A 144179-nucleotide genomic window follows, 5' to 3' on the forward strand; every position below is an offset into this window, starting at 1 on the left:
GCTGTTTTCTAGTGTTTCATTGTTTTAAAGCCACTCAAATGTGAATCAGCACAATGCTACTGTGATTGTTGAGCTCGGGTGAGAAAATCGTCCACACAAATACTTAGCTGAGACGGAATTGAATTTCCAGTCATTCGAAAGTTAGTCAGAGAGACATGCATCCAAGCGACCGATGCATCCAATCGGATTACAGTATCATGTCCTTAAACTCATCCTTCACAGGAAAATGACTTGGCTGACAACCATTAACACTACACTGTAATTGTTACCTTAAGACGTTAATTCTACCTGACCTGACCTTCTAAAAATAGCTTTTGTTGGTGTAATCTAATGTAACCTGCTTTATTTAGTCATAATAATGGTCTAGTATTGTTTTGACTTCATTTAGATATAAATTTTGATCATAATAAAAACTAGTTACTCCTTTTAGACTCATTTTGGTTAAATGACAACATTTTTCTATTTCTTACGAAATGAGTGTGTAATAGTTTTCAATTCAAACTACATTTAATAAGACAAAAGTGCCGTCCTGGTATCAGCATTAAGCTATTTTGAAGATTTTCTGCCCTTTGTATATACGGGGAATTAATGACCTTTTATTTCATCATGCTCAGGTTCACTGCTGTCAGGCAAGAGGTGCTGGCGATCTTAGCTATGCAAACAATAAACGTTTCATTGATAAGTCTCCCATTCAGAAATAGCCTAGAGATAAGTGTGTAGAGGTTTGCGTGCATGAACTTTCACCGGCTCAGTCATGTGGACCAACACTTTCTTTTCACTTTCAAAAGCTTATGAATAAAAAAGACATTAAAAATGACATTCAAGGCAATAAATGAGCAATGGCATAGACGTATCTTTGATTTACTGAACAATACCACCCTACAGACACCCACCAAACCCACCCTGTCTTTGATCCAACGTTTGTCTGTTATTGTTTACAATGCCTATCAAAGAACATTTATTTAGTCCTGAGGAACCAACGTCAACAGAAACTTTCCATTCTTTTTGAGGAAAAAATCTTTTTTTTTTATGATATGAAGACAATGAAAGAGAAGTGTTTTTTTGCATACAGTTTTACCGGACCCTTTCCTACTGTGAAGAACAAAGACTAAGGATATGGTGTCAGGATGAAACAACGACGACAAAACTACCAGCACTACAAGATTACCAAAACTGTTCCTGTATTTACTTACATTATTATTACATTTTATTAGACAACTGAATCTTTCAGATCAACATCGCTTTTTTTGACAATGGTGGTTATTTTCATAGCCTTATGTTCATTTCAGTTATGAAGAATTAATTATTTTGTCAGTACTGCACAGTATAAGCACTGATGGAATAACAGAAAAATATATAAAAGGAAAATTATAGAAATTATAAAAAATGTGATTATTTCTGTCTACGTCATGATTTAGCCTGATTATTTAACACCATTTATTCCTTGTTTGTTTCTCAGGTAAAGCACATTGACTACAATTATTAATTAGGCGTTAATGATTAAAACGATATATTTTATTTACATGGATATCTTAAAAAAGCAGTCTCTCGGGATTGTCCAGATCACGGTGATTAAAAGTCGACGCATTTACGTCACTCATCCAATCGGAGCGTCAATTTCCAAACGTGCCTGTGTACAAATCGCCATTCACAGGTAACCAAGCAACAGCCAATCAGAGGCGGCTTCAGAGAGTTTATATTAAGCGCTTTACTCCGCTGATGGCAGTTCTCCGAGCACACCTGACAGACTCGAAGACGGTTTTAGATCGACTAAACCATGAGGGCTTCTTTCAACACGACAAACTGGAGAATACACTGTGGATTTTAAATTGTAATAAACTCCGTGATTTTTTGTTACGTGGACTTTAGGACTGCAGTTTTACACCGGAAGAAAATAAATACATTTAAAAAAAAAAAAAAACTCTAAACTGCTACTATGGAGTCTAATAAAAAGGTAACGACACACTGCTTGCCTGATAATTCTATTGTAGTGATATTTTGCCAGTAGTACCTGAGAAATATAACTAGAGAGGAGAGTGTTTCAGTTAAAACGTCTTATTTAGAGGTGTGGAGGATTGTTTGTTTGTGTGGTCAACAAAATGAAAACAAAACTGAAAACTTAACTCTCATTTATATTTTTTACTTTGATGTTTGTTTGTATCTGTACCTAGACAAATAGTGATTTTTTCTATCTATCTATCTATCTATCTATCTATCTATCTATCTATCTATCTATCTATCTATCTATCTGTCCATCAAACTAAAACAATTTTTGTCTCCAGAAACAGGTCTCGTGTGATCGGTTTAAACCCTTAAGTAATGGAAATATGTGGTAAAACCTTGTAGTAGGACCTCTCAGATCACAGCCTTACTCGAGGGTTCAGAGGAGAAACAGATGAATAACATCAAACCCTTTGTGTCATAGTCCCATTTATCCTGTTTGCCAGGAAAGTAAAGTGTTAAGAGAGAAAGAGATAGCGGCAGAACAAAAAAGTGACCACAGCCTCTTCTGAGTAGAAGGACCAGACCGCTGCAGGGTTAGTTGAGGTCACAGAGGAAGTATAGACACGGCCCTTTGCATAATTAATATTTACAGAATAAAAGAAAATACATTTTGAAACGCGTCACTTTTCAAACACTTTAAGACACAAGTCTGTTTGAAATTAATTTGTAACATTTAGACTTTACATGGCATATTAATTCTCTTAATACAAATATCCTAAATTATGGATGTCACATAATGAATCATGATTAATCGCATCTAAAAATATATTTTGTTGCATAAATATACACAGGACACACACTTACATTATGTATAGGCCTGCATGTGTATATATTTAAGAAAAATGTTTTATGTTAAATATGTTTATAAATGATATGAATATATAATATATGTAAATATATACTGCATGTGTGTATATATATATATATATATATATATATATATATATATATATATATATTCTCATACTACCTTTTTTTATTTTGGATGAGATTGATGTAGATGAATAGTTTGACAGGACTATCTAAAATCCTTTTGTGTTGTTGTTGGATCCACTAGTGCTTTGTACTTGATTGATGTATGCGTATGCAAGTTTTGCAGAACAGTGACATTTCATTAAAATGTTAGCTTAAGTGCAAAGCAGTTCTCTTAAATTGAGATTTAAAACCCTTTGATTCCTTGCGTTGCTTATTAATTTTCTATATGTTAATTTCTTCAGGAATGGTAAGCTTCTTAAGACTTGAGGCCAGTGTTACTCTGTCAACATTACTAAATGCACATCAATTTATATTTTTATAACTTGATGTGCTTTTATATATAGATTTTTTTGTTTGTTTGTTTGTTTTTTCTCCATATATTAATTCAGCTGCAATTACTTGCATGTACTGACCTATGGTTACATAATATTTAACAAGGTTTAAGTGTAACATGTAAGCACACGTGCTATGGTCAAGTCAGAACTGCTCAGAGGATGCAAGGCTACTGATGTAACCTTCTTAAGCTTGAGAATAACTAGCGTTTTCTACCTAGTGCGTGTCAAATAGGGGATTCCCAGAATCATATTCTGGACTATATTTCCAAAACTTTTAGTTTGTGGGATTTATGCTTAGTTTTACTCCAGTCGAGATCAAACTCAGCTCTAAATATACACTAAAGTGTTACGTAGCCTATTAAAGCGTAGGAGCACGTATGAAATCACATGCCGGGGTTAGCAGTATTTTAGTTAATCTGACCCTACGTGCTAGTGCTCACGATGAAGTCGTTGTCTTTGAAGGCCTGTTGAGCCTGTTATGTAAAAGCCTGTGGTTGTTTGAGTGGATTGGAATAAGAGGCTGGAGTAGTCGTGGTACGTGTGCGTGAGTTGGTTCAGGTGCTACCAGATCTGTAATAGGATCATATTGGTAATCAACAGGGTTTCCCTCATTCAGCATCATACAGTGGGGTCACAGTTCTGTGGAACATACTGAACCATTGTTCACACGGGGCTCTTTTTTTGGTTTTAAACCTGCAGTAAAGCTGTAAAAGATACTCAAAGGCCACATAGAACTGGCTATTGTATTATGCATAATATTTTTAATATGCAGAGTGAAACTGTACATACATATTTAACTACCCTGAAATATCATATAAATACATAATCAAGCTCATAAAATCTATTAGCATATAAGCCCGTTTTCAGCATGGGACAAAAAACAGTTTTTCTTGTAATTCTCAGAATTGGCATTGACTTTTTCTCTCACAATTCACAATACATATTTCCATTTTTAACTTTTACAATTCTGACTTTTTTGGGAAGACATTTCAAGTTTACATTTCACAGTTCTGTCTCCTTTACATTTCGCAATTCATATTTTTTCCGCTCTGATCTCAGAATTCTGCCACATAATTTTGTGAGTTTATAGCTCATAATTCAGACTTTTCTTCTCAGAATAGCAAGTTTACATCTATTATCTATTAATAGCATTTCAATTCTTTTCATTTTGTGGCTGAAGAGGGATTTCTATATTTGATTCATATTCCATCATTAAGTTAATTTCATCAGTTAAATTGATATGGCCATTTCAAATTTTGCTATAAACATCATGGTTCTCTGTATTGTTCCTTAAAAAATATATTTCAAAATGTTAAATTATATAATTATGTTGTTTTCTACATTTACAGCAGTTGACGCTTCAGCTGTTGATGGCTGTTGGGACTGCTGTGATCGGCTCCTTGCAGTTTGGCTACAACACTGGAGTCATCAATGCCCCTCAGAAGGTGAACAATTTTAGACATGTAACAATACGTGACATGATTTGTCATATAAGCATTTAAGTATCAGCATCTTGCTATTTGACGAACTATATTTAATGCATTATATATGTATTGTTGATGTTTGTGTGTTAGTGTTAATGCTACTGGTAATGCTTCTAAATGAACTGTAAACTACATGCTGTATTAATCCTCCCTGCGTAGCCTATTAAGATATGCTGATTCACATGTGCAGAGCGTTCTAATAATAGTCCAGCACTACTGAAACTCTTCAGAAGAGATTCTTAGAACAGTCTTTCTTACTGTCCATAAAAGGATAGAGAACAAAGTACAAAGTTTGACAAATAGATGTATATATTTAATTTCTGTTATGTGCATCAGAAGTGAAAAAAAGTGATAAAACTTGCAACAAATATGTTTTTTCACAATGAATGATGAATGAATAAAATGACCTTGACCTCTTAATACAGCACAACCAGCTAAGGGTTCTGAATAAATCTCACATATAGAGTGCAAATCATGTGCCATAGTTTAGCTGTAGTCTTTTAATAGGATAAAGAGAGAAAGTCAAAAGTCAAGGACGCATAAGGACATCGTTACTGTGATATTTAAAGTTATTTGTACATTTTTGGAGCATTTTCGAAACATTTTTTAATGGCGTTTCGTTCTTGTTTTATAATTTATTGAGGAGGAAACTATTAAATCACAAGAAGCCAAAGCCTAATCTAGATCATAAGCCTATGTTTGCAGTTTTGTATGTTTGATGACTAACTTAATCAAGCTTAATTAAGCAGCTTCTTGTGCAGTCTGTTCTGACGCTGTAGTACTGCTCCCCCTGCAGACGTAATACAGAATGTGATGTTTTTGTTTATGTGTGTGTACTGTCTATTTATTATGTTTCTATATTATATATATATATATATATATATATATATATATATATATATATATATATATATATATATATATATACACACATAAACTTTTTTTTTTTCTAAACATTGTATGTGTGTGTATTTATATATACATAATAAATATACACAATATATACACATCCACTTTTTGTTGCTTTATGCTTTAATGCTTTATACTTGATTAATACATATGCATTATAATGAGCATAATTTATTTAATAATATTGTTTTTAAAAAAAAAAAGGATGGAATTTGGATTTGAAAAGAAATAATCTCCTCCTTAATGATTTTCATAGAGTATGTTCTTTTCTCTCGTAGATCATTGAGTCTTTCTACAATGAGACATGGTATGAGAGGTACTCTGAGTACATCCCGCCAGGCTCTCTAACTGCACTCTGGTCCATATCAGTGGCCATTTTCTCTGTGGGTGGTATTTTCGGCTCCTTCTCGGTTGGACTCTTTGTAAACCGTTTTGGCAGGTAATTTAACCATCCTGTCAGAACTCAATTTTTGCCCTAATTTCACGTGTCTCTCAACTTTCTCTATCTTATATTTTAACAGGAGGAACTCAATGCTCATTGTTAATGTTCTGGCCTTCACCTCTGCTGCTTTAATGGGCTTTTCCAAGCTGGCTGAATCCTGGGAGATGCTTATTATCGGCCGCTTCATTATAGGCCTTTACTCTGGCCTGTCCACAGGCTTTGTACCAATGTATGTAGGAGAAATCGCCCCAACTTCTTTGCGTGGGGCACTGGGCACACTTCACCAGCTTGGCATTGTCGTTGGGATCCTCATAGCACAGGTTAATTAAAGCATTTGCTTGATTGTGAGACCACTTTTAGTAATCAATGATACTTTTTACATTATATAGATATATGGGAGCTTTGTCCTTTTTTTGTTTATTTTATTAAAAACACTCTGCTTTGTTCTATAGATCTTTGGGATTAAAGAAATCATGGGGAACCCTACATTGTGGCCCTTCTTACTTGGGTTTACTTTCATCCCAGCCGTAATCCAGTGTGCCTTGCTGCCCTTCTGCCCCGAGAGCCCTCGCTACCTCCTCATTAACCAGAACGAGGAGGCTAAAGCCAAGAGTGGTGAGTTTTTAATACTCAGCTTGTGATGTTGCCTAAGGTTTCTCCAGTCAGCCTAACTGACTCATTTCCATAGTGCTGAAGAAGCTCCGTGGCACTGAAGACGTGGCTGCAGACATGCAGGAGATGAGGGACGAGAGCAGACAGATGATGAGGGAGAAGACAGTCACCATCCCTGAGCTCTTCCGCTCATCCCTCTACCGCCAGCCCATCTTCATTGCCATCATGCTACAGCTCTCCCAGCAGTTCTCCGGTATCAATGCTGTACGTCTAGCAATTTTCTTTATCTAGCATTTATCTGCTGATCCATCAATCTTATTTTCCATCAAATTCTATTGCTTGTTGTATTAGAAATACCATATATATATATAATATATAATATAATTTTTGTGTGTGTGTGTGTGTGTTTTCCAGGTTTTTTATTACTCCACTGGTATATTTGAGAAAGCAGGGGTGTCTGAGCCTGTCTATGCCACCATTGGTGCTGGAGTTGTGAACACAGCATTCACAGTTGTATCGGTAAGTTAGTACAAAAACATACTTTTTTTGATTTTGTCCTTAGTTGAAGCACATGACAATGCTTGTATCTCTGTGCAATTTAGCTGTTCATAGTGGAGCGAGCCGGTCGAAGATCACTACATCTTGTTGGGCTGATGGGAATGGCTGTGTCTTCTGTTCTCATGACCATAGCTATGGCGCTACTAGTATGTATCTGCTTAAATTGATGCACTACATGTCTGTTAGTGTTCATGTGTACACTGGTCTTTAATCGTGCCTATTCATTAATTGCAGGATCAAGTTAAATGGATGTCATATGTCAGCATCGTCGCCATCTTCAGTTTTGTGGCATTTTTCGAGATCGGACCAGGTCCAATCCCGTGGTTCATTGTGGCTGAACTCTTCAGTCAAGGCCCCCGACCTTCTGCCATCGCCGTTGCTGGTTTCTCTAACTGGTTTGCCAACTTCTTGGTGGGAATGTGCTTCCAGTATGTTGAGGTATGGAAACATTAAATAACACGGTTATAGTCTTTATTTTCTCATTGTTGTCACACTTCTTTTAATGCTCACATTTTTTTTGTGTTGATAGGAACTGACAGGGCCGTACGTTTTCATCATCTTCACTGTCCTTCTTCTGATATTCTTCGTCTTCACCTACTTCAAAGTTCCTGAGACCAAAGGGCGGACATTTGAAGAGATCTCTGCGAGCTTCCGCTCAGGGTCAGAGAAGTATACCCGAGATGATCTGAACACATTGGGGGCAGATTCCCAGCTCTGAGCTCAGTGCCACGTTTATACAGTAATGTAGTGAGTGTCCTCGGCTATAGTACAGTGGGTATGTTCACAATGGCAAACTACCATATAACTCCTACTAGGAATGCTGTAGGTTATGCAGTGTTTACTATGCACTAGTGTTGTCACCATACTGGAATTTCCAAATTTGATATTCAATGACATTTTTTTTTTTTATACCGCTGTGCAAAACCGGCGCAACGTTAAGATTTCTATTAGACTCGATTATTAAGAAGTACCTTTCATGCAGCTCTAATTGAATGAAAACATCCTGCAAAGGTTTAAACTAAAAGTGGATCGCATATAAAATTATCGTCTCTCAAAAGATAGAGTGAACGAATCCCAAGCCGTTTCATGTTGATGTCGAAATAAACATTTGCATGTTTCCCGTCAACTTGTTGAGAAAACCACTCAGACCAATCTCAGAAGATTAGCGTCACGGAAAGGAGGGGTTTAGAAAGATTTAGCATTGAGAGAATCAGTAAGCAAGAAAGAGTTTCTGACCTTGCACGTCTGTCAATCTGTTAATTTATCTAAGCCATAATAAGGGCACCTTAAAAGATAAAAATCACAAGGTTACAACTTTCCAATGAGGAATATTTTTATAACGTCTTGAGGTGGAAAAACACTGGAGAAAAACTTAACGACACTGGAGAAAAGCTTATGGATTTTCATGTTTACGTCAAATGCTTTTTAAAGAGAAGTGTCATTTTTATTATTTTATTACCCAGAAGAGTGGTGTGACCATTATGGAGCATAATGAGCACTATAAACAACATTTATCATTTACTACAATTTAGAATAATGTAAAATAATATTTTCTGCCTAGTTCTGTGATAAGAAGCCAAATCACAAAAGGATGTTTCAGATATTTCAGTATCGATATGTAACAAAAAACTATTTTTGACAACACTAGTATGCAGATTTTCTGATTGCATTGAATACCTTTATGACTTATGACTACATTTGCCAAACTGTGCAATATTTGACCAGTACACTGCTTCTCAATAATTACTCATTATTTCACTGGACTTACAAAAGTGTGAATATTTGTATACAAAATTGTATTACACATTGCAAAATTGCTATATTTATTTCTGAGGCCGTAACGGACACTTCTGTCTAACGTAAAATGTTACACTGTTAAGGCAGTGTACCGTACAACAGTTTAAAACTTTGTTTGCATACTGCAGACTGCTTTTAGGTGTACTACATACTGCGCTATTATTTTTTGTACATACTATATTGAAACAATAATATATAGTATACGGTATGGTGTAGCATGCAGTATGCAGTATTTTTTGTAATCCATTCTGAACGTTCCCACTGTCTTACTTTAGATACACTACAAACAAACTGCTTTTCTCCTCACACATACTGTTTTGTTAATCGTTTGTTTTCTCATCAATGGATCTAAAAATAAGATTATTGTACATTTGTGTATTATTAGGTCTTCTGAATGATTCAGTTCGCACAATTCAACCTCAAATAATTGTTTTTTAGACTAGCACTTTTAACAGTTTTAACATTTTTTTTGCTATTGTCCAGTCAACAAATGATGAGTTCTGATATAATATGTCTCCTGTTGTTATATCAAGTATAATGATGTCAGAAATGATTATGGTGTCAGATTATAATATATGTTTATCAATACTTGAACTGTAGCTTTACCAAGGAGTGGAAGATCTTTCTCAAAATTAATTAATAAGAAGAATACAAGCTCAAATCCATTATTTAAAATTATACAGCAGTCCTTCTGCTTTTCAGAAGTTTGAATTAGGGTCTCCAATACGGTGAGGTTTAATATCTTTCCAAACTGGACCAAGCTTATGACTTTCAGCAGATTAACACAACTAATATGAATAAAATTCAATTTTAGATTTGTGCATAATGTTTAATGTGTGTGTGATGATGAATTTAGTATATTGTTCATTTTGCAAAAGTGCAATAATTGTTCACGTCCTGTTTATTTATTCCACATATTTCTAGGCATTATGAATGAAAAAGGCTTCTAATATTTCCTATGTAAAAAAAAATGTATTTTTATGTATAAGTGTTTTCACTTCACTGTAAAAACAATTTAGAACTCCCAATTTTTTTCTAGTGGGCCAATGGAAAAATTTAGATGCAACGGGTCACTAGAAAAATTTGATTTGCGGAGGTCTGAAATTTTTTACAGTGTTGGCATAGACTGAAATGGACGCATTCATCCAGAGGATGTAAATAAGTTCAGGTTTACTGAAGCATATTTTTTTTACTAGATGTGCTTAGTATTTTGAATTTTTTTTTTGAAAATTTTTTTTACTTCCTACATGATGAGATATGGTTTTGTTCAGTATGTCTAGGAAAAATGTGCCAAGGGTGTATTACTTTTTCTAAATAATCAATTAATAGTTGCAAATAAATCAAATAAACAAAACTGCAACAGAGGAACATGTGTCATTTTTGTTTAGTTTTTCTTTTTGGATCACCGCTTAGCAAAAATGCAATATAAAGAAAGTTTAAAATACTGAAATGCATAAAGCCACGATTAATCTCAACACCAAAAGATGGCAGTATTTCTCTCTACAAAGCTACTGGCCATTCACTGTCTGTGCTTGTACTGTGTGGAATTGACTTTCATTATTGACAACAAATTAAGACATTTCTCAAATATTATGATAATATTCCCTAAAGTTTATGTTCTATGGCTAGTGTAGAAAGACCATGCTTAAATTAAGACAACCGTGATGCATGTTTTTTTTGTTTAACAGTTAGTTTTCATATTAGTTGTAGTTAACAAATGAAATAAAAACAAAGTTAGGTGTGCTATTTGAAGTATGTTAACTTCTCACCCGTGTTACGGTACGTAAGAATGCATTACGCTTTAATGTAAAGTCATTAGCACAAGTTATTAGTCAAAGTTCGCTAAATGCAAGCTAGCTGAATTTGTATCGCTATCCGATATCTGACGCAACCACGACAAAATATTGTAGGCTACTTATTTTCTAAGTTTGTTCTTCACAACTTAAAATCACATTGTGATACTGAATAAATGAAGAATAGGCCTAGTTTATGTGAGGAGCATTTGACAGCCTGATAGGTATGCTAAAGTGTTGAAGGAAGAGTTACTCACCCGTGGGACATCCAAGATGTAGGCTATGATTTTTCTTCATTGGAAGTAATTTGGAGAAATTTAACAATAGCTAAAGCTTCCACCAGAGCATCTTCTGCAATCATGGGTGCTGATAAAACATCACAATGTAAATTATAAGCACATTTTCAGCAAATTATTGGGTGAACTGTTATTTACAACCTATAATGGCACCGAAACAGTAATCCTCCATCTTTTGATAGCATTGTAATAGCACCACTGGGGGTCTGGTGATTTTGTCATAAAGCAACAGATTGCAGCATCTTCCCGAAATAAATGATTGATTTTTATATGTGTTGATGGGATGTGTTGATTCAGTGGCAACAAAAAATACTGCAGCTTTACAGTTTCCACTATAAAGTACAAGTTGTACCATGAATTTCCTCAGGGGTAAAAATCAATAAGAAACAGAAAAACTACTGCCCGTCATATTAAAGACAAAACAAATCATAAAATGCAGAGACTGCAGCTGGAATGCTGACGCAGTGCATCCCCTGAATTGATTTTTCAAAATTAAAAAAAAAGGGAAGAAGAAATCCATTAGTTTGCATGTGCAGTCATGCAGTCACCGTCTCCTGAAGAGATTATTAATTGCTTTCTCTCTCCGGCTCCTGTTCTCATTTTCATTTTCCATTTCGAATCGAGAGTGTTGTAGCCGAACTCCCGCCGCATTACAGTTTCATAGCACCGGAAAATATTTCCCAAAAAACCCCTTTTAAGATTAAAGAGAAACAAACAAACAAAATCCACTAATTTACCTTAAGTAAAGACTACGCCTGGAGGCAGAACTGGGCCAGAGAATGCGCTGTGTTGTGTTTAATGAATCTAGCGAGAGAGTTGCGGTATGCCTTTGCTTCACAGTCCGCTAATTAAATTTGCTTCTTAGTTGGACGTACAGCTAGAGACATCATCCTAGTTTTTAATGAGAGCCTGATCTTTTCACCCTCTATAGGCCTACTCCTCGCATTGATCTGTGGTATGATGCACAGAGCGATCGTGAATTGTGTTGTACATTTTCTCAGTTTACATGCTGCAAGTGCATAGTTTTATGAATTAATTTAGTGAATTAATTATTCATAGTTCTTTGATATCATCCAGTGTATTATGTCTTAACAGTTACGTAAAGTGAATGGGGAAAAACACGACAGCGCAACAAATTTAATTAAATGGGTTTTTTTTTATAATATTAGTATGTATGCTGTTTGTTATACATTTAATGCTGGATTTGAGTGAATCTGAATGATAGACATTAAAAGGTTGTTTTTGTGTAAGTGCTTTTCTCAGAAATTCACAGAGAGCGCTTCAGACTGAATTTCATCTAATGCCAGGATTTGATTGCTTCTTGATTTAGATAAATCACATCGTATGCCATCTACTAATCTTCATGTGACATTTGGATCAATTGGATGATCACACTAATCGGCATTTTCGTCAAGGTGGGATTATTGAAGTTATGTAGATATTATGTAAAATGCTTTCATACGTGAATTTAAATCATATTTTTAGACTGAAGACTGGAGTGTTTTGATACATTGCTGTTTATAGTAGCATTAAAATAAAACTGTTCAGTGAGTCAAATAAGACTAAAACTGCTTTGTTTTAGGCACAGTGACTGACTTGAAAAAGATCAATGGTTGCTTTATTCAGTCTCTCAGAAAGTATAATTTATTCTGATAGAGCACCAAGTTGTTAAAATCAAACTGGAGCCATGACTTACAGACAAACAGCTATTTTTGCTGAAGATAACTTTGATCATTTTCTCTGAGAGATTTATTTGCATATGAAGAGAAGTTGCATCTTCACAGAGCTGGTGGGGCACACTTTCTTTTGACCGGATGCCTTTTCAGCTGTTCTTTATATAGAAACCAATGTCAGATCGCAGATATTTATTTCTTTGTGTGTGCGTGCATGTATGTGGTTGCGCATTTAAATATTTCATGGTGTTTTCAATATTTATGAAACAGCAAGAACAGTGTGTGCTTCCCGCTCTGAATTTCAGCTCAAGGAATTCATGCTAATTTGCTTTTGTTTATGCAATCATTGTCTATCCAGCTGTTCGTGTCATTCACTGTGTGAATTTATTCTCTATGATTTCACCCTGTAACAACAAAAGCTCTGCAGAACAGCATATTGAACGTTGCAGGAATCCAAAACCACTGCGGTGTGAAAAATTACAAATGTGCTTAAATAACACAAAGAGACGGCGGAGAAACACTGGATTTTATAAATAACAGCAAAGGAAAATTATATATACGTATATATATATATATATATATATATATATATATATATATATATATACTATGATTACGTTTTTTTTTCACAGCTGGACAGATGAAAATTATGTAAACAAGAAAAAGAAACAAAACAGGAAAATATACCTAATCCTGAATATATCATAAATCAGTGACATAAGCTATATTGTAATCTCTTTTTGCACCAGTTTTGGAACTCGCTCCTTCATTTCTAGCATCAACAATTCATAGTGCAAGTGCCTTTTCCATCAAATATACATTAAAATAGGCCAGCCTGACTTGGATTGCTTCCTCACAGGGAGATCTGGGTTGAGGATGAATGATGTCTAAAGTTGAGAGAGTAGAAATGCTTAGAACAGCCTGCAGTAAATACAGAAAAACTCAGTTCTTTATTCGTGCATCTGGAGCCAAATAAAGTCAGATTTGTTGCCCTCACGCTGATGCAATTGTTCAGGAAGACAGTCTTGACACTGATGGCTCTGTTATTATTTCCTGATAATTGCAGGGTACAGTTAAAAAAAGAAAAGAAAAACAAGGTGACTTTCCAACTCTCTGGATGGCAACAATTATGAGAACAATTTGTATCACGTCCTCCAGTGCCTGCCATGCAACAAAGAGCTTTGACATTATTGTCTGGTACTCCTCCGCTTCTCTGCGGCTCCAACGAGGAGAGAAGCTCTGAATTTCATTAAGGCAAAGATAATGACTATGTATAAGAGCAGTTTAGGGCATGAGAGGTGTGATTAACTTTCTCTCTTCAAATACTGAGCCGTAGGACCGTGCTGAAGGAATTGGAGTAGGGCCCATGCGTTAGAAGGTTTGGTTGTTCTCTGTTGTGGGCTGAAAAGCGCTCCTGAGGGGCCGTCTTTGATGTGTGTTGTGGACGTCAGAGAGTCAGCCAGGCCTGATGCAGAGGGATTAAAATTGAGATAAACATATGAAAAAAATCAATGACATTCACTGTATAAGCACATCTACTGCTGTGGGTGGAGTGGAACTGTTATGCTGGTTCAATGCAGAAGCATGTCCTCCGCACATCCCCTCAGTGGATTTCAGTTCAATGATCCATCTTATGATTACGAATATAGAAAAAAAGCTCATTTATTTACTCTTATGCTGTTTCTCAATAGATTTATTTCTTCTGTGGTAAACAAAAAACCCAAATAAAAAATACTGTCTCAGTTTCCACGCAATGTAGCTTTAAACCTCTTTGACTTTGACAAAAACATTGTTCCAAATATAAGTCGTCTTACATGTTTGGAATGACATAAGGGTGAGTAAATCAGGAAATTAGAATTTCAATTTTCGGTTAAATAACCTAATTGTATGCATTGTGTTGACTTAAACACAACAGAATGGTTTTTTTCTGAAACCAAGGTGGCGTGGAATCTCCATATGAATATGACCTGCAGTTTTCATGGTTAACTACTAATCTGAGGAAAACGAAAATGATAACTTGTTTTCGAGTGCATACGGTACGCAGTTTTCATTTTAACGTGTGAGAATTATCCATGTCAAATGTCTTTTTTTCAGTAACTTGATTACAGGCGAAATGTATTAGGGTCAGTTTTAACATAATACAGAAAACTATATGGATGCTCCCAGACTCACCTCAGTCCTCAGTCGCACTGTAATCAGCGTGATCTCATGCCTCAGGGCAAGGTCTGTGCAATGTATTTGACAGGAGTCTGTGTGTCTATGCATATCAAAAGGACAACCATCCTATTATTTTCATTTATGATTTGCTGCATGTGCATGGATAGTTGAGAGTGCCAGAGGGGGAAAGAATAAAGAATGATAAAGAATGCATGTATAGTTATATTGTACATGTGATCTGGCTGGCGGCAGGAGAGTGACTATATCATTTTAGTGAGCAGCTAAAAAGCCATTAGAGTCCATCAGCAGATGGGATATGCCATGAAAACACAATAAGGAATAGTTATGAAGGTACATGCTATATATATATATATATATATATATATATATATATATATATATATATATATATAAAACTACTGTCTTTTTTTACACCTAAATAGATAGTTCACACACAAAAAATATATATGAAAATTATGCATACTTTTATTTAAAGGCATGATAAAACACAGTCAGGGTCAACAAAGTGGCAAACAAATGACAAATGGGTTAATCCAAAGACAAGAGCAATAATCCAAACAAGGTATAAATAGCAGGCAAAAGGTTAATCCAAGGTACTCAGGGAAGAGTCAGAAACAGGTAAACAGGCTAGGAGAGCTCAATAGAAAAAACACGGAAGGGCTCCATACTGAAGCTATCGCTAGAAGAGTTATAAGCGCTTGACAATACAGGAGACAAAAAAACACAGCATGTCATGATAAGGCAGCTAACACTATGAGAGTGCTAAACACAGATCAATACTCTGCGAAAAGAAGAGGGAGAAACTGTCATTTTACTGTGTGTGATTAAATGAAATCATGTATATGTGTCCTCAGTGCAATGAATGATGGGAATTGAAGTCCAGAGTGAAATGCAGCAATGGTGTAGTGCAAGAGACAATGTGGTGAGGGAGTGACATCTGGTTGTTAGTGAATAGAAGTTTGTGGACCAGATTTGTGACACTTACATTGTTCCAAACCCATAAGACCTTTGTTTATCTTCAAAACAGAAATTCAGATGTTTTTGGTGAAATCTGAGTGCCTTCTGAACTTGCACAGACAGCAATGCAACTGACACATTTAAGGCCCAGAAAGGTAGTAAGGACACTGTTTAAATTGTCCATGTGACAGCAGTGGTTTAACCCTGGTATGATATTTGTAAGCAAAGAAAAATTATGTGTTTATTCAACCATCCATTTAAGACCTAAGCATACAATATGTGAACAGGCTTTTATTTATAGACATTGTCGGAAATACCGGCAGTATCAAGCAACAGCAAACTCGTATAGCATGGGCAAAAAACAAGAGCAGTCATGAGAACAAGCGACGGTCAGTCGACAGCAAACGTAATCCTAATGGGGCAAAAACAGAGAGAGGTAATCCAGGCAAATGAGCAATAATTCAGACGGGGAAAAACAATATCATGAGAGGATACATGGGAAACATACGAGATAATAATAGGAAACTAGACTTCAAACTGGAATGGCTTCGTAAGGTAGCTATACACAGAAATAGCGATAAGTGCTATACAATACTCAGCAGTGATCTTATGTAGATTGACTGAAAGCAGCTGTGTGTCAGGTGAGCGAGTGATTAGTGGAATCAGGTGTGTGTGTGTGTGTGTGTGTGTGTGTCATCAGTGCAATGGTTGATTAAAATAGGCTCAGTGCACAATATGGCGCCAGTGTACATACTTACATTTACCGTAAGGGGAAACTTCATACAACTTGGCTAGATATGTATAATTAATGTTTTTTCAGATAAAAAAAGAACACAAGAAAACATCCTCCCTATATTATTGCGCACCTCTGTGTGAATGTAGAGATTGCTTCATTCTTTCTTATGTTAATTATGCAGTTCAGGGTCAGTGGTTAGTCAGTCCACGGGGATCTCTTCATTTAAACACAAACCACTCAAATCTGCAACACTGTAAATTGTTCTGAATGGTCTTTTTTTTGATAACATAACTGTAACTGTACAGTTTAACACAATGTAATAGTAGTAGGTTGGTGTTAAAATATCGATGTTTGAATTACCTGTGTTTTTTTATCTTTTATGAAAGATCTGTTGCATAAATAGGCCTATAATCAGTGCATGTATTTTTACGATTTCTTGTGCATTAATTTTCAGATAAAACAAATCTTTAAATTAGTCATGTATCAGTTGTATCCTTTTGCAGCCCTTTTTTTATTAAACATGTTTGATGTTTATGTGTAAAATATTACAATATGTGAAAATAAAGATGGAACAAACTAATGTTTGTGCACAATTTAGAATATGGATATTTACAAAGATCAATCACAGCCTATGTCTCACAAGGTAAACGACAGATTTCATTTAAACCAACAATAGGCTAATAAATAACGTAATGCAAATATGTTTGATGAGTAAGTAATTTGAACATTTACATAATTAGTAAGGGGGGGAAATATGTAGCTGTGCGTACACACCATTCGTTTACTTTGTGTGCATTTCATCAATTCACGGGACCCAGTATTTGTAATAGCGGTGTAAATATTATTTGCATTTGAAGTGATATTATAAATCCTGTTAGCATTTATTGAAAGTAATATAAGGATTCCTCCGCTTTTCTGCACTGGCTTTTAGCACAACCGGAAGTATCCATGCGCTCGCTAGACCGGAAATCCAAGATGGCGTCGATATGCAACTCTACCGCTGAAATCCGGAGTGAAATACAATCGTGATGACATCTGGTGGTCAGTGAGTGGAAGTTCGTGCACCAGAATCATGACACTTACAGAGAGTATGTGTTTTTCACGTGGGCATGCTGTGTGGAAGAAGGAATCCATGATTTTAATACGGAAAGACAAAACTGCAATGCCGTAAAAGAAAAACAAACCCTTCTGTGACCTCTGTTGCTCACTTTTGACTATGCAGTTTCCTCGGTGAAGTTTATTTATCTTTTAAGCTTGTTACCTAAATTCTCAATCTCTTGTCAAGAGCACAGGCTATTGAATGAAATCACGAAACTGTGAACGAATTAGCCGCTCCTTTTTACAGTCAAAGAATTAGAATACTGTGGAGACAGTTACTGTCATTTCACAGATGCCATTTTCCTGGAAAGGTGAATCATATCTAGGAAATGTTTAATGTCTCAACCCTTACCTTAAGTCTTAAACCATTCAGAATTACTTCTTCACCTTGTTTTTGTTGGTACCACTGATCATTAAACAAAATGTCAGAGTTACTTAGGGGTTTAATAGGTCATCTTTCCAGCTCGGCAGTAACCTCAAAACTGCAAAAGATGCAACCCCTTGACATTTGAAATGTCAGCGGCAGTGGTGATGTCATGTGGATGCTTCTTGGGTCTGGAAATTTTGTAATAACATACCTGAGGATTTTAAAATGAAAAGAGCAATCAAGGATGCAGCTTTACACTTGTGGATAAAAATGGATTACATTCGACAGGCTAGAAATGTTTTTTTTTTTTTTTTTTTTAATCTGACATTCTGAGCCAAAAGCACTTGAAGTGCAAGTGTATTTTTTTTTACATAGCATCTTAAACTTCGAAGATCCACTGTAGTAAAATTGCAGCACTTAAAACCACTGAAAAATAGCTATATTTCAACATGCATTTCTGAAGCACTTTTGCAGGTTTATGTGTGTGAGCGCGCATCTGTCTTTTCAAGAATGGTTCAGGCATATTCCATTTCTAGGATAATGAAACATATCCGGATGTTCTCCTACAAAGCCCAGATGATAAAGTCAGTAGTATAGGCTACATGTGTTTTTTTTATGTTTATGTTCAGTTGTGGAATTTTGCTACCCTTTTCATAACCAATATCTTGTTCAATGTAATATATATATATGTGTGTGTGTGTGTGTGTGTGTGTGTGTGTGTGTGTGTGTGTGTGTGTGTGTGTGTGTGTGTGCTTTCAGTTGTTGCCTGTAATAATTTTTTGGACTGTAGCCTCTTAGCTCCCAACCTCATGTGTTCCCTTTAGAACAGGGTGCTCTCACGTTCACTCACAGATGTTCTGCTGCAGGCACGTGTGCACTTATTATCACAGCTATTGATACGCCTGTAAACCCGTTTTCTTGGACGCTCTGGTCAAAGAAAAGTTCGATCGTCCTCTTTTATTTTCACCCACAACGACGGAGACGCTACGGACATTACTGATGACACAACCACGACTGCCCAGCGTTAAATGTATTCTAAACATGACATTCGCCCTAAAACAAAAACCCTGAATGCATTCAGATGTTCACGACCAGTGTCTTCACAAAAACGCGTTTAGTAGGTCGCCTCTAAGGGTCGAACACCCAAAGTCTCAAGCAGAACGCTCGCACATCACAGCACATCAGACGTTTGATCTGTGAGTATAATTTGTTTTGAAATGGTTTCTGACCTTGTCCACTTTTAGCAGTTTTGCAGAAGGCTCTGGTCCTCCATAGAAAAATGCAAAATAGTCAGTCAGTCATGGTAAATCAAATTGGTGACATTGTTAATATTTCTATGAAACACAAACTTCATCTTTTATATATATATATATATATATATATATATATATATATATATATATATATATATATATATATATATATATATATATATATATATATATATAAAAGCTATATTTATAGGCTGTGTATTCCTTGTGTAGTAAGCAACTGGATGTCTCCAGGGTCGCTCTCTGTTATATCTGTATTAGTCTATTCAACCCAGTCTCAGGGCTGTCATGTGTAGATGTCTCAGACTCCTCGGCGTCGATCTGAGGAGGAGTACACTTGTATGAGAGGAAAAGGAGAGCTCTGTATTATTCAGTGCATCGCTGTGTGGCATAGCATGGAGCTTTCCGTAGCTTGTGTTCTTACGCCAGTTTAAGCGCTGAGTGTAGTTTACTAAGTGCGTCCACATCGCCGTACTTCATACTGGTGACAACGAGAGAAGTAAACCAAAGAAAACAGAACCAGGTAAGCCGACATACTTTTTACGCTTTACTGTAATGTGAAGGAGAACATTAAAAATAAGGCAGGGGAATACAGCTTACGCAAGAGCACCGGATTCGTTTTGCGCTTTATCTGTAATAAGATGCAATGCATAATAACGATTTTTTCCGTTTGGTGTAACGCTATACGCCTTATAATGTTGGTAAACACTGAGTAAAAATAGTAAGCTGCTTACATGGGCTGTGTATGTTTTGAATCATTTGAATGATTATTGATTGTGGAAATGCTGTTTTAGTTTTGAGAGAGTCTAAATTCGAGTGCGTATACTGTTGGATGTATCTAATGAAGGGCTATGGCACATGAATTTGGGTTATGAGGTTTGATTATACCTAAGGCTACACTAGGTTTAATGTGATTATTGTCTTATTTTGAACGCATGACATAAACACTGAGTTTCAGATGCTTGTGCCGTTTGTTGACTCTTGCAGTAGTGTATAGTGTAGCCTACAATAGACTATTTGTGATCTTAATTTATGATGAATGAACTTTTCTTTATATATATATATATATATATATATATATATATATATATATATATATATATATATATATATATATGTGTGTGTGTGTGTGTGTGTGTGTGTGTGTGTGTGTGTGTGTTGTTTGCATGCCTGTTTTTCAGTTAAATACATCCATTTAATTATCCAATTAATTACACTGTTGACTTTATACTGTAACCCTCCTAACCTTAGACATGCACTAACCTTATCTGTATCCCCACCTCAATATTAGCTAATGTGTTTTCTTCAATACAGCATGAACTCGGTAATCCAACATAACAATGAATTATAGATGCATAAAGTTCAAAGACACCTTGTATAAAGTAGGACCATAAAAAATATAATTTAATATAGTCTATGAATCATCCTATTTTGCACAATTTATTTCTTTATGTGTCTCGTTATAAATCACCCATTGCTGAAACTGAGTGAGGATTGGGGCTGTCGTTCTCCAAAATAATAACCACAACTAAAAGCAATGTAGACCAAGTAGTTCACTTGTCTCCTGTGCCATATTTCAAGTCTCCTAAATGATCAGCAGACAAATAAGCTGAAAAGTACAATAAGACAGTTACTGATAATCTTCTCCTCCAGTGAGCTGTTTATTTTAGAAGCACTGTGGCTGGAGCATCTCGAGAACCTGATTAGTCACAATGGGGAATGAATCATTCAGCCTGTTTTTGTCAACTGGATCAACATCGAAAAGAACTCTTATGATCTCTACAGCAGCAAATTTCCATATTTTTAGTGGATAGCGATATAAACCTGGCCTGTTTCTTACATAAAACTGTCATATGACTTCAGAAGAGGTTTTTTGGCATCCTTTTTCAAGCTCCAGGGTTTGGAATGACGTGAAGGTGAGTGAACGATGACAGAATATTTCTATTTTTGAGCACAGTATTTCTTTTAGTTCAGATCAGGTAGCAGTGTAATAGCTTTTTACACATTTGGGGTGTAAGTGCCAAGGAGATTATTGTAGCTGTCAGTCAATTAACGCGCTACTTCTGTTGAATAAGTTTTCTGAACGAATCTTTATAAAGATTTCTGAATTTCCGCGCTTTCATGAAGAGACCAAGCTTATGATGAGTGCTTGGTCCTTTCTGAGCCACATTCTGTTTGATGCTGTAATGTTCCTCTCATCTCTGTCACTACACACAGAGCAGAGCTCCCTTTTGCCTGCGCTGTCAGCGGTATTTCATAGGGAAGAAGGCACGCGCTTATATCTGTCTTTTTCCATTCCCAAAACCATCTCAACTGAAAGAATGAAGGAAATTTTGAGGGTCTGTGGGTTGCTTTCCATTTGCCTGAATATCAAATGTAGCCTACATTGCGCACGTCAGTCGTTCAGTATTTGTTGTTGTTGTTGAACAGTGTTCCTTTTCTACTTAATGGTTAGATACAAAAATCTATTTTAGAATTTATTCAATTCATTCAAGTAAATAAACAGCAGCGGCGCTAGCAAGGACGGAAAGTATTTCTGTGATTAAAATAAAGCTTGCGAGAATCAAGTCTTGCCAGATGTGTAATGCTGGAAACTCCCTTGAGAGACGTTGCTTTGTGGATACTGAATCTACAGTACATTATATCTGTATGCAAATACTGTTAAGACAGAGATACACGCATTAAGCCGTCGTGCGGAGCAGAGGATTGTGAGACTGATTGGAGACTGTGGATTGAGGGCAGCTTATTGGGGTTTTTTTTGGCTCTGATGCAAAAGCTTTAGACTTGAGGTTTGCTGGAAGTCACACGAAAAAGGTTGAGCAGTCAGGTCAAGTCACCTTTATTTGTATAGAGGTTATACAATACAGAGTGTTTCAAAACAGGGCTAAATAGGGAAGTGGTTCAGAGATCAATGCTGCTGTAAAGCGCTAAAAAAGTTAATTAAGTTCCATTCAATAACGGTAAAGATCATCAGTTAAGTCACCGACAAAGAAAAGGGTTCAAATCAGCTGCAATACATGTATATGGATATGTCTTCGTTATTAACATTTAAAATAATAAATACAATTCAAATGTAAAAAAAAAAAAAAAATATTTTCCAAACATATAAGTAATAAAGTATGATTGTTAATAATAATAATGATGATGATGATTATAATTACTGTTAAATAAAATTTGTGTAAAGAGAGTTCTTTGTCTGATACTCATGACATAACTCAGTTTTCAAAGATAACATTTTACATATATAATATCTAAAAAATGTTAAAAACCTCTATACTTTATATAGAAAATATAGTATATTTCAAAATTATTTCTGCAATTATTATTATTATTGTAGATAATTGAAGGAATAAGCTTCTGTGAAATTGCCCATGGTTCAATCATCTGGCATTATTTGACTTACTAAGCATGATTTTCACTTTTCCCCTCTCGGTATGTTTCACGGTCCAGAAATAATAATCTATTTAATAAAAGACTTTTGTGGAATCCCTAATTAGCTTGTTTTATTCCAAGCATTCATGAGTTCAGCAGTGACAGAATTCAATTTCACTCAGGGTCAGTGTAGATTACATCCCTCTGCTCTTCTGTTTGCTTAACATTTAGAAATTAATCTCTGGCATATTTCACATAATACGTGTCCCTCGGATATTTATAGGCTACAGAATTGATAGTGTGTTGTAAAGACCCTGTCTTTAGTGTGCTGCAGTGTGTTACAACGCCCGATGCTGTAAAGATGGCTGAATTTGGACAACTAAATAAGTCGTAACTTTATGTGACGTGGTGGAAAAGCCAGGCACATATTTGAGATGTCCACACTCTTTGTACATAAGATGGAGGCTGCATCTTTAGTTACTATTTCTGTGGTGAAAGTGGATATCACATGGTGCAGCACATCTGCTTCTCCGCCTGTTGCGCTCAGCTGTGATTTTGATCCGGCCTCAACAGCAGCGCAGCATCTTGTGGTTCATCAGCAGACAGTCTGGCGTTATAACTCATGTCAGCTTGTGTTTTCCACTGATTTATTTTTATTTTTTGATCAGCTTCTTTTATGTCTTTTGGCTGTGCAGTTCTAGTTCTATTATTTATTCATTTATTGTTGAAGAGCACTTTTCTTTTGAGAGCATGTTAGAGTGAAATGCTATGTATTGTAGGTTATGATATTCTTTTTTGAATAAAAAAATTATTGCTGGAACATAGAATTCCTGGGAGTTTCAACTAGAATTTCAATATAGTTGGATACATGGAATTAAGGAAACAAGGCAAAATTTGCACAATTGTTTAAAAGTTTGAGGTTGTTATGATGTTTTTAAAAGAAGTACCAACTAAACTGCATTTATATGTTATACAACTGATATATTGTGAAAGATTATTACAATTTAAAATTACTTTTTTCTATTTTAATGTATTTTGTGTGTGTGTGTGTGTATACTTATATATACATATACACAGAACACACACATATGATGTGTTATGTTAAAATAAATGTTAATAACATTTACATGAAAATAACATTTATTTTGAATGCAGTTATTTACAATTTATTGTTTGACAGCACTATTTAAAATATTTATTCCTATGATGGTAAAAAAGCCATTTCATCACTCTTCAGTGCCACATGATCCTTAAGGACTTGTTCTAATGTGTCGATTTGGTGCTCAAGAAACATACCTTGTTATTTTCAATGTTGAAAGGTTTTGAAATCATTTTGTGGAAACCATAGCTCTTGCTGTTTTGTCTGAAGTAGGTATCAGATGGCCAGAGAATAGACTGCGTGTGTGCTGTTTGAGTCTGACAGCAGATGTGGAAATACGTGTATGGTGTGTATGATAAGGACACATAGTGTGATCTGTTGTGTTCTTATTGTACTTTTCGCCATTTTTATCCCCATTTCATATGGCTCCAGAGGGAAAAGATCACACCAGGGGACTGGTTGTGTTAGATATGCTGGTTTGCAGCTTGGTCAACCTCAAAGCAAAGGATCATTGCTGTTATTTTCACCAGCAGTGGGGTTTCTGATATGGATTATGGCCTTAAAAGACATGTTGACGATGGATTTAATTGAATGTAGTCTTTCCTTCCCCTATTTTCACGCTGTGGTTGTATTCATGCTGAGGTTAAAACAGTATGTATGGTGGATCAAGGTGCAGACAGTATGCCTCTATGAGAATTTGATTATCGTGCCGAACAGGGGTCAGTTTGATACAAATTGGTGGCTAAAAATGATTATTATTAATTTATGTGACACCTTTTAGTGAAAGGCCAAAGCTTGGTTCAAATGCCTTTTTGATTGAGCTGTGATCCCAGAAAGCCTCATTTAAAAATCACCTTTCAAGGTCACATTAAATGAAAACAGAGCTGTGTTTGACTTTGAGGGATTGAGATCTATATCATTCTGTTGATGAAATGTAAATTTTCCTTAATCCCGTGGGAATGATGTGTCAAAACAGAACAAGCAGGGGCATATGTTCAGTTTGACCTGCACAAATGGGGTTCATGTGTTTATGTTGTTTTCAAGAAATATGCTCACAAAATAGACTTAATGTTTATTTAAAAGGTTAGTTCACCCCAAAACGAAAAAAATTCTCTCATTAAAGACTTCACCCTCATGTCGTTCCAAACCTATAAGACTTTGTTCATCTTCGGAACACAAATTAGGATATTTTTGATGATATCAGAGAGCCATCTGACCCCCACATAGACAACAACACAATTGAAATGATCCCAGACCCAGAAATGAACGTTAGTAAATACATCGGTAAAACCAGTGGCTCAATTTCAGTTTTGCAAAGCTACGAGAATGTGTGTTTTCTTTTTTTTGTGCAAAGAAAACAAAAATAACATAACTTACTCCATTCTTTTCACCTGAGTCACATCTTCCACCATTTTGAAGGGTATCGCAACATAACGCATACACTCGCTTCAACCTATTTGACGTAATCAGCCTTGTTTATGTCTGGGGGGAAGCATGTGCATGAACATAATCTGTGGTTGTGTACGCTTAGGGGAAAGTATGCGTATGAAAGAAGAATGGTAATTTAAGTTATTTTTAGTTTTCTTTGAAAAAAAACTGAAATTGACCCACTGATGTCACATGGACTGTTTTACCTATTTACCAACGTTAAGTTTCCGGACCTGAAAATGTTTCAGTCATGTTGCTGCCTATGGAGGGTTAGATTAACCCTTTAATGGCAAATCTGGTCATCTAATCAATAGAAGGCGTCCAGTGTTGGTCATTACCAAGTTATCAAGTCATCACTTTACCACTAGCTAGGATCCTGGCTTTAAAAAAACTGAATAAAGATATATGCTGGCATATTTCCATGAGAAGAGACCTTGCCATGTCCCTTTTGACCACACAGCATTTCATCAGATAAAAGGCTTGTCTGCCACTCAGCACTCTGCCATGTTTGTGCGCTCATCTAAGGGACAAGACCTCAGATTCCTCAGATTCGCGGGCTCTGTTAGGACAGCTGGATGAATAGTGCTGCTTTAGGTGGTATATGGGTTTGCAGTAGCTTGCTCTTCATCATGGCTGAGCTTTAAGCAGGAACAGATCTGTCACCCTGGATCCTGCCTGAGATGCATCAAGCTGCCTCGGGGCTTCCGCTAATTGGCTGCTGGATCTCTCCAGAGGGACCTGAAGTGGTAGGCTGGAACCTGGTAGGAACGCTTCTGAATGAAAGAACAGCTCACACATACCGTATCCTTAAATGGCTTTTGTTATCATGTAGTCACAGCCATTAACACTTTAACTTTGAAAAATGGATGTGCTGCACACTATGCAAGTGTCCGGCAGGCTAACGGTTAACTTGATTATCGTTCTTTTCAGGCCATACATCTGTTTCTCTGTATTGCAGTGATTTATGGTGCTTTCTGAGAACACTTGCTCTTCCTTTGATAAATGTTGTATGGCACCTTGCCAGTTTCTGCTAGATGCTTAACATCTGGAGTGAGCTCTATAAATCAGCGCCTGATAAGAAAAGTGCTATAGAGGTTGCTAGTTGAAATATTATAGCTGTTTGTTATAAATGGGGATTTAAACACATTCACACTTCCTAATTGCTTATTCAGATATTAGGAATAACACAATTGCCTTTTAAAAGGGAATAATTGGAAGTATTTTGTTTTCGACAATCTCAGAAAAACTTGTGCGACATAATAGGTCATTCATTTAGTAAAAATTACATTCGTTTCAAGGACTAGCATTTCGATTTGTTGCCAATATTTTCTTTGTATAGAGAATACACTACAGCATGGATAGCACAAATGAAAAATCAAACGTGGAAAAAGCCTCTCCGCTATAAGCACCACTTTTAGCAGGTTTGAGCCTCTAGATTGAACAGGAAGTGGCTTAACAGGAAGATTAACCTTCTGTTTGTTGATGGAAAATTGATTTTGTGGTTTCATGTTTGTAATAGATGTTTTAAAGCACATTGGGTCATTCAAGCTTAGAATGAAATACTGCAGCCTTATCTATTTACCCCACATTTTGATCTGTGTTGTTTTATATATATATACACACACACACACTGTAATTGAAAAATTTGGGGTCAGTAAGAAAAAAAACATAATTTTATATTGAAGACTGAAGTAATGAATGGCGTAAATTCAGCTTTCCCATAACAGGGATAAACAAAATTTATAATACATTACATTTTTCTATTTCATAATATTGTCACGGTGGTGCGGAAGGAGCAACACACACCTAAACATAAAGACAGATTTGCGGGAGACAGAAATTAGGTCACATACAGAGCACATGGGGAATGAGAGAACACGAAGTCTAGGGGTGTGATAAATATCACAGATTTTACTGTATTTTATTTTAAAAAGCATTTGTGAGCATAAAAGCCCCATAAAAAGTGAATATTTTAAAGCGGCCGTCTTTCGCCTCTTTATATCTTTCTCTAAAAACTAACCCAGTTTATAAATTTGGACGAGAAGTCCTTAAAAATCAGCCGAAGTCATTTACTGTTTTAATTTGCATACCGACACAATCTATTAGAGCATGTTTATTATGTTCTTGATTATGAAGTGTGTGGTTCAGAAGCTTCTTCATCTGTATTCATGGATTCTAGCGGTGATGTGCTGCCAATCTCACTTAGCAGCTTGGCTCATTGCGGATCCCCACCGTAATGTCATTATTGTAAGCTATGCCATTTGCACTTCATTTCTTCAGCTCTTTGCAACTGCAGAGAGAAATTAAGTCAGCATTCATGTCGTCTCTGTCTGCGGCATTACTCGAGTGAGCAGACAGGATTGGAGTCTATTATTATTGGTAGTATTTAATTTTCAATATTTAGTTTGCAGATCACATTCTGTTTTAAGACAGATTTCAACCAGCGGCTTGGATCTGATTGCTTAGCTGTTGTGATTATTTTAAATAAAACCAAACGTCTTTAATAAAGAGCTAAGGAGGTTTGCGGGAGCAGAGGTCTCGTCCCTTTCTCCTTCAGCCTGAGAGACGCTCGTTTCACTTGAAGTGGAAGATTTAGTTAGACATTTTTATTCTGCAGGCTGGAAAACAGGCTGCTTTATGTAGCATTGGCATTTTAAGAAATTAAATCACCCATCTAATTGCCAGCAAAGCACTTTGTTGTTTGAGATGTGCTGTTTTCCTGGTTAAAAATGCCAAATGCTTCATTAATTGAATGGGTTTGTTGGCTGCAGAATGCCTGTTGACATATGCTCGGTGCAAAAGCTTATTCTGTTTATTTGCTGAAGTGTCCATTGGAGCCACTTATTCAGCACTGATGTCATCTTCCCACTTTTGAAAAATAAAACAATCTGACATTCTGTTGTGATTGCTTGGAGGAAGATTCACAAGTTTGGTTTTCAGCTGCTGTTATCTGCTATATCTGCCACGCCACCATAAAACAGTATTGCAAACTATTTTGCTTGCGTTACTTGATGTTTTACCGAGTAGAACAGATGTTTCGTGGAGATGAAAACAACTTGATGTTTTTTTTTAAATATTGCGCACCGATGAAACGTTCACAGTAAGACCCAAAAACACATGATAAGTAAAAGTAATAACTTTTAAAGATATGCATCATACATTTGCCAGCTTTTTGAGATTAGTTAGCATTTACTTGCATTTCCTGTATGATTTGAGTCGCGGGGAATATGAGATATCCCAAATGTGAGATATCTGCAGGCTTTGTTTTACACAGCTGCTGTCATTTGTTAGATTTAAACTCAACCCTAAACAACATTGCAAGCCATTTTACTTGCATTATTTGACATTTTTCCAAGTGGAACAGGTGTTTGGAGGAGATGAAAAGAGCTTGAAATAGTGTGCACCAATGAATAATTTACAGAAAGACTCAAAACATGTGCTAAAAGTAATAACTTTAACGATTTGTGTTTAAAGATCTCATTCATGGTGGGTACCTACTGTAAATTTGTGCACTTTTGAATATTTATTAGCGTTTACTGGCATTTAATTGATTTAAAAATATATATAGTGTTGGATTGCAGAAGGCACCAGAGGCTTGTTTCTGCTACTGATTAAAATGTAATTGCAACTTTTGATCTCACAATTATTTTTCTTTTTTCACTATTCTGAGTTTTTTTTTATCTCACAGTTGTGTTTTATTGTTTCCCCCATGGCATAAACTAAATAAATAAATGAATAAGGCTCATCTCTAATAATTCTCATTTCATATCTACTAATTATGAGGATAATGCTCTCCATGAGAAGCTTTCATAAGGGACAAATGTGTGTTTTCATCTTCATAAAGTCATCAGAACGCTAGAATAACAGCGCTTCAAGTCTTCAGAGCTCTGAAAGAAATGTTGTCATTTTATTTTGGAAAGCTTCCCAGGAAGAAAAGTCACAGTAGGTGAGGAGAAAGCTGGATAAACCGGATGGCCTTCGGAGAGTGACGGCCTAACTGAAAATAGGATGGACAGACAGTGTCTGGGGTTGACAGATAGCTTCTACTTAATGCCCTGTCCTCTTGCTGAGCTGAAGAGCCTGCTTTTACTGAATGATTCATTAAGATGACACTTACACGAGAGCCAAAACCTTCAGTGATGGACAGTCCAGCGTGATGCGTCTTCCCTGAATATTCACTTTCTTCGGCTTTTTACACTTGCCTGTATCTTGTCTTAGACTCTCCTGAATCCCACACACTGTCTCTCTTTCTTAGAATTTGATGGTTTTATAGCTTTCAAAGTAGAGCAGAGAGAATACTGAATTAACAGAGGGCAAGCTGGGACACGCTTCTAGACAACTTATAAGAGCGAGTTGTTTTGACTTTTGAAAGTTGTATGTAAATCTGTAATTTTTCAGACAAGATTCTTCTCAATTATTTATTTATTTTTTTAATCTGTCATCTGTTATTTTTTTATCAGATCAAATGCAGTCAGATGTAGTGCTGTTTTTATTTTAAACAGGCAAACAGACTTGAAATGTGAAATATATTAGATACTGGATATTTTACTGCGCATTCCAAAATGTAACTTTCATACAAGTGTAATTTTAGTTTAATTTTATTTAACTATTAAAATATGTATTAATATGTAAATTAGCTTTTATTTTGTATGCTTTTGTCACCATTTTAAAAAAAAATAATAATTTTAGCAATTCAGTTAGTTGCAAAGGGAGATATTTATTTGTGTTTTTCGTCTAATCCTTATAGGGTATAACAGGGCTCACCTCCGTGAAGGGTGTCTTTGATATTATTTTCATTGAAGCCACTAGATGCCACCATCATGTAGCTTCGCACATTCAAAAATATTTGCTTTTCAAGATGCGCTTGTATATTTCTTTGGTCCTTAAGGCGATTGCACGCAGCAGCGCAAAGCTGATTCTGTGCTTACTTGATCTAATATTTGTATTTGTCTAACATATATATATATTTTTTAAAGATGGCAAATGGGAATCACTACAATCAGTGCAGGTACTTTTGAGACAAAGGTCTTCTTTATGATTTACATTTTTAAGATAATTAAAGCAACAGGGTCTAAAGCCACACACTAATTAACAGCTGACTTTTCCATTTGTTGACATGACATGGTTAGATTCAAATATCATGTTGATAAAATCAGATCAAACAATCCCAGAATATATTTTGAAGAGAGTCTGTAACCAAGTCAATGGTCAACGGTGACCCAAAACAGCCTTGTTACAAACTTTCTTCAAAATATCTTACTTTCTGTTTGGAAGGACAAAGAAATTTAACACACATAGGTTGTCCATACAATGAAGGCTGCATTTGTTTTTTCCGCATGCTCTCAGAGCTGAATGTTCTTCTGTATATTGTATTCATGTATCTCAGAGAATCCATCCACATACTCTGTGGTCGTGCACAGACAGCGTAGCGCTTGGCAGTTACGGCAGCGTAAGTCTGTACAGTGTGCTCTGAATGAATGTGCACCGATATGCTGAGTTATACAGGGCATCCCTGGAAGCTCCAGGTGTATTGCTGCATCACATAGATAAGAAAGTCATTTTGTTCTGCTGTGATATATAAGTACAGCTCTCTCTCTCTCTGCTGGACACCTTGCGAGATACTACACGTCTGACTTTCTGAATGGTCTCACCGGAGACTAAAGATTTTTGCTGTTTACTTGGTATGCTGTACGCAGCCTGACAATGTCAAGGACAGCAAGTTATAAAGACACGGATGTCATTTATTTATTAAAAATGTCTGAGGATTTGCATTTTTGAGAAATTGTCTTGAATTATGTAGCACTTTGTTACTTTGTTTAGGTCATTTGAAACTGTTAGAAATTATTTTTTTCGTTTTTATATATGGGTTTAAATGAACTGCCATCTTAAAAAAATACCATCTTGCAAAAAAGAGCCTGATTTATTAAAATGCTAAAAAGCTATTCATCACTAAGCAAGAATTATCAGCAACTCCAACAGCACAAATAATACATTAAGGAAGACATTAATCCCATAACTGTATTATTTGTTCATGCTTTGTTGCATGTTGTGAACTCACAAAGCTTTAACATGGATCACAAGATTTAAATACTAAAAATACCAATACTTTCAATAAAATGTCCTCAAGTCGCAGAATATTTTTGCATCAGTACTTTATCTATATCCACCCAGACAGATAGATAACATGTTTAACAACCTTTCTGTACTCCTCTCTTTATTTCTCTCTCAAGTTAGTGCAGTCTTATTAGTGAGGACGAAGACTAACACATGCTGTCTCATGACATACATATTAGGAAAGAGAGCTACTTTCATGCTTTTGCTTTTATACAGTACTATTTGAATTTGAATTATTTATTTTTTGTCCCGTATAAGGATATTCATCCTCAAAAGTGCTTGTTGGAAGCCAGCCAGTCAGATTACAGGTTGGTAGTTTACAGCTTTCCAGACTGAGAAAATGCTTTCCAGTTTTGTGTGGTAAATACATCAGATGACTGACTGTGGGTAGTTCATGGCCATGGTAAAAGCTGAGTCAGAAAGTACAATTTAGCGCACACTCTCACACGTCACTTTTCCTTGCAGTTTTTTTGATCTTCCAGTAGGTGCCAGTGTTACCCTGAACAGGTTGTGCAGCTGACACTTCTTCAAATGTGTTTGCAAACGTAAACGCATTGATATAGGAGGCATATATCCGTGTGAAAGAGAAGGATTGAGCTTTCAGCCTAAGAAGAGAGAAATGAAGTGTGGTTGCGCTTCAGCCTTTGGCTGTAGGTCTGGTCTTGCTGGCACAGGAGTATCGTGGCACCAGGCATCCATTATTACTATAACAGATCTTCTCTTCATGAAATCGATGGGCATGGAAGATGCCCATAAATAGTCACTTAGTCAGGTCATTGATCCAGCGAGGAGTTTCGTGGGAGGAGGGAGATTTAGTATCTGCTGAGAAAGTGAATTTGATGGTCTTCTGTTAATGTAGTTATGAATTCTGAATCTGTTTTTAAAGAGGGCCTCTTTTTGGCATTCTATCAGTGAATTTGACAGAAATTGTGCAACGTTTGTCTGTAGTTTGTCTGATTCTCATAAAGGGGTCATGAATCAAATTTCCCTTGATCTTTTGACATTTAAGAAGCCATTGCACTATAAAAACCTTCTGTAAGTTTCAGAACTGTTTTAATTTAAAAACAGCTTATTGAAGCTAATCTGGCTAGTTATGAGTTTATGAGGTAATAGTGGTACAGTCCAGAACACGTCAATAAAAACTTGGGGTTACACTTGATTTTGACATTCCACTTTAGTTGCAAAGTTACTGTTGTAGAATGTCTAAAGTGGACTATCGAAATAAAGCAACCTGTTCTCATAAAATGTACCTAAATGCAACACCTTTTTATGTACCTTACTGCATGTTACTGCAGTTTCATAGAGAAATGTCCAAATGCCCTAAACACAGGATCAATACGTGACCCTGGCACGATTTATTTTAAGTATTGCTGTGTTTTTATTACTTTGCTTCAGTTACATACTGTATCAGTTCAGAATTGAAATACACAGGGACTGTTGCTAAAAGTTAACGCTCTATAATGTTGGAAATATGTCCTATACCAAATCCAACCCTAAAGTGTTAATAAATGCAAAACAGATATCAAACTGCATTTATTGCTACAACTGTGCCATTTCAACTTTCTTTTATGTAGATTTGAACTGTTTTGTCAAACCGTTCTACACAGGATTCATACACGGAGATCGGAGTGCATCATGTGAGCTACCATATAAACCTACCTTTTATAAAAACCCATAGACATGAAACTGTATATGTGTGATGATAATGTTCGAAAGCACCAGTTATTAATTTTAATATCATAACTGTGATATTCTTCAAGTAATTGTGCAAAAATGATGCTTTATTACCTGAAAATCTGTACATTTGTGTGAAAAGGAATACAAGGTATCAGAGTTTTACTGCCTCTAGTGTGCATTTCTTTTGGAAACTGCACTAATGTACTTATTGATACGTATTTTGTGGCTAGCTAAAAATAAGATGTTTTTTGATGTAAAAATGTTATTGCTGTCAAATGATTAAACGCATTAAATCACATCCAAAAGAAACGTTTTTGTTCACATAATATATGTGTGTATATTGTCTATATTATATATATAAGTACAACATATCTTATGTTTATATATTAAATATATTTATATATAATATAAAATAAAGGAATATAAATATACAAATGTATAAATGTATTTATATATATATATATATATATATATATATATATATATATATATATATATATATATATATATATATGTATGTGTGTATTTATATATACATTATAAATATACACAATACATATACATACATATCATAAACATAAACCTGTTTTTTTTAGATGCAATTAATTGTTTGCCAGCACTAAAAAAAAAACACCAAAAGTGGGTCTCAGAGTACAGTACAAAGCAATAAAAAAGTAACTTTAATGTCCTTTTTTGTTGGCACTGGCAGTGTTTTTCGCTTCACCACTCTTTCATGGATGCCATTTTTGTCCAGTCACTTTCGGGTAGTGAAGGCCTGAATGATGGAGGAGAGGCCTGCAGTTCCTTCCTCATCCATTTAGTCTTTCGTGACTTCTTGGACGAGTTGTCGCTGTGCTCTTAGAGGAATTTTGGAAGGTCGTCCACTTCTGGAAAGGTTCGCTATTTTGAAGTCCAAGAGTTTTTGGAATAGCTTTGTAACCCTTTCCAGTCCTGTCTTCATCATATTTGTATATTAACAGTCAAAGGACAAACAGAGCACGTACTATATTATTCATGTGAATATAACACTGACACGCAACGATGGACAAGCGACAATAATATTTGCAATAACATATCGATTTATTGAATAATTAAGTAAATATAATTCATTAATATAACTTTGCAAAAGAAACTCTTTGCTGGCTAGCGAGGGAACGAGCCATTGGTTGCTATTCACAATCTTAACCGCTAGATGCCGCTAGCATTTACACACCGCACCTCATTTCCAGTCCAGTTTTTTTAGATAAGCTTACGATGTGCTTGAACAACCGTCTCTTTCTCAGTGTGTCAGCAGAAGTGCACCGAGCTCCAGTGAAAGGGTGCAGTGTGCAGGAGGCCATTTCTGCTTCCCTTCCTGGGACGTGGGTTCATGTGGACGTCTAGTGGTACGTCTATGGCCTCGTTTAACATCACAAGCCCATGACTGCCTGTGAAAAGTAGCTCTGTTTGATTTTTTTCCATCTGAAACAAGCTCCAGACACCCATAAAAGTGTTTCATGAGTAAAGTTTGTTAAATCTTGTTTTAGCATGGCTGAAGTGCGGCGTGTACGTCTGATAAAAAAAGAAAAAGAAATGCAGGAGAAGATAAACTGCAATTTATTTCCAGCACAATTAATTTTTAAATACCTGCCCCCATTATATCAACTCTTCTTTGTTTGAAATATAGTCCTAGCCTCGGTCGAACCTCTTTCCTGTGCTGTGGCCATAAGCAAGGTGTTTATCATGAGACAGAGTAAATGTTATGGTGTAATTAACCCTCCCGTCTGAAGGGAAACATGCTGAACCTTTTCACGCCGCAAGATCAACAGCTCATAAACAACTACACCACTGTCTACACTTTTTTCATTTCAGCTGAAAGCAGATCTTTGATGGAGCTGTATTTTTCAGAGCTTCTCTGTTATTGCAGGAGTGTTCGGACTACAGCCTATGAATTTTCACCTAGACTTTTTCTTCACCAGCATGTTATAAGTTCAAATCTCATATTAGTTTCTTGGTTTCACTGTTGAAAATCCCATTTGCTCAGGTGCTGTAAAGGATGTGAGGGTTTATTGGCTTGTGAATGGGACCTGCCACGTTCATTTGTTTGAGATGTGACTGATATGGCTTCAGTTTGCCCCTCAAACAATAAGCATTCTCTGCGGAGCATCTGGGTCTGTCTTAAGCCTTGAAATGATGAACAGCGGTGGTCCGAAGCAAAACAAATACGAGCTGTGTAAACAGTATTCTCATTTGATCAATGTCTACCTGGCAGTTTGTTCCCTAAGAGCAAATGTGTTTCAGTTGAGAGCAGCCATCTGAGTCGATGAGGACAGCCTGTCCGCTCTGCAGACGGATTGACAATATATCATGACACATGTCAGGGCTTTCATGTAGGTAGTTAAATCCTATTCATTTGGTTGACCAGTCAGTCATATAAGCTATAATATGAATTGAGAACTTGCCCTCCTTTACACTGTATGTACAGTATGTGTGTGATACATATAGATATGTAATGTTATACTGATACACATGAAACAGTAAATTTATATATATATATATTTTATATATGCAAAAATTTGCATATGTATTTGTACTGTGTATATTAACACATACAGTATATATTTTAAAAATATTTACATCTATATTGTTATATTATTATATTTTATATTAAATAATATAATCATATATATATATATATATATATATATATATATATATATATATATATATATATATATTAACATATTGTTTAAAATATAACAATATAATATAACTATATTACTGTAATATTTGTTTAATATATAACAATTTATATTACAAAATATACTCATAGTGGATGAGAGATTTGCTGTGTTTTATATAGCTTTATACAACCAAAACACTAAACAATACAAAAAAACATGACATGTGCTATAATTCTGCTATCTAGCACTTCAGTGTTTGTGTACACAATGTAAACCTGTTTTACTTGTTGATGTGAATGCCACATACACATAAATATGTGCTGTTTACTGGATGTCTTTGTGTGCATGAGTTTCGTATTACAGATCTTTGAGTCAGTGGAAAAGTGCCAAGTAGTCATTTTATTGAATTCGCTGTCGTAAACCTGGATTTCACCCATGAGTCAGCAGTTTTTCACTCTGTTGTCAGTGTGGTTTCAGCCGCTGGCTAGATGTGTCGGACCGTCTGGGTTTAAAAGCGGCACGTCAGGGTCAATAAAGACTATCTCTGAGATCTCAGCTTTTGCGTTCTTTTGGAAGTCTGTGTGCCATCCACTCCTGATAAAGGACAAAAACATGTACCAAGACTCGAAACTGCTTAAAAGCAGATAAATCTTCAAACTTAACCATGGTGCAGAGCAGCTGTGTTTTGCCGGGTAATCAGAGAGACATTACTGCAAGACTTAGATTGTACTGTCTCACAAGTCCTTCTGTGCAAAGCAAGTCTCTTAATGACTGACCTACAGATACACTTCTCCTTTGACTGCGTCCAAGGCTCATTTATTATACATGCTCACGACAGAGTAGGTATGTGTGTTAGTAAATAGTTAAGTGACTTTGAAAAAGAACATAAGTCTGTGTCAACAGTTGAGACAGTGCTTTTGTTTGAGCAGCTGTTATGAACGACACGATCCCTAGTATTTTTCCCCACTGTCACCAATTTTTATTTTACGGTGCATGATATATTGGTACAGCATCAGCTGATATTAGAGATTTCTTTTATTTATTGTGACATGTCACGTTGTCTGTAACAACAAAAACACACCCCACTTCTGCTATTGGTCAGTCAAACTGATATTCCCGCCCAAAACTCTGCTGCTGTGCTGGGCTTTTGGTAACACTTGAGTATCTGGACCAATACTCACTATTAACCTGTTTACTACATTGTACAAGTTTCTGTCCATAAGCTTAAAAAAAAAAGATTTCATGAGCTTCAACAGATTTTTGAGTTTTCTCGACTTCTACAAAATAAGTTGAGAAAAATCTAATGAAGCTGTTTGCCTTGAAAATTTAAGTTGGCTCAACTTTTAAAAAAATTGATTTTATTTATTGAGATAAAATTCATAGTTAATATTTTGTTAATTGTGAGCATAAATATATAATTAGATGGCAACATTTAGCAACAGTTTAATTTAATGTGTATTTTTAAATGTTCCTTTAATCCATTAAACTCATACCATTGGTTTAATGTAATTTTGCTGTTATGGGCTGAATAATTGTAATTATAATTAATTAGAATTTAATTTAATTTTTTTTTTTATTTATGATTAAACCTTTTAATATTTGACTTTATTTTTTTATTCTAGTGTTTGTATCGTGATTGTTTGTCCTTTTTATGTAACGGATTAGCTATAGGTCCATATCAAGACTTTTTCCCCTCCAGTCTGTCTGGGTTTTTGTTATTACGTCAGCAAACCTGAAGTCTCATTGAGATGTAATGAGTGCGTTTTAAAGGGCATTACGAAGACATTAGGCGCTGCTCCATTTCTGCCTATTTACAATAGTGCTGATATAAATGAGAAATGGGGAGCGGTTACCGGGGCGACTAAAAGTGGACAGAGCCAGCCTCTCAGTCCCTTATTTGCCAAGGAGGCGTGAGAGAGACCGAGCCAGGGGAGTGGAAAGGAAGGACAGCGTGCTGCATGTGTACAGTTACACACAAAAACACACACATTCACACACACACATACCCAGTCAGTCCAGGGAGACAGAGGCAGTGCTGGTGTCTCTGTAGAGTTCTGTCTCTCTGTTTTTCACTCAGATGTATCCATTAGCCAAGATGCCGCAGAGAAAGAGGAGTTTCACTTTTGGAGCGTACGGCGGGTAAGAGCAAGCGCTGTTTACCGAATCATCTCACATTCACTTTTCTTACTCTGTGCTGTTAAGTGTGATTATAAATGATCTGTCGGGATATCGGCAACTGTGGTTACGGTCTCAGTAGACAGATACAATATCAGCGTGCTTGAATGCTAATGCATTGTAGAAGCGGAGCGTTATCGCTTACAAGCAGACTTGATTTCATCACTGCTATATATTTGAATGACAGGACTGCTCTCTCAGAGTGCAGTGCTCTCGTGAACTGCTCTCCTGAAAGTAAACCCTGTTATTAAAGGCCATTATAGTGGAGAGGGTAATTGAGTTTGGATTGAATTAGACACTGCGGTTGACTGAAGCAGACACACATCCAGGCAGAAACCTTGTGTCTGAGAAGCAGCCAGGGAGGTTAACGTAATCACGGGCTGTTTACCCTATCAATCCGGCCTCGAACATTCGATTAAGTCTGCTTTAAGTGATCTGTTGATTCGGTAAAGATTTCGTTTGACTGAATACCCACAGACTCCGGTGAAATTCCTGTGCATGTTAAAGGATCCTGTGTGCTCAACAGGTGCAAGGCTGCCATATTTCAGTTGTGTGTTGTCAAGGACAAGTGTTATCTGTGTGGCTGATCTGATCACAGGAATGCTGAAGAAGACACATTTAACCTGTCCTACCAGAACCGTCTTTAAATAGATTTATTGCCAGGACACATCACTGTCTAATATGCTTAAATGCTTTAAAATTGTTAAGCAATCAGTGGCATCAGGTTCTTAAAAAATACTAAAATCCTATATACAAACTGCAGACTGAATACTGTTAAAAATGTTATGCTTATGCTTATGACCATTTCCTGTTTGTAAATTTTTTTTTTAAATTGACAGGTAGGCGTTTTTAACCCCTTACTCACGTAGCAGTGACATAATGTATGTAAAATAGATGTAATAGTAAAGTAATAGAAATCTGAAATAAACAACATAAAATAATTGCAACACAACAATACATTAACTTTATAAAATAAAATTTAAGTTGAGGATTTAAGTGATTTATCTATTTATTAATTTTTTTGTTACATTTAAATGTCAATTAAAGTCAAATAAAAAATTTTTTATAAATACATTTTTTCATTTTTGAATGAAAACACTAGTTAATATACATTTCTTAATTGTATTTTTTTGTGTGTGTTCTATAAAATATGAAAATAATATTTTCTGCATTTAAAAAAAAATAACTTGAGCTTTAAAGGGCAGCTTGTACTTTTACGAGTTTGCTTCACTGACTTTGTTGATGGAAGGAAATTATCCGTATTGATCCTTTTTCTCATTTCGCTCAGTAAATTGTCTTTGGCTGCGTTTCTGACATTTGCTTGGTCGTGAAGATTGTGACATCTAAAAGCCATCTCTGAAAATTGCTCCGAGTATAGATAACAAGTGAACAGATTTGCTTTGCAGGTGATTGGTGTTTACTCGACCTAGTGAACATGCACCTGTTTACAGAATCACTGTATATATCACTTACTATCTCATTGAGATCTTTATGCGTTTGCCTTTGATGACAATCCCATTTACAATTACTCATTTGGCAGATGGTTTTATCCAAGTAACCTATACTACAAGGACAGTCCTCCTAAACAACGACCAAGGGCATCATTTACAATGGCTTCCTTTTTTACAGCCCAGATCTTGAAGCAATAGCCATTTGAAAGAAACAAAGATTTAGCCTCTGTTCGAATAATGATCTCATTATGCAGGTTCAGCATGTGAACGGTCCCCTCAGGTGACCTCAGACTAAAATATGGAGTCATTTTCTAAATGAAGTCTGGTGATGCTATGTTGGCCCATCTCTCTGGCCTCATGAACTCTTAATGGAGCCTAATGAAATAAACAGCAGGCCCAGGCTTTGTCCCAGATCATGAAATGCGTTTCCTTTTTGTCTTTCTCTCTTTCCCTTAGTTTGGCACCTGGGTTGAGTCATAGGACTTGACTCTAGATGTCTCAAAAAGACTCTGAGTGCTCCCTGTTCAGAGACAACCATGTGGAAAAGCTACTTGTTTTGCAAGCAGTGGTGCCGATCGCTGCTTTTTGGAGGTCAGCAGATTCTTTATGGCCAATTTCAGTGTTCCACTGGGAGCCAATCGAGAAGAATTGGAAACACTGAACAATGAAATCGAAATCAAAAATTGCTAGTAAATTTCACAAATAATTACAAAGAAATGGAAGATAACACATTAAGGTAAAAGAGAAACAGTGAAGTAGATTTTATTTTCCTGTAAAACATAGTCCAATAATTTTTATTTTACTCAATACTAAATGATAATTAACAATTTTATGCCATTTTGCTTTGATTCTACAATGTTGGTTTGTACATATTGTTTTCCATTAACACAAATTTAGTTAAATGACAAAGATTAAAGGTGCTTGTCAGCATTAGTTTTTCTAATCCACTGTTTGTTTATTGACTGGCATTTTAAAGTGGCAGCTGAACCGTTTTCATTAGGCTTTTGCTTTGTATTATAAAGACCATGTGTGCAGCTCTTAAGGGTCTGTGACCACTCATCCACCTCTCTAAACCAGCGCGAACCCTTCTGTCCTTCATCTGATCTTCGTCTGAATTTACAATCACGTTCACGTTCAGGGCTGTATTGAAGACGTGGCTGAAGATGGCTGGATTAATTTTAGTTTTATTTGAGGAAGCAAAGACTGTTGATTTGTTCTGAAGGGCACCTGTTAGACACCTCACGTCTTATAGATGGCTCATACATAACTCATTTTCAGCAGGGGGAATGTGCTAAGAATGAATTACAGTAGTTTTTTGTTTTGTTTTAACAACCGATTTTTAAATTAAAAGGTATCAGGCTTATGCCGTTTAACATCACATTATCATCATCATCATCATTTGATCAATTGCTATTACTAGTAGATATATATATATATATATATATATATATATATATATATATATATATATATATATATATATATATATATATATATATATAATTGACAGTGTTTTTGTGAAATCAGAAATGTATATGTAATATTGATATCAGTGTTGGTAAGTATTGGATATATTTAATGAATAGAAAAAAAAATGAACACTGTTAAATTGATTTTATCTGAAAAATGTTTTTAAATTCCATACTGTATATGTATTCAGTGATGCCTACATTTACATATAGCATGTAAAATGGCTGATTTTACTTATTTATTCAATATATATATAATAAATGTATGTTTATTTATTAAGGATGCACTATATTAATCGCAAGTGACAGTAAAGAAGACATTTTTAAAAATGAATTAGAAATGTACTTTTATATGATTTATAAGGGTAGGCCTATAACAAGACTGAATCTCAGTCTTAGAATCTTACTGAGCCCAAACGGTAGTTTTAATATTGTCAGTTTATGTTAGCTTATCTGTATTTTAATTAGTAAATACTGAGCCCAAGACATTTATTTAGTGAATTTACCTTTAAACTCCAGGTCACATTTCCAAATCCTGTCACACGTTTGATGCATTCCAGCGCTGTGTGTCACATGACAGGTGCCGCTGCTGTTTTAATGGGTCTCTGCACCTGTGCTGTTGTGTAACAACAAATGTGGACATTACAGCTTGGAGACACACTTCTGCTGAAACCTGAAGAGCTGCGAGACGGTCTGCATGTGTTAAGGCACCCGCATACATTCATCTGGCTGTCACATTGTAGACTTGCGACTGGTACCACTGCGTCTCAGTATACAGCACATCCACTGTACTGTTACTCTTTACTGTCTTTCAGTGGCAGCTTTCAGATGTTGAATGTTGATATCGAGGACTGCATTGTTTCAAACCCATACGTGGTTTGCGTATGACGTATATCACTTAAACATTATTCATTATTAATAACAAGAAGATGGACATGTAAACATATAAACACGTGCTGTTTATGCACTCATTGTGTTTTTGCTGGGGTATTGTGCCTCTGTGTTTCAGAGTCATGAAATATTGATGGGTATTTATGTAAGGTTCTTGTTATGGTACACAGTGTATTGGCAGTGACAAGAGACTAACGTCTGTTCCCCAGACAGCAGGTGTAACTCCGTCCTCCTAAAACACTCACATACGGAGACATTATAGTATCTGTCAACACTGTTTCCCCACTAGTCACTTGCATCATTTCTTAAAACACATCAGTATTTAGAGTTTAACAAGCAACTTCTTTCTTTTCTGATCTGATCTTTCAGGAATGTCTTATGTTTAGTGTATTGTACCATATGCTTGCTGTACTGTGTATTCTCTCTAGTTATGCAATTTATTTAATTATTACTAACATTTAGCAAGGGCACATTAAATTGATGGTTTAAATGGACATAACGGTTACAAAAGAGTTTTATTTCAAATAAATGCTTTTTTACTATCCATCAAAAATTCTCTATAACAATTTTATATAGACAAATTTTAACACTTTAATTTGCACAGCGTAACACCCTTTTTTGCATTCTGTTGACAATAAGTAACACTGCACCTAAACATCAGCTAATTATTATAATAATTAGAACTAAGTATTATTATATAATATTATTATTATTATTATATTGTGTTAATACACTGTAATATCTGTTGTAATAGCCTACAGACTGACAAGTAACTTTGCAAATACATGTCAACTTATTCTAACCCTAACCCTACCGCTCTACTAATACTCTAATGAAAGAGTTAATATATATGTAGTCAACGGAATGTGTTAAAGGGACCATCAAAACAAAGTAAAACTAAAAATATTAAGCAACAGAAAACTGAAAATAGGAATCAAGAAAAAGAAATAAAGGTTTCCTGAGCAAAAATCTGCATATTTTAATGAAACTAAATTCAGCTTTGCCATAGAATAAATTACATTTTAAAATATGATAAAATAGACAACAGCTATTTTTAATTGTAATTAAACTGTACATTTCTCGCTGTATCTTGATCAAATAATAGTACCCTTGGGGAGCATAAGAAACCTCTTAAAAATATTAAAATATACTTTTACTTTTTGCCCTTTGATGGCAGTCTTGAAAATTATGTAAAACATCGTTATAATCTAGCATTGCTTATAGTCTTTACTGTTTATATATTTTTTGTGCATTTTGTATCATCATTTATGCTTTTTAATTTCATTTACTGAACTCAACATAACAAAAACCCAAGTAAACCTGCCCGGTTTAGTTCGCTTGTAGTCACACTGAACAATTTACTAGTCAAGTTTGCATCTTACATTTAGTTTGCCACGACAAGGCCACTGATCTGTGACCTTGAGGAGAGGTTAGGATCATGGATTTAGTGGATAGAACAAAATTAACATTTGGTACAACATCTGTTTGAAAAATATGTGTTCAAAAATGTGTCAAAAAACAGACCCACTAAAAAAAATTCCAGTTTGTCTTATTTAATTATTACAGTTTTTATTTGTTTTAATGAAATTAGTTGTGTAATGTGTTATTATTTCATTTATTTTAATTATTTTTATAATTCATTAATTGATGCAGTCACCAGAACCCTGTATAGGGTCATGGAGATGCTGAATCCCCGAACAGATGGCCAGGTCATCAAAAGGCTAACACATATTCATTAGCACATTTTATTTATTTATTTCAATGATTTATTTTATTCTCAAAATTACTTCATTAATTTTCAAAGATTCTCATTCCTTTGGAGATGAACCGAACCATCAGTGGATGATGCTTGTGAATTGCGCTTTCTAAATCATAAATGACATCCAGCGTGATTGTTGCGCTCTCTACTCCAGTAGCCCTGAAGTGCTCGAGACATGATTTATGATGCGTCTGCACCATGTTACCGTACCAGAGGCATCATAGGCTGTGTCAGCAAGCTTGTGTTAGTCAGTTTCAACGTTTGATTCAGTAAGCCATTGTATCTTGTGTAGCTCCTGTGTAAATATCCTCTCCTGCCCCAATATTGACAGTCTCCTCTGTATCTCCTACTGTACCGCTCACTCACTCCCAGACCTTTATTGCAGTGTTATAAATCCGAGCTAACACAACCTGTTCGTTTAATATATTGTGTGTGCCCGCAGAGGTTTGAGGGCAGCAATAGTACATTATTACATTAATTCAGAAGATCCTGACAGAAAGGGCCCCAGGCTCTCCACAGGGCTCAGGAAACCTTCTACTTTATGCTCAGAATCCTATAGTGACAAAGTATGCATCTTTACTGTAGTACCACAGTGAAAGAAAACACAGACTTCCAAGTACTCATATGTCTGATATAATAACATACTATCTGTGACGTACTATCAATTAAAAAGCAATCTATTCAGTTTACCTGCATAACATTTATTTCTGTACAAAGCACAACATCTATGGTATGAAACTGCATGACGCTGACAAGATAAAGTTCACATTTTCAATTAATTTATAGGTGCAGATATTTCATTTAGAATGTTTGCCGAAGAATTCTGAAGTCAAAAGGTCATTCATATATTCGGCCAAATATCTGGTTTAGTGTGTCTTTTGAAATGTCTATCAGTCTATCATGCAGTCTGTTGAACTGTAGTCCCTGTGGATATTTTGGCTTAGTCAAAGCTTTTACCACAGAGTTTTAACACACCCCGACTCAATTTCTCCTTTATGAGGATTCTGTGCAAGGAGGTGAACTTGAAAAAAATCAAGTTTTACGATTCTCCTGCAGGCCGCTAACACATGACTGGAGTTCTGATATAGTCCTCATCCTTTTGTTGGCAGGGCAGTGACCATTTGACAGTGCATAAACGTCATAAATCTTAAAGCGCACAAATATAGCAAACAATAAAATGTATTGATCTGTCAGTGCATTATTTACATACAGGTTGATGGCTCCAATGTTCCCTGCAGGCTTCACTAGTTTGGATCTGTTGTGGTCTTTTGAGTGTGTTTGAGTGATGTGCCGTTTGTGTGTTCGAGCAACTAGGGACTTTACTGTTTATTTGCGGATGAGGCAAAGCTAATTAAACTAGAGAGACTGTGAGCATCCCCACAGCACAAACGTCAGAACTGACAGCAATTATGTTTTGTAATCTACACACAGGAAGTCTGTCTCCTTTTGTCAAACAGATTGTTTGGATTGTTTGAGGTTTGTGGACTGTTTTTATAAATGGATAAAAGTATAAAATAAAAACCTACCAGTACGTACAAACACCCACACCCACACAAACAAATTAATATAGCTGCTGAAAAAGTTGCTCAAGGTAATTTTTTGAAAAGCTAATAAACCCATTTGATAAATTATCTGTCAAATAAATGCTTTAAATTACATATTATATATAATATAATTATATATAAATATATTAAATGGAAAACAGTTAGTTTAATATTAGTATTAGTTATTGTGATACTGTAATAAGTCATTGTAGCAAACATATAAATATATATATATATAAAACCTTGGTGAACATGGAAAAAAGGCAAATTTAAAAATCAACTCCAAATTTTGAATACTGTAGGAGGAGATTAATTTAAAAATCCATTTGTTTGTTGTGCAAAGCTGTTGTATTGGTTCATAGGGGTGAGTAAATGATCTTTTAACTAGCTTTAGTGAAGTGTGAACCGAAGGCACATGCTTTAGGCTTAGTGTCTAAAGGCAACAAAGTTTTGAGCCAAGGTCTTCACTGTACTTTAGGTCACCTGCACTGAATGGAAAAATGTAGACAGTTTCATTTTGGCTGAGGTTTAATTACTAAACCTACTGAACTGTTATCAGTGTTTGCCTTTGTTCCAGTAATGAAACTCTGACTTGTATTAAGGAAGCCATCTTTGGTCTCCTTTTGTAATACGCAAACAATTCCAGACAAAAAGCAAGCCATGAGTCATAGCGAATCTGTGAATGAAATGAAGCTGTGTTGCTAGGATTGGCGTGAGACTCTTTCTCTTAAACAAAACACTGTGCTGGTTTTCGCCATTGAGAACTCATGAAAACTGACTACGATCTCATGACTGACTATATTATTCATCTTGAATAGTAAATCACAAGTGTAAACAGATACAGATTTGTGACACATTAGCATTGCTAGCGAGGCTAGTCAACACATTATTAGCAAAGACTATCACGCCCCACAAAGGTGGTGTATAGGAAAAGGAAACAATAATCTTCCCTTTTGAAACCCCACACTGCCTCTGCTTTCTCAGTATATCAAACATGTATGGACCTGAGGTGACGATATACTAAAAATAGCAAGTAGTGTATTTTTTTTTAGCACTGTAGCTTTTTGGAAACATCCATGTACTTGACTCTGAGTGCCACAAAAGGGGTCAGCATTTAACATCAGCTGTCTTATTTGAAACGAGAGGCTGTCAGAGGAAAATCAACATCCGTGACATCGATTGTCCTTTTGTCTATTATGAGGAGGTGAGGTGGGATAGTGAATTCAAAGTCCACTGTATAGCAGCTGTCAACAAAACACACACACACAGCAGTGATGCTTTCAGTCCATTTGCATTCTGTTAGTGCTTTAGTGTCTAAGAGCAACAACCCTGCATCTATTTCTAGCTCTAGGTCAGAAATACCACAGATGTTAGCCGGTATAGCATGAATCCTGATAGTATGCAGCCTAATCCATGACAGACAGGTTCCTGGAAAGATGGATTGCTGTAAAGCTGTGGACTCTGACGCCTGCCTGACCGAATGGGGTGAATGTGTACTTTAAGTAAAACACACTGGAAATATGAGAGTATCTAAACAGCAGCAGGGAAAACACGTACGGAACAACTGATATGTTCGGCAAATATTTTTTGCTGCAGAACATATTGCTTATTTTAGGGTACTATTTAAACGTATGCCCCATGTGTTGTGCACAGTGTGCGGTATAAGATGGTAAGCAGATTTAATCTTGTGTGTTGCATGTAAGAAGTGCAGATTTTGCACTGTAATTCTTCAGTTGATAAGCGAGCGTTGCATCACAACACCATCTGCTGGTGGCCAGGATCATGCCTGAGTCAACATTTTCCCCACGCAATGTGTGCTGGTACCTTTTTTCATATAGTACAAAAAAGAGATTTGAATATTGACATCTAAAATGGTGATTGATTGCTTTCAAATGCTGAAAAAAAGAAAATTAATTCTGTTTAATTCTATATGGGAAAGTTTAATTACAAACAAGGGAAAATAAATATTACTTTGCCTACTCCTGGAAAAAAATTTTTTGAGTAAAGACTAAATCATAAGCAATGAATATGCCTTTAAATAAGGTATTTCTGAAGGGACGTTGGTAACCAGAAACATTTGGGAAACGTTGTGCAGTACTGATGATTATTTATTTTGTAATATGTTAAAAAAAAAAAAAAAAATATATATATATATATATATATATATATATATATATATATATGTGTGTGTTAAAAGAATACCTCCTGAAAAGTTTTTAAAATAAATATCATACAAACATCTGTGATGTCCAGGCAGAGAACAGGTGCAGAGAATTTTCTCTAACTAAACTGCTTTTTTTTGTAATTTTAGAGTTGACAAGACATTTTCCAGAGCCAGGAGTTTGTGGTAAGTACTGTCATTTTCATTTAACTCAGTCATAGTCTGAAACAGTCATTCCAGAAACCACAAGCTTTTATGCTGTTTTGCTCAAGGGTATCAGCCTGGACACAGTTACAGACGAAAGACAATTTTCTGTCTGCTTTAAGTGACTTGGAAGGAAACCATTCAAAGGCCCTTTGGTGTTGTAGCTGCTTTTTCCTCCGTAATACCATTTAGTCTTCATATTTAGCTTATTGCGAATTTAAGGATTCTTGTTTAAAAAACGTTCTGGTTAATGTTGCAAGGATGTGCACCGTTGAGAATAACATTTAGATTTCACTTTCATTTCAGTCTGAATTAAATGACAAAATAACTCAAAGAGGATACAGAATTGAAACAGTATTGTCTTTGAAAGTTTGACAATTTATATACTGGATTTTGAAGATTTAAAGGCCTTATGGGTGGGTAGACAGATACTACTTAAAAAAAACCTAATTGCCATAATTGTTTTTCATTAAGTTATTTCATACTAAATATAATTTAAATCTATTAACATATTGATTGACATATCACATATCACTTAAGACTTACTGATATAAAATTATACTTTAATTTCACTTTATTTTGAGTAATTCTTTATTACAAAGCACATTTCTTAACATTATGCCTAAAATGTGTTTTAATATCATTAGCCTATTAAGAGATTATATGTTCAGTCTTTAAATGCAAGAGATTTAATGTGTGGAGGTTTGCTATCAATCATTCCACTTTAGCACAATCAAGTATACTTAAGTATCTTTAGTTGTATTGTAAGTGTATTGCACACAAAATTAGTTGTTCCAATTTAGCAAACTAAATCCCAGTATCCCAGTAAAGTATCCCAGTTTATTGAAGGGTATGTTTATTAAGCACATAAATATGTAATGTATTTTGTAGTATGCCTAGCACAAAAAAAATTTTCAAATACATTTTAGTATATTTTTTCACTAAGATAGATAAACAATAGATGACAGACAGACAGATGGATAGACAAACAGTTAGTTGATAGGCAAATAAGGTAGGAAGACAGTTTTTAAATTCTAAGTTGTATACTGTTGGATTTAACTAAAACGTTAAGAGTCAAGGCATGTGGGATGTTTTGACTCTGCTCAGGGAGTGTCACAAAGCCGCACAGAGCGAGGACAGACAGATTAAATGTTTTCGATTCGGGCAGTGGTTTTGGGATGAGAATGGTCCGGAGCACAGAGGACACACTGCAGCCCTGCTGCCTTGTTGCCACAGCGACGGGAGACAGCTCTGCAGTGTTGGCAGGACGAACTGGCTGAGGCGCACATGCGACACTCTCACGCCCCTGTCTGTGTGAGTGAGAGAGTGTTTGTGTGAGCTGGCAGGCCGTGTGTAAAGGCCTGCTCGGGATGCCAGGCGCAGATGGACAGCAGCCTGAAGGTCGGTCCTAACGAACCCACGGGATAAACCAGATTCCAGAGTCTGACGGCATCCGTCCCTCCACGTGTAACCTCAGGACCCGGCCTGCATCAGTCTCTGCCTCTGTAGCAAACAGCCTGCAGGACGAGAGCCCTACCGCGTCTAACCTTCCTCACTGTTTTCGTATGAAGGCACAGAGCAGCTGAGGACAACTTGAGGATTTCTTCATATTTACGGCAATCGCAGCTTTTAACATCACGCTTCAGTGGCTTTCTGACGGGACTTTGACATTTAGTCCATTTCTGGAGTTGCAGTTTGTTTGTATATTTTGGAACGTTTGGATATGAAATGATCATGTGTAGAAAATATATCTTTTTTTATTTTAATAGTGCATACAGTATATAGTGGTGATAATTCATCAAAAATGCATGCAAATTTATGTATGAGACTTACTTTGAGTCTTTGAAAGAGACTGAGAGGAAGAGGATTCATTAGCTTGTCAGAGCGAGACAGGATCTGACTACTGTGATCCAGAATTAGGCCATAATCCCATCTGTAGGCCTGAGACCTTCAGGAGGGAAGACAGATCTCAATTAGCCTGACACATCCACAATGCCTTGCTCTCCCTTTCGAATCAGGAGGCCGAAGAAGTTCTGGTGAGTTTGAATGCGGGAAGGTCTTTCAGTGGCAGATCTGAATATGAAAAGTATGTAAATTTTTCACCAGCGGCGCAGCGAGTGTTTGTTTAGTGGTCATTATGTGCGGATTGTACTCTTGGACGTGGCATACATTAGCATGAATGGATTTAGATTGGTTTGCTTAATGAAGGCACCTTGCTTAGCGTCACAAAGCAATCTTTGCACAGATCCAGCAGGAATGCTTCAATATTCAGCAGTGATGCTACATTAGAGGAATGGAGTGTGAATCAAGACACTTTTATCTGCTGATAAGGCATCTTTATCTCTCTTTCCCTCATGCTTCCTCTATATCTCACATACAGACTATTTCTCTTTCTTTGCTACATATATGGACAATCTAGGTCAGTGTCATTATGTGCATATAGCAGCATTAAATTAAGGTCTTGGGATAAAGACTAGCATAGTCTTTTAGTTCCTGTAGGCTCTATTGGGGAGATCTGAAGGAAAATGTATTTTATTCAACCTAGTCTCATAAAAATATGTACGTCTGTGCATTTTTATGTGCCATACTGCATGTTTCGCAGCAGTTTCAAAGAGAAATGTCCACTAAGTGACACTAAAACACAGGTTCAATACGTGAAGCCTGGCACGTTTTTATTACGTTGAGAAGCTGGAAATTTGTGACACTAACGTTTAAAAGCATTTGTTTTCAAATATCCCTGCATTTTAAAATTGTTTTAAAGTCACAACATGATATTCCTCAAGTAGTTGAAACAAAAATTAAGCTTTATTATTATAAACTCTGTAAATATGTGTGAAAAGGAATAAAAAAGTGTCTTGAGTTTTACTGCAAGGACACGTTAAACTAATCAAGACATTTAAAATTTTACAAAAGATTTATATTTTGAATAAAATGCTTTTGAACTTCCTATTCATAAAAAAAAAAATCATATTTCTAAAAGATAAAAATAGCAGCAACTGTTTTAAAAAAAATTTCTTGAGCATCAAATCAGCATTTTAAAAAGAATTCTGAAGGATCATGTGATGCTGAATAAATAAAAAAGCTTAGTTTAAATTATAATGATTTATGTTTGCTTTACTGTATTTTTGACCTAATAAAAGCAGAATTGGAGAGCATTTTAAACTACTTTCAGAGGGTAGCATTAAGAAAGCTTTCCAACCTAAAAAAAAGTGTAATTATAGCTTACATTTTCATGAAAAGAAAAATATAAGATAGATAGATATATAGATAGATCTCTTTCACCCTCAGGTAAATGGTGAATGCTACATGTTTTGCAGCTCTGTATCATATACTCCTCCTCTTCACAGCAGCATCCCTAATACCAGACCAGCGCTAAATCCGGAAGCACTTAGCACACAATACGCCACTCAGATTACAGGCTGCTGGTCCCACACTATATCTAACCCCATCTGAGGTCAGCTAAACCCATTCAAGGTCCAGAGAGACTCACCTCTCTTCCTGAAGTGGAAATAATACACATGCTGTATATTTTTCCTATTAACTCAGTGGACTTTAGCTACTTGCTTTCATTAATCTCCGAATGACCTGTGGCTATGAGAAGGCTGCTGACATTCTGAGGAGAGGTTGAAAAGCAATCAAGTGTCTTTCCTGTTGCTCTTTTTTACTTCCCTAACATCAAAGAGACATCCCACGCTTTGATAAAGTATCTCTGAAAAAGTGCAGAAATATGTCATGTCAGTATGGAGTGACAACAGTTCATTTTACTCTTCTTTCATCACAAAGTGCAGGTGTCAAAGTGAGGAGAGACATGGTTTCCTCAGACTTTCTGTTTCAAGTTAAAGTCGATCTTTTCCTCATAGTGTCCTATTTTGCTTTATATAATTGAGCACGTTTGTCGAACCCATGTTGAGGTGAGTTCTGTCTGCCGTTATTATACGAGACAGATATACGGACAGTAGTATAAAATAATACATTGAGCCAATAAGAGCACACAATGTTCTTCTGTCCCAGACAGCCTGTTGGGAAACAGGTTGTGTTTGATGACATTGATAGAGTAGAGTCCACCAGTGCAAGCAGCCACACAAAATCATACATATATAGGTGTATTGTTTTTACCATACTAGGCTGTTGTTTATTTAGACCTGTTTTGGCAATTATGATACATTCGTCTTCCAGGGAGGTTTGTATTTACAAGTTTGTGTCATCAGATTCACTGCCTGTTATCAGGTGCATTTAAATCACTTGGTTTAGAGCAAGATGCAGATATATACGAAAACTCTGAACCCAAAGAAAATCCTAAGTTTCCCGGCTCTTCTCATAAATATCATAATTAGGAGAAGAATGCACTATTGGTTGTAGGCTAATAGGCTACTACTTCTGATTCTAGATTGCTTTTTATTTACTATTAATGATGGCAAATTACCCATTTTATCTTAAAAATCACAAAACATTTGCATATTTAATACAGGCATTAGTACTGATGTTATGGATTTATCATTTTAATTTAGGGTGCAATTGACTGAAGTCATCTGCCCTCTAGTGGTTGTGTAGATTTCTCAAAGATTTGTGTATCTCCTAATCTTCATATCACTCTGGTCAAAGTTGTTACTTAGAACCTATTGGAAATTGCAGTACCTTTTTTTTTTATTCGACAACCCAAGTTCCTGTGCACTTTTATGTCCGGAATAGAACTGCTTGAACATTCTTATAAATCACCTTTTGTGTCCATAGAACCAAAATCATACATGTTTGCAGCGACATAAGTGTGAGTAGACAAAACTTTTAGGACTATACCTACCCTTCTTTTAAATGAGTCTCAGAGTAGCAGAATGTTCTTCAGTCCTCTCTTTTGTCTGTATAATTATGAGATGTTTGAGAACTGGCTGAGTGATCTGCTTTCTTCACCAGACTCTGTGATCCGCCACTGCTTATAGTTTTAGAGTGAAAAAGTAGGCTCTGTTCTAGTTTAGGAGTATATTTGTTTAGTTTGCCACAGTATGCATGCACAAGAACCGCTTACAGGTGAGTTTGATCTCTCACACACCTGTATCTCTGTGTGTTTACGGGAATCTATCTGCTAGGGTTTCAAGGAGAAGGGAGGAGAGAGCTGTCAAACTTAATCAGCCCAGACTGTCTCGTACATGCAACTGTCTGACTAAATATAGCAGCAATGTGACAAGCAAGTGCCTGATTCTCTGAGACAACATTTATAAATGGAAACACATCGAAATCAGACGGCACACAAAATGCATATTAAAACATACAGAAATATGCAGATTTAGGAACCTGATAGGTGTATGAAAAAGATCTTTTATGATGAATACACTTTGATGAAGTATTCCTATATCTTCTTTTAATCACATATTCCAGTTGGGTGATTAATTGGTTTTGTAAAGATGCTTGTCTGCGTGTTTAATCTCTGTCCCAATAATCGGTGTATAATGACTGTTATCAGATTGTCAGAGAAAGCCTTTAATACTGAGAAGATAGGCCATCATTCTTTATTTATGCACACACACACACACCTTTTGTGGCATAGTGACAGTTTTATTTACAGTAGCTTTATAGTAAAAGAGTACAGGAAACAGCTTGAACTTCAGTGTGAAGGATAAGTGACCTTTTTAAAGCATAGTAACGTTAAAAGAAGCGTATGCACTTGTATGGTTGATGCAGAGCAGAAATAGTCAAGGGATGCATGAATACGTCCCCATGGGTCATAAAAATGTGATTATGCAATATTGTCACAATTTGAGGGCGGAAGATTCATTAACTCACAGTTTTGAGTCACAAGTGTTTTGTTTAAGAAAAGGAATGGCATTTAAATTCACGAGGAGCATTAGTAAAGACCTAGTCAGCATTTCTCCAAGCTTCTTCAACATTTGTACAGGCAATAGCTCTAATACCCATTTAAGCTTTTTGCTTTCCATTTGATAAGATATCATATTTTCCCAGGAGCTGTTTTGTAAAAAGATTTAGCAAATTTGCTAAAATTCCAGAAAAGACAGATATATCCACACTACCCTTTTTTGCTTTTTCTGCTCACGCTGAGCTCTCTATAGTGGAACAGTTCAAGTGAAATGATGATGGCCTGGGCCTCAGGGAAAGCAGCTAGTTTATCAGTGTGGATATCAGCACCCATAAAATATTAGACCCGAGCATGCTGTGATGTACAAGTTCCCCCTCCTCAAACTGAAGCTGCTCAATTGGGTTTATTCCATCAAAATACCTTCAGGGCCAGAGGCACCATGGGGTGTTCTGATGGCAGAGACATGGGGAGATGAGAGGCATGTCAGATTGATGTGCCACGCATCAAAGCTCAGTCCAAGCTGACTTCTGGAGGTTCTGGCAGGCAGACACTCATCTGACCCATTACAGACTCAGTAGGCAGGCAGCTAGTTGAGAGCATTAGATGAACCCACAGAAGGAGCCAGCTGTGGTGGTCATGTTTGGACCGCTAAGATGAAAACATTCATTTGAATTTCTGATTTTTTTTTATGTAAATATGCTATAATGAGTGCTGGGGTTTCTTAAAAGAACTTATGGTAATATATACAGCATTATGGTAATATATTTAAAAAAAATACATATATCCTTTTACACACAGTCACATAAAAAATCGGTAACATTTTATTTTAGAGTGTCTTAATTAGTTGCTTATTAGCATGCATATTACTAGAATATTACCAGCCATTTATTAGTTCTAATTAAGTATATATTAATGCCTCATTCTACATTCGTAATCCTACCCAATACTTAACAACTACTAACTATTAATAAGCAAATTAAGAATTTATTTAGGGAAAAGTCACATGTAATAGTTAATTTGTGTTACCGGTAATAGTTCTTGAAAAATTCTTACTATTAACTAGTTTAGCTGGTTGCTTACTATCGTGCCTATTATTAACATATTGGCTATTTAGTACTTATAAAGCACATGTTCTGCATGATCATGTTCTGTATGCCTATTTTTACTTAAACAAGAGTTATTTAAACAAATATGACTATTTATATTCATATACTGTATATGATGTTTGTGGGACATGGATAAAGGCCCAGGATGCTGCTTCTGGCCTTGGTAGGTTGAGGAATGTCAGTGTCAATAGTAGCCAGCTTAATATCAGAGCAGCAACCTGTGCTCGCCTCAGACACCCTTCTTACTGTCATCCTCTGGGGCCTTTCTTAAATTTTCTGCTGTTACAGGAACCATCTGCAGTAACCTGATATGTTTGTACTTTTTCTAGTTTTCTTTTGAATAGGCCCTCTTAGAGTAGATTTACTCCAGACAGTTTGCATCAAAAGAGATGTTTGCAGAATTCAGAATTTAAATCTCTGAATGAGTTGCATAATGTATTTTTATATAGTTGTTGTCAACATGAAGGAATTAGGAGTTAATCTCAGATGCTGCTGCTTGAGTTTGTTAGCAGGGCCAGCTGGGGGCAGGTGATGTGTGGCTGTTCCCCATCTGTGTCCTCCTGGGGCGGGTCATTTGGGTTCTCGTTCGCTGAGCCAGGGAGAGAAGGGGAGATTTTAATTGCTGTAAATGGTGGTTTGGGTTTGTGGGTTCATCAGACACTTCATTCCCTCTCTCTCTCTCTCTCTCTCTCTCTCTCTCTCTCTCTCTCTCTCTCTCTCTCTCTCTCTCTCTCATCTCTCTCTCTAGCTGAGAGATTCTCTGAGTCATGGTACATGCTCTGGAGTTCACATTCTCTTTTTGCAAAAACAAAGATATTAATAACTGCTCAGTGGTGAAAGTGGTCTGTTTAGTAATTATGTGAATGTTTTAACCCAGTGGCTCTCAACTGGTGGTCAATCAGGGAAAACAATGAAAAATATAAGCCAAAAAATGCGATACAATTATGCACAGTTAAGATATGAAAAACGTTATGGGCATTTTTGAGCATAAGTTGTGTAAGATGCCCCACATCCTCCAAAGTCAAGAACCAAATTACGCAAAGAAATAATGAGTCAGATCTTTAAATCACATGCGTGTGTGTGTATATGTATTAAATAATATATTCAAATAATTACAATAGAAAGCAACCATTTTAAATTTGAATAATATTGCAGTGTTTTCCACTTGATGTACGTATAATTGTACAGTCTTAAAGCAAAACCACTTGAGAAAAGCCCATCTCATCTCATTTGTGTGTATTATCCTGATAATACAGTATGAAATACATACTGCTGGTCTTTCTGTGGAGGTTCCTCATGCATTGGAAGTGACTAGATCTTATTGATGTCTCCGTGTTGCTTTGAGGATATTAACAACATAAAGTAGGCTTATATATAGTAGCCACTTTGTTAAAGGAAAATCAATGTTTATAGTTAATGAAGTGCATAGGCTGGCTGCACCTGTTCGTTTGGTGGGTGGAGTTCGACATAAATAGGTATCGTCTTCCCAAAGGGTGTTTCCATGTCAGTGAGACCTTTAAATCCTATGTGTTTCTTGAGGTCGTTTCCTGGTCACACAGCATCAGGCATTCATGAGTTACATCATTCTGCCCCTGAGAGGATGAAAACATGTCACTGCATCATGTGATGCACTTGTCCCTGCCTCTCTACACATTATTAGACCACAGTTTATATTATGGCTAAAAATGAAAACCCATCATCGGACTTATCCAACGGCCGGATCATGCAAATTGTATGGAGGTGAGACGCATTGCCTCTGTGGGGAATGGGGATGTTTTTTTTAAGCTAACCACCCACACAGGAGATGAGGTCAGTGGCAGCAGTTGTGATCCTGTTGTGTAAATGTTTTGAGCATGACTCAGTTTTGGCTTCGATGGAGCTAGTGCTAATCTGAGTAATGTTTTCTTCACAAATGCATATGAGAACTGAGGAGAAGAAAGTGACAGAGAGCAGGGGGTCTGCTGAGGTTATGCTGCATGCATTTGTCCTAAAATATATGCAGATGAGTTTTGTGGCTGAGGTGATAGGATATTTTTTTCTGGGATTTATTTTTGTTTTGTAGCTCGGCTTTTTTGTTTTGATTGGTTTTAGTTTGATTTATTTAGGGCTTTGGTTTTGTTTTATTCTTTTCTTTGTAATTCAACAAAATTCAGTTGTTCAGAGCTTAGTTTTGTTTTGTTTTTAGTTAAGGGTGTTTTGTTTTGTTCAGAGCTTTAATTTATATTTTTAATTTTATATTTTTTATTTAATTTATATTTTTGTTCATTTAAGCTTTACAGTTCTGATAAAAACAATTCAGTATCAACAGACATTGGCTTTTTAAAGACAAGCTGTTTAATTTTTTTATGTTCAATCCATTATATCTGATACTACATGTTATTACATTACTTCACATTACATTATTTCATATATCTTACTGTAATTTTGACAAAATTAATTTGTTCAGAGCTTTATTTTTGTTTTGATGTTCAGGAGTTCAGTTTAGTTTGGCTTGGTTTGGTTTTCCAGGGCTTTATTTTATAAGCAGCCTTTGGCTTGAGGACAATGTGAGAACCTGATTTGTTAATTATTTTAAATCCGCTCTAACTGATGCTTCAACGATTACAAGTAGTTTGTGAAGACAAGACTAACAAAATCTATATCAGAAACAAAACTTACGTTCTCTTTGTGATTTTTTTTTCCAGAAACTCTGGCTTTTTTATGTCAAATGAGAGGAAAAGAGTAACAGAGCGAACTCCTTCGAGATTTTCCTCCTCCCCTGTGCTTAAGTTAGGGTTGTCACATTATTATTCATATATTCTAAGGCATTTTGGATTATCATTTGAATAGATTATATTCTTGGAGTATGCAGGCACGCACTTCAGGAGGAAGAGTCTTTAGTAAGCCTTTATTAGTCAGAACGGCACAATGTATTAGTAATGCTGCTGTCAGAGTTTGCCACATTCAAATGCACCTAAAAGCTCACCTACACACTAAACCACGTATCGTTTTGAGATCTTGTGGTCTACAGTATGTGGTTCGGTTTACAATTTTAATGTGCCAAATATGTCTTTAGTCTGAGTCACTCTGCTTTTGTGGTTTTGTCTTTGTTTCCCTAAAGACAGATACTGAGATAGGAACAGGATCTATTTTATGGCACAAAAACATCTTTTTCTCTGAGGCTGTTGTCTAGACTTACTAACTGATCTCTTTTTTAAGATTTTTTTAATTTTTTTGCTCTTCTTCACCTCTCGGAGGACAGACGGAGATGCGGAACACCTGCGAGGCTCAACAGCCACTATTAGAAGAGGTTTAAATTATCAGAGAGAGATATAGATATGATGACGTGACAGCTTCTGGGCAGTTTGAAAGACAACACTCAGTGTGGGATGACACATTTAACCTGGGTGTGGATTAGGAGGGAAAATGCAATAGATTTAGACTTTTTTTAGAAATCCTTTGTGAAATGCACAGGGCAGTCAGATGAGGTCTCGTAAAGTAAGATGCCCTTCCATAAAAAACATTGGACGGTAAAATATAGGATGTGGAATGTCCCAGAGAGCAATACTCTGACAGAAAATTCCATTAGGTAAGAAATGTTTTTATTTTTCAATGAAATATTATTAAATAAATATGAAATTAGATGACTTACAATTAAATAAATTGCATAATTATGTACAATTTGTAATAGAAACACTGTTTTTGTTTATAACGTTGCTTTTTGTTCTGCCATCTTCAACATCTTATTCATATTTTAATAACAGCTCTTCCAGTTTAACCTGATCTTCTTTATTCTCTGAATGGGAAGTTGTACATGAGCTGTGTGTTTTCAGCTTTCCAAGAGCAGCAGATTATGCTCACTGATTACTACAAAACACGTCTCTCAGAGGGGTTGAAGATTTCCTTCTAATCCTGCATTATCTCTTTGAGTTATGCTGTGGACAGCAGTATTTTGCTGTCATACGGTGCACATGTGTTGTGTTTGCAGTCGTCTGATGCAGTGAGGGGCTGTCTGTGTGTTTAGCTGAGCTTATTCTTTGACTCAGTTACTTGACATGTTTGCAGAAGCATCTTAAAGAAACAGTTCACTAAAAATGGGTATTCATTTCAGCCTTGTGTCGTTCAAAGCCAGTGTGACTTATTTTCTTCTGTGGAACATAAAAGATGTTTTTTTTCTGTGTTTTTTTTAAGTATAAGGGTTTTGGCTGTCATAAAAAAACAATCCTAAAAAGGGTATCACAAAGTATTTGAGGTATTCATAAGTTTTGCTCTTTAGTGCTCTTTAACTCTGTGAATAAATCATTTATTTTTAGCCAAATATGATTTTTTAGTTTTTTGGAGACAAATGATTATTTTAAGATAGATCTTTTCAGTGGATAAGATCATCTAGCTCATAACTGGAATATAGCACCTTATTGGACTATTTTTATGATACATGGAATTATTTATAATTTATATCGGTCTAATTCAAAATTTATGTAAGCCTATATTTTCTGAGTAACTATCAAACCAGGATTTTCAACTGATATCTGAAGGATCATGTGAAACACTGAAAGTTCATCTTAGCCATCATAGGGGTAAATTACATTTAAAAATATATTCAAATGCAAAACAGTTCTTTAGATTGTTGTTTTATTGTATTTTTCAAAAGCAGCCTTGCTGAGCATAAGAGTCTTCCTTTAAAAACATTAAAAATCAATTATTCCCTAGCTTATTCCAAATGCACACGTTACATTTTATATGCATTATCTTTTTTTAATGCGTGTTGCATGGAAGAAAGGACGTCATATAGTATCGAAATGAATTTCCCCTTAATTGTTCTATCTGTGGACCATGTGTGCCGTCACCCCTCTGATGTGACAAGCCGGGACTCTCTGTCAAGATACTTCCTATATTTAACTTCCATATTTTATTTATAAGTAAATTACCACTGTTTCCATGGTTTCCCATTCATTCATCTAATCCTCTTCCTTTACATTAAGTGCTTTTAACAGATCCTTAACTTAAGGGAAATAAGCTCTTTGAACACCCTGGAGGCTCAAGAGCGGATGTCAGGAGCAGACAAAGAGAAATTTGTTTAAAAAAGCATGTAAAGGTAGGATTACAGTTTTTAAATGGGATATAGGACATCGTTTGTTAGTGAATTGGTTGCCTGAGCAACAGTCGGTGATGGGGAGGTGTGCGTTTAATTAAGGCAAAGCACGATGAATGCAAATTACAGCCCCATCAGACAGCTCAGATGGACAGCCCTCAGTGTTTGAGCGAGCGGGGGAGGGGACGGGACGAGCGCAAACGGGGAGGGTGAGAGACACGTAAAGAAAGAAGACAGAGGAAAAGAGCAGTAGAGTAAGAGCAAGAGAGCGATACAGACAACAAATGAAGTGATAGTGGGAGGATCAGTGCTTCTAGCAGGTGTGAGACGGACTTGAGAGGCTCACCGCTGCAAGACGAGAGAGGAGACCCTACGTCCGTCTGCACGCAGTGAGTAATAGCACTGTATATGTGTATGGGAATATGAAGTGGGTTTGATGCATCTGGCATACAGCGTGAGATTGGTGGGACGGCCAGAGCATCTGGCAGGTGTGCGGAGCACGAACGGTGGCATGTAAGTCTTCATTAACACATATAGAGAGATGCTGGGAGACACAGCTCTGAGTGCGTTTGCGAGCATTAGCGACGTTCGTTCACGGCTCATCGTTTACAATTAAGTTCTTAACGGGTGACCTACCAACCTCTTTAGTCGTGCTCCGAGCTTCGGCGATCAGGAATTGACTTGTGAGCTTTTAGTGCTTTGTACTTTTCTCCAGCGCCGCGTCTGAGACCGTAGTTCGTATTTCATTGGCTTCTCCTGCATCTGCTGTGGTTACTCAAACTCTCTGAAGGCAGAGGTGGGATGCTAATGAAACCTTGCTGCGTGGCAGGACCCCAGGAGTGAATGGTTTACGTAATTTCACATGAAACTGCACTCCTCTCATTCGCAGACTTTAAATACCTGATTTAATTCAACTTCGCTCAAGAGGAAAGCAGAGGAGAGGCTGGGGTTTCATTTGAGTCTTTAGATATTAGCAGCTGAGAGGAAAATGATATCATGTCTTCATTAAATCGACAATTCAGGTGTTTAATAAGATACAAATGATAGATTAAGAGATGTGTATTATGAATTCATCTGCCTGGAGTTTTTTCATTAATGTCAACTTAACTTAATGAAGCTCTTGTGTAATAATGATGCACCACTATTAAAATTAGTTTATTTAAAATTAGTCATTTCATTAAACTGTTGTATACAATTCATAGTTAAAATGATCATTTCAATTTTGTCTGTATTTAAATGTGATACTGTTTTATCTAAACAGAGCAAAAAATATATATTTTAAATAAAAAAACAAACATTTATTGAATAAGTGAATTTATGCATCAATTATTTGATGTATAGTATGAAAAATAGATTAAATTGCCAAAAGATATATATATTTTTTTATTATTATTACTGTTTTAAGAGATGAACTTTAAGTGAGTGTTATTAATAGAAAATGTATAAGAAATCGTAAACTTACTTGCACTGAACTGCAAATTCATAATCATATATTTGTGTATATATAAAAAAACAGATCTCAAAAATCTGTTTTTCATTGTGCATTTTAATTAATCTAAAGCTAAATCTAAAAACTACAAAAACAAAAAAAAACAGAGCAATCTGTTTCTGCAAATAAACTCTTCACACATACAAACAAACACACATATATATATATATATATATATATATATATATATATATATATATATATATATATATATATATATATATATATATATATGGTCAAAAATTATATAAAATTATATAATGATACCAAATAAATGCTCTCCACATGTCTCCACACGTATGTATATGTATATATGTTTGAGGTAGCGTAAGCATTACGTATGTATATAAACACACACACTTAGCAGCTTAGAAAACAAGCACGTCAACGATTCAACGAAACGATTCCAGCGTTGGTTAAACCAAGTAAACCTCCTTACCCTAAACGGCATCAATAAGAAAAATTATAATTGAGTCTTTGGCACTAATACAATAGTAACCATTTCTCCATGATGTATGTTTACAAAGACTTTTGAATTTCAAAACAGGCTGGGTTTTGCATTAATAACGATTTATATAATGTTATGCATAATTTCATGGCTGTACTCCAGCAGTGTAGTTTCACAGGGCTCTGATGCCTGCAGACTTCAGTGAGAATTTTGTCTGTTTGGTGCATGGAATTGGTTTCTGGGCTGCTCAGCTGTAGGGAGTGAAATAATGATCCCGGTTGTGAATGCAGAGCGTTCCTCCAGCAGTCCAGTGGGAATTTCTTGCCTGTGTGGAAGAGAATTAGTACATAGGAATTGTAATCGCTCTGTAATAAAACCAACCAGATCTATGTTTAATGTAGTGGTACAGTAAGTTACCACAGCATTACAGTAATTCACCACCACATACTGAGCCTATAATATTCCATTTTTAGAGCTAAAGTGGGATATGCACTTCCACGATTCTTTCATTGAAGTTAAATTAAAGGATGCTCAGTTAATGGAGGATGGTTTAATTAAGGATATCAGCACAGTACAGCTTTCTGAGGATGTTCGTCCTTTATAGAGCTTTTCTGTTATCATTTGTTTTGGAGCTGAGCTGCGGTTCATTTAAGGCCGTTGTTCCAGCACTGCTGATCACTCCCACATTACATCACAGCAGAAATCTACGCCACAAGACATCTCTGCATCAGTTAAAGGCAAAAGTTCACAATAACACCCATATGTGGGTTATAGGGCAATCTGGAGGTTAATTTAAAACAAGCCTCAAATGATGGTTTGCAGTAATGCATTAATGCGAACGCTAAAAGCCAAATGGCCATGTCCTAAAAATCTCATTTACCTTTAAAGTAGCTGCCTGGTTTTGATGGATGGTGTTGTTAGAGGGAATAGAATATGCAAGCAATGGGGGGGGCTGCTGTAAAGCTCAGACTCCTGGTTTATTTCCCACAACAACCCGTATCAGGCATCAATGAAGCTGACAGGAGAACTGTTGAGAAGTACAAACTGGAAAGTTGCCTCTTTGTTTGAGGGATTTATCACAGGTCTCTTTTCGACCTTCTTACTTACGGCGCACATTTGTAATAGTTCTCCACTTTAATAACCCCTCCTTGATGTCAGAAAGAAGGATTTTCCCAGATATGGATCTTCAGACAAGTCTTTTTGCCAAAAGCAATACAAGCACCTAACAGGTCCTGAAGGGCAAATCCAGCCAGGAGTTACACAAGCCTTTTAACAGTTACTAAATGCACTGAAACACCGCTGTACTGTGTTAAAACAGAAAAATAGTGTGTATTGAAATTTTAGAAACACTATTTGCTCGGCGCATTTAATTGACATTTTTTAACACGTTTTACTGACCGCTAAGATTGTGAATTGCACTGTGCAAATTGAATTCAGCGCTAATTTTATGTGCACATTTGCTCTATTACCTGATTTGCATAAAAATCCCTTAGTGGTGCTGTACTAGGTATTCTTATTCAAATCCCCCTTTAATCTTTTCAGTCATTTTTTGGGGCAAGTGCAGCATCTGTTTTGTTATTGCGTTAGCAGTTTCCTTTAATTGTACTCATTATTTTATATCCATTTCCTAAATTACCATGGAGGATTCGTGTCACAGCACTCACACTCGTCTTGTTGAAGTTTCTGTCAGGATACACTTTTATGAAAACATTTAGGAAAGAATAAATTCACAAGTTGTCTGATTACGGAGCATCCAGGGTCATTCTTTAGCTCACTTACATCGCCCTGAACCGTATTTAGCCTGCAATGTAATACAATCTGTTTCTCCTCAGCTAAAGTATAATGGGAAATCTAATCATGGCCTCATGTCAAAACAATAGGAGTCTGAAAAAAAATTTGATTATACCAGCCCCCTCATATTGCACATCACCTCTTCAACTCCATGGAGCTTTGCACAGACGGAGAAACCTGCTAATCTAAATGCAAAGCCTGCTCAGAGGTGCTGTCTTGTACGGCCAAGTGGGAGGTGATGCAGTTGTCAGGCTATCACAATGCTAAAGCTTCCTCTGCTGTGACCCCATGACCTTTGACCGTTTAGAGCAGTGGCTGTCAACTGCTTTTGGACATCAAGGACACATTATGTATCAAATAGTAACAAGATGTCTTTAACTCAGAAATATATTATATATTATTATAACTATATTATATAGTGCTGTTAAACAATTAATAGTCTTTGTTTGCATAATATATGTGTGTGTTCTGTGTATAATTGAATATACACACATACAGTATATATGTAGAAAATATTTACATGTATTTGGATGTTTTTTTCATGTATTTGGATATATATATATATATATATATATATATATATATATATATATATATATATATACAAAAAAATTTTTTGGTTGCAATTAATCATTTGATAGCACTAATATTATATTATGTTTAGCTACATTTTCCTCCCTTTAAAAAGTTAAATCTATTTTAGTTTTGTTTTTTATGCCTGAATAAGTCAATTTAATGTGATTTAAGTGATTTAATTCTACAGAAATGCACACAGGTAAAAATTAAAAGAATTAATCACTGACTGACAAGCCACGAAGAATTTGCATTTAGCGCAGTTTTTCCTGCTGTGACCCTTACTGGGTGTGAATTTGTGTATGTGCACATGTACTGCTAGACTGAAGTGTGTCTCTCATTACAGGAAACAGGATGGAGGAGAGCCCTGTATCTCTAACACACTAGATCCTTCACTGTTCCAGCCATCACTGCCTCACACCGGCCCTGCGTTCCTCAAGGTATGTATCACAAAACTCCTGCATGCTGAGCATCCTCCTCCCTTCCTGCCAGTACTTGACGTCTGCTTGCTGAGTCTGTCTCACCTCTTCTGACCCATCTGCTCCGTTACTGTGAGCTTGTATAGAACTATCACTGATTTGCATGAGGCCATTGTTTGGAGGCATGACGATTAAGGACTTTTCTGTTTGTTATTAATACACATGATTGACGTACCATGCAGTTAAATGAGAGTGATGTAATTAAATGCCAGATGCTATTAATTAACAAATGTCAGGCCGGTTTCTCAGTCTCACCCCTTATTTCATGAGACAAACTAATGGCTGTCAAAATAGCATCGATTAGGAAAGGTCATTTATTCACTGACAGTGGCTTATAGCTCCGGGGATTTAGCAAACTGCTCTCGTGACCCTTAAAGGAACAGTTAAAACAAAATGAACATTTTTACTCACCCTTATTTTGTTTGACACCTGAATATTATTAAACACAAATGAGAAAGTGTACTATTTTCATGCAATTGCAATGATTAGGCCTCCATAGGCAACTGGAGTCAGTGTGTGTGAATCATTTTGGACGACATAAGGATAAGAAAATTATTGCATTATTTTCATTTTTGAGTGAATACCTTAAACTTTAATATATTTAAACGCCTTTTCTGAGGTACATCACACCCAACTTTTTTTAATTACACTGCTTACACTTGTAATCAGCTTCTTAAATGCATCTTCAAGTGTTGTAGCCAAACTCATGCATGGATTTTTACTGCATGGTTGAATCTGATGGAAAGCTAAATCTCTTTAGTTTTTTGTTTTTTTATACTGTGCTGCGTGAATCAAATTTATTGCATTTTAATATTTGCTGATCCGTCTAACACTATCAACAGTCCTAAGAGAGCGAATGCGAGCGCCCTTTAAATCCCACGTTAAGTTAAATGTTATTAGTTTCATTGTTGACGTATTTTGTTTGGAATTGTTTGGCGATCTTGGCGTTTGTGTCTGATTTGAGGGTCAGGTTCTCAAAGCACAGGGCTAAAGAATAAGATCCTTTGTGTATTGTGTGTAGTGTGTGTAAGTAGTTTGAGTGATCTCTGTGTGTGGAGGAGATTTTAGTGCTTTTAAACTCTGTGCGCTGAGCCTGCGATTAAGAGGATAAAGTTTGGGTGATGTCAGAGAGCTTTAATGGCATCCACAATTCTGCAGCGTAGCTTATCTACAGCATAATGGAGAGTAATCTCAGATGTATGAAATGGGAGAAAGAAAATTAATGGAAAGAGAAAAGAGATGTCGTCTTTGGAGGTCATGGCTTTTATTTTAAGTCTATCCTATGGTAAAGGGAAAGGTTTGTGGAAAGGAAACATCCTTCATTGCATTCCATTCTCGTAGGCTAGTTTATTGCTTGGTCTCTCGCTTATGTTTAATTTAATTTTTGGTTCACCTAAAAATGACACTTCGATCATCACATTGCTCTAAACTTTTATGGCTTTCATCTGTGAAACATTTTTTTTATCCATGCAATGGATTAACCAAACTGTTACCAGCACTCTTCAAAATAGTTTGGACCAACATGGTATGTAAATGTTTCATTTTTATTTTATTTTTCTCTTCAAGTATCAACTTTGCCTAAAATTTGAGTAGTGAAATATATACAATACAAATGATGCAGTTGTGGATAAAGTGAAGGTTTAAAAAAAAAAAAAAAGATAAAATAATTATTATGTGGGTGTTGGTCAGATAATTGCATATTTGGTTCTGAAAACTGTAGACTTTTGTATCTTCTCCGAACAAAACGGTCTCTGGGTCTTTTCTCAGTAGGTTTACGCAAATTCACTTTTTTTCAGTTGCTCTCCATTTAACTTTGTTGCTGTCATGGAGAAGTTTTTACATTTTTCTTTTGGTTATGGGTTTTGTGATGGTTTGTCACTTTATTGGTTACTTCTTTTTTTTTTTACACAATTTGTTAATAAAAAGTAACCCTAAATAAAATGTAAGCTATACAAGCTAAACAGATATCCACCAGCCGACCTATTTTTTTTAACTTTATAGTTGCATTGCCTGAGCAGTTCTCTGCTGGATTGTGCTTTGAGCAGTTTGATGTCATTTACATTAGAGACTGCCAAGTCAGAGAGGATTTTGGTTTAACACGCTGTCTAATTCTGTGTGAGATGTCTTTTTTTTCCCTCTGACGTACATGCTGCGGGCCTGAGACGCCCTTCTGTGAGCTGCTGTTGTTACAAGGCTAATGGGAATGTCTCACCATTCTTTTTTCATTGTTTTGAAAGCACAAAAAAATTATCCAAAGTTACGCACAGTAGCAACAATGGCCTGCAGTGTTAGCATGTGTTAGATCAACTGTAAAACAAGGAGCATATGGGGCTGCTTGCCTCCGCATGACACTCCTCTGGAGAGAACGGGCACTAGCAACTTATGACTGAGAGGATACGCCGCGTCTGTGAAGATCTAAATTAAATATTATTAAAAAAATGCATTGACACAAACTCACGATATGTTTTTTCTCCAGGGCTCGTGAGGCTCTGGCCTGTGTCACAATTCCCTCACTCTCTCCCAAATAATTTCCTGCCGCTGTCCTCTATCTGATCTCATAAAAATGTTGAAAAGCCCCAAAATATAGATACTGTATAAAAGTGAAGCATTGTTTTTGCTCTGGCCGCTAGTCTCATAGCAGCATCTTCTAAAGTTAGATTTGATTTAATTTGTGCTGAGCTGAGGATGATCATGGATAGGACAGAGAGAGAATAACTAGAGAATCACATGAAGGGGATCATTAATTAAGGATTGGCCTGATTTCACAGTGGAGATAATGCCTCTGACTATCAATGTGTATGAGTCCAGTAAGCCCATCAGGATTTCTTTCTTTCTCTGAGCTTCATTAAAAACAGGGGATTTTCTCCACCTTTGTCTAACAAAGTTTGTATGATGTCCATTTTGATTACATGCCTAAATGTGATCACTTGCAGGCTAGCATAACTTTTCTGAGCCATTTTTGTTAGTGTGTTTTTTACTAATAGTCCCAAGATGATTGTTAGTGGATGCATGAAGTCAGTTCCCCTCAAACAAACAGTGTTTTATAACTAGTAAGTTTCAATTGACTTTTTTATCTTAATTTTGAATGCACAACAACTTATTATTATTTATTATTATGTTATTTTATCTTTTGAAATGTGCCAGAAGTTTGTTTGCGCTGTCATTTTTCAAGAATAAATGCTATTGTTGTGATATTCAGTTATACAGTACAGCAGTGATATTTGCTTATGCACACTTGTGGATGAAGTATCCAAACTGGGACTGATTATTTGTTGTTATATTAAGTTGCAAAAAGTGTATTTTTTTGTCGTTGTTGTTGTTTGGCTGAGGCTGAAACAGAGATAACCAAAAAAGCTCTCTATAATTCCTTTTAAAATTTATTCACAATATCTTTTTTAGACCAGTTAAATAGATTTGCTCATTTCTGCTGAGCCCTGGAGACATTTCCATTTCCAAATCCACTTGCTGGCTTAAAGCTTTATTAGAATAGGCTGCCAGTTCTGTCTGGCAGGTTGGCATGAATCATAGATAACTATGAAAAAAAAAAAATCCTCAGAACGTTTTGGAAAAAATCTTCTATTCACTTTTCTCTAAGCTTTCTAAGCATAGTCACTACAGTCCAACCTAAATCTGCTGATTCATCTGTGTGCATAGCTCTAAAATGTTTTTTGATTTATTCCTGTGTATGTTTGAGCTATTTCAGTCAATTTGATATACAGAAAAATACTGTTACTGTTACCTGTTCACCTATTATACACTGTGATTATTCAGCATCTTCGGTGAGGTAAAGCTATTTGTTTATTTTGCTTATTGACATTTGATTGCAGATTTGGCATTGATTAATGTATGTGTCAATGGCTGTTAGCAGGCTATTAGAAGAGGTAGAGATGACTGGATGGTTTAAGAAGATTAGCTTAGAACGTCATGCGGACTAATTCATATTCATAAGCTTAGTCAATGTTGAAACATTTTTCCAAAGTACCTGTTACTTTTAAAAATAAAGGAAGATGACTGAACAAACAAGGTTGATGCATTTTAAATAGAGCAAATATTTTAGTGTATATGTGTATCAGTGATTCCTGTAATTGCTTCTCAGAAGGAAGTAATGAAAGATCAGTGGGGAGGCTGAGCAGGCTCTGCTCCAATCTACAAATAGAGTTGAAGTGCTGAAGGGCGATTAGAGTTGACACTGCTGGTTTAAATTGGACGTATCACCCTAATAATAATGCCAGTCAAACTAACAACAGACCTGTTTAAGCTGACATAATAAGAAGTCTGTCTTGCACCACAAATCGGTCTATCACGCATCCTCTGAGACGCCATCCACCATACTTTTCTGACAATATTGATCGCACATGTACGTGACAGCGTGTTTAATTAAGATTTTGTCCCAAGACTCAGGAGCCAAACTAAAGAATGGCCTCTGCATGCTGATCTGCTGCTATAGGTATTACTTCTGTTTAGCTCTAATCGTGTCTCAACTCACCAGAAAGTGAATTATTCAGACTTTGTTTTGTTAAGTTAATTTCAAAGCTAGAGATTTTTTTTTCAAGCCTAATAAGCTGCCAACATAAGTGTATTCCAAACTCAAATTGTGTTTCCAAATGTGTGTTGTCTTTTAAGATATTAATTTTCATGCTCAAATTCATAGGCAACGTGTACTTTATGTCTTACAAACACTTTACTTTGACTTTACGAAAACATTCTACATTGTCCAAAAAAAAAACATTTATGAAAAATAAAAACTATCTAATAAATATTTTAAAACTTTTAAAATTGTATTTAATATATTTTAATTGCACTTTTACTATTATTGTATAATAATAATAGTAATGTTTGACTTTGTAACCAAAACTAAAATTTTATTTTAGGTTTGTGCTTTTGGAAAAACACCTTTATATTCCATTTTGAGCAGATGATATGTATTCTGCAAATATAATTGTTGCAAGTGTAATTCAGTTGATTAACACAAATGTCTTTCATTAAATAAATCATAACATTGGGTGTAGTACCCATGTGCTATGGCTAAGATGTGTGACATTTAAAATTGTGTGCAAAACAATCTCAGACCCTGTTCTGGCCCTGTTATATTCTACATACAGTACTGCATTATCAATCGTTGAAAATTGATTATTACAGTGATCTGCTCACACATACTAACCAATTTATGAATCATAACTATCCGCATTTGGCAGATTGTCAGATGTGACTTTTAAACACTGAAACATTGCGATGTTGCACTAACAGAACTGACGAGTAAGTAAAACTCTGCTCAGGCTTGTCAGTCTGAAAGAGAGCAGATCCAGATCAGCTCCGTTTTATCCTGAACTTCTGCCAGTGAGAGAAAGAAAAGTGCAAGACGGGGAGAAAGTTAATTCTGTAGGAATGCAACATCTCCTCCACAGTTCACTCTGTTCCCTGAGAGAGGAAAGACTCCAGAGCACCTGGAGTTAAAGGATCTTAATGCTTAAATACACAATTAGACTTCAGGTTACAGACACGCATGCACCTCCCAGAGTACACACAGCAGTCTAGTGCTGCCCTGCTGGAGTATCTCACTTTATTGACATGGAACCTGCTGCAGCACTCGGGGCTGGATGTTTCCTCTCACTTCTGAGGACAGAGGACTTTGTAGATTTGCAGCCTTCAGGCCATATTTGGCTTTTTGACTTTTGAAGTTTTGGTTTTACTTTTGGAAAAATGGCTAAAAGTCTGTATGCACAGCTCAGCCCGCAGCAAGTGACAGTTGCTCACTGGAAAAGACCTGATACAGTAAGTATGTCAGATCTGCAGTCTGAACAGAAATATTGGATAAATGCTGGGAGGTAAATATCTGATTTTGTAGCAGTGTTGAGTACACCTAAAAATTATATACTGCAAAGAAGCACTAATATTAATTTATGTATAATAAACAGTGATTTATTATATATATAATAATATATATTTCTTATATATATATATATATATATAGCAAAAAGCAAATCTTCTTATTATAAAAGATTATCATGATGATGTTCTGGCATCTCAGAATATATTTCATGCTTACCTGATACATTGTCATGTTCTTACAGCAAAATATCAAAGGCTTTGCTTTTCCTTGCACAGCGATTTTTTTAATGCAGGCAAGAAAAGAGAATATGGATTTTCTCCCATCACTGACAGAGCTGCTATCAGTATAAACTGACATGCACTATAATTTTGCTGCAGATCATCTTTTTTCAAGCGAATCACAGTCTATCATGTTCAATTACCTTTAGTTTTATCTCAAGATCAAATAGATGTTGTCCTCATAATGGTTCTTACATCCATACATCCGCTATTTAAGGGGTGAACAAAGGAAGCCCATACAATTCAAAACATTAGGCTAAACATTTTTTTGCAGTAATATATTTCTGGTTTTTAATTTTTTCATAAAATTTACAATATTACTGTATTTCAGTGGGTGTTCGTCTGTGCATGTTTGTTTAGGGAGGATACTGCTTACTTTGAACCATAAAGTGCATATGGTTTAGTAGTATTGTTAAATTACTTTATGATCTGTCGTTTTGCTAAGTCATTTGGCTGAAGAAGCTTTTGATAATGTGTTTGTGTTGCAGGACTGATTGTGTATCAGTCTGACGTCGTGCCAGTGTTTTTTTATGTGAGGAGATTCAGTTTCCCTGAAGTTTGTTTTTGAGGCAGCAGCAGCGTAAGTTCTGTTTGCCGATGGCGGAGGACTCGCACAATGTGTTTAAACAATGTGCTACAGTACACAAAGTATTTGTTTAAGACTGTGAGAAATTCATGCAGTCTTCATTCTCCGCACATCGAAGATAATTGTTTCCACTCTCGTTCACGTTGTCTTTGGGTCCGTCCCAAAGGCTGGACAGAACTTTACTGTCTGTGTCTTGGAAGTCCTCCAGACTAGAATGAGATTACTAGAGTAAACTGGGATCGCTTCATCTGTCAGCAGATAAGAATATGGTCATATGTGTGGGAATAATTCAAGTGCAAATGTATTTAGGATGTAGAGGTTAAATATTACACTTGATTTAAAAAAAAAAAATTATGAATTGCCTGGATTGCATAGAAAAAAAGGGAAATGATTGCAAAGGACTTCAGCAGCCAATTATAACAATTATGTATAATTATAGTTTTAACAAACTGTAACCAACATGGCTACAAAGATAGTCGGCCACATGCTTTTATTCCAGATATGAGTGCTGTTTATTAAGTTATCTCTGTACTTTTTCTGCATCATCTATAAATGACATGCTGCCATCAGGCCAGAGAGGAAATGCCAGTTCCACCATATCCTGCATGTTGGGCCAAAACTAACTTTGCCACTAGCCAATATTGAGTGTACTTGGCTGGATCTAAAAACACTATCATTCCCCTAAAGTTGTGCTGATGTTAAAATCAATTTTATGTGGGAAAACTGGTAACAGCAGTCCTTTAAGTCATGTTAGTTAATGCATTAACCATCAATGACTGACAATAAGCAGTATGTTACAATATTTAATAATCTGTACTTAATAAAAATTGTACTTTTTAGTGTCAGTTTATGTTTGTTCAGTTCGATAAAATTGCTAAAATTAGCAGATACTATGTTTCATTTTTCATGATGCATTAATACTATAAATGTTGAAAAGCACTTCTGAACCAGCAATAATGTGTCTTTACAGACTGTTTATTCCTGCTTAGATGAGTATAAATGTTTTATACAGCACTACTGTATATTTTGATGCTGGGATAATTAATTCTAGCTTTCATGCAATATTGCGACTTTACACCAAATTGTAAACAGGCACAGACTTACACTTATAACCTTAAGATTATTACACGCTTTAGAAATCATTGTTAGTTCATGTTATTGCAGTTTACTAGTTGAAGTGGTGCAACATGTTTTGTTGACCCTGGAACAACATTTTAATCCCAAAATTGTGTCTTGACCGTATCTCTACACATGAACCTAAGCCTACCCATGAGTAATGCCTAAAATCAGGGGAAATGATAGATGAATGACACTGATGTACAAGCACCAAACACTGATTGTAAGTTTAAAGTTCACAAAAACTATAAAATGGTTCTTCAAATCTGATTAACCAATGTTGTTCCAGGGTCGACAAAGATGTTGACCTAGGAACACGTAGAACTCAGCAAAATCAGGTTCTGCTTGATGTGTCTTTAATTTAAGGCTGTTCTATTCCTGCATAAAATTCAGTGTAAATTATGCCTGCTTTGTCTCACCTCTAGGTTAAAAAGTATTTGCTGGGTAAATGTATTTATTCTAATTCTGAGCCACATAAAACAAACTGTGGACACACTTTGTCACATCTACACTGTAAATTTGACTAAATGTTAACAAATGGAACATTATTGTAAAGTGTTACCAGAGCTAAGGCTGCTGTATGTCTGCTTTAAAACTTTAAAATTTATGTCTGCTTTCAAACTGTTACATAAAAGCTAGTCAGAATTATGCTTTGACCCAAGCCCTAGTATTAAGGTGCAATTGCTGCGTAAATGCATTTTTGTAACTCCTGAGCAGCATTAAAGAAGCAGTCTGTGAATGTGGTCTGAAGGCTTTAAATGTCTGATTCCTGATGATGTCTGAGTGATAAATGAGATCTTTTCAGTCAGATGTGTCCTGCACTGCAGCGTGTCGTCTGAGTTTTTGGCCACGCCCCTCTCATATCATGGGAATGTAATCAGGGGTCAACTCTAAACTCATCTCATCTCATTCCATCTCATCTCCTCTCCTTTCTTCCAGACTACTGATTTATTTGAAATGATTGAGAAAATGCAGGTAATGTGTTTCTTTTACTTTTCTCTTTTTTCCTTCCCTCTGCCTTTCATCTTTGAAGTAGCATTAACCCCTGAATCAGCTGTCCTAACTGGCTACATAGCTGCATTTGCATGTTGTTGTTTTTTTCTTGTAGCTGAAGGTCATCTCTGTAAATAATGAGGACATTTATTCATTAGAAACCACAAGAATGACCCCAAGGTCAGTCACTTGCCCAACCAGTGCCGCACATTACTTTAATATACATGCAAAAAAGGTGTTTTTGTGACGTAAAAAGTAGGTACAAACAGTTTATTGGGTTCATCGTTTATAAGAATCTAAAAAATATTTTTTATCAGGTTACATAATATTTTTAGCAGTTATTGCAGATTTAACCAAATTTTTATAGTCTTATTATCTGATTTGTGATTTGGATTTGTTTATTTATTTAAAATAAAAAGGTGTTAAATTAAACAAACTGTTAAAATTAAAAATAGAAATTTACTTCTCTTTATGGTTCAATCATGTATTACAGATCTCATGTTATTACAGTTATGGTGAAAAATGTACGCATATATATTCTTGTGTATAGTTCTGCAATTGCCAAATCTATAATGAGTACATGATTAAACTATAAAGAGAACAAATTCTCTGTTATCTCTGATGCTGAAATACAAGACGTTCCTGTTGTTGGGTACACAGAGACATATTGATCTTAGTCATTTGATATTACTGACGTTATCTCTAATTTAGAATGGACAAACGTCTATGCAGAAACTATAATAAGTGCACTAAATGTACCATAATGCTTCAGAGAACAGCGTGACATTGAAATCGGATCTGATTTATTGTTGGGTTGCAGCTGGAAGACGTTATACAGTAAACGAGAAGCTTAGCTAGATGTACAGGATGTTTTAAATAACAAACGTGTTGGTATGTATATCACAGTTGGTCTGCCGTAAAGATCTCTTGATGGAATCCGTCATCAGATAGATCGGATAGATCAGACATTCAATCCCCACTGCATCTCAGTATAGCAGCTATCAGAACTATCTGATGAGACCAGCTCATACTGTACTGAACTGTATAGGGCCTCACTCTTTCCAGTCACAGAGATTCTTTTTTGATGTTCAGCGCTTTAGTAAAGTAAGTGGACAAAGTGTTTAATGCTTGCAACTTTAAGATGCATAATGACCGTAAATAACCTTGTAAATATTTGAGCGTCTTCTCCCTGCGTGCTCACAATCGTGCTTTGATCTTGTGTTCTGCTGTCTGCCGTATTCTTAAAACCTGATTAAAGAGAATAAAAACAGTTCATTGTCTAAGACTGATCTAAAGGCTTTTTCTGTCTCTCAGTTTGTCTTCATAAAATAACGTGCTCTTTTCTAATATTGTTTGAATGCATGTGAACTTTCTTTAATAAGATGTTATGGTCTTTCATAATCATTTTATGAATGTGCCATTATGCTGTTTTCCCCCTAGCTATTGTCTGTTTTCCTTGCAGTGACCTTTTTTATGAATTACATAATATTTTGTTGCAAATTACACTTCAGTATTTTTTTTAGAATTCATTCTCTTTAAATACAAATTAATAATATAATCAAATTAATAATATATGGCGACATAATCTTAATTTTTACCAATTTAAAAATTAAGTACTGTCTAGCATTGTTTTGAATAATACTGCAACGTAGCCCCTGAATGATCAGGCCTTAGTTATTATAATTATATTTTTAATATTATCCATCATTATCCATAAAGGTTTTATAAATTGAGATTAACTTGCATATGCATTTCATGCATTTTTTTTAAAGGCAGGAAAATATTAGATTCCTCTTCCTCAGTAGATCTAACCTAAGTGTTATTTTTGCTTTCACACATGGGCTGACAGGGCTGCTATAGGGCTGACAGATTCTCTCTTTTTATCTTTCAGAGCAACAGAATGGACGAGCAACGATGCACTCTTCCTCCTCCTCTCAAAGTACGTTCACATCCCTTTTGTCCCTGCACACACAAACACTCGCAAAAATACAAAACACGTATTGTCTGAGGGCCACGGACTGCTGTTTTTATCTGCGGGCAGACGGCTTCAAATAGAAGAGCTGGTTATCAGTCAAGCCGGTGCGTCTAGTTTTCAAAGACATCCCTAGCCCTCTTTCCCTTGCACTAATGGAACTGCAATCAAATAAGATTAGCTGGTGCTGAGCAATACTCTTTGGCCTAAAGCCATACTGCCTGTATAGAATCAAACTGATCACACTGAGTACATTTAGTGAGTTAGTTCTCTTGAATAAACCAGCAGATGAGCAAGTAGAGAGTGTCTTAGCTTCTCTGTCATTGTCGTTGAAAAGGGTCTGCAACCGAATAAATAATGTCATCTCCTTACAGACCGAGGAAGACTACATCCCTTACCCCAGCGTCCATGAGGTAAACCAGCTCAGAAAAAAAGAGCTGACAGAAAACATTTTGCTGTCAATATCTCAGTGGAATTTATTGTGCGCTTGCACGACTGACCGCCACAGTAATTGTTTTTATTCGCCTTCTCTGTCAGGTTCTCGGCAGAAGGAGTCCATTTCCCTTGATTCTGCTGCCCCAGTTCGGGGGTTATTGGATTGAAGGGACCAATCACGAGCTGAGCAATGGGATTGACCTGGACCAGCTCCTGTCTCCCAACTCACGCTTCAAACTGGAGTGCAACACCACTGCTAAGATCTACAGGAAGCATTTTCTGGGCAAAGTAAGGCTTTGCTTAAAGTAATAGTTTACCAAAATTTTTTATTTTCTCACCCTCACCTTTCACATTCTAAGATTTTGGCTTTGTGAGATGAACAGATGAACTCTGCTTTTGATTCAGAATTTTTCAGTAGCGTTTCCATTACCCTCTAAATTGTGCGAACTAAAATAGTGAATTGAAAATATGGCTAACTCCCAAATATGTTTAAAAAAAAGTTGAGGTGGTTTTTCAGGCAATAAGGAATAATTAGCAAAACTCTGGCATGTACAGGTCACATTGCATGTGTAAAAAGTCATATATTCGTTCTTCAGTGTACACTTAAGAAACACTTAATACAAGATATAAGTATAAGGGGCTTTCCCTGCCATTAATGCGTAGACAGTTTACATTGCACGCGTCTGCGGAGCAGTCCGGCTCTCGGCAGCTGATTAAGGTCAGTGTAGTCGTTGGTGATGATGAACACAAGGTGTTCACACACGTTTCTGTAGTGACTCTCTGTGCTGCTTCTGTAAAGATATACGCATGCACCTCCTTTGTAATAAATATATCCAAAATCTATTGCCATTCGCGAGAAGAAAAAGGTTACGATTTAGTCGCATAACATTGGTTAATGGAAACGCCATCATTTCAGAATACTTTTTTATAAACATTTATAAAATATATAAAAAATTGGTCTAAAAGATTCATTCACTATTCAGACCGTTTAGCTTCTCGGATTCAACTCAGTGATTCGCCCCCCAACAGTCCACTGGCGATAAAGATTATTAGTGAATAATATGTCTGCAGAAGACATAAAAATAAAACCCCCACAAGTTGAAAATGCATAGAAAAGCTGAACGTTCAAATTAAAATTACCTACAGCCCATCCATTTGAATGAGTTTCAATAATGTAATTGTTAACAAATGTAACCTAATTACATAGTCCAATGTGACACTAAAGCAGGCAGACATAATGAAGATTTATTAGGCTTTGGCTTCAATGGGCTTAATGTATTCACATCTAATATCCATTATAAATTAGACTAATGTGCATAAAGAAGTGGTCGGTTAGCCCTTAGATCTGTGGGGGAGTGTTGGGACTGAAAACTGAAATGAGTTTGCAAGTGTGAAGATGAATGAGCACTCACAGCTTCGCCTTCTGCTCCTTCATTAGGAACACTTTAATTACTATACAGTGGACAGTGCCCTGGGCCACCTGGTGTTCTCCATGAAATATGATGTTATCGGGGACCAAGAGCATCTCCGTCTCATGCTCAGGTGTGACCTTCTTTCATCTAATACTGCTTTTTATTCTCCACCCATTCTAGATTGCTTCCCCCGCTGTCATGTCTTATTTACTTTTCTTGAATCACTTACTTGTCTCCTGGCCTTGTGTCCTGCCAAACGTCTCTATCGTGTAGAAGAGGGCGGCTAATGAAGGGCTTAGTGTTTGGCACCGTTTCTCTACTTTGTTTTGAGATTTGGCTTTTATTGTGGACATTAAACAGAGCACAGTGATATCTGTTCCTTGACAACTGTGAATGTTTCCTGGGACCCACAATAAAATCCCTTTTCTCGCAGATTAAACAGGCCAAATGTACACGCCACCCTCGTTTCCGCATTAGGCACCAGATGGACAATATAGGGCAATGTGTGTGGGTGGAGGGAAGACAGCAGGATGTTCCTGTTATCAAATCCATGTGACACATTTAATGATGCCACAATGACACTGAACTGAAGACTGTTAATAAGTGTTACTGTTGAAGGTCTTGGCCGTGTTGTGCTTTAATTCCACTAGAAACTTTTTTGTTGTTGTTTTCGAGCTGCCAGCGATGGGGATGTAGACTATGTATGTTTTCATGCATTACTGAAGCAAACCCAAACTAAGAATGTGCGTAAAGCTATGTTTATTAAAGAAATAAACGTGACAACAATCAATATGGATTGTAGTAATAAACACACGATTACGGTACAGTATGGTTTGTATGTGATTTTCTTGAGATTTGGATATTTTCATATTAATGAATAAGTAACATCTGAAATGCTCATTTGTACAGAAACGCAAAAAGGCTGTAAGTTAAATGGCATATTTAATATGTTAATGACCAAATTCCACAGTTGATCGCAAAAGGAAGTTATTACAAAAACTTGATGGAGGTTTAAATTAAGCTTTGAGCAAAAGCGAAAAGCGTACAATTAATCTCATAATTATCTTATATAGCAGCGGTTCTGAATTCCAGTCCTCACGTACCCCTGCTCTGCATATTTTGCAAGTCTATCTTAACATACACACCTGATTCCGATAATCAGCTCGTGAGAAGTGAGCTCTGTGCGTGAACTGTGTCCCAAATAACATGGTCCCTACACAGTGTTCATTGCTCCCTACTCCCTGAACAGGGGAAATCCGTTAAAGTTTTTCACGAATTCACACTGCACAACCTCTTATAGCTATTTTTGTAATAAAAAATTATTATTGTCATTGGGGTAGGAAAAGTGTATGCATATGTCATGCTTCTGCGCTGATTGCTAAATTAACTAGACACAGGTGAACTGAAGCTATCAAGGGGAAACAGAAACTGGGTCAGTGAACAAGACAGGCAACCAAACAACAAGCGCAATCAGGGTGATAGTGTGACTCTATGTACTTACATATATATATATATATATATATATATATATATATATATATATATATATATATATATATATATATATATATATATAACTGCAAAAAGTCCGTTTCATTTCTTTTTGGACAATTCGGCTCATTGAAATGGTTCAAAAAGTCGATTAATCAGTTCATGACATCATCAAGCAATGATGTCACTTCGCATTTCTTTTCTAACAACTCAGTCCTATGTTGTATCAGTACTCTTACAAATAAAATAATTTAGGTCAACACACGTTGAAACATTCAAATAAAAGGTTATTTGTGTGAACACTCATTGCTGATTATTGCCTTTAATGGTGTCTGCGGTGAGTTTAATTCGTAAATCCTTTATGACAAATACAGCTGACTAATATTAGCCTACATCTTGGATAAAATTGCAAAAATTTTCACACCTACAACACACATTACAGACACTGATACACAAACGCTGATATGATCTACATGTCTACAGTATAAAAAAAGAATAAATCAGTTTTATAAGCTTATACTTGACATATTAAATGCGCACGCAATGAAATATTGTAAAAAAAAATCTCTCGACAGAAAGGTTTTTGCAGGTTTTAATGAAATCTTCTTTAATAACAGTAGTCATAAGAATATTTCCAGTACGTTCAGCCTTGCACAGTATCGTCAACTTATTTATCAGAATCTTCGGTAATCCTCTACAAACTTCGACACGGCTTATTCGGATCTTGTTGAGTCCTCAGTAATTCTCGGGATTCTTCGACAGTTGGTTGAACTGTCACATTTGGCTCTTTTTGAGTTGGACGTGCTACTTCGGCTTTGCGTCCTTCATCATCGACCCGGAAATAAAAGTTCGACTCAGTTTGATTTGTGAACCTGCTAGACCGGTTACTTCCTGAGAACCGTTTCAAAAGAACGATTTGTTATATATAGTCATCTTATTCAGAAAAACAATGACGCTTAATTAAATCATTTGAAAAGAGTAAAAAGAAAAAAAAGTAATTTACAAAATAAACAATGCATATTTGTTTATATATATATATATATATATATATAAAATCATGTCTTTCCCTTTTTTTACAGAACAAAACAAATGTCTTTCCTTTTTTTTACAGAACAAAAATGAAAACATATCACGACGTGATTCCAATATCTTGTCTGACCGAATTCCCTAACATTGTCCAGATGGCCAAGGTGAGAGTGAATCAAGTGCGGAGGGGGTGAAGGGGTCAGCACTATTGTTTTCAGGTCCTCCAATTCATCACACTTCTCTCTGAGTGACATGACTGATTGTCTCACTCTCCCATGAGCCTGTTCTGTCCTGCCTGAACAGATGACCATAGTGTTGCATCACTTTTGCAAGATCAGATGAGAATGAGGAACAAATCAATATGTGTTTTCTCTTTTCATTATTATCAGCTCGTCTGTGAAGAGGTGAACGTGGACCGATTTTTCCCGGTGCTTTACCCAAAGGTACGCAACAATTACAATCAATCTTGTTGTATGACCCGCTTGCACCAAAGTGATACGCTTGATTCACTAACACATAATCCTAAGTCATTTGTCCTGGTTAATTAAAGTGTGGCACTGGGAAATATGCTAGTTTCTGCAAAAGTGTTGCCCACCGTCTCTTTGGATTTGCAATGTTGACAAAGCAGCACCTAAAGGGCATTCATCATGCTATTGAAAACGTCTACTGTCCCACAGGCCTCCAGGCTCATCGTCACTTTCGACGAACACGTCATAAGCAACAACTTCAAGTTTGGAGTCATTTATCAGAGGTTTGGACAGGTGAGTCGCATGGGAAGCCTTATCTCCGTTAGCTTCTTCACAACCGATTTCCTCTCATTTAGCTGATGCACAGAGATAAATCAGTGCTGTAACTCACCACCATAATTCATCTTTATTTAGAACAACACCATTTTTCTGAACAAAGTAGTCCTTCCTCCTCTTGACCTCACAATGGCTCCTCTGCTTGGACAACAATCAAGCCGTTGTCTTCATTTGTCTTTTATTATAATCATGAGGCTTTTGTTCCCTTAAAAGAGCTCTGATTGCATTAAGACAGATCCTTGACCTTTCAGGGCGCAGAGAGTGAGAGGTGCCTGAGAGGTTCTTCAGGGACGCTTGCCAGCAACGCCCTTAGTGTATTAGCATGACAGCGGAGGCTGTGAGATGCGCTTGAACAGCCTCTTCATCTCATGGATTGGTGTTTACACACTCAACCTTTCCAATGTGGGCAGCAAGAACACAGAGGCCCTTAATGAGACGTTCTCACGTCTAAAATGCACCTTATGGATCAGCCCCTAAAACTTCCGCTTGCCCTCCTTGACTCTAAATGGGGGACTATGTTTATTCAGAGGAGCAATTTGCATTTTCATCAAGCTAATTGACTCATGATGAGCCATTTAGGTTTGCTAATTTTAGAGTTTCCTTTTGTCCTCATCAAGATGTTCTTTTTAGAGGTTTGTTTTATATTGGGTTTGTTGAATGTCGGGCTTTGTGCTGTTACATAAAGCGCCGTCATTATGTGTTCTTGTGATGTATGAAATACTGTGCTACTTTATGTTATTCAGTAATTGAAGTAATGATAATGCATGAAGCGTCTGTTTTGTGTTGACCTTCTATTGTAACTGAAGGGTTATTGTTTCTGCTGCCAAGGGCACAATACAAATGTTTGTTTAAAACTTTTAAGCATTTTACGTGTTTTTATCTGTGTAGACCTCAGAGGAGGAGTTGTTTGGGAATAACGAGGAGAGTCCTGCTTTTATGGAGTTTTTAGAGTTTCTGGGACAGAAAATCGAGCTCCATGACTTCAAAGGGTAACACACTCTCTCTCTCTTACTCTCAATACGGCACAAGCAGGATGTAGACGCACTAGATGAAATGTTTAACAGCATGAATTAATTAAATAGAAGCTTTGGATGTTGGTGTTTGGATTTGTGCACTTCTGAGGAGAAATGTCACTAAGAATAAACTGCACTTACTTATATCTTCTGCGTTTGAACCTCCAATATCACACAAAAAATGTTAAAGTATTATTATTATTAAAGTTATTGTTAACTAATACTAAAACTATTAATAATGTTTTTGGTTAATTAAAAATAATATGAAAGATAAAATATAAATTGTACTAAAAATATAAGTACTTTAATGTATTAATAAATATTTTAAATATTACAAAAAAGTTCAAATGTAAAATTACTAGAGTTAAAATAGAAGTAAATAAAACTAAATAAAAATAGTTAATAAAAAAACATACAATCAAAACACTTAACAAAAAATTTAAATGAAAAGCAAAAACAAAAATGAGTAAAACTCTAATTGTACATACTAATCATAAAATAAATACATAATAAAATAAAATGGTAAAGAACAAAAAAAACAATGAATTTAATTCAAATTGTTATTATTTAATTCATTTATTAATAATTATTTATGAAATACACTTGAACCTAAAAATAAATATATGCTGTTGGTATTAATGTTTGTATTTTATTCTCCGCTTTTTATTTTTAAGTTCTCCTAGTCCTCCATATATTATGAGTGGTTACTAAATAATATAACACAAGTTTTGTGCAGAAGTATCATTGCAAACTTTTACAAAGCTACCTAAATGATAAAGGTTTTGCTACAAAACTATATATACAAATATTCATTGTCTTTGTGAAGGTTAATGCTAACGATATCCTCCATGTTTGACAGCAGAATCCTCAAATATGCTTTCTTCCGCTAGGTTCCGTGGAGGACTGGACGTGACACACGGACAGACAGGCTCTGAATCTGTGTACCACAATTTCCACAACAAGGAGATCATGTTCCACGTGTCAACTAAGCTGCCTTACACAGAGGGCGATACACAGCAGGTACTCAAAATGCCGCGGGTTCAAACAGTGAGAGGGTCGCTCGTAGCACATAGATCCTTTAATCAATGCAACTGTGGTAAGCATTAGCGCATTAGATCATCCGTCTTTGTCGATACCGTTTAGATGCAAAATAATATAACAAGCCACGTAGGTATGAGCCATCTGGATTGACAGGAGGGGAGAAATCCATTCCATAGCACAGGGGCAGATGCTGTTTTCTGCTGATGTGCTGGCAGATGATTGTTGACTCACAAAGTGACCTTTATTCTGCACCTTCACTGGCAGCGCTGTGTCCTCTGAGGAAGAGTGTTTTTAGAGCTCCCTCCTCGGGGAATCTTCTACATTTAGAACACATGAAGCGCGCTCCTCTCTCTCTCTCACTGTCATGTGCACGCTCACACACACACACACACACACACACTCTCTGCAGTGATTGGAGGTTGACAGCAGATCAAGTTGGTGAACTGATGTCCATGTTTAAACGAGCGGCAGCAACCTCTGTGTTTGCCCTTGCCAGCCATCTGTTGAGACATGTTGTGAAAAACAACTTCAGCACATGGCATCATTGACACATAAATTAAACCTCAAAAATCTATGGAATTTATCATCAGATGTCTGCCAGAAGAGCATTTAACGACACTGTGGGTGTGTGTATTGCATCAAATATGTTTAGACTGGCTCATTTTATTCCTCGGTAATAAAGTGCAAGATGTTGCGCTATGATTTGAAAATATTACTGTGTGTAAAAGGCGTAATATGCAATGGATGTTTAGAATATAGCTTATATTCTGCATAAGTGCCTTGGCGATTTTATATGGCGTGATAAAAATATTGAACATTAAAACAGCATTTTGAAAGCTGATTTATTATGTCTTTAGCAGTATACACTAGTTTAAAAGTAAAAAAATGTAATTGGCCAAAACTGACATTTATAATGATTTATTTACAACACTGTTATTTTAAACGTTTTATTTGAATACTGAAAAATATTAGAATGATCTCTAAAGACTGGAGTAATGGCTGCTGAAAAAGAATAAATGACATTTTAAAAAACATTAATATATTGATTTTAATAATATATTAAAATATTAAACTTTATATAAAACTTTGATCAAACAAATGCAGAATTGTTTTAAAAATATGAAAATATTCTCATAGGCCCTATATATTTTAACCGTATATAGATAAATTCACCATTAATATTTGACTTTTTATGAAACTATGGTTTTGCATCATACATTACTATAGTTTCTATTTTAGAAGGCTGCAACATTGTTTTGACCAATCAGCATTGAGGACTTTTTTTTATTCTTTTTTGGCTTGATAGCTGCTAATATGTTTCTCATGCCAGAGAACTCTTACTTCGACAGCTGCATAGTATTTTAAGTTAGAGTTTGATTAAAATACAACTGTTACATAAGGAGTACAATAACGTTTAAATGAAGAATTACAAAACTGAACTCTTGTTTTGTTACCACAGCTTCAAAGGAAGAGGCATATAGGAAATGACATTGTGGCCATCGTGTTTCAAGACGAGAACACTCCGTTTGTGCCAGATATGATTGCCTCCAACTTCCTACATGCCTATGTAGTGGTGCAAGTTGAAAATGCCTGTTCTGACAACGTCCTGTACAAGGTACATCGTCCCAGTGATACTGAAATCTAATACTTCTGTAACACTTCTCTTGAGTCAGTAAGTGATACATGCATTTGTCATTGTACAGGTGTCAGTAACAGCGAGAGATGACGTCCCCTTCTTTGGACCACCCCTACCCAACCCAGCTGTTTTTAAGAAAGTGAGTTGATGAATTCAAATAAATGGAAGCGAAGTATTTATGCATTGAACAAGCAACAGAAGGTTAATGGGTTCAGCTCCTAAGGAATGCACTGATGAAATATGTACAGTAAATGCATTTCAAGGGGAAAAAAGCATTTGCTTAATGCAGTTATTTTCATTTCAGATGTTTTGGGCTCAGTAAGATTTTATTAAAACATTTTTAATAAAACATTCTATGCTCGAGGCTGCAATTGTTTGTTCACAAATACTGTAGAAACAGTAATATTGTGAAATAGTATTACATTTAAAATGTATTCCTGTGATTGCACAGTTTATTGCTGTGAATTTCAGTGTCATTTGATCCAATTTAGTGATCAAAAACATTTTCATAACAGTTCTTTGATGACTATAAAGTTAATTTATTTGACAAAGAATTTTTTAATATTTAATGCATTTACGTTTACTTATGTATCAATTTAATGGATCCCTGAGTCTTTTTTTTATCTTTTAAATGGTGTGTGTGTATATATATATATATATATATATATATATATATATATATATATATATATATATATATATATATATATATATATAAACACCTTTTTCCTCTCCATCCATTTGTATGTCACTCATTTAATCTCCTTCTGCACCTTCCTGCCTCTCTCAGGGCCCAGAGTTTCGTGAATTCTTGCTTACCAAGCTAATCAATGCTGAATACGCCTGTTACAAAGCTGAAAAATTTGCCAAATTAGAGGTGAGTTCCAGAAATCAGTGCTCTTATGCAACACCAAGCTTTTAAATGCAATGTATCAATAAGATTTTATTTTATGATATATGACTAACAAATGCATGCATGTAATGTAAATGTCCTAAAATTCACAGGCCTCGTCTAGCATTCATTTTCTATGTTCAAATGTATTCTGTGTCTAAATGCAAGTACGCTATATCACCAGGAGCGTACCCGGTCTGCTCTGCTGGAGACGCTGTATGAGGAGCTGCACATCAACAGTCAGGCTATGATGGGGCTGGGAGGAGAGGAAGACAAACTGGAGAATGGAGGAGGAGGGGGAGGGGGCTTCTTTGAGTCTTTCAAGGTAATCCACAAGGACACAAGGCTCTAGGGGTCTCTGTGAGGGCACTTACATCCAGAATAGACGAGGATGGGGATGTCTGTCAAGCATTGCTGTGGCTTGTGTGTGTGTGTGAATGCTGGACGGGGCGGATTTGGTTTGTGATCACAAATCTTTTCCTGACATGAGATGAGTTGTTTATTCAGAGCAGTGTTATAACATTGTATATATTCTGTTTCTGTTAATATTTTAAATTAGATTCATTTGAATTAGTCATTTTGTCGTGTTTCCATTTTTAATATGTCTATTTGGTATTACTTATTTATTAGCTTTTATTTAATTTAGGATTAGTTATTTAAGCACTTCAACTTAAACAAAAACAAATTCGGCCTAAGAAGCTAGCCGACATAAAATAAGTGTGTTTTTTATATTTTATGTCAGTTTAATTTAGTTTGCTATCGTTCTTTATGAACAGCAGCATTTTCTTCTCTCTTGGGATTTAGATGGAGGCGTCTTTATGACTCCAGCTGCCAAGTGATGTAACCAATGCTACCTAAATTAAATGACTCATTAGCATAATTACCACTAATTAGTCCTATTAGCACATTGTCAAGCATAGATGCACTCATGAGATTTATCTTGTGCTCTACAGTGTTTTGCTTCCTAAAATACTTTGCAAATTAATCAGTAGTACATGATTAATCACACACGACGCAAATATTTTTCCGTAACATGCAGCATTATGCCTGACGAGTATATAGAGGTTATTTTTCAAGCAGACTGAATTTTCCATAGCTATCGTTCATTACAGACAGAACGTTTGTTTGTGTGTTGCAGCCGGGTCTGTAATTGAAGGTGTTCAGTGGTGTCCACGCATTGATTGTGGTCATCCAGACATAAAAAAATCAATCAGACTTCTCATAAATCATTTTCATTATCTGTCTTTTAACCTATTATATTTGCTTCCTCAACCGTTATTGACACAGTTTTCGTCTGCAGCTGTCAATAGCCCAACTTATTAGCATAGACACATGTGTGGTTGGGGCATTCTGGGATTTTCCCATGAAATCAGGCAACACTTTAGTGGGTGATGTTTAATCAATATCCATTAACACTCTCCAGCGGTTCTGCGCTCTAATGGTTGCAATCTTCAGTCGCGAGTAGCCAAACTCTCTGCTAGCTTCATATCATCTGTCTTCCCTTCGCCCACTTGTTTTTTTTCTTTTGCGAACAAAACGACGCTCTTCGCTCAGGTGTTGCTCGGGTCATTTTAGCTACTTGATTCATTGGCTTCAGACCCACTCTATTGGCCCTCGCTGACCTCCTCATCTCTCCCTGTGATATAGCGGGTGATCCGCAGCAGGAGCCAGTCTCTGGACACCATGGGCCTCAATATCAGGAAGTACACAGTCTCCAATAGTCACAGCGGCAGTTTCACCCAAAACAACAACAACCACCACTCACCAGAGACCCCCAAACCCCCTGGGATAGTAAGTAACCCCCCGCCCTACTAGTATTCCAATGGGCCAAACTGCTAGTCCCCTCACTTCCCTCCACTATGAGGTAAAAAGGTTACACATACTTCACTAATTCCTGACTACACTGAAAGTTATGCACACGCACAGATCCTCCGAGTTGCCAAACTGAGAACAAAGCAACACAACGAAGACGAAATAATTCATGATTAATCAGCCAACTTCGATTTAGTTAATAATTTCCCTTATGCACCAGTCCCTTAACATTTTTTTTCCTCGTTCCCATCATGCTTTTTGTCTGTCATCTCTGCAGCCACTGATCTTATTCACTGGACCTTTTACAGTTTACCTCTGGAACGTTTCTTGAAAGGGTCACCTAAATGCACTGGTCTTGCTCATGTTCGCTGCTCAAGCAACAGTCAGGATTTCCTGAGTTAAAAGGGTCAATGACATGAAATTCCTATTTCATTTATTCTTAAGTACATTAGAAATTTAAATAATAGATTCATTGCATCAATGCATCCTTCTATGATAAGCCTGTTTATAATTTCTGCACTGGAATTAATTTTGATATTTTCTAGAATAAAAATAGAAATTAAGGAGTGAAGAGGTAATTAGGCATGCATGCATATATATATATATATATATATATATATATATATATATATATATATATATATATATATATATATATATATACTGTTTTTTAATAGAATATATATATATATATATATATATATATATATATATATATATATATATATATATATATATATAATATATATATATATATATATATATATATATATATATATATATATATATATACACAATTTGATGGAAAAAGTTACATATTCTTTTTAAAAACATATATTTTAAAATATATTTAAAAACCTTTTTAAAATGAATGATTTTATGACATTTGTCACATGATATTTTTTCAAATCCATCCATCAGAACCTGACGTATCTTTTCAACTTGATTTTTTTTATCTTTTACTTTACTGCAGACGTCTTTACTATATAAATATGTCATTGACCCAAAAGCATGTTCTATGAATTTGCGCTTTCCCCAAAGAAGTTATTCTTTTAACCCCGTTATAATCACAGGATGTGTGTGTGTGTTGGTTATGGTGAAGATGAGGTCCTCTGAGGGCTGCATGACATTAAGTAGTCTGGAATGTGTTGCATGTTGCTCATGAGGGAATGAAATGCTGTCAGATCTACAAGGGGTCATGTGAGACATTATTTTGTTATTTTCCTTGCAGTGATTCTCAGGAATGAATATTATCTGATCTCGAAGTAGGATAAGGCGGCCTGCAGCAGTGCTAGTATAAAGATGGTTGTGAATGTTTTGACCTTACCGCATCTCCCACAGGATCAAACACACATCAGCACCACACACAAGGACCTGCTGGGAGAATTACATATTTATGTGTGTGCATGTTGAATGGATTCTGCTGCGCTTATGTTTTAATATGCAGGTGTCCCGTTGGTAAGTATAATGCTTGCACAGCTTAAGTGCAGAGACAGCGTCCTCTGGTCAGCCAGCTCTTGCTCCATCAAGCGCAGAGGCTTCTTGCCCTGGGGACTATCACACACTGAGAGCCATGCTAAGTCATGCCAGCACCCCTCGTGAGCACAGCTCATATGAGTCGAGTGAAATCCCACTTTCCCCACAGGGACTCGCACTGGAACAGACTTCAGAGTTACTGAGCCATGCCTCTGTCACAGTTAATGTTTCTGTTATTTATAGCGCTATCATATGCCATGTCAGTCAAATGGACATTCTGGCCTTCACACAGGTTATGCAATGGGGAATAAAGACCTAACAGTTTTTTGTTTAGTTTATTTTTTTTATATTTACATTTTAGTTTTTTGTTATTTTTGTATTTTATTTTTGTGCAATTTAAAAAAAAATTGTAAATAAAAACCGCCATAAAGTCAGATTGAAACTGCAAAGTGCTTAGGTCCAATAATAAAATAATAAACTGGATAGTAAAATTTTAAGTTTTGTACAGTTTATTTTATATTATTCACTTCTATGTGGGACACTGATATAATAAAATTTTAATTCTCATAAATTGTTTTATTTTAGCATTTTTTTTCCGCTTCTATGTGGGTCCCTGATATGAAAATGAATTGTTTTCAACAGGCCAATCCATTTTTATATCACAAGAGCCACTGATCTAGGATATAACTACGAGTATGCACAGTTTCCATTTTTGCAAGTTTAATATAACACCTGGCCCAATTAAACAGAGCTCAGTTACCAAAATAAGCCATAAATGTTCTTTTTAACAGCAAGATATAAATGAACTTCCTTGTCTGACTAACCTGAATAACTGTTAAACTGTTGAAATGTCAACTGTCCCAATGTCACCAATTGTGTGCTGTGTGCTCCTACTTCAGCTTTCTTGTCCTTCACAGGTCCCCGTACCTGCTGAGGTCCCTCCGGCCCTTTTTTCCCTGTGTAGCTACTCTGTTGTGTTCATGACAGCTTTTTTCTTGCTGTTCATGCTTTGATGACTGTCTCTCCAGCAGATGTTTGTAGGCTATTTTGTTTGTATAACACATAACCTACTGCATGGACTCATGGTTTCTCTCGTTCTCTCTCTCTTTCTTTGTGGGCTCTGTGCAGTCATTGCTTGTCCCAGGCAAAAGTCCCAGTAAATATGGACGGCGTGGCAGTGCCATAGGAATAGGAACCATAGAAGAGGTTCATGTATAACTCTCACTCCTCTTTCATATGCATTATTTGTTCTCACCGCATGACTTTTACAACATACAGCTGCAGTTACAGTCAGCTAAAGCCCTTTTTTCAATTATTAAGGTCTGATGCCATGTTTAATTTAACAAAAATGGATCCAGCTTAATTTGTTTTACCTTAAAAAAAATTTTTTTTTAGGTTTGTCTACTGGAAATAGTTTGGTAGTACATATACCTTTTTTTAGTTTTTTTAGAATGATTTTAACCAGTGTATAATACTACACCTACTGAACAAACTATGTTTATTCCAGGGTTTTTATAGTAAATAAATGTAAAATAGATTTCATTAATTTAAATAAATTAATAAAAATTTAAATTTTATTTTAATTAACCTAATTGATATACTAACATAAAAGGAACTAGTTTTGAACAAAAAGCTACACATATTTAAAACAAAAGCTAACAGAAAGACAAAAAATAGCTAAAAACGTACACAAAAATCTAAAAATAAAAACAAAATTAGCATTGGCTTAGGCATTACAAAATTATAATTTTCAGTCTAAAAAATGGATATTCATTTTGAGATATTTTTAGCCAAGTATTACATTTCAATTAGTTTTTATTCATTCATAAATTATTAGTATTTTGCAAAGATGAACACTATAGCCTTGCAAGTTCATATATAAAAGCAGAGGAAATGGACATGCACAATTAAACATCCAATATCGGCCAATATTTTTAATATTGGCTGATGATACGACACTTGTATATTTATATTGTGCATCCATCATTTTAACAGCTGCAAGTAGATTTATGCCATACCATCCAGTCTTACTAAACAGGTCATATTTCTATTGAATACAAGCTACTTTGACAGTAAGCATTGTTCAATTCAAATTTTGCACACTTTTATATCCTCTACCACAGTCCTTGTACATTTATGCATAGATTAATCTATGTTCAGCAGCATTGTTTCAGTGTTTAATGGTGAAAAGTCACAGATTTCATCATAGCTCCCCTTCCAGCATCACTTCCTGCATGTAATGCTTAGCTCTGCTGCGTTTTCAATGTCCCAATGTCACTACTTGTTGTGTAGTATGTACCATTCGGTGTATTTCTATCCCCTCGTCTGATAATTGTACAATCTTTGTGAGCTAATAGCATAGAAACACAAAGGAAAAAGGCAACAGAGAGTCTTTCCGAACCCTTTGAAGCCATTTTAGATAAAAGCCTTTTTGAAGGCCTTTCATTTGAAGTCATAAAGCAGTAGCTGTAAAATCCCAGCGCTCAGGCTTGAAGAGAACAAAGTGTCCCCAGCGAGAGCACAGCCGCCCAGCGAAACTCAGGAGATCTTGCTCCCATCTTTCATCTCTCAGTTCAGGCCGAAACCCTCAAGCACACACTTCACATCCACCCTGCCAATCAAGCCACGAAACCGTGTCTTTTGTTCTCAAAAAGACTGGAGCACGCCACAGATACAAGAAATAATAGACTTTTATTGCAAGTGGAATAACATAGACCTGACCTATACGTATTATCCTTAAAGTTTCCCTTGAGACCACATGCTGACCATCACAGTGTGAAGGTGTTTCTGTATGAATCCTTAGCTCACTGACCTTCTTGTTCTCTCCTACAGTCTTTGATCATTCCTGGAAAAAGCCCAACTAGGAAAAAGTCAGGACCTTTCAGCTCTCGACGTAGCAGTGCAATCGGTATCGAGAACATTCAGGAGGTCCAGGAGAAGAGGTAAGACGAGGAGGAAACTTCAGAAGTCACAGATTGAGGCACCCTTGTGCTCAAAACTGCTTACAGAAGCAAGATTTTATGTGTACTACAATTCAAAAGTTTATTTTTTAAATTTTGTTAAGGAAATTATTACTACTAGGATCCATAAGTTGATCAAAAGTTACAGCAACAACATTTATAAAGCTACAAAAATGCATCGCAGTTAAAAACACATTCGTAAGAAATGTTTCTTGAGCAGCAAATCAAATCTTAAGCATGGAGTAATGTCTGCTCAAATTCAGCTTTGCCATCACAGAAATAAATTACATTTCAAAATATATTAAAATACAAACATAAAAAAAATAATCATTTGTAATTGTAATTATTTTTCACAATATTCATATTTACTTTTTTGTATAGGAATATTCCTATATAAAATTGTTAAGTTGCAATAGAAATTGAATACATTACTGTTTTCCTCAAATAAATGCAACCTTGGTGAGAATATGAATCTATAAAGATATTTAAAATAAAAATAAATTCTAACTTTTTAATGGTAGAGTATGTGTGCATGTATGAGAAAGATAGGTCTCAACAGTTTCATACACTGTACATGCAAAAATAATGCAATATGTATTATGAAATAAAAGAGTTAGAACATAAAGTGTAATATTACATTAAACTTTACACTCCTTTTGTGTGTGTTTATGTGCTTGGTGAAGAATTGCCGCTCTGTTGTCAGAGGACAGGACAGTGCTCTGTCTCTCTCTACCCAGCGTCACTCTCAAGAATGGGAGGCTCGTCGTGGATCCCTCCAAGTATAAATGCCTCCATAGAATGACACCTCTATAACCATAGAGTAGCTGCTTTCCTTACCTGGCCATAGCAATGCATCTGAAATGCTATGAATTATGGCCTTTGGCACTATATTAAACTGGTCACACATGCAAAATCAACACGATAACTGATTGGTGGTCTGCTCATTTTTCAGCCAATCAATGTCTGTTTCACTGATTTTGCATGAGCTGGCCATTGCCATATGTGCTATAGTACTTACAGGCCCTTTGAATGATGTTGCTTCAAAATTCATGTGTTTCAGTATAGTGATGTGAATCAGCATGCACTGTCGTATCTAACCTAACCTAACTGTGAGTAGGCTGCAGTTGAGCTTGGACTCTGTCACCTCACCTTTGACATGTAGAGTTTCAAACACATGGCTTATGCTGCCCTCTGATGGTGAAAGTGTGTGTGTGTGTGTGTGTGTGTGTGTGTCTGCAGCAGTAGAGAGTGCTCTCCCAGCACACAGAAGACACCTGACAGTGGCCACGCCTCCCAGGATCCCAAGTCTGAAAACTCCTCCAATCAGAGCTCTCCTGAGGTCCTCATCACCAAGAACAAGTAAAGTCAAAAGCATTCCCCTGAGTGGTTTTTAAAACTTTCTACTGTGCCTTTTATTTTGGAGTTTTTTTTTATTAATTTTAATGTGTAGATTATATTGTTAACCCTCTATGAAAAAGCATATTAAAATATAATTATTATAATATTAATATATTTAAATAGTTAAACATTAAAAAAACATTTCATATTTCATTTCAATACAAATGTTGTTTGAGAATGATATAAACTTCAATGATCTAAAATTCAATTGGAAAGATGGAATGTTTATGATAAAAAAATGTGCTAATGCTAATTATGTGTGTGTATTTATATATAAAGAAGAACTATTGGAGTTACTTGTTACAGGTTACAGGTGAAGGCATACTTGTTACAGGTGAAACATGTTTGAACATGTGTGTGTGTGTGTGTGTGTGTGTGTGTGTAGCTCAAGTATCTACTGCCGGGCTCCGTCCATTCCCGAGGCTCATGACCTGTCCCGCTCCTCCTCTAACGCCAGCAGCTTTGCCAGTGTGGTAGAGGAGAATGAAACAGAGGCCACAGAGGACTATGACACTGGCATGGTGAGAAAAGTAAAGACATTTCAAGTAAGGAACAGAAAACGAATTCGGAAATATGTCTACTAGAGAAATTCCTTGTATTTTTCCCATTCAGGAGAGTCTGTCATCAGCAGATACTCCTCATAAACGAGATTCGTTCACGTACAGCACATGGCTGGAGGACAGCATGAGCGCTGCCAGTACAACCAGCAGGGGGAGCTCTCCCGGTGATTCACTTACATACTTAACACAGTTATAAAAATAAAACGGTGCGGTAGTGTAACTTGTGTTTGTGTGTTTATCTATTAAATAAATGTTCTTGTGTTTCCAGCCGGGAAAACAGATGGTGGAAAGAACCAGGAGCAGAACCGTACAGACATCCGCATCAAACTTGAGCGACCGCATGACCACAAGTCTGCATCTGTGAGTCTTACTAGCCTAGTCTAAACATAGTGAATTTAATAGTGTCCGCTTTAGTGTAAAGCTACAGCAACTGTTAATACTAGCCCTCAACAACATAAAAAATCTTATTTAAAAGCAGTGTATATATTGTGCTCATAAAGGATGTCAGCTTCAATATTCAGTTATTGAGTGTGTGCCCTTTATTTCTGTCTGTGTTGTAACTGTGTGCATCTGTGCAGAATTGCTAGCCTTTCCTGGTTGCCTGCCTGGACATCCATCAACAGGTTAGATTTGCATAAATGAATTCATTTTTTTTCATCAACTGAAGATGCAAAATGCTCATCTAGTCTTTTGTATAGCCTATATTATATAATATTAAGACAACCTTTTAAAAATCTGTAAGTATATGACCAATATTTTGGATCATTTACATATGAATCTGTGTTTTAAGCTGAATGAAAGAACACATTTCATAAAACGTACAAAAGATAGACCACATAGCTTTTTTTTAGGGAAAACGTTTTAAAGCATATTAAATCAGCTTTTAAAATAATTAAAATAATTTCTGAAGACTGGAGTTTTCCAACAGGATTAAAATGCATTTTAATATATTAAAACAGAAACTTTTGTAATTCTAATAATATTTCATAATATTACTGTATTTTTGAGCAAATAAAAGCCTGGTTTGGCATGAAAGACAAGAAGATGCCAATTTTCATTTATAATGTATGTAATAAGGTCCTTCAGTGTATGTGACAACTCTTCTTGTTCGGGCCTATGCTGTGTCACTGACCTGATTATTGTTCCAAACATTACTGTCCAAACAGCATTTCCATTAGAAACACCTAAGAGAGAAAAGGAGAACTGGAGTTCATGCCGTTACTTGATGAAGAAGAGGATGAAGACCACAGCTGGCTGCAGAAGTGACCACATGTACATGCCCCAGAACCACAGTCATGTGACCATACCTCCATCAGGACACTCACTTCCCTCGCAGACTTGACCAGAAAGAGGAAGGAGTTACTTACAGGTAGCCAGAGACCGTGCATTGGCCCTCCTCCAGGCTTGTCCTCCTTCTTGTGAGTACATCAGTAAATGAGTGAGAACCTCCTCTGTAGCAGCATCTACTGACATGCCACTGTGCTAGTGAGTGGCTAGACTAGCAGGTTATTTGAGGTCCTAACACTGTGCTGAAATTCAATTTTGTGAAGTTTGTCTCCTGAAGAACATTTCATCTGCTTGCATGATGAAAGCTTTTGAGCCCTGTCCCAAATGGTGGACTCTGCAACAGGCATAGAACATCCTTCTGAAACCTAAAATGACAAATGGGAGGCGCTATGGACTTTGCTGCAAGTACAGTACACATCAAATGTGCTATTTAGGACAGGGCCATAGAGACCAAACCATTTCTCATGTTCTGATATTGATGTTCTGTATGTTCAGATTTCAGGTGTGAAAACCCTTCGTCTGATGTTCATTGCAGCTGTGCAATACATTATTTAAGAGTAACATCAATCCAAAAGTTCAAAGAAAAATAAATCTTGTGTAGCATTACAGATAACCGCTGCTAATTCCATGTTATGGCCAATATTCAAATTCTGTACTATTTTATGAAGAAATAAACACAAATGAACTTTAAACGCCAAGTGAATTAAGGTGTCACAGCATTGCAATATGCAGAGTTAAAATAGTGTGGGGGGGTGGGGTTTAAGATTCATTTTTAAGTCAGCATTAGATGATGGCAGAAGGTAATTTAAATGAATAAATGGAGTAAAAAAAAAAAACAATTATATATCCAATTTCGTCCAGTACTGATGAACTATATATATATATATATATATATATATATATATATATATATATATATATATATATATATATATATATATATATAATAAAGTGTATACAAATATATATATGGGGTGTAACAGTATACAAACATTGCAGTTTTTATGTTTCAGCATGGTTTTGGGACAGCAGGAGGAAAAACTAATCTTTTCATTTGTTTTTATTATTATTTATTAAACTGTGTTTTACTGAACAAAATTTATAGCGATCTACCTCAGCTTATGCACTAAACTTCTTTTACATTACATCAAGGTCATAATTAACTACAGAGCCCAAATTTTAAGTAGATGTCATAACTTGCTTCATAACAGATAATTAATTAATTAAATAATTTAAACTTCACTGACAGGTATAGTAAAATATGACCATATATATATATATATATATATACACAAAGTGCAAATATCCTGCCTTATAAATAGCTCTGCTTACCAACATGTGATTGGGCTAGTCAATATTTTATTTTATACATATCTTTTTTCTTCCTTTTTAAATTTCAGATCACATCAGAAAAGCACTTATTTTCCTAATGAAGTTAATTCCTTCATTTATCAAAATGAAAGAATTAAGTACCACATAAGTTTAGGGTAGGTATAAGGAGGGCTTTTGTCCCAATAAGGTGGCACCTATTTAGTTATTATTGCATTTTACTACTTTTTTATAATGTACTACAATACTAATACTGAGGTGCAAATAATTGCCACTATTTGCAATAAGTAGTATAAATGGCAGAAAATCTTTTTTTTTTTTAACATAGTGTAAATAGAATCTATAGCTATTTGCGCTTAGTGTAAATAGTATATATTACAAACGGCTGCTGCCTTAGGCTGTATAAAACTGGAAGTACCCTAAGAACTTGTGCAATGGTTAAAACAATGCTGTACTTGTTCAGTATGTGTACCAAACTGAAAGACCCAAATAAGTGCACCGTTACAGCCCTAATATATTATAGCTCGTATTTATTGGTGAGAAACTGGAGGGTGCTGTTACTCTTAAATAATTTATTTATCTGCCATTATCACTTGTGCATGGAGAAATGGGGCATTTTAATGAGTACAACTCAAAGAAAATATTCATATTTGATTAGCATCAAAACATGACCGTTTCGTGAAGTGTGACAGATGCCCTCTGAATATATTAGATTAGATATTGCAGATGCCTTACCTTACCCTCAAACAAATGATACGTGCATCCATGTCAGTGTTACAACAACAGTGAGTTACCGTACTAATTCAGCTTAGTTTCCTGACCGGCTAACCAAGCTGTACTCACTATATGTAAGTCATGGTTTATGCTCAGCTTTGTTTCACCAATTGGACATGTCAGTTGTTTGCCACATAACCAGCCCGTGATAAATCCTTGAGTCTTGGGTCTTTATGATGGCTCTTCTCTTTGTTTTTGGTAAAGGAAACTGTATAAAAATCCCTAGTGGAGATACTTTCTTTATGTTGACTCGATTCAAACTGGCTCTTCTTTGCTTAGTGTTTGAACGTACAGATGGTTTGATGTCTGAACTGCGTGCCAAGGTGACAGTCCTCTTTTAAACACTCGGTCTGGACCTTTGAGTTAAGACAAATGTGCTGTTGCTTATCTATGAACCAATCATTAATGCCAAAAATAAGTCAATGTGATGTTTGCTCTTTCTGTTAAAGGCAAAAAGCATTGAATGGAGCTTAAATATGGCAGAGTGGTTTGGGGTTGCCTTACTCTAAGTGTCAAAATATATGAAGGGGAAAGCTTAGCAGAATTTTTTGTAATGTATTTATGATAAATGATCGGCCTTACTGTCTTTATACCGTCTTTTCCTGCACCTTTAAAATGTTATGTAGTTCTCATAGCTGATCCATGTTTGTTTTTATACGTTACGATTGATCCGTCCTGATGACACTGGCTGTGTCCGACACCTGAAAAATGTTTTGCAGGATCACGTGACACTGTAGATCGGAATAGATCATTCAGAAAATTCAGCTTTGCCGTCACGGGAATAAATTATGCTTTAGAAAATATTCAAATAGAATATCGTTAAATCTTTTTCACAATGTTATCGTTTTTGCTGTATTGTTGTCACATAAATGTAGCCTTGGTGAGCTTAAGAGATTTATTTGAAAAGCATTAAGTAATCGTGTCTGTCTGAAAGCAGTTTTGTTATGCCTGTGAATAATTAGACTGATTAGTTGCTTGAGGTTTTGGACACAGCCATTGTGAGATGTTGCGTTAAAAAGCAAATGATATGCGTTTGTTTGGTTTATATTTCTGTTTCATATCAGACTAAAATGCTCTACATCATCTCTAAAACTTCAAAGAATTACTAACACCATGACTACAACCTCTAGAGATACTGGTATCAGTTAAAATGCTCAAATATGTTGGAAATATGTTTTTAGTCCGCTTTTGATTGCGCTGCGCGGGGCTTCTGTGCCCTCTTGTGGTGAATCATGATTTTAGCACCGTTTATTTGCTGCATCCATGTACATAACTGTAATTGCTGTTCCTGTTTAGAAGTCGAATTTGTCTGGAGAGTAAAAGATGCAGCACAAAATCCATGCTGATGACAGGGTATGAATTTTTAGACATTGTTATGCTTTTCTTTTAGCTGCTGCTTCTGTGACCTTTTCCTGTGCAATCATCAATGTAAATACTGCTTTTTTGTACATACTGCCCAGAAAATCTGAAACAAATAAACTTGAGTGTGATATTTCATTGAACACATTTGTCTGATTGTCTAATTTTTTTATGTAAATAGCTGAAGGAGTTGAGATTTTTTTTCCCGTTGTGGTTTATGGGATTGGGCATGTGATCTTTGTGTGGTCTATTGGCTGTATGTGGTTATTACAAAGCTTCGAATGCTATGAATGTTTTATCGATTAACGTGCAAGTACGTTCTCCACACCAGCAGAGGGCAACATTTACATAATTAAATTCTTTCAAATGCAGCTGCTCAAAACATGAAGTAATTCACAAAGGATGTAAAATAAAACTAAATGCTTTACATAGGGTGAACATAGGAGCCATTTTTCCCGGACGCTTTCTGGCCAGGATTTCTATATTGCCTAAAACATCTAGGTTTTGGCTTTGTTTGCCTGCAGAAAATTGTAATCTATGTCAAAAATATGAAAAGGTTAAAATATGAGGACATTTTCTCAAATCTCTCTGACAACATTTTATGGAGCGTTACTGGTATGATGCTCAATAAAATGTTGTCAGGCAGATTATGGAACACTTTTCTCGTATTTTTTCATATTTATTTTCTCATATTTAACCTCTGCCAGTATTGTTAAAACTCAAACGATTAACATTAATTCTTGGTAAATTAAATAAATCTGAAATAAAGTATTAGATAAAAACTTGCTTAAAGATAAAAATTAAAACTAACTAACTAAAACAAGCTAAAATGCTAAAATTAAAGTGCCCCATTTATGTATTATTTTTAATGCAGTGTGTAACACAGCTTTAATTGAATGAAAACATCGTGCAAAGTTTTAAATCCAAAATTGATACGTAGATAAAACCTGAAAAAAAAATAAAAATAAAAAGCTGCACTAAATATTAACTCTAATATAGTATACTGTATTTACTAAAATAACAATATACTACAACATTGCATCATACGATTTATTTACTTTAATATACAATATCTATAATGAGTGAGCACTTGTTCGAATAAGTCCAGTATGTTATCTGTGCACCGGGTCAAAAGTAGGAGGATGATATGGCTTGGCGTCAGACACAGCTGGTAAGGTGTGAGGGTGGCCATGAATCAGCGTTTGGAGGAGACCCAGTCACTCTTCCAGCTTTTGTAAAGCAAAGCTGTTCTCTCAACCCCCCATCTGTGAAAACAGTTCCCAGGGTCAGAACACAGACTTACGAGCAGCGCCTGTCAACACGGCTCTGATGGCTAGAGCTGATGACAGTTTAGAACGAGAACAGCGGAATAAAAGCAGCAGGACTGTGCACTTATTTACCCTTTTGCACTGGTGCCTCATTATGCTGATTCCTTAAGCTTTGTAAAAGTAGACTTGGATTTTTTTGTTCATAATATGCACACCGGTCAACGGCACAAACTAATGCAAATCACATGATTACATATCACATGATATACTATTTGAGTTTGGTACGTTCCTCAATTACATAACAATTCTTATTACCTTCGCAGAAAGGTCAGACTGCCCATCTACATTACATCTTCCAAACCTGTTGACCCTGTTATGACGTGATCTCCTGGTACATGTGAAATGAATAACCCTGGTTGTTTTTTTTCTCTAGGTTTGACCCTGACTGTTTTCCGAATTGCATTTAAGCTAACAGCATTCGTGGCATGATGTTGATTACCACAAAAAAAACTGCAATTTTGAGTATTTAGACAGAAAATGTGAAGTTGGATATCACACAGATGGAAGCAAATGAGAGAGAACTATTACATAAGTTTATGTCTCAGAGAAGTGAAGTTTGAGCCCGTGTGTTTGGAGTGTAGATGTGCAGCGTGAGCAGCTGGCCGTGAGTGTGAAGAGACCGGAGCCAATCATTTCACACTCTGTCCCATAATATGATGAATAATTCACACTGCTTTCATCAGCCCTCATTTAGTGGCTCGTTTGTCCCCTCACACCCCCGAAGTCCTTGCTCACACACTCCTCAACGCCTCGAGAAGTCTGGAGGACAGTCAAGGCTCATTAACTGGCTTTTTACATCCTTTAAAATGTTTAGTTTTCATCACAATATCTTTTTGCTTCTCACTTTACCATAAGAGCATTTAAGTTGACACAGATTTAAACCAACAACTGATCTCTTCACAGTGATTTTTTGTAATTATTTATTACATTTAGCAGCTGTTTCTACGACAAAGTTTTGGTGTTTTATTTTATTTTATAAATTTTTTTTCACATTTAAAATTTTATTTTTTAGCATAAGTGACAGTCTGGGCAAGAAGTTAAACGGGAATGTGGACCATGACAAAAAAAAATCTATCTCTTTTTTTCATTTGGCTTTAAAGGATCTTAAAAGAAGAACTGTCTGGATCATTTTACAAAGATGAAAGGAATAAGTGAATTGAATTAGTGCTGACATTACAGCTGCAGCAGGAGACTTTAGAATCGCATTGATCACATGATCAAGTTCTACATGTCACTCAACTGTGGGGCCGTGTTCATAAAATGGTACCTGGTAAAACCTTACCAACATTTGATCTTACGATAATGTGCATACGGCTCTCCCTCAGATGTAAATGTTAAAAATCGCGAATGATCTATCAATTTTGCATAGCTGAAAGGTTTCAAATCTCCGCTTGTAAATGCCACTTAATTAATGTAATTAACATTTAATAGAGCAACCATTCAACATCCAAATCCTTTCTTTAAGAGCAGCAAGAATTGCTTAGAATTCCAAGTTCTCATTTATAAAGTGTGCATACACACAGACTTGATCGAAGAGTGTTCGTACGCTTAAATTCACACCAGCGCTTCGTATTTGAACGTGGAAGTATTGCAGGTTTTTGAAATGTGAGCTGTTTTTGCAGCTCGCTGTTCTAAATTATGATGATTAGTGATGTTTTATGATAATGACATTAATTATGAGTCTTTTACAAGAAAGAGAGCTGAAACTATTTATTTGAATGCAAGTTCAAGATCATTTGCGATTCAGTTTTTACATCTGAAAGAGAGGCGTACGTCTCAGGGCATTGCTAGACAGAGCTACTGGGCCATTACTTTTTCTATCACTTTTTTCTTAAAAGCCTGCTGTGTGAAACACATTTCACTGTACAAACTGCAGTCCGACAATACTAAAGAAGGTAAACATGTATGCATTTAAAAATATTTTAGTATCTTTAACTTACTTATGGCATGTAAATAATAAAAGCAGAGATAATTTAAGTTAATATGAACTAAGAATGAGCAAGGCCTGACGTGTCCCATAATCATACACCTTGCCACCTTTATGCACACACATAATTTCTGTGCGCATACAGGACATGAAACGAGTATATGGCGCACACATGTAATAACCCAGCAACACAATGTTAACACCCAGGCAGGCATGAAGATGTATGCTTGGTGAGATGAATGTGCAAGGCCCATTCACACTTAGTAACTTTCCTAAAATGTGTAAATGTGAAGGGCGAAAAGAAGATGGCAAGGAGGGGCTATGAAGACCCCACACATGAAACAGAATGTCCTGCCGAGGATTTGGTGAAGCACAAACGTATGGGGAGAAGCCCAGCTGGCAGCAGAGCATATTTACTGTAGTGATACTCCCCTGAATAAGGCCCAGAAAGGGGCTAAGCCCCTTGTTGAATGAGCTCTGGCATTTCTGGCACTCCCTTAGATTCATATGCCAAAGATATAGCTTTCACAAGCCAATGTGAGAGGTTTTGCTTAGATATGGGACTCCCCTTGTGAGGGTACGCCCATGCAAATGAAGAGCTGGACGCTCTTCTGGAAAGCACTGGTCCTGGTTATATACATCTCCACACATTGAGTAGCTTCCACCTTTTGCCTGCATTGAAGGAGATTCTTGGGAAGTGCCAGGCAGTGGCTACAATTTTCTGGAATTTCCAGAGCCTCCTCCGCATGTTTAAGGCCCACGCAGACACGTCCGGCAGAGGCTGATCGGAACAATATGTCCTCCTGAAAACTAAGTCAAACATCCTAAATACCTATGAACTGTGTGAAAAAATAACCAGAGGTCGCGAGAACCAGGCTTGGTTCAACTGGATGCTTCTGCAGAGGTCAGGTACGGATGCCCTACCCATAGGTGGATCTCGAACACGAGATGATGAAAGAGAACAGCATGTAATAATGGCATATTGAGTGTAAATGATCATTTTAATTCCAATTATTAAATGGATGCCACTGTATTGGAACAATATAAGTACTGCCTACACCAACCTGATATATGAGATTTGAAAATAAAGAGTTTGTTAAAGGATGGAATCGAACCCAAGTCAATCGCATCACCAACGAGTTTGGCTTATGATTTGTTATCTACACCACTTGACTTGTTGAACACCTTTTGTAGTAACCTTTCATTTATAGAGTTAGTGTAAGTAGCTATTGCCACATACACAAAGCTACATCTTTCATTTCATCAAGCTGAATGCTCATTATTTGAAGTGATGGTCATCACGTTTCAAGTTTTATTTTCATGTGACACATAGCAGTGATATAGCTAAGTGGAAAAGTTGTTTACTTAATATTTAGTCAATAACACCATCATTTTTTCATTCAGGCAGAGATCTGACACAAAAACAAGAGGAGGGATTTGTCACATGAACCAATCACATCCAACTATAACCGATCACATCCAATCAAGTCAAATCACAAGGGAGGTATTTCTGCGCTAAATGATCGATGGACAGTTTTACAAGCACGACTTAGGATACTACGTTCATAAACCAGTTCTTATCAGTGTAAATGAAATCAAATGAGGACAAATAAAGTAAATTGTTTAAACTTGAGATTTATACTGGGGCACGTAAAAGAAGTCTAGCGACGCCTTGGTAAATATATTTTCTATTCGTACTTTTAAACGTAGGATAAAATTTAGGATTGTTTCTATGCAACATTTTATAAATGCGGACATCGAAAAGTGCATACTGTAGCCTACATCTGCCTAGACCCTGACGTGGCGCTAAACACTTTTCCACGTCATAGACCATTTTAAACATTTGAACTAACATGGATTTTAGCAAGCGCACACTTAAATCTGTGTAGCAGGCCCATGCACTTTTTTTCTATTATAAATAAGGACCCTCATGTCATTCCTCCCATTTTTTATTTGTTTGGAAGAATGTTTCCATGTGGTCTGAGCAGTAAAGCTTGAGCTGGACTGAAGTGGACATGTAACTGAGTGAGCAGACATGGAAAGACATTCCGGGAACCACATGGACAAAATAGCATGTAACTTTACACAGCTGAGTGCCTCACTGATGGAAGGGTATATTCTAGCAGTCAAAATATACATAAAAATAACTTCTAGGCAACTGTGTGAGAGACAGAATCTGATGATGTGGGCAGAGTTTGCAGTTAGAAATAGACCAGTCTGATAAAATGATGTACTTGAAATGCCAAGGTCTTTGCGCAGACGTTTCCTGAATGTCTAAATAAAGTGGGATGGACAGGATGGTCTTAAGAGAATATGACATAACAGGACAGTATTGAAAGTTTTAAAGACTGTAAGTGCTGGCGGTCAAGGCTTCGCTGGTTAACATGGACCTGTAAGGTCTCTAATGCTCATGAAGTTTGCATTTATTTAGAAAAGAAAAATTATAATATTGTAAATATTACAATTTACATTTATTATTTTGTAATGCCAAAGCTGAATTTTCAGTGAACATTACTCCAGTTTTCAGTGTCACATGAACCTTCAGAAATTTATGTGCAAATTTCCAACGTGCAATTATTATTATCGATGCAGCAAACAGTTGTGCTGCTTAAACTTTTTTGTAAAACAACTTTTTAAATATATTTTTCAGGGTTCTATAAATAGAAAATGTAAAGAACATTTTTAATGTATTTAATGGCTTTGTAGTATAAAAGAATCATTGCTGAATAAAGGTATTAATAATAATAATAGTAGTAATTTAACTTATTTTTATAATTATTTTATTACTTTTTATTATTTTATTACTTCATTCATTATATATATTTTTGACAATTATGCAAAAACCATGCTTCACTTTTGATAGCTATTTAAAAGTAAGTGCATACGCTTGCAATCAATCCATCAATGAATGACAAAAATTGCAAACAAAACACTAATTGCAAATTCTTTATTACAGGTAATTTGCCTGCCATTGCTAACCTTTTGCTCTCTCCATGTATAATACACCTCTTTAAGTTTAAATTAAGATGATGTTCTTAACATCAAATAGCTTTAAATAAGTCATGAAGAGCCCACCCACACTGCCATCAGAGTTTACAGATTACATTACTTTGACTTCAAACCGGTGTATTGTTAACCTTCATATTCACCTCTGTCACAAAGTACTTTTCATAACATCTGGCTGAAATTTTCTTTTTTTTCTTCCATTTGGGCAACATTCAGTAATGTCCACCTCACTTTAGCTCAGGCGCAGTCTTCCTTATTTGACACATGCTCTAACTAGAGAATGTCTAGACTGCATCCATACTGCTTGCATGACAGGCAGGAAAAGCTTGCCATTTACGGGAGGGAGAGCGGATGATGCCGTCAGTGAGAGCTGCTGTGGTTTGTGTGCCACTGACGGCACAGGGAGTGTCTGGAGGTTTAGACAAAACTCTCCACACTGAACCCCCCCTAAGAGCAAAGACTGTCCCAGAATCTTCACCCATCCTGTATTTGTCTCAGTGCATGAATATCAGGTTGGTCGCTGTGAAATTTGAAAACCATTCTCTTGAACAGTCCAGACTAAACTTAATGCCAAAGTCTTAACCTCCGACAGGAAAATACATCATATTTTTACAACGCCTGAGGTCACTTTGAAGAAAATGAACCCTCCATTACAGAGGAAGGAGAGAGGGGTTAAAAGCACATCTAGTTAAACCTCCACACAGTATGTGTTATAAAACCTCACACAAAGATGTGATACTGTCTATTTCAATTGACTATGAGATTTGGAACGTTAAAATATAATGTAACACTATACAATACAGTAAAATCTGTCATGGATTATTTTACAGCATTTATTAATGTAGGTTAGTTTCATTTCATAAACTTTTTTTATAATTTCAAGTATAAATGAATAGGAAGGTAAACAATAATATAAAAAAGGTAACAATAAGCAACTTGTACATCTAAATACTTTGTCTAGACATTGGACGTTTTGAAAAGAATAAACACATAACACTCAATCTATAATCCAATATGTATTTGTATTTGTTTGAGTATATTGCTATCACACTGTCCTATCAATTACTCTGGAGAACTAACAGACATGAGATATTTCTTTCCCATAGTCAGTTTTCCCATAGTCAGCATTTAAGGTGTGTGCCTTTTCAGATCAGTTTTAATTCACTGCATATTTAGTGTCGCAGTTCTGCTTGCCTCAAAACAGCTTCTTTGTGACTTTAAAAATTTTATTAAATATCTGTCTATCAATTTTCTAATGCTAATAATATTTAATATATTTAAAAGAAGAAAGTTTTGTTTAAAATAAAAAATATTTTTAAATTTTATGCACTGATTATTTTTATGGTGAACATTTTTGTTCACTACTGGGGACATAGCAGTTTATGCCAATCTAATTTTTTCATAACTTCAGAGAGTCTCTAGTTTTATCAGATTTGTAAAAGAAAGATACTGATGTACTGCTCCTCTCTGAAAACTCAGAAGCTTTTGAAAGCATCCCGTGGGTGGAGCTACAGAGTCATGAGCTCATGTTCTGGCTCTGGTGTGTTTTCCAAAAGCAACTATAGTCGCATGTTCTGTTGTTACCAATTCAATAGAACAAACAACCATAGCTAGCTTAAGATGGTTTTGGAAAACTGGTTTATGTGTGCAAGTGTCAAAATAATTCTGCCATTGCTGGTCTTAAGTCCGGATGCAAAAGGAGGGCTGGGCGTAGGTAAAATTGCTACAGAAACATCAACAGCAGAAAAAAACAGATAACTCTGCCCTGGGAGAAGAAGGATCTTCTTTACAAAAAACCCATGATGTTTTGTGGTAAAAGTCGAAAGGCAGCCACAAAGCCAATTACCCTCCTGTCTTCCAGGATAGCGCAAATTGGTACCTGGAATGTCAGGACAATGTACGAGTCAGGAAAGAGTGTGCAGGTAGCAGCCGAGATGAGGAACAACAACCTAACTTTGTTGGGCATCATCGAAACAATGTGGACCCAAACTGGGCAAAGACGACTGATAACAGGAGGGTTGTTGCTGTACTCGGGGCATGAAGAAAGTGATGCCCCGTACACACAGTTGCTGTCCAAACAGGCACAGGCTGTTTTGATTGGATGGGAAACTCATGGCTCCAGGATTATCACAACAACATTCAACACAAAAAAGAAAAGGAACAAGATGAATGTCATCCACTGCTATGCCCCGACAAACGACAGTCAAGAGGAGAACAAACACCAGTTTTACAGCAGACTGCAGAAGATCCTTGAGACCTACTCGGACAAGGACCATTCATCATCACCATTCCCATAAAAGATGTCAATGCCAAGATTGGGTCTGACAAACAGGGTATGAACAAGTCAACAGGCACCCAAGCTTTGGGAGTGATGAATTAGAAAGGAGAGAGATTTGTGGATCTGTGTGCACTAAACAACTTGGTCATTGGTAATAGCATCTTCCCCCACAAGCAAATTCACAAGAACACAACTGAGAACCAGACTAACCATGTCTGTATCAGCAGGAAATTAAGAAGAACCCTGCAGGATGTCAGAATGAGAAGAGGTGCAGATGTGGCGTTAGACCACTACATGGTGGTGGCCCGACTGAAACTGAAAAAAAAACTAATATATGCATCACACTTCTATCAGTTCCAGAGAAGGTCTTCAACCAGAAAGGATGAAAGACATTATCAATCCACAACTGTGAGACGAGCAGGGAGGCTTCCAGCAAAATAGATCCTACACAGACCAGATTGTAACACTTTGCATTATAGTAAAACAGTCCATGGAAAGGAATTCTCCATTGTATATCAACTTTGTTGACTATGAGAAGGCTTTTGACAGTTTAGACCGAGAGGCTCTCAGGGTTATACATGGAGGACAACTCACCAACATCTTCCCATCTTGCCCTTCTTTCACACAGCCAACAGCAGATGCAAGAGAAGACAAATGTAGTGGCTGCCACGTTATCACAAGTTGGACTTCACATCCACAAGAACAAGACTACGATCCTGAAGATCAACTCCAGCTGTAGAGAACCAATTCTTCTGAATGGAAGCACCTTGGAAGAAGTGCAGTCCTTCATCATTTGGGTAGCAACATCAACCAACAGGGAGGTACAGATTCAGATGCCAAGGCAAGGACTGGCAAAGCAAGAGCTGTCTTAATACAGCTTAGGAACATCTGGACCTCTAGGGAGCTGTCTTTGACCACCAAGACCCGACTGTTCAATTCCAATGTGAAGTCAGTCTTATTGTATGGACCAGAGACCTGGAGGACAACCAAAACTACCATCACAAAAGTTCAGACCTTTATCAACTGACCTGATACTATCAGTAATGCCAACCTTTGAAACAGAACCTGCCAACTTCCTGCAGAAGAAGAAATCAGGAAGAGAAGATGGGGCTGGATAGGGCACACCTTTCGCAAACCATCAAACAATGTTACCTGACAGGCACTGAGGTGGAACCCCAAGGGAAAACGAAAAAGAGGCAGTCCTGGATACGGGACCTAGAGGTTAAGATGGAATACACCTGGAACCAGCTTGAGAGAATGGCCCAGGACAGAGGACTCTGTTGTTGGCGACCTATACCTTATGTCATACGTAAAAATAATCTATAAACTAAGCTAGCAAAAACCACATTTTGTACCAGGCTTTACAAAAAATTCATTTTTATGTAGGGAGTCATTGGTACCAGCCTCCTGCGATCAGTCGATGAATTTGCAGTTTTAGTCACTTATGTGTTGGTTTCATGAGAGAGATCGGAAGGTTGCTGCTTGGGTCAAATTTGAAAAAAACTTATACAAACCCTAAAGGAGTGTATTTGGAACAGAAATACTCATTGTATTTGTTTTTTTTGACACTTTCGCATTGTTGAGCAGGAGAATTCAACACAGCAGTGTTAACATTGTAGAATGCATATAATAGTATTTAACATTTATTTAAATTTGAACTTTTTATATGACTTTTTTTGGGGAGGGGGGGCATACAAATCGCATTTTAGTGTTAATAATTTATTGTTATTGGAAGAAATCTCGTTCTGGGTGGGGTCCTCTTCAGTAGAAATCATGATAAATTCCCATAGATCCCATATAAGAAAACCCCCTTGATAGAAATCGCCCCATGCAATTGTATGAGTGGTGCGTGGTTCCAAAACACACTAGCTACTGACTTTTATCACCAGTTATTTAAAATTTGATGACTTCACTATTATTTTCATGCGGAAACCTAATAAAATATAAAATATAATTACAAAGAATGAGTAGGTGTGGTCAAACATTTAACTGGTAGTGTAGTTAAAATACTTATTTATCACCTCCATACCTTGAGCTAGTACAGAGTATAAAACAATATTTGACCTTCTCTTTTAGACTTTTTTTTTTTTTGCTTATTTAAATTCTCACGACCCTCAACAATCGTCAAAGTTCATGAAGGAAAAGCAGCTGAGGACATGAGAGCAGACATTCAGAGGAAATGTCTGTGGTCTCCCCTCAAAAAACAGCAGCGAGTGAGTGAACTCTGTCTGAACGCTCCAACTATTAGATCATGAGAACCTGCAGCACCGGCACTGCCTCATTATACCCAAAGAAAACAACGGGAACAGCTGCAGGCAGCAACAGTCCTGACACACTGAGACTGAGACAATCAGTGACTGAAAGAGAGAGAACCAAAGAAAGGCACTGCATTTGTCCTCTAATTGCCCCTTCAGTCAGGGTCACAACCCTGTGATAGATTGTACACTACATAGGCTCACACTCTGCCTCTCCTACCAGACAGGAGCCTATCTAAAAGCCAGTGTTTTTTGGCACATTGGAAAAGTTATGATTGGATGTACGATCTGTGTGAACAGTGATAAAAAACAGAGTTCAATTCACCGCAGTAACACGTGGCTTGTATTATGAACTACAACAATTTCAAACTTTTTCTGTGTAAGGATTTCTGAAGTTGAGTAGCAAAGTCATACCCTGAACTTGCAACATCTAACTCAAGTGCTAACGTTACATTCACTAAACAGTGAGGATTTACAGTCTTAAAACTTCAAACATTAGGACCAACCTGCAAAAGAAAAGGAACAATCATGAATAATTTTCCTGTTTTCCTGTTTCAACTGTACATGTATTGCTTGTGCTCTTCAAGCTTGTTTTGGGAAACTCATTTTGGGAAACTAATAAATCTAAATGTTACACTGAACATTGTAAGTGGCATGTTGATTTGAAAAATATATACATATAATATAGATATTATGGTCTACAGTATATATAGTTGCAAGTAGTATAGTAGTATAGTAGCATGTTTAAACAGGTGATATCAATTTGAATTCAGATGTAGTAAGTTGTGTTTATTGCTTACAATACAATTGTTTTATTTACACTACTTTCATATTATGTTTCAGACTTCAATGTGTGATATTGTAACAGTGAAAGAGAAATGAGTTTCCAGGTGCACTTAAAGGGTACATATGTGCTAACATGCTATGTTTTGTTAACGATAGCCTAGGCTAGCATGCTGAGTAGCTGCCAGATGTAAGCTATAAAACCATACTGTTATATACTATTTTATGTAACATATCATTTAAAAGACAATAATGGTCATAATAACGTAGTTCAGGTAATATCATAAAGGCAGCACCCAAAAATGCATACTTAAAAAAAGCATGTGAAAAGAGTTATTTGTCTGAGTAGGTGAAGAAGGTGAAAAGAATTGAACAAAATCGTTGATGCAAGCATCTGCTGTTGATTTCAATTCTAATGAGCAGCAATATGGCAACTATGACCTCCATGCTGCATTACAAGTGTACCTGGGAAACTTGTATCTTAGAGGCATTCATTATTACAAGATATCACAAATTTAAGTTGGAAACATGGAAGAAGCCTAAACAAAATAAATTAAAAATTCATTGTAATTAGCTACATATTTGACTTGACCTCACTGATCTCTATATATAGATTACTGAGATATTATATAATATTGTCTATAAATCCACAAGCTTGTTCATTTTCACAACCTTAGAATTCCCACATTTTTTCCCGTGACTCCTCAGAGCAGTCCAGAAGTAGGAGGGGCTCAAAACATTAATAATCGCACATATTTCAGTGGGATCGACATGACTCTATGTCATTTTCTGGGCAAACATGGGCATGGAATTGCTGAACATGTCGCTATGAGCTCTTTAGTGTCGCAGACAGTTTTCCGACTGTCGTAATCCCTTCACATAAATTGTGGCTGCCTTCTTTTTATTTATTTTTTCAAGTATGCAGGACATGTTTGGTGGCTGTGGTGCTGGGTTGCTGGGAGACGGTAAGTGGGGCTGAGACTCAAACAGAATGAGGTTTAGGAGAGAAGGACCTCACCACCTGCTTGTTAAACAACCAGTTTGACAGCCCTCTAAAGTTTGCTGTTTCAGCAGACTAATGTTTCCAGTTAGCAATGGAGCATGCCATGATAATAGTGGCTCTAGCATGAGAGCTAGCTGCACCAGCATGGAACTGAGTGCCCTGTTTATTCAGATGTGCCAGGGATAATACTCTTGACCTGGCGTTGACACTTACTGTCAGATGACTGTTATGATGTGATGCTGTCATAATAGATAGCATGATAAGTTTGCTGCTATGTAAGCAAAGTACTGCTCAACATTTTTGCACTATAGGTCATTGTGCTTTGGTGCAGTGAATGTCAAAGAAAGTGACTGTCAGCTTTAATTTCAAGGGGTAACTAAATACATTTAAGGACAACCACAGAGACATTAACAATAACTGTATTTAATATACTGCTTTTGTTAGTAGCTTGAAAACTATTTTACTGGAATATTTGCATAGAAATTATCTGCGTCTTAAATCGCATACAGTAGTTTAGTTTATTTGAGTATTGTATTTGGGGTAGTATTAATGTCTGTACATTTTTCTTAGTGTGAAGAACGATTTTTGAAACGACATTCTGAAATGAAAAATGGAATGTAAATTAACCATGGTTTTATTGTAGTAAAAATTTAGTAACCATGTTTTTTTCATATTGATTACCATTTATATAACCACAGTTTGCTATACAAATACTATTATATGGTTAGTGTGGCAAAACCATGGTTAATTTGTGGTTACCATGGTTTAAATATAGTAACCTTTTTTTCATTTTCATAAGGGTAGGTCCCATGGATATTAAAGTTTCTTCATGGAACCATAGACGCCTATAAAGAACCTCTGATGATTAAAAAAAAACAGTATTGCAAACGTACAATTACTTTATTACTAAATGATCCAAATAAGTTCAGAACCACACAACATGAATTAGTTTTAATAACAGAGCAAACTGTTTTCAGAAAGATCATATTGACATAGCCCCAGCAGGAGGGTTCTTCAAAGTGCAGTTCAGTGGGAGCTCTGAGAAGGGAAAGCCCATCTTATTCGTAGCCAGCCGCCAAACCACAGCAGGCTTTCTTGGAAACAATGCTCCTAAAAGAAACCTCTTGTTTCTCGTAAAAATGTCCATAACATTCTACTCCTTAACATAATGAATTAGTCTATCATTTTACCAAGGCTGTCTGCAAGCTTTATTAAAGACAGCGTTGAGGCAATGTAGTCATAGTGGTGGGACATAATCTGACTCTGCTATTGTCCATAAATCCGATGAGTTCATATGAACAGCTTAAGGACTGTAAAACCAAGTAATTGTGACTTACATTTTGGTTTGTTCTTGACAAAAGACTATAAAATGTAGTCATACGGGCTACTTTAACGATAGTTTTATGGTGCTTTTTTGTTATTTTGGATCTAAACAGTCCGCTCCTCATTCACTTTCATTATAAGAGACTAGTCAGGATGTTCTTAATCTCTTGTGTCCCACACAATGCAGAAAGCCATATAGGTTTGGAAGGAATTAAAGTGATGACAGAGTTTTAATTTCTTATTATTCCTTTAATGCTGTTTAAGCCTTTTTCTCCACATCCAAAGTAAGACTGTGTTCGCCTCTGCAGTGAACCGTGATCCTATTTGCAGTGACATGCCCTCTATTCTCTCTCAGAAACATGATCTCACCTTGGCCGCATATACTCTTGAATGAATTACCATCACAAGAGCCTCTATTCACAAACATTTACTGTCATCCTGTAAATGATGTGCTGATCTCTATTTTTCCCTCCACTTGAATAAAATCGCTTTTGTCCCAGTTGTGCATGAACCCATGGCTCTGTACATGGTTCCATGTGGCCACATTCCCAACAAAAAACACTATTGTGTGAGGCTGGAGTAATATTCATCCAGTAAGAGAAAACAACTGTATCCTGTGTGCATTCTAGAGTCATCATTTCTAAATCATTCACAGAAAATGTCCTTGAAGCTTGCGAAGAGAAAGGCGAAAACCTCTACCACCGTCTCAGCAGTTCGGCTGAGTGTTTGTCTGAGAGTGTACAAATGTGTTTTCCTGCCCTCAGCCAATAATTGCTCATTAAATTAAATTAAATTAGACTGTTTACTCTAATGCCTATTAAATGAAACAGAAAGAACCTCTTCTTCTCAGTTCCTTTATCCTGAGGTCATTATTTGTTTACTATCTCCTGCCGCACAACATATCAGCTCGAAAATTACCCCTGACCATATGATGTCCTGTCACTTGTTTATGAATACAAAAGGTCAGAGGTCATTTTTAAACTTATCACTGGAATGATGGTCTAGATTTAAACTCAATAGCTTTATTGTTGCATCATGGATCTACAAACTCAAAATAAAAAACAAAACCATGTTCTTAAAAATGTAGAACTGCCAAGAAACACATATTACAAAATATAAACAACTATTTGGTTTAAATAAATGTGCAAATAAATGAAATAAAGTTTAATGTAAAAAATTTGCATTAATTTTAGAACAGTGCAGTGTGAAAAATATATTTTTGTATTTTGTTCCAAAGAGGTCATGACTTGGAGCACTGGGAATGTTTGAGCGTAAATCATAAATGAATTAATTTAATAAAGCCATTTTGACTTCATTTAAGGCCCACATATCTGAATGATAGCCTTAATTCATGAGGTCTTGTTGACCTGTAGCAGGGGTTCCACTAAGAGCACATAAACACAGCAGATGCAGCTGTTATCTGGAAAACCAACCGCTTCCAAGAATCCTGTACAGCCTGCCTTGTTTTTGTTACACAAGCTTTAATAGGCCTCGGTAATACATATTATCTTGATTACATTAGGCCTGAGTTTTGTTCAGACTTACTGTTTACTGTAATTTGAGCACAGACCCCAAAACTGACAGAACTGAATTTAATTTGCAATAACAGTTTCACGAAAAGACTTAAACAGAACAGATATTCTATGTTTTGCATATGTAAAATGTAGAATTTTTGGAGGCTAAAGCATTGTCCAATATTATGTCACAGTCAGTGTTTGTAATCAATCCGTCCAATCAAATAACTGTGCCAGTGGTCCAATAAAAAGGATTGAGCTCAATGAACCAAAGAAACCTAGGACAGCCAGAGTGATATAACATTTAAGAGTTTTACAGGCATGAAAACACTCATTTTGTGACCAAATTTTATGGTCAGTCAAATCAAAATTAAATTACTGTACCTAGCAAAAAGAGACACAACATAGACGCAGGTTATAGTACAATAAAAGCCATAAAGTCTAAGTCGTAAAATCATAAGAACAATAAATGACATTTTTAGTGGGAACATTCCATCTTCTTCTGCTGTTTATGGACAATAATTTACAGACGATCCTCAGATATCCTGTGTACAGGTACCAAACAACCCTTCACAAAACTTTTTAAGCTTGAACTACATCAAAAAAAGATTTTCAAAGTTGTAAATAAACATTATTAGAGTACATTCTACAAGAAAATACTAATTCAGTTTTTCTCAACAATATAAATATAATATTCCCATAATGCTGTATACACAATATTTGTAATAATGCATAATACTGGCTACATTTGATTCCTCATGCTGACTATTCTGCAAGTTCTAGAGAGTTTCATGACAAACATGTGATTTACAAAGATGTTTACATTTAGCCTGGCCATATGACTTAATTATCATGAACTGAATAATAATTGAGTGTTACCGTAATGACTCTGATGACAGATAATATCTGTATGACTCATAATAAATGACGCAGTCCACCCCAGATATGGGATGAATGATCTCTGCCCCATTACAATTACTTCTCTATGTCTGCTGCCTACCATCTTTTGGTTCCAATGACTTCTGTTTTAAGTAAAAGTCATTTCAATGTGTTGACTTGACAAAATTAACTATAGGTTTTTTTGAAACACCCCTCTCTGTTTACATCATTTGAGTCTTAGATTACACCACAGCCCACCCCAGTGTCAACGAAACCCCATAATTCTCTCCATTAATCAGTGGAAGTAATGAATAAACCTTGACATCTCATAATGACACAGTCCCCCCCAGCTATGTAAAAACTGACTTCTGCGAAACAGTTATACTTCTGCTATCAATGTGTTTGCCATCACACTTCTGCTTCAGACCTTGCCTTAGAATTAATGTCATGGACTGAACATCTTGTATTGTGACTATATACCTGTGCGCTACTTTTTGCTATATACAGTATATTAAAGTATACAGTCAATTCCTCTCAGTTCTATAGTATAAATACAAAACAAGCCCTGAGGATGACAGAAGTTAGTAGTTAGCAGTGACTAGTTCAAGTGAACCTTAAAAGCACAGTTCAGAAAAGCTAATCTTAACCATCTCACATATAACCAAGCTATAACTATCGCTGCCAACCCCATTAAAAGGCCTTAAAGGCACCCACCTGCATGCATATCATGTTACACCCACATCTGTCCACACCTTTGACTGCAAAACACAGTCTTTCTGTCTAGGGTTACTTTCAATGCCCCTCAGTAAAACGTGAGACACACCAGAGCACGATTCGCAAAATCAAATGCTCGTGAGCTGAGACTGAGGCAAAAAAAAATGCTCAGATTACATCACATAGGAAGGTCTATATTACAGAAGATTAAACTGAACAATCCCTAGGCCTTGATCAGAACTCTGATAAATTACATCTCTGCTTCCGATCTGGTATTCTGGCAAAGAGGGAAATAATACCTGGAGAAATCTAGTTGTTGCTAACTCCATTTATGCACCATCTGTGCTTTTTTTTTGCGTGCTACTAAATATGGAGCACCGCACTTAGTTAAAAAGTAATCATATTTACATATTATATAAAAAAATATATTGCAATTGAAATCTACAAATGCTAATGTGTTATAAAATAAACACTTAAATGTGTATTTTAGAGGTTTTCTTTAAACTAGATTGAAATAATGTTATGGAATCAAAATAGCGTAAAACCAGTGCATGAGAAAAACAATGCTTGCCTTCAATTCTATCCCTTTAAAAGAAATGAAAAATGTACTGCCACTGACAATATAATCATTGTAAACCTATAGTGTAGTTACAGCATCTACAATACTATCTGCATCTAATGGGACTATGCCAACCAGCACAACCATGACCCCTCAGTTTGAGCCTATTCTGATACATCACATTTGAAGTGCACAAAACTTTTAAGCATGCCAAAACACAATCTATCATGATTTTCCAGACCTCAGCCAACGTAGCACACTGAGAGAGCTAAGTGGCTCAGCACGCAGTCGCTCTTTTCACAAGGGCCTGGTCATATTCAGCAGCTCCGAACCCAAAGCAGGGGAGATGTTCTCGCTGATCCGGGGTGCGAGACATGCAGCGGGTCCTGCCCACGCCAACCCTCCGCCACACTCTTTCGCATGGATTAATGCAGCTAAATTACAGTTTGCGGTCAATGCAGTGAAAATAGCAGAAAAACAGCATGTTGTGGTGTCTGGCTAGGCGTTGTGATGTCTAGCCGATGGGAAGAGCTGTGAACCGCAAAGGGCTGTGAATAATTCTGCCACAGGAAGCAGGCCTGTTCACATCAGCTCCCAACTCTGTCCTTTACCTCCTGCTCTTGAGCACATGTTCTCAATCAGCACTCGCAAAACAAAGACAAGAGAAAGAATTAAGATCTGCCTGGGATGAAAATCTAATGGGGTATTTCTAGCCATGCCAGAGAACTGAAACAAATGTTTGACCGCTGCAGCTGTGGGGTGCATTTGAGGACATTACTTATGTCTTTATGAAGCCGCATTGATATCAGCTGATATCTGCTCCACGATGATTGTAAATATTTGTTTAGAACAACGTCAGAATTTTGTTTTATGCTTTAATGACTGTGTACTGAGATATTTTTTTTTCTCTGTATGATTCAGAAGTGGAACTTTGCACAGTAGCACAGTCATCAGACCACACTCCCTCATGCTGTAAAAGCTGAAATGCTTTATAGTTGCATGATTCAGAAAAGGGACTTTTCACAGTAGCGTGGCTACTTTAATGCTCTTAAAAGGATAGTTCACCTAAAAATATATGTAAATAAATCTGTTGTTACTTTAATGAGTAAGTACCTATATGCTTTTGTCCATGGAACACATATTATATTTCCATAGAATTACACTGATATTTCAAATACATTTTCTCTGGCAAGGACCAGAAAAAGAACGCAACGTCTGTTTTGTACAATCATTCTGACAAACATCTTTAAAAGATCATTTTACATAGACTACAAATCAAACAATTTTCTGAATGTCTATTTGTCCTCTGGCAGGAAACATTTCAGAGACATATTGCAGATGAGCAAACATACTAAATCATAGTTAAATGCTCCTGTAGAGTTTCTTGCACTAAAACTGTGAATTTACAGTCCAGCAATAGTCAAACTCCAGCTTTTAAGTGAATCAAAAACAAAGTAGTTCAAGCCCTACAAAAATGATCTGATTACTTTTAGTGATTCTAACATATAAAGCGCAATCAGTGCAGTCAAACCTCCAAACAACTGACTCTTAAAAATGACTCTTATGATTCAGTTCTTTTTAGTGAATCGAATAAATACAGCACAACCAGCATAACTCCCACAAGAATGACTCTTCAGTTCTTTTTAGAGGATCAAACCAGCGCAGTTCAACTTCTGAACAAATGGTTCTTATTCTTAGTGAATCAAACACATAAAGCACAACCAGTGTGGTCCAACTCCAACAAAAATGACTCATGTGATCTGATCCTTGTTTTTAAAGCAATCAAATACAGCAGAACCAGCCTGGCTACCACAGGAATGACTCTTATGATTTGGTTCTTTTTAGTGAATCAAAAACACACAGCACAACCAGCTCAACTCCCACAAGAATGACCCTTATGATAGAGTTATTTTTATTGTAGCACAACTCCCAGGATAATGACTCTCAGGATTTGACTGTTGATAGTGATTCAAACACATACAACGTGACTGCAGTCTGATTCCCCAGTGACTCTTATAGGCCATTTCTTTATAGTGAATCAAACACATTCAGCACATTGATTTTAAAAATGTCTTTGTAGACTTTGCCTTAAACAACTCCTAAAAATGTGATTAAAAAAGAATTTCATCAAAAATGCAGTATCATCTTCCCTCTTATAACAAACACTCAGCTCACACCCAAATGATTAACACAAAAATGTTGCAAGACATTTAGTTTCGACGAGTCAGCCATTGCATTACTGTAGTAAGTCAGCTAGTTCTGATGAATCAGAGCAATATACCGGAGAAGCTGCGGCTGTCTAAACTCCAACCTCGCTACACGCTTCAGCTATCATTCAATGGCCTGACCATCACAGCTTCACCCATACCCTCTACAGCCTCACACATATTGAAAGAGTGGAGTAATTACTGCTGCTAACTATGATAAATTGACTGCCTAATTAAACGGGACACTTAAACAAACAGCCTCTTCATTAATCAGTCTTGTTCACTGTTTTCCACTTTCAAGTGGGCTCTGGCAGCCATTTGTGGTAATTACACTCTTTTCCATGACTGGGATTTGCCACTTAACGCTCAGGGGTGAACCAGGCGTGAGTTCACCCGGCCTACTCCTCTTCTGGGTGGTAGTGCACTAGCTGTGCCCTTGAGCTGGGTGGAACATATGGCCAACATTATCCCTCCTATTTTAGCATGGCGTTAAGGAGCTAAATTGTGCAAAGAGCACACGTTCGTCATGCGCAAACCATTTATAATGTTTGCATTTCAAGCACATCAGTAATTACATTCATAACGACTTTGTGCAATGTTGCAAACGAGTGACTGCAATGTTTGATATGCATTTCAAAAAGCATTTTTTCACTTATTGTAAGATACCTAGATCCACAATTAAAACATTATAATAAATGTCCTTTAATGTCTGACTAAGAGAAGAGTGTTTGCAGATAAAGCAGTAAATAAAACAGCATTAGGAAATAGCTAATATTTCTTAAATGTCATATTAACATTGCTTTAAGAGTCAGTTATTCCCAACCCAATTAATTCCCATTATATTATGACTATATATATATATTTTTAATTTAAACCAAATATAAAATTGACTGTAACAAACTAAACCTTTTATATTTTATTTATTTGCTTGTTTATATATTTTTTTGATTGCAAAAATTGGGAAGTGGAGCAAATATATATATATATATATAATTATTTATTTATTTATATAATACATGCCAATGCAGTGTTTCTGATTTTTATTTTGTTTGCTGACGTGCTAAAATAACAAAAATTAAATAAACTACTAATAAATGTAAAAAAAAAAAACATGATACGTAAAAGAAACACACACAATTTGTAACACTTTGACTAAAATTACAATGGAAACGTTGTTGGTGAAATGGCATGGAATGGAACTTGTTTTGCCGTATGCTTAAACAAAAGCAGTAAAACATGTAATATAGGAATATAGGACAGCCATTGTCCTATAATTATGCTTCTGACCCATTTTTGTCATCAAATCAACCCAGACTAAAAAGGGTCAGACTGTACTTATCCCAGGTTCATTAATACCTGGCAGCAGCGATGCCCCGGTGTTACTCTCAGGGAAGGGAGGGAGAGTTGGAGCAGCAGATGGTACCGAGGTCACAGTGACACAGACGCTCTATCACTTCCTGTTTGGCTCCAGACACCAAATGCAGACACCATTCCAACCACCAGGACACAGTTTGGCCCGTATCTGAAGTCACAGCATTTTATTCCTATACACGTCATTCCCACAGTTAACCTACATAGACCTTGATGAAATGAAAAACGCTGATTACTGATGTTCAACATTTTTAACAGTGGAACTGTGACGGTCCTACTACATCAAATGTGAAATGACCTTTTAAAGTTAAAGATAAACTTCTCTTAATGTGCTCAGTATGTACATATATGTGTGAGAGTATAATGGCGCGGTAAGACGATCAGACATTTTATCTTTTGAAACACAGTCTTGAGATCGGACATGCCGTGTCTTGTGTCATCCTGCTGACACCAAAAGGCTGATAGGAATCAGATGCAAGTTTGAGATGAGTCACATGAGTGATGAATCTTTTAGCTGTTTCATGAGAAATCGTTGTGGTATTAAATGCATTTAAAGGGAAGCCAAAAATATTGCTCATCCTTTAACCCCTACAGGAAGTAAAAGGCCTGCCGTGAGTTAGTTCTCAAATCTTTTTTAACTTCACACTTTCATAACCAGTAAATTTGTTGCACAATTCCTTTGTATAATAAGAGAGGTATTGGATTTTTTGGAATGCCAATGATTTACCAATGTCATCATCAATCGAAAAAGTGTTTTTTCTTTGCCTTTGTGATGATTTCCACATTTTCATCTTTAAATAACTATTAAATGAACAAAGTAAAATAATTTAAAATGTATGATATTTGGACTTCTTTTATTCTTTAACTATTTCTTATATTCTTCCCTGTCCCGAATTGTACTATTCAAAAATGTTCAGACTAAATCTCTCAAAGCAAATAATGTAAAACGTAAACATCACTCGGAATTATTTTTTACTATTATTGATTTGCTAGGGAACGGTCCGGTAACGCTACATTTATATGAGCAACGTATAAAGACGTTGGATAAATCCTTTGCCTGGCACAGGGAGAGTAGATGGAGTTGTTTTGGGGCCCCAGGCTCTTAGAGGGGTGTCCCTGTTTAGGAGGCAAAGGCCCTGTGAGATCCACTGGCATGGAGCTCAATTCAAGGGTGCCAAGAGAGCAGCTTGATTCTAAAACCCTTCCCAGCCTCCATGACTACTCACTCCAATATGAAGCATCAGGCACTGGCAGCAGCCATGACGGACTTGGCAGGTGTTGGGGACATGGATGGCGTGCCTGAAAGACAAGAGAGAGGAAAAAGAAAAGAAAAAAAAAAAGAGAGACATTCTTTGGCACAGACAAACCAAATGAATCTCTGTATTGTCCACGCTGCGTATCAGAAGCGCAAGGTGTTTCTTACTGTAGACTAGCCATCATATTTTCAGGATACTTCAGAGTCAGCTAATGATATGACACTGAATCATTCATTTTTGAAAAGAGCCAACAGCGAATGGCAAAGAGACAAAAATATGTTTTTACTGAGTGAGGAATCTTGACTCATTTTGAAGTCATAAGAGTCAACAGAAATCGTATGGAGGACTATCAGTTAGCTCATCTGTTATCACTGAGCAGAGCTATAAAAATCAAATGTATTCTGTTTACATTTGCAGAAGAACTCATCTCTGCATAACAATAATGAGTATTTGCTATATCCAGACTCTTTGTGAAATCATTTAGAAAAAGCCTATAAAGTTTGGACCTTTAATCAGCAAGGACGTTTTAAATGAATCAACAGTGACACCATTTCAAAACGGATGTAGCAATTTGGACTGGAGAAATTCAGCTCCGCCATCACAGGAATGAATTACATATTAATACATATACATATACACATGTACATATATACACACATAAATACATATATATATGTATACACACACACACACACACACATATATATATATATATATATATATATATATATATATATATATATATATATATATATATATATATATATATATATAGTGCTAAATTAGTGCTAAATGATTAACTGTGATCAAATCCAAAATAAACTGTTTATGTAAATACTGAACTATAAAAATTCGGATTAAATTTATAAAAGTTATTTCATATACTCCAATTATTTTGACTTAGTGTGTTATGGCTTGACCCCTAACAAAGGGCAAGTTGTGCCACTAGATTTATGAAAAGCCGTATCTGTTGCATAAAGGACAAGTTTACTAAAAAGTGGCACATATTACCACACTTACATTTTAACTGACTCTGACAGTTCAATCTCTGGAACAGGGTGCCTTTCAACGTCCTCCATCAAGCAGACTCAGAGAGAGCTGATTCTCGGGTAACTTATTACCATTCTTCCATGAGCTAAATTAACCACTGATAGTTACAGGGCAGCTATGGCATTGTTTCTGCAGCTGGGTCGGCTTGTTCACACAGGTTTTGAGACACACAAGAACCTTTCCACATGTATTCTATCACTCTCTGCCTTTTTTCCCCCTCTGTCTTACTTTTAAAATTTCATCAGCATATATCATGGTTTGGACACAACCTGAAAAGATCTGCTGCCAGCCCCCATGATGAAGTCTCCCTCCCTGATATGGCTCACTCTCAGCACTGCAAGTGGTTAATGGCTGTTTTCTTTTTCACAGTCTCTCACTTTACCTCTTAAAACCTTCACATGGTAATGATTTTCAGCGTCTGGTTTGATCTGGTACCTCTCCGGCCCATCTGGAACAGTCTAAACTGAGTTTTCCCTTTGATTCAATCCTGAGAGAACCACGCATGAGTGTTGCTCATTTATATGTCTACATTGTTTTATTTGAAACTACAGGACAGGAACCCACCGTACAGACTAGCATGTGAATCCAACTACAAAGAGTTTGAAGTCATTTCACTTGGGGGACCAAAAATATTTACACATACGACCACAGGACATATCAGATTAGTGTCTGAAGTAACACCTCATGAGTGTGTTCAAGCAGGGCATCATATTTCTCCAATCACACTTTCCTGTCAGCGCAAGATGATCTAAAATTGGTCGTTAGATGGTTTTTGTGAGCTCACAAGAATAACCACGTTCCCTTACATATCTTTAAAAGCAAACAGATGAAGTTGGGACATCCTGCATACCGAGTGGCTCAACGCAGAGCACTGGCAGAGTGATTCTACTGTCAATCAATCATGGAGCAGATCAATCATTTTTATTTATATAGCGCTTTTAAATCAGGTTGACGACACCACAAAGTCTTTGTGCAAACATTTACATGTTAATTATGCTCTTGTTATACAGTACAAATGGGTAGCAGTTAGTTTAATGGCTATTAAAGACAAGAGACCTTTAGAGAGTTTTTGTTTCGTCTTCCTAGACTAAACTAACAAAGAACAGTCCACGTCAAATATGCAAACAATGATGCTACTCAGAGGAGAAATGGCACCATTATATGCCAGTTACTTTGTATGAGTAGGAGTCTCTACTCCTTGAAAACATTGACTGGCTTCTTAATTCTGTGGCTGACAGACAGAACAGAGTGTGAGTTTTGCCATCTCTCACATCCTCTGATTCGGTGGTTACGTAACGGGAGATCCTGTATTCAGAGAACTGTAACAGGAAAAACTCTTTACACCTTAAACTATGCTTCCTGTGTTCTACACCCAAAGCCAATGAAGCCCACCAAAAAGTGAAAATGTGTCATTTGCATGGTTTCCTGTAGCTCAAACAACAAGCATAGCACTAATGCCAAGGTCATGGGTTCAAATCGTAGGGAATGCATGAATTGAATGCAAATAGTTGCCAAAAGCATAAATATAAATTTGCAACAGAATTACTTTTTAGTGGTTAAGAACTATGCATTTGACTGCATTCCGCTTTGAATAGTCACTATTACAGTTTCACACCAGCGACTGTTTACAAAAAACTCTTCTATTTGTCAATGCGAGACATTTATTTTGCAGACTACAATGAAGACATTCAACATAGGACAAATCATCCAGCTGGAATGGGCCTTTAGTGTCCCACTGGTTGCCTTCTAGATGAATGTCATTGAGATTCAACTTTCTGATATGATATGCCACCCACACTGCTACAACATTCACTGTAAATCTCAATTTGTTAACTTTATGGCTGCAAACTTATTGTCACAAAAAACACAGTTATGGTCACTTAGAAGCCAATTTATGAAAACTTGAATATGCTGAGTTTTGAGCAACCCACCGTTTTTTTTAAGGCAATAAGTTTGCAAGATTTTTTACTAACAATCAAAAATTGTGTTGCTGGTCACAGCCAATATCAGAAACTAAGATGCATTATATTAATTTAACAATTCATTCCTGACTTGAAAATAGAACAGAATGAAATAGAATTTGAATAAACGGAATTGAATAAAATGAAATTGTTAATAATAATAATAATAATAATAATAATAATAGTAATATTATTAAATAATAAATATTACCACCAATATTAAATTTTTTTAAAGATAGGTATTACTAGTTTACCAGTTACAATTCCATTTCACTGATTTTAATTTAGCATAGGAAAAAAAATGTCCTCGGCCTGCTTGTAACAACTGGTCACATGTTGACAAAGACAAAAAGTGGATACACATCATGTACTACACAAGTACATGCTGAAGAAACAAACAGAACTGGAAGTTCCTTGAAACATGACTTCAATTCATCACAGTAAAGTCCATTGAACCTCCTGAACCCCCAACAATTCCTCAACAGATAACACATTTCTTCAGTTATAAGCCAACTTGGACTCATTTCTCTCATAAAAAGTATACACAGAAACTCCCAGCCTTCACCGTTTTGAAAATATTACAGGGAGGAATGTGCCGTTCCAGACACCCAAACAGCACACTGTTCCAGCCAAGCTGCATACTTGAGATGAGTGACCTCACGCTGAAGCTCCAGTGCTCTGTGTATGTAAACACATTGCCATGGCAACCGCCAAGTCAGGATGACAGTGGGAACATTGATATCAAAATCCACTCCATTACACACACCAACTCATTTACCTTGGGCCTGACGCTAACTGAGGATTGCTAACCTAAAACAACTGTCAGAGGAGATGCCGTTTTCTTGGAACCGATTTTCCTTGTTCTCGTCTCGCTGCAGAGTTGTTATGTCTGCAGATAAAGTTTCCAGTGTTTATGTTGGATAAATGAATAAAACGCTTACTGACATCAACAAAATGAGTTACTGAAGAGAAGCTCTTTCAAGCAGAGGAACAAAGATGTAGCCTGTTTGTAGGGTCATTTTTAGATCATCCAATTTCATTTCATTTCTGTCTCTGGAGTTTTTGTAAATGGCACAATCATCCCGCAATAAGAATAACTTTTTTTTTCCTTCACATTTTTCCCCATCTGAACATTGTGTATTTAACTGCAAATCGTTTTTTTTTTTTTTTTTTTTTTTTACATTACATTGTTGATAGTAGAATTGATCAAGGTGTTTTTTTTTTGATTGAACAGATCACAACTGACAGCAAAGAGAGAGAAAAAAAAATCCTCAAGTCAGGACACTGAGCAGCTGTATGTCGGCACATTTTCTATAAAGGCCATCAGTGCCAACTGTTGGTTTATTCTTTTTACCTAACTACATATACTTCTGCATTTTATACCCCAGTTCAATGTCTAAACCAGTGCATTATGGGTATTGAAGTTTCCCATCTTTTTCCTGTTTTCTCTAATCATGCAAAAAAAACTTTTAGTTGAGTCAACTTAAAATATTTTAGTTGTCACTAAATGTCTCAACTAAATTTTTTTAGACAGCGGGGTAATAAGTTAGTTGAAACAACTTATTTTTACTTTCAAGGCTTTCAGTTTATGTCTGTTAACCTTGACCTTAAAAAATTAAAAAAATCCAAAGACCACAAAAGACGTCAATTATAATAAACTTTATTAGATAGTTACCAATATTATCTACATCACTGAATACAAAGAGAATGGTGGTCTGCAGGCAGAAAGGGTTTAAAAACAGGGAACCAAACTATCCCCCTCATGATTAGCAAAATGGCTGCCAAACATGAACTACGTTTACACATCTAAAAAGACTAGAATGGGGAGGAACATCAGGAAAACAAAATGACAATCGGCAATCTTATCTTCTCTGCAAAAGTACAGTGCAAAGAAACAAACATTTGCCTGTGTGTCACTTTTGACATGGTTATCTCATAGACAAGGCACCACACAGTAGTGTCACTTTTCCGTCCCTGCTTTACCTGACAAAAATCAAACAGGTTAAAAACAGTCCTCAAGAATAAAACAGGCAAAAATTATTTGTAGAATATGGGTGTTCACAGGATTTTAGGGGCCATTACAGAAAGCACACTATACAACCTCTTATTAATGTATGCTACAGTTTCACAGTGATGCAATATTTAATTTAATATAAAAAGGACTTCAAATCATGGCTTTCTCTTAATATACCAGTATCATGAGCCAGGCACTTCAGATATTGCAGTGTGAAGAGAGGCAAGGGACTCGTTGAGTGATTAAAAAAAGCTAGCATAGCACACAGTGGTTGTTTCCATGCTAGCCTCTTAACTCCCCCCTCACAGACACAGACGTCAAAGACTGTTTTTCCAGGCCAGACGGTCAGACTTACAGCTAAAACCAGGCTATTTTTAACCCAGCAGACAAGGGAAGACATCGCCTTCCATTAAGTGTCGTCAACATGCTAACCTGCTAACTGCGGCCATGGATCCGAAGTTGACTCAGCTACTTTATTATTGACTGCAAGGGAAGGACATTTGAAAAATGTCTAAAAAGTCTATCAACATAAAAACTTGCTGGTTGTTAAGTCTAAAGGTCTTGAGAAGGTAATGTATTTTGCATTGCCCGCAAAGAGTCGCTATATGAACCATAAGTTAACATACAAGAAAGCTTAAGGTATGCCAACATTAAAAATAAAAAATAAAAAAGGAAAAGGCCTTGACAAACAGCTGAAGTTTCGCTAAGCCATGATTACAGAAGAGAAGGGTTCTTGTTTTTGTATCTGCCATTAGATTCTGGTGAAAGCCTTCCATTGGATTTCCAGTATATGAATGAAGCAACAAGAAACAACACACTTGATCCTGAAAATACCAAGCATGATACGTCCTCAGTCCGATTTTTTAAAAAATATTGTTGGTACCCAGTGGCCGAGAAGATGTAATGAAACAGGCTTGCCAGAAAGATGATTAATCCCAGAGTGTAACAGAGGCGGACACTATGCCTTGAATGGTTGTAAAGGCACTATTATCATCATTGGTAGAGCAAGTAGTTCTTAAGGGAAGCAGGTAAGGGCAGTCCATGGATTTCACTCAATCGCTCTCTTCCCAGTGCAACCCGCACTGAGCGTCTACAGAGGTCCATTAATGGTAGAGGTTCAGCTACAGGGAGAGAAAGAGACAGAAACAAATGAATTAGCAATGATAAATCAGAAATTCTGTGCGAACTTGTAAAGCTGGGTATAGGCTGTCCAGACAGACCGTACAATGAGGCTGTGCGCTAGACTGGTGATTTTATATCAGTCAGTTCTGACATCCTTATTTACACACAAAACTGACATGATACAGCACAAGCCCAAGACTTTGCACAAATGTTAGGAAAGCCCGGCGTCTGTGGCTGGGCGTATGACGACCAGACATGAGGATTGATTGTTCTTAAAAGGGATAGTTCAGTCTTAACAGTTTTAAAGTGCTACAACAAAACAACAAATTAGAAGATCTTTTGGTTGCACTATTTTTGAACCTACATGTACTTATTGTGTACCTACCCAATAAAGTATTGGTAATATAAATGCAACTACATGGGGTATGGTAAGGTTTAGGTGTAAGGTTAAGGGTTTGTACTTTGTACTTATTACGTTACTAGGTAATCACTTAGTATGTACATGGAGTAACAGGACTATTAAAAAACGATACCGGTATGTCATCAAGCCAGTGAATGAACCATCAATTTCACACTGTTCCTTTTATCAGCATGAAAGCATCGGTTATCTATAATGCGAGTTGTTTTGGTTTTTTTTTTTTTATTCATAATGCGATCAAAGATGGTTCTCTTCATTTTCTGCAGTGGTCAATTTAAAAGATCAGCATGAGTCAAACTTTTATGGTTAAAGAGAGTTCAACATGTAACACTCTTTTAAAATGTTAGCAAATCATAGTAAGGAGAAAAAAAAAAAAAAAAAAAAAAATACAACAACTTGTATTAAAGACAACTATACTAACATCAAAAATAAAGGGAAGACATTAGTTATGTGGTACTACAACTGTCTTTCACACCACTTTAGATCCAGAACTAAAAAGTACCATACTGGGAGGACTTTGCTCAATCCATTTCCCAGTACCATTTAAAGGGTTGCGTTCGCACTGACTGTGGGTACTAACAAGTGACCAGTCAACAGCGACCTCCTTTGTGCATGACTGAAGTTGTGTCTCACAGGTTTCACAATAATGGACATGGAATACATATGCAACAATTATTGAAAGACCGGAAAGTCAACTGTCAGTGTTACATGTCATTGAGGCTGACAGAAGCAGAAAATGCCGTAGATGAAGTCTTTCATGTTAATGCCTTTTTATAAAAAATTGATAATATTTACACAGCATTTTAAATCATGGCAGGTCAGGGCATTTTGGTATGTGTTCAGCCAATCAACTTTCACTTACTTCACCAATAGTTTCTAAAACTATTGGTGTAGAACCTATTTTGAAGTAGGAGCTAAATTTAGTTCCTCCAAATGGAGTACCTGGGAGTAAAATAACTCCTACTCACTTTTGGGTGTTCGCAACGCAGGAACTAGATCCACAATTATTAGGCCCTTAAATTGCAATCCATTTTAAAGATTATTTCAAAAGTCCACAGGGCCAAAATGTCTTAAGTGGAAATGAGATATGTATGACCCTTAGGTCACAAAACTGACACATGCAATTCATCAGCTGATGCTGGGCAAATAAAGACTGACGATTTTGGTTTTACAACTACCAAGAGAAGAATCAGTGTCCAAAAAAACAAGAAAAAAACCCCAAACAGTAATCATAATCATACAGTGTGCACCTGGCTTAAAGTATTACACGTTTCCCCACAGGTCTCCTTTAGTCCAGCCATATAACAACTCAAAGTACTTCGGACTTCAGAATGGTTTCCATGCAGCACCACCTGCTCGGATGTTGAGATTACTTCATAAAACGCACACTTTAGCAAACGAGACACTGGGGAAACCAAAGAGAGTGATGTAAGGGATAAATAACAGTACAATTATACCTCTGTTGATCGCGAGCATGACGAGGAATGCATTAAAGGCACTGACACAAGACAGAGACAAAAGGAAGCCAAGGCCTTGGAGTCAGAGGCTGAGTAATACTCAGTACTGAGTGGCTACTCGTTCACAAATAGAAGGGATGAGAATTCTCCAAAAATGGGGAACACCTGTGTCCTAAACTCACGCATTAATTCTCCTCAAAGTCAGACCTTCATTAATTGTTGCTAAACATGGCACTCCGCGGAAAAACATTTAAAAGTCATTTCATCACCTGACGGCATGCAAAACATCAACGTGATAAAACACGTATTCCATTGGACAGGATATCATTAGTGGCCCAGAGACTGAGTAAGGTGGGTTACAGCTGTCCAGACATGAATAAGTCTGGCCCTCACCTGCGTCCTTTCATTATATGACCACAGAATGATAACATCACAAGAATGTCCTCCAAAACTGACTCATTACAGCATGCTGCATTGAGGAAATGAGTCAGGTTCTAAGAAACTACATGCAAAAGCAGCAGAAATCTTGATGTAACCTTGACTATGTGCAATTTGAGGGAAGGAATTTCACACTATGAGCAAGTAATACTGAAAATGTTTTCTATTTAAGAAATTAAAACTGTAGGGGGGGAGGGGTGTTTTATTTTAATCATTTTATGAGTGCTGGCTTCTGTGTCAGCCATACCAGCTATCTAGAGCAAGGGATATCTAACTTTATGTACAAGGACTTAATTATGATGATTGCCACTGCATGGGACCTCAATACTAAGACATCTATGTCTATATGCAAAAACAGTTACTGCAAGTAAAAATAAATACCTTCTAGAACAAATTCACAAGTTGTAAATGGAATGGTCCTAAAGCAGTGGTCTCATTGCTTGATGTTAAAACTGCTTGTTACTAGAATAAAAATCAAGAATGATTAAATGTCAGATTCAAAAAGTTTTAACCAGGGAGAAATTTAACCGAACACTGAACGTTTACTCATTACTAAAATCGTAAAAGAAAAAAAAGGGGGTTTCTAATTAGGTTAGTAAGAAGACTTGAATAAATAACCAGCCCGGATTAAACCGCTAACTTCCTGTTAATTATTAAAATTATTTAGATTTTAGTTTTATTATAAAATGCAGTAGTAATATTTAAAACAAATAGAAAGTAGCAAATGAAAAAGCTACAAAATAATAACAATAAAAGGCAGTCAGGGTTCATTTACATTACCCTCAAACTCTAGCAGAAAAAATAGTTGCAAAGATAGTTGCAAAGATCAGTTTAAATGCTCCACAAACAGTGGGATCTGATTGAGACATAAGGAAAGAGCAGAGCAAAGTGGCCAGTTTAATGATTAACTTGCAGGACGTGTGCAAGATAATGAATGATGTCATGGTCTTTATCAGGTAAATAGAGCTGGTTTCACTTAATTAATAGATGAGAAACAAAGCCTCCCAAAGACACACTAGCTCCAGCCACTTTCAATGTTTAACAAACGACAGCGCCGATCTTGTTATTCAAGAGACAACTGGAAGAGCCGTGGAGAAACAGACACCGATAACACAGGCACATTCAAACAAGCAGAGGACAAGGATGATACTTACGATCAAGTCCATTGATGTACCGGATTCGGATTTCACAGTGTCCCCACACAGCACTCACTACAGGATATAGCTTCTTTCCTTTAAGTCCTCTGAAAGCAACCCCTAAATACTGTCCGTCAACGATAAAACTTAAAGTCCCCTCATCCATGTCCAGGACCACCAAAAACGAGTCTGGGACAATAAAGGTTTCGTCAGGCTCAAGAAAAGCTGGATACGTCCTACTGGGTTGGTTCTTGCCATCATGATAGAGTTTGTTACGTCCCAGGTCCCAGCCCCAGGACTCGTTATTGTTTCCTACAAGTGCAGTGTATCCTACAGAATGCAGCGGGGCTTCACCCGTCGCCACCCCAACAACTGCATGGGTGCCCCGCTGGCGCATGGCCCAGCTGATCTCCCACACATGCAGTCCCCGTGTGTATCCCACTCGGCCCCGGATAGCATCTGTGCTCTGCGCTACAGGGTGCCGATGAAATATGAGTTTATTGTCCTCTTTAACAAAGATGTTTAGCGACCGGTCGTCGTTGTTCCACGAGTGCTGAACTTGGACTTCCTGTGAGGCTGATGGCATGTCTAATAACATATCCAGACGGGAGGGCTTGGTGTAGTCCAGGGCCTGCAGCTCTAGCTTGAGAGGCCTAAACGCCGGGTCCCGCATGTCCACAGTCTTTATGCCTCCCGGAACCTTCTGCCCCATGCTCTGGGTGGACTTATTAGCACCTTACTCCCCCTCTTGTCACAAAACGAAGCAGATAACAGAGAAAGAAGGCAGTCAGGGTCCACTCCTTCACCTATGCCCCTCCACTAAAATAAGGAGGCCAAGGCTGCCGATTTTAAGCCAGTGGTTGCTGGGAAACCAGGTCAAAGCAGCTGCTAGTTAAGCTCACCTAGAAAGAGTAAAAGGGAGATAAAAACAAGAGGTACACAGTTAAATGACTGGGATAAAAATCTATATTTTCATTTCATATCCTTTTCCCATAAGTCAAGTAATTTAGTATTATACAAGTTATCAAAGTTTTATACAAATTCTAAATTCTCACTTGTATCAGTAATTTATTAAAAAACAAACAAACCAAAAACTCATAACATTGTACACACAACGCATCTAACATTTTGCAACTCATTCTTAATGGTTTTTCTAATATTATTTGAAAAACCCATTTAGAATGAGTTGCAAAATGTTGGATGTTGTTTTATATATATATATAAAAAAATAAAGACAGTTGCTGTGCTATAAGTCCACTATTAATCTGCCATTTACAAGCTCAATGCCTTACTTGTGCGTTACAATACAGTTTATTGGTCCAAGGCCCTTTTCAGAGTCCCATTACATCACATGACAAGGCAGAGGAGAAATAAATCTCTAGCTTTACCACAACCAACCCGCTTGTGTTGACTGCTTCACACAGTGCCCTTTAAAAATAGGAAATAAGGAGAGGGAAAAAAGACAGGCCATTTCCTCTTTTAAGATTGTCTAGTCTGAAGATAACAGGAAGAGCAATAAAAAGTCTGTCTTCAAGAATATGGAGCCAAAAGTATTTTCAGCAAAAACCGCAAATTCGGGCCAGCAATATTCCACCAAACAGGTCAGTGGCAAAAGAGGCTACTAGGAGGGTGGGGGATAAACAAATTCATTAGACATGCTTAGAGACTAGACATACCAGTGCAGTGTGTGAAATCCCCACCCGATGTCCTGGTTTCTAACGGCAGCTCCTGCCCTCCTAAATTACATCACATTTAAACCTGATATTTAACAATTAGAACAGTCTGCTATAAACTGCAATAACAATAATAATAATAATAAATCTGTGAATTTTTTTGACATGTCAAAGCCATTTACAAGCTCAATGCCTTACTTGTGCGTTACAATACAGTTTATTGGTCCAAGGCCCTTTTCAGAGTCCCATTACATCACATGACAAGGCAGAGGAGAAATAAATCTCTAGCTTTACCACAACCAACCCGCTTGTGTTGACTGCTTCACACAGTGCCCTTTAAAAATAGGAAATAAGGGAGGGAAAAAGACAGGCCATTTCCTCTTTTAAGATTGTCTAGTCTGAAGATAACAGGAAGAGCAATAAAAAGTCTGTCTTCAAGAATATGGAGCCAAAAGTATTTTCAGCAAAAACCGCAAATTCGGGCCAGCAATATTCCACCAAACAGGTCAGTGGCAAAAGAGGCTACTAGGAGGGTGGGGGATAAACAAATTCATTAGACATGCTTAGAGACTAGACATACCAGTGCAGTGTGTGAAATCCCCACCCGATGTCCTGGTTTCTAACGCAGCTCCTGCCCTCCTAAATTACATCACATTTAAACCTGATATTTAACAATTAGAACAGTCTGCTATAAACTGCAATAACAATAATAATAATAATAAATCTGTGAATTTTTTTTGGACATGTCAAAAGTCATGTTGTTCCTGTACAGAGCATAAAACTGCCAATCGAAAACCGTATTTCATAATAAGCTGCTGAAGGGCCCCAAGGGTAATTGAATTGTAGACAAGAGTTCATTGAGGAGCATCTTAGCCCTTTCTCTGATACAAGTAAACAACCTTTTAAATGGATCACGCCTCTCCGCCGCTGGCCTACCCGAGGCAGAGGAACACCAAGAAGTGGGTGGCAAGTTTGTGAATGCCAAACAATACAGTCTTCAATGGCTGTCCAACCTTTAGAAAGTAGGAAACATGTTAATTTGCACACTCTCTATGCAAGAGGCAATTAAGCTCTGTGGCAAAGCACCAACACACACAGACAACGGCCTTTTACAGATCTGTTAGAACACGATGACCATTTTAAATATCATTACATTATTGCATGATATTTAGGGGTGAGGTGATGTCATCCAGCTGGATCATCTCCACTCTTCGCATAGTTTTGACTGAGACTGCCTGCCATGCGATTAGGAAGTGACACCCTGACTGTTTTTGGTTTATTATTTTTCGTGTTTATGAGCAGGGGCTTTGCAGGTGGTTTTCCCCCCACTGTGTAGAGCTGATTGAAATGCGGATGAGGGTTTTGGGGTTGGTGGATGGGATTTGTTGGGCCTGAGGAACAGTGCTGGCTTTTGTCTTGACCACATTTAATACTTACGCAAAACTGGGCTCCTTTATACTTTTTCTGCTTCTGTAAAAACTTGAGATCTGCTGAAATCCCAACCTTGCACCTACTTGGATGTAAATCTGCACTTTGAATTTAATTTCCCCATGTGCCACTCTTTACTTGCCTCTGTCAAATCAATCAAAAAAGCGCATCACTTTTCTTCCTTTTGTTTATTCAAAGATGTTTGGCCTAGTAGCTGCAGAAATGCATTTAAACAATGCAATAATTTTAAATAAATAACTTGCTATACCACACACACACAAAAAAAAAAAAAAAAAAAAAAAAAAAAAAAAAAGAAGGATGCCACTCTGAAACAGGGACATAATCTTCAACAGGTTTTAATCACGAAACTGAGGCATCTGGCAGGCAGCTGTGAGTGAGGGGCAAAGCAAGACCGAGAAAGATGACGACAAATCATGGTGTCAACCCAAATGTCACACAGATGCTCTATTCAGACAGTGGGCAGACAAGGTGAAAAATGGCAGACAAACGGCACTTTAACACTGCTTGATTAAAGAAATGATGCAAAGACTACCTGAGAAACTACCTAAATCATAGAATATTCACCCCTCAAAAAGAGAAAAGAAAGGGGCAGTCACAACTGCAGAATTAAGGTTACAAAATGACTTTAAACATCAAACAATGCTGGAGAAGAGACCGAGGGTTGCACACTGTTTGTGATAAGAAACTGTTGTGCTCATAGTGTCCCGGGTTCGATTTTGAACTCGGTTTTAACTTTAACGGTTTTATTTCCCAAACTCAGTCATCCCTTCTGTCGCCCACTACTTTCCTGTCAACTTTCAAGGGGTGTTAAAATGTGTTATATTTACATTAACAGCAAATTTCCCCCCACCTCAAAATTGAGGAAACGGCCTTTACGCAGACTTAACTCAGCTGTGTAAGTATTCGTTTAAAAAATAAATAATTCTATATTAGCTAATAGATTGCTTGGAGGTTAAATTGCTGACACTTATGCTGTTCATAAGACAAGCTCTTTAAACACCTTAATCTCTGCTCTTTAGAAAAACAGGTTTGCAATGCCATAACATCAATAGACCAACAAGACAAAACATGAGCAACAGTGAGAAAAAGTCGAAGAAAAGCACATAAGGCCAGATTTGTATTGAAAGATAAGGGCGTTTTTTATAGTCACACTCCCTTCACAAACCTGGACTCACCCTGGATTAAAGCAATCATATTGTTCAGTTGTCTAACAGGGTTCTGTGGGGCTGACAGCTGTCGACGCAGCAGTTATGACTGAACATGTGCGCTCCAAACCAGCGCTTACCCACTAGACAAGTTCAACAGCTCCAGGCAGAGCCATAGCAGGTGCCATCATGATAGCGCTGAACCGCTTTATGCTCTAACAGAAAATGACACTTCTACACAGAATATTCCTGTCAGATTGCATTACGGTATATATTTAACATTTGCTAAAACCGCACAAAAACACTTTAGAGGAGACCAAAATTGGGAGATGCAGTTTCTGGCATGAAGGCAGAGGAAGCCTCCTATTTTCAACGGCTCCACGTTCCTCACCTAAAAACCAAGTTTTATTTAGGAAATAAGTTGTCAATTCAGAAAGACTGAGTATTTTATGACAACATAAATATGGCTCAGTGTGTTAAGATTTTCTTCTGAACACACATTATTTAAAAAATAAAGAAATTGATTCCAGACAATGTAAGTCAATAGGGTGAAGGATTTTGGTCCTTGCTGACTTTATTGAATGGACAGAAAAAGCGGAAGCAAAATTACACTTTTGAGGTCATAAAGTTTAGACAAACTGAAGCGTGTCCTTTGAACTGGATAAACTCATTACAGGTAAAAGGTAATGCAGGACAGGTCGATGTAAAAAGCAACTAGACTTAATGCAATTATGCGTAAATACTGTGTACTGTATGAAAGCGAGCCAGGAAGTGAGAAGAAACTAACACCACATACTAAAATTAAAATCACTACATCACCTGCCAAATCTCACTTCCCCAGACACACTCATCATGAGCAGACATGAATGGCTGTTGAAATACCAATACATGAAACATTCTCACCCTCAACTACACCAGTTATCAGATATGAAACTATACTTCATCTGAGCGGAACTAAAAATAGATTTAGTGCAGCTCAGCATTCCTTAGTTTACTGTAACGGCTGCATGTCAAGACCTGCTGTATTGTTAGCCTAATGAGTTATTTTACCAAATTAGTGAGGTTACGTAAGCGAATTAAATGCTCAGTGTAACAAAGCCAATAGAACAACAGACCATACGGCTCACAAAGAACCCCAATGATCTCCATTTATTAGACTTTAGCTTGCATCAACAATAGTTAAAAGTTAAACATACAGTACATAAGCGGACAACTTTGCCTAGTAAACTTTTTTTTGATCAAAGCAGCCATTCTGTTATTTATTCTGAAGCATGAGATGATACATATGCCACATGAGACGATACATATACGCCCAACTAAAACAACAGAAAAACATTCAGCTAAACCAAACAGAAAAAGCCCAGAGGGATGTTAGAGAAAACCTGGGATACTATAAAAGAGACATAAGCGACTGCAGCAAACATCAAGGGAGCTGCACTGACAGAGACAGACTTGTGTAACTTTAAGCTTAATCTCAGCAAACATCACAATCACCCTGCATAGGTGTCTTAAGTCCACTCACAGCACTGTCTAAAAGTGATAGTGTTCGGTTACTTTATGACTGATACTGCAGTATACTTCAAGCACAGATCAAAATGTTTAAGCTTTTGATCACAAATGCAACTCTCAAAACGAAAAAAATTTTTTATCTTACTGATCCTTAAAGTTCTGAATAGTGTATATTTTATAGAAAATGGAGCGAGACAGAAAGGCAACTTGGCAACCGACTGAAACAAATACAATTTATTAAAATAAATAATTTATATTCCTGTTCAGATAAGGGCCAAAGAACCTTTATTCTTTATCTTCAAAAGCCAGGCCATTCCATGTTAACGTTATCCCAAACCAGACAAGTCTTACTGAACGGGAAAGGAGCAAATCAGTTTAACGTCACGGCATTCACACTGCCGTTATCCAGGTCAGTTCAGCAGGATGTCCTCTACAGGAGCGTTACCTGTTACACAGGCCTACAAACATCTGTGTGCAGTCTGGAGCATTTAGTACAGACAGAGTTAACTCCCTCCTGAGACAAGAAGATCAGTCCTACTGTTCCTGCAAACACAAAGGCAAGATTAATCTGCCTTGAACACATCAACCACAAAAGTAATACAGAGCAATCTGACATTAAACAGATCAAAATACAGCTGATGTCTCTGCGGGTCGTCTCATAAACCACTGACGTGAAAACCCTTACAAACACAAGTGACCATGAACCACAGTTTCCGCCTAAATACTTGCAATAATAAAACTGACTAAGTCTGGCTGGCACGAAAACACATGCATCTTTAAATACAAAGCGAGTTGTAAAAAAAATAAAATAAAATAAAAAGTTTGAGTTGAGTCATTTAGAATTAGACAAATGTACCAGTTAGTTATTTATCAAAGAACAGCTCATGAGAAGCCAAAGCATTGAGCATTGCTCTTTACAAGGAAGCGCAGATCAAAGTCCGGCCTGTAATTGTATTTGACTGGAGCAGGAACAGATTTCCCCTTTCACCTCAAAGCGTTCTGCAGTCACTCCGCTCCAACTCCACTCCGTGTTTTTAAGTTTCCAGCCCTCCGGTGAATGAAACCAGTTGGAGAGATCTGGCGCGAGTGAAAACAGCAATGCTGATTTTCAAAGGCCCACTCCCTCCCTGCTGCAGGTAAATGCACGTGATTCCACATTTTAACAAAAACTTAAACCTTAAAAAAAAAGACACACTTAAACCTCCTCCCTCCAGGTTAATTAGGCTACACAAACGCCAGTGCTACTAATTATTAGCACTCTCAGAACACCAAACACGTTATTAGAAAAACGGGCCTAGTTTTACATACAGGTAATATACAAACCACAAATAAACGATGGTTTAATTTTCATTTAGCATGCAAGTACGGATAGCTTCAACACGAGCGCCTCCAGACCAGCTCGAGGTCTTTAATACATTAAACCGAAAGTAAAGCCTCTCCAACACTGTCTGGGCCAAACACCTTTACTGTCGTGAAGTACAACTAGAAACGACTACGAGCACAATTCTGGTGCGATAAACCAAACTAATTAGTGCACTGGGCTTCGATAGTCACTAGTACTGAGACTACCTGGCCTCTCGCAGAGGTTCAACCGAACAACATGATCAGAAACACACAAACGCAAAACTTAACTAATGTTGAAAACTATTAAGCGCAAGTCCACCAGACGCCTCTGGTTTACAAATCAATTTACGACTCATCACAAACGCGGGAAGTAGTTGTTGTTGTTTAGGGCATATACGTTAATGTATTATTTACAGCGAGACGCAATAGGAAGCGTGCCACAGTCTAGCGCGTTTGTATCGCATTTCCCGTTTACCTTCGGCTTGTTGAATGGGCACTTCGACTGGATGTCTGCATTTGAAAGAAATCTTGGGAAAACGCGAGTGTGTTCACGTTAAAACACAGCAAAGACAAAAGACAGGCAAATGTGTTAAACCGTCGTTATTTCAGACCGAACCTGCAAATGATACATACCGGAAAATAAACCATAGGCGAAGGAGTGGATCGAGCGTGTTCCTTTCAGTCGGTATTCCCGTGCAAATCCATGACTATATCTCCTCTCTGTGTCTTTGTAGCACAGGCTTGTATTGGGTGAAATGATGGCTGCTTACAGCGACAGAAACATCTCTCCAGTCACGTGGTCAAATAGCTCCCAGCTGCTGCTGAACGTCCCTCCCAATTGAGCGGAGTTGTTGTTTAGCTCATTTCCCCTGATAAACCCTGCTAATTGTGGACTACATAATGATGGTATAATCGCTGTGTATGTGCATGTCACGATACACGTTTAGGCGGTAGATCTTTTCTTTGAATTTTTATTTCAGTTTACCATCTTTATAGTCCTAACATTTAGCAATTCGGACTAAATTATTGTATTTGTGAGCCACTGACTCGCCCTCTATTTTCAAGTGAATTAAATATGGACCATGTGGGCATTTCTGGTCACTTTGTAAGCCTATTATTCAGTGTTTCTCTCTTAATGAAACAAAAGGGTCAGAAATGGGGAAAAAATGTCCTGTATATTTAAAACGGGTCTGTTGATATGCCCTGCAGCCAGTTTTTTTTCTTAATTTAAGTAATATTGTGCACTTAAATGTAGATATTTGTAGGTATCAAATTGATTATTTAAATGTATTTCTATTAATTCTGTCATTTGACAAATGGATGCTGCACTGGTTGCTTTATGTCGTTGGAGGAATCATTTCTAATCTTTCTTTTGTTTACTGATCAACTCGAATTTGATGCATTTCGTAATATTCTATTTAAGGAACCTATTTAGTTGTTTTGTTAGCATAAATATAATAAATTAATTATATGAACATAAATCTTGCGCTAAAATTGAGATATTTTAAGTTTCGCGTTGATTAGATATTTTAGCTCACAGTTTTATTATTTTAATTACACAATAGTTTAACATTTTTATTTAAATATACCCTGAAAATAATTGATAGTAATTACTTTAATTATTTTAAATGACTTAATTCCTTAAATGACTTAAACGTTTGCTTTGTGTAGTTATGTAACAAAAAAAGTTTATTTTTCTCTCGGAGGTTGATATTAGCTTTTTAATAAACTGTTACTTTCTGTTTTGCCGTAGTCTGTCTCTCGCTGAAGGACCACATTCACAAATGATGGATCATTTAATATTCAGAGTTGTGACTGATATTGGTATTCAGTGACCCCCAATGTTGAATACTTGGTCAAGGCTTGGTCTTCAATCACAGTAATGTCTGCACTGTCATATTCACTTTCAGCCTGACTGCACTCCGACCTAGATGTTGTTGCACCCTTTTGTGTGATGACTGCATTTCCATGCTTGAAGACACTGATTCATGTGGCTCCTCTCTATATGACTCAACAGACAATGAGGCATCTTGGCAACCCAAACTGTCTGGAGACACAGTAATAACTCCTTCACAGACCTTACACAATGTATCACTCCTCCTGAGCCCATCTCTGTGGTCGCTAGTGTCTCTCAAACCACTCTGTCGTAGGGTGGAGCAGATGTTTTCCCTCTGATGTAGACTTCAATGAGGAGCGAAGAGGTGTACAGTGACGATAGAAACAAACTGCAGTTTGTATTAACCTAGCTAAGAATCATATTCTTGCCTTAACCATATATTACCACCGAGGAACATGTGAAGTATTTTACTGTCCCCTTGTGTTCACTCTGATTACTCACAAATCCAAAGCTTCTTTACACGCCTAGAACAATCACACAACAGAAAGGCATATTATTTACCAACAAAATCCCAGAGCTTACGAATCCTTTTGTTTCCTAATAGTTTTATTGGCCTTTCTGGCACTTGTGAACACTGGCTTTGCTTTTCAGTGGTTTAATGAAAGGTTTTCAGCCTTCTCAGTAGCGGGGTTTCATGGACCCCCGGGGTCATCAGAGATATTGATGAGTTTATTTCTTCGTCGAAACAGCTTTGGGGAAGTTTTGCATGACATCACTTGCTCACCAGTGGATCCTCTGCAGTGAATGGGTGCCGTCAAAATGAAAAACATTACAATAATCCGCAAGTAATCCACACAACTCCAATCCATTCATTAGCATATTGTGAAGTTAAAATCTCTGCGTCTGTAAACATATTCATCACCATTTTTACATTCAAGCCATTGCTGCCGGCTAAAGTTTGGCATTGCATTGCTTACTACAGGAAGTTCTAAACACATATTACGATGGATATTGATGTGAAATTACTTTTTTTAAATGAAGAAGCTATTATAAATTGTGGATGGATGTTTTATTATTAAAATGCCCTAATGATGGATTTATGTCTCTTAAACATGCAGATTTTTACTAATTGATGAATCGTGTGGATTATTGTGACGTTTTTATCAGCTTTTTGAGCTGTCGGCACCCATTCACTGCAGATCCACTGGTGAGTTATGCTAAATTTCTCTAAAAAACACACAAAATAGAATAGCCTGAGGGTGAGGAAATTGTATAATTTGGGTTAACTATTCCTCCAACTAACCAACATACTTTATGGACCTCGTGGAACACTTTCATTGATCTCTGGTTAACAACTCTGGGTTTATTTGTTTTAGATTTAAATGATTAGCATTAGTTTTTTTATTCCAAACCAAGTGTGTTTCAATATGCCTGAATAATGGCTGGCGTACCAAAGTTGCACAATACCACAGACTGTTTTTGTTTAGCCAGACAACCACTGCCGCTTTTCACTTGAGAAAAAGCAAACACATTCATCTTAGCTCTTTCTCTCCCGCTCAGAGAGCCACACCGTCCATATTAAACTAAATAAATGTCGCAAACGGTCAGACTCGGACTCTAGTGGAAAAAGTTACTGTGTACTTTCTAAGAATTACGCTGTCAGCTGTGGAAAGGGATTACTCAGTTACAGATAAAATATTTAGAAGATTATTGCTTTCTCTGGCGCCAAAGAAGAGTTAAAATGGTTACACATGATATACTGAATCCTTCCTCAAACTACTGTTACATAACAGTTTCTCTCAAATCCAGAAAATAACATCTTTTAACACCAGCTCTATTGTATTTATACCATTGCAGTCCATTTCCAAGCAACAAACAAGTGCTTGATTCTGAGTGACTCACCTGCTATGTTTCCTCACCAGAGCTCCAACCATCTCTGCACAAGCAACTCATTCTTTTCAGGAACTGGAATTGAGTTGCAGGAATGTGAGCATGAGTAGCGTGTCATAAGGAAAAGGAAATTTACTGTGAGCTAATCCCACCGTCACACAACAGTCTGACACATTCGCTCTCTCTGTGCACTGTGTCATTCTTACAGAAGGCTGGGTAAACTTTCTCAGATGCTGTTTATTTCATATGGAAGCCATAAGTAAGGCCGTGCTGTGAAATAAAGGCCTGTCATGTTGGCGATTGGATATTTCGCTTTGTTTGCACTGCAATAGTATATTGTAAAACAGCCTAATAGTTTGATTGCAGATTTACTTTGGATTGAAGAATTTGCTTGTGTGCTGGTTAGTGCATATGTTGACACTTTATTGTCTTCACAAATGAACGTTCTTATGAAAGAGCTCAGCTTAAACTGTGAGATTTGGCATTCAGCACATGCACGTTTTTACATTCAAGTGAAATATATGGGCTTCATTGTTTTCCTTTATCCTAATAAGCAGGCCTAATTTTTCCATGCTGATTATTTGCTTAATGTCACCTTCTAGAGGCTTTGACATTCAAAGCGGTTATGGAAGGCGAATGAAGATGATGTGGGGGAAAAAGGAAAAGTTGTGTTATTAAATTTTGTTAGGATTAGTCAAAATCATCGTTTTTGTGATTGTCATTGAGAATGAACTCTTGAGATGCAGAATAATAATGCTGAAAAAAAAGGGAAAGACAGTCCTTTCCTGCCACCTTGTGTTTAGAATTGCATGGCACAACTGCAGGAAGCCTTCAAATATATTCTTAAATGTCCTGAGAATATATGAAGGTCAAAGCTTAAGCACAGAGAATAAATGGGTTTTTAGGTAACAGATTAGCAATGCTAAAACCTATAACCTGAGTTAAATTATATGAAACTATTATTATAATGTAGTGTTTTTATTCATTTTATTGCCCTTGTCCAAAAATCCTAAAGGATTCCAACAAGGACATTTTAGAATTTATAGCATATTCTAAACCATCAAAGACAAGAAAGATTCCAATAAGAAATTTGTTTTAATTAGAATTTCTATCTGTTTTTTTTTAAAGAGAACCAGTGGTCCTATTTAAATCTTAAATTCTCTTTTGCGCATATATCATAAATTATACTATGCAGCATGATTATTATGTTCTAAAAATCATTTTGCTTCAGTGGAAACTGAACATCTGTCTTGAATGTGTTTCTTTGATCAGTAACTTAGATCTTTTATATATTAAATAGACTATTTATTTTTTCATACTGTCATAGACAAGGCTTAGTCTAAACCTGGGTTAAATTATGATGATTTTCATAAACATGCCTTATAAAAAAGCATTACTGGTGTGCCTCTTAAGACAAAACAAAGATCGTTCTGTGCAAGTTTCTTTCAGTCGAAACAGCTCAGATTTGCATTTAGTCTAGGACTAGGTTTAAGCCTTGTCTGTGAAACAGAGGGTACATCTTTCTGTTCATTCCAAGTTTGAATTAGACACGAAATCCCTTGTTTTTTCACTTTTGGAAAGAGTTAAACTGAGATTTCTTTGCTATTTGTTTTTCTCCGCAGTCATTTGCTGATCGGATTTCCGCTTGAGCATTTTTCAGGAACGGTTTTCAGCATTTGACACATGTAATTTCCTTAAATGCTAACTGCTCTTATTTGTCAGTCATCCTTTATGATCAGATGAAAGGTTGTGTGGTTTTGAAGGTTATACGGCTCATTTTACACTTCTGGCTGAGAGAGAGAGTCCTGAATTAAATTACCCAGCACTCAGCTGTCTCTCAGTGAAATTCACATTTTCCTGTGCAGTGTTAGCACAATATGCTGAAGATGCTGATTACTGCCGGTGAGCATGCAGACACTGCTGCGAGCGGGCAGCTTACATCTTCTCTTTTTCGCCAGCCTTTTAAAACCTGTAATTTCGAGGTAATCAATACACAGTCCCACCAGGCAACCCGCAAATCACTCCCCCTCTATAGCAGAGCATGTGTGGCTGACAGGGGGTTTGACGGCCAACAGTAAACTATCAACCCCAGACCCGGAGAAGACAACGCATAGTAAAAACCATTTTGTCATTTATATTGTCTTGCAGTTAAAGATGCCTTTCTTCAGATGTGCTTGAATGCGAAACAAGATGAAAACAACTTTTAAAAATCATTCTGCCAAAAATATAAAGGGATATTTAGTCATATTATTAGCACTAAAAATAAATACATTTAATAAAAAAAAAACAATTACTATTGCTTGTTTTCTAAAATATACTTATATTTATTCAACTGAAAAGTGAATTTAAATGCTTAATTTCCTTTGCCTACTTTAAATACAAGTAAATGTTTCTCAATTATTAATTTGTTTGATAATATATGAAATTCAAAACGTTTTTTTCAGATTGTAAGGATAAACCTCACTAAATGTAAAGACATCATACAGAATTTTGCTCGGTTTACATGCTAACTTTAGTTAGTCTACTTGAAAATCTTTTTGTACTTTTTTTTTATATACATTTTGAATTTAAAAGAATGATTTTTAGTTGTTTCCCTTTTAGGTTTACAAAAAATAACTAAAGACCTAATTTTGCTTAAATGTTTAAAAGTTTAAATGCTTGTCTAATCAACAATTGAGGCAGTTTTGTCTTTATAGTATGATGAGAATACATTTAGAATTAAAAATAATATTTTTTAAGTTCTTTCTCTAGTTTTTTTTTTTAAGATGGAACAAAATGCTTTAAAATAATTAACAATGTGTTTAATTTAATTAACGCATTTCTTAACTTAAATGCTTAATTTAAAATAAAAGCACATTTTAATTGGAAAACTAATACATAAAATAAAGACTAAGAGCGGGAATGATTTTTAATGCTTTTTTGCTGTTAAAAGACCCATATCGTTCAGCGAGGACAAAGTACTTCTGTAATATTAAGAGTCTGCTCAGTGCTGCATTGTGAAGGTAATTACTGGTGATGGAAGTGCTCGCCCAGAGCAGATACCTCAGCTTTAGGCTAAAGCCAGAACATCAGTACAGCACTGCAGCTGCGAGCGAGCACGAGAGTATGCATGCATAGGGCCGATGGTATGTTGGGTGTAAATCACAGCAGTGCCGGTTACGGGCACGTGCGCTCTGGGATGTGTGCTGCAGTAGAGGCATCCCCCTCAGCTCTGATCGTAGCTCATTTGTCAAATTGCCTGCAGGACTTGAATGCTGCATTGCTGCTGAGAAAGAGAGAGGCAATCAGCTTTTCTCCATGGTTGGGGGTGGAGGAGCGCAGGAAGGCCCAGGGCTGCATGCTTTGAGCAGTCTCCTTGCTTTAAAATGTGCAGTGGACACAGAATTGGTGGCAATCGTGTGAAGGTCACTGCCGAGTACAAAATGCTTTGATGCAGTTGCATCAATTCTTACAATGCAGTATTTGCAGATTTGCTACTCTCACATGTGTTCTTTGCATCTCTTGTTATTTCCTTTCTTGCTTATTTTTCGCTTGCTTGCCGTTTTTGTTTCTTTCATCCTTATTACTTGTTTCATGCTATTTTCGTCTTTCCCATGATA

General features: G+C 36.5%; 3 protein-coding genes and 1 pseudogene across 19 annotated transcripts; 3 read left to right on the plus strand and 1 right to left on the minus strand.

Moving 5' to 3' along the window:
• The first annotated feature begins 1723 nt into the window (after positions 1–1723).
• LOC122329270 (solute carrier family 2, facilitated glucose transporter member 1-like) lies at positions 1724–10481 on the plus strand. Its single transcript, XM_043225480.1, has 10 exons — positions 1724–1954; positions 4664–4759; positions 5986–6146; positions 6229–6469; positions 6602–6764; positions 6838–7025; positions 7176–7280; positions 7364–7465; positions 7554–7757; positions 7849–10481. Exons 1-10 carry the CDS (start codon positions 1937–1939, stop codon positions 8035–8037), a joined length of 1467 nt encoding a protein of 488 aa, XP_043081415.1. The 5' UTR covers positions 1724–1936; the 3' UTR covers positions 8038–10481.
• A 9279-nt stretch (positions 10482–19760) lies between these two features.
• rap1gapa (RAP1 GTPase activating protein a) lies at positions 19761–95019 on the plus strand. Of its 17 annotated transcripts, none has more exons than XM_043225042.1 (26): positions 19761–20008; positions 47439–47474; positions 64123–64216; positions 73005–73040; positions 74950–74997; positions 75405–75443; positions 75568–75753; positions 76904–77007; positions 79480–79558; positions 79784–79837; positions 80072–80155; positions 81086–81186; positions 82101–82230; positions 83711–83866; positions 83955–84026; positions 84678–84764; positions 84964–85104; positions 86427–86570; positions 89196–89273; positions 90900–91009; positions 92267–92386; positions 92811–92946; positions 93038–93149; positions 93254–93345; positions 93564–93608; positions 94152–95019. In XM_043225042.1, exons 4-25 carry the CDS (start codon positions 73023–73025, stop codon positions 93570–93572), a joined length of 2100 nt encoding a protein of 699 aa, XP_043080977.1. In that variant the 5' UTR covers positions 19761–20008; positions 47439–47474; positions 64123–64216; positions 73005–73022; the 3' UTR covers positions 93573–93608; positions 94152–95019. The 17 variants fall into 17 exon arrangements, with proteins under 17 accessions (XP_043080977.1, XP_043080979.1, XP_043080982.1 ...); XM_043225033.1 differs by lacking the exon at positions 19761–20008 and adding an exon at positions 37821–37977; XM_043225044.1 differs by lacking the exon at positions 47439–47474.
• A 9330-nt stretch (positions 95020–104349) lies between these two features.
• LOC122328566 lies at positions 104350–107492 on the plus strand (annotated as a pseudogene).
• A 17300-nt stretch (positions 107493–124792) lies between these two features.
• spsb1 (splA/ryanodine receptor domain and SOCS box containing 1) lies at positions 124793–137690 on the minus strand. The gene is made up of 3 exons (XM_043225087.1): positions 137487–137690; positions 129752–130635; positions 124793–126283 (listed from the first exon to the last, which is right to left on the minus strand). Exons 2-3 carry the CDS (start codon positions 130443–130445, stop codon positions 126156–126158), a joined length of 822 nt encoding a protein of 273 aa, XP_043081022.1. The 5' UTR covers positions 130446–130635; positions 137487–137690; the 3' UTR covers positions 124793–126155.
• Positions 137691–144179: the final 6489 nt, after the last annotated feature.

The sequence above is a fragment of the Puntigrus tetrazona genome, chromosome 23 (assembly GCF_018831695.1).
Source record: "Puntigrus tetrazona isolate hp1 chromosome 23, ASM1883169v1, whole genome shotgun sequence".
Taxonomy (NCBI): Eukaryota; Metazoa; Chordata; class Actinopteri; order Cypriniformes; family Cyprinidae; genus Puntigrus; species Puntigrus tetrazona.

What these genes read in the sequence shown, in the direction of transcription:
- LOC122329270 (XM_043225480.1), top strand. An exon ending in AGTTCTCCGGTATCAATGCT is followed by an intron (nt 7,026 to 7,175) that starts GTACGTCTAGCA and finishes TGTGTTTTCCAG; the next exon opens with GTTTTTTATTACTCCACTGG. An exon ending in TGTGCTTCCAGTATGTTGAG is followed by an intron (nt 7,758 to 7,848) that starts GTATGGAAACAT and finishes TTGTGTTGATAG; the next exon opens with GAACTGACAGGGCCGTACGT.
- rap1gapa (XM_043225033.1), top strand. Translation starts at nt 37,916, where the DNA reads ATGTATCCATTAGCCAAGATGCCGCAGAGAAAGAGGAGTTTCACTTTT. An exon ending in TCCAGAGCCAGGAGTTTGTG is followed by an intron (nt 47,475 to 64,122) that starts GTAAGTACTGTC and finishes CTCTCATTACAG; the next exon opens with GAAACAGGATGGAGGAGAGC. An exon ending in GAGCTCCATGACTTCAAAGG is followed by an intron (nt 81,187 to 82,100) that starts GTAACACACTCT and finishes TTCTTCCGCTAG; the next exon opens with GTTCCGTGGAGGACTGGACG.
- spsb1 (XM_043225087.1), bottom strand. Translation starts at nt 130,445, where the DNA reads ATGGGGCAGAAGGTTCCGGGAGGCATAAAGACTGTGGACATGCGGGAC. An exon ending in GTACATCAATGGACTTGATC is followed by an intron (nt 126,284 to 129,751) that starts GTAAGTATCATC and finishes CTCTCCCTGTAG; the next exon opens with CTGAACCTCTACCATTAATG.